The following is a 143404-nucleotide window of genomic DNA, read 5'->3' on the forward strand; positions in this document are numbered from 1 at the left end:
GCAAGAGAAGAAGACATTACCCTTGGAGACTGAATTCCAGATGAAAGGCATCCCATATAGGAACAGGAGGACAGAGCAGGGCCACATAAGCAGGGGAGGAATCAGTGAATCTTTACGGAGCTCCAGCCTTTGCTGCTGAGAGCCCACAGTATAAATCATGAATCATTTACAGTCTCTTTCCCTCAGGAGCCTGTGTTTAAATATTAATGCTCTCCATTCAGATCACAGCCACCCTGACCCGCATAGCTAGGTCTGCTCCCCAAGGACGGCATGTACACATTCCTCCCTGCGCGCACGCACACACACACACACACACACACACACACACACACACATACACACAAAGCACTTTCATGGATCATCTATAGGCGTAACTACATGGCTGTCCCTCTGCCCTCTGACCACAATTTAATCTGACTTTCCTGAAAATAAAGTGAGAGGCAAAAGTCGGTGGGACATTTAGGGTTAATCAACAGTTTCCAACACACACACACACACACAGGCACAAGGTCCCTACTCAGCCTGAGTTCATGTAGGAGGGTGAGAGAAGCCCGCATGACAGACTTCCCAGAGCTACGGTGAATAACTTGACAAGATAAAAAGAGGAAATGCCACTGTCTTGAAAACAGGAGAGGAAAACATGTTAACCTGGAGGTCTTCTCCATAGAATCTAGATTCCACAGAAGAAAGATTGTGTTCCACAATCCGCTATGTTTAGTCTGCGCAAGACCGTGGAGCCCCAACTCTGCATCAACAAGCAGCGGCAGCCAAAAATATCATGTCCATAAAAGGCCAGATGAAACACACTGTGCTGGTACATGAACTGTAAGATCATGTTGGAAAGGTGCTTATATTTATGCCCTTAAAGGAATAATATACCATGGATTATGTATTATGGATGTATAAATATCTATTCCATCCTATAGCAACACCTTTACTTGGAGTGACACATCATACAACCCACCAGAGAATTAATGATCACACCATAGGCTGAATATTGTAGGATTGTGTAGAGTTACATCATTATGTGACACATATCATGAAGGTACTTTGTTGTTGTTGCTATTCTTGCTGTTGTTGGTGTTGTTGTTAATAAAGGGATTAAAACTTATAATGGAAATTACCTGTTTTCTAATGATATTTTTCAACAAGTAGAAACAAGTCTGAACAACTCTTTGGACCTGAATCTCATCATTCTGATCAAAAATTTGTGGTTCATCATCATTAAGTTGAAGATCACGGTTTCTTGTACCATCAGGTTTATACAGGCAAAAACAGCTGTGCATCATCGGAATACAAAAATAAATATTATGTATATGAATGATGTGATCAAGTGGGAGCATACGGACAGAAAAAAACCAAAGTAGGACCTAGGATGGAACCCTGAGGTGCCCCACAGCTAAACTGTAGTAAGAAGAACAGAACTATCTTGGGCAGCAGGGAATGTCTGTGAAATGATGTAAACCAGTTAAGAGCAGTGTCTCTAATTTATTAAGATGTAGCTATCAACAGTGTCAAATGCAGAACTAAGGTCAAGTATGACGAGAGCTAAATATAAGGTAGTTTTCCTATTCAAAACACAACAAGATACATAGCAAAAGTCAAGTGCAGCTGACGGTTGCTAGCAGCTAAAAGTGAGTCAGTGTCTTCTTCTGACACACACACACACACACACAGTATTGTCTATGGCTGGCATCAATCCATCATTCCTTTCTAGTATAACATGTGGAAAGAAGATAAGAGTTAAGGGCCTGAGTGACAAAGCTGCATTATAGCTGTTATATTCGTTTATCTGTTTTTGATCACTTGTTGAATGGTGCGCTTCATTTCTATTCATTCTTGTCCAGCTAAGGAACAGCCTAAATAAAAAAATAAAAAAGAAAACTGTGAGGGCAGTTTATGCTTCCACTCCTCACATTCCAATCCTGAAAGTACAACACAGTACACTTCCCACTATTGACATTATCTTCACCCACCCTCTTAACTCAACAAAACCCATTCTCTCGACACCGAATTCTCTCAAACGTGTCGTCCATGTTTGCTATGTGAGTGCAGTTGACTCTGGTTGACTCTGCCTGTGAAAGTGACACATAGCTGCGGCAGGGTGTTGGAAGTGGACACAAAGAGGGTCTCTATAACGCTGAATTCAAATCAATACCTTATCTTCCTGGGAGTTTTGAGATCACAGCATTGAAAACTGTGTCACTCATCAAAAAGTGAGGAAATTCCTTATCCCCTGCAAACAATGTGTAATTAAAGGCTGAGCTGTTTTCTTTGGTCCGGTGACAGTTTTTCTTTTCAGCCCACACAAGGCAACCTAGACAGCGTTTCCAGCTTTGCTCCACTGCCCAAGCGGACAGAGCAGTTTGTGTGGAATTTCTCACTCTTCTCTCGCTAACAGGGATGATTCAAGCTATGAAATAAGTCATTCACCAGTTATAACAGTAATCACAATGTCACAGAGAAAATATATAATCATCGCATACAGAGTCATTGCTCCATAAGCCAGCTGACTGATCCTTTTGTGTCAGTAAGGCATTTTTTTTCACGGCCCTCCTCTCTTAGAATTTGCTATCACTTGCAAAGGCACAACCTGCATTTGTTAATAATTTGAGAAATTAAATATTTTAAAAATAGCAAGGTTTACTCCTGCTGGGAACTTCTTAAATGCCTGTGAGTTACTGCTGCCACAAACTGACTGACTATGTGCTGCCTAGGACTACTCTGTATGTCTAAGCCCTACTGTATTAGTGTAATCATTGGTCCATGTCCTGGGCCAGAGTCAGGCAGCTGTTCCTGAAGCCCAAGCATGCCAGAAGAAAAGCTCTAAAAACCACTGCCTCATGTCTAATGATTCAAACCAGCAATGCTGCAGACATGAACTAATCCACAAAGACGGCCAAAGCCTCTCCGAGGCCTGGGCAGAGAGAGAGAGAGATGGAGTGATGGGGAGGGTAAGTGGAGCGAAACGTAACAAAGCAAGAATATGCTGTACTGTATATAGTCTAATCTGATGAAGGGAGATGAAACAAGGAAAAACGGGGATGACGCAATGGTGCACAACATTATGAAAAATAGGGGAGGGGGGAGTAAGGGAATACAGCTATCAAGCTGGTAGCTGGCGAACGACCAGCTGTCAATCATGTCCGTTACCAGGGCCACACCTACAACATGTCTGCTGGATTCTGATGCCTTTAACGCAACCAAACCACAGAGAATTTCAGCAGCACATTCAAACAGAAAAGTTTCAGTATCATCATGTCACCTCACCTTTTATGCTGTATTCAGCCTGAACAGATGCTTTGCTTTCAAACAAACAGCTAAACAAGGGTATAGAATCCTTGGCCAATAAAGAATTTCTGCTTCTAGTAGCAATATCACTCAGATATTTGGAGAGTAACATGACCAATTATTGTTTTTACCTGCAAGTACATGCTTTTTTGTGACAGCTTGAAGTCGTTACTTTGCTGACTCAAAGTTCAAAATGTACTAAAGCTGTTGGATTACTTTACATAAGAACTGACAATGTTTCTAGATGCAACTGGCATTATAAGAAACACTTTTCACAATTGAATAATCAAAATTCAGCAATCATATGTGTGGATATGTGTCTGAGGAACATTAAGCCCATACAGAAAATGACTTTGATGCAGGCTTATTGTTCTCAGTAGGCTGCTTCACATCTCATTGCATTACAGACCAGCTGACCCTTGTGTGCCGTCTGATCCACCGCCACTACATTCCAAGAAATAGAAGTAGGTTACGCTGCCATGACAACCTTGTCCATCACCACGTCAGGACTTGCCCCTGGTTTCAGCAGGAGTCGCAAACAGCGCAGAGCACAATCTCCTTTCCCGAGGTGGGCTTTGCCCCCTTAAGCCCTTTTCCCCTGAGCTAATGTCATCAGCAGCCACGCCACAGCCTTTGTTTGGCCCTCCATCCCCCACTAACTGAGGTTCCCAGCCTAATAAGTCATCCTCTGCATCCTTTATGAAGCCTAACCCTTGTTCTGAATTGGGATGTAATTTAATCTATTTAATAAATACTATTAAAATAATTTACTTTCAGAAATGTGATTTTGTCATTTTTTCTTATTACAGTGAAGTCATAAAAGGAAAGTAGGCAGGAATCATGGGGGGGGTCGAGGGAGAGTGAGAGAGACAGAGAGAGAGTGAACTGATAGATAGGGCTTAAAGACCGCTTACCTGGAAAGGCGTGTGGGTTGGGTGACCCTCGTTTGAGGCACTTGGAACACAGAATATGTACAGAGTAGTGGAGCCCAGGCCACTCCTGTAGCAGCACATTCAACTCTTCGACAAGTGGAGTAATGGCTTGCCATGCAGTCCAGATATTTGGCAGGGAAGCATGGCTGGAGATGGACAGGGTCTCTGCCTGCAGTTTGCCCCTCGAAGGCCGGCAGCTGATCACCACAGGGACTTTACCACGATAGGCAAAGATCTGATGCCGACCGTCCGACCTCTGAACCACATGGTTGTTTATCTGCACACTGAAGCGCGCAAACAGTCCAGGAGGGAAGAGGAAAGGGAAGCTGTACTCGATTTGCAGCTGCTCCACGGAGAAGAACTGACACAGAGACAAAGCGCTCCCGCTCGCCCAGGCCTCTGCATGGGGCTCTTCGTTGCTGACGTAGCTGGGGAACTTGTACCACGCCGTGGCCCCGTTTAGCGGTTTGCTGCGGGGTTTGTTGATGCAGTAGCAGATCCCCATCTTCTCCAGAAGCTCCATGATGAGATGAAGGTCCTGCTGGGTCTGGATGAGGGGTCTTAGGAGCAGGCGGATGACATTGGAGGGCAAAAGGCCATGCTGGAGAAAGCCCTCCACGTGGTGCTGCAGATGGGTAACCCTGAGGTTCTCTCCCTTCTCCCCCTCTATGACCAGACTCACCCTCCCCTTGTCCCCCCTCTCCCCCTCAGACAGAAGCCTGTCCAAAAGTGTCGATTCATCCCTCTGAAAGAAGACATTGAGAATTGCAATGAATCGTGGAAGATTGTGAAACACGTACTCCTTAAGAGTGAGACTGTCCTCAAAGTACAGTAGTTTCCCACTCTCGTGAAGGTAGGATAAGGCGCTCTGCAGACGGTCCTCTGTCAGCCCCGCCTGGAGGCCCAAACGGGCGGAGTCCCACCATGAGAGCCACAGGTCTTTGGGCTTAAAGTGCAACTCCTCAAGCATCTGCCAGGACTTGGGCAGCACGCGGTGGAGGTTGGGGAAGATGTCCCTGTGGTCTGCGACAGACATGAGCTTCTCCCTCAGCCTCTGGATGTTCCTTTGGCTCTCAGTGCAGCTGACACACAGGACAGGAGAGAGAATCTGCAGCCTGTGGTTGAGCATGTACTGCAGCTGGGCTTTCTTCCGTCTCAGGTTCTTGTCAGAGACGCTGTAGAAAAGGATGTGAGGGCTGGAGGTGCGGAGGTTGAAGCCCTGCTCCAACGCCTGGTCCACCTGCTGAGCGAGGCTCCTCAGGCACTGAGTGTCTCTCTTCTCCTGCAGGGCGATCTGTCTGTGAATGTCCAGACCCTTCTCCTCCACCTCCATGTCTCCACATAGGTCCGTGTGCGTGCCCACCAAGCACACCACAGCATGGGGTACTTTGGCACTGAGGAGGTGGAGGAAATACCCGACGTGGGCATAGAAGTTCTTCGGTGAATATGTTTTGAGATTCACAACAAGAATGTACAGAGCACCAGGGGAGAGAAAAAAAGGTTTGATGAGGTCATAGTTTTGCTTCCCTGACAAATCATACACTAGAAATGTAAGACTGCGCTCAGCGTCTGCTACCCAGTTAGTCACTTCAATTCCTTTGTTTCCCTGGATACCTGTAGCATCCTGCTGTTTGCTAACCACACTCTGCCTGAGCAGTGTTTTCCCAGCGTTTTTCATTCCCATCAAGACTAGCTTTAGCCTTGGCTTCACAGCAAGCTGGGAATGTGCAAGTTCCTTTTGATAGGCTGCGATGTAAGGAATCCCCTTCATGCAGACCTCATAAGGAGGCTGGATGAGGGGGTTGTCCTTAACCTTCCAAATGTTGACTTTGGAGAGCTTTCCAAAATGATCTGGAAGTATGGCTATTTGATTACCCTGTAAAACAAGCTCCTCCAGTTTCTCCAGCTCCACAATAGAATCTGGCAGATATGTAATGTTGTTATTGTCCAACCAAAGGTTTGCCAACTTGACCAGCTGCCCAATTTCCCCAGGAACAAAAGTCAGTTTATTCCTGCTCAGGTAAAGTTCCTCTAATCCTGTGATGCTTAAAATAACCTGGGGAAAGTTCTCAAAATCATTTGAGGACAAATTTATCATTTTCAGTCTTTGCAGATTGCCGAAGGAAGGAGGCAGCGCTGTGAGGTTGTTACCGTCCAGCATCAGGCTCTCGAGATTGTGCAGGTGACAGAAGGTGTCAGGTAACGTGGAAATGTGAAGACTACTGAGCCAAAAGATTTTTAGGGACTGCAGCTTCATAATGTCTCCCGGTAGGGTCTCAAACTTATTCCCAGAGCAGTCGAGCTCCTCCAGGTCGCCGAGGGCAAGAATCTCAGGGGGGAAATGGTTTAGCTTGTTGTGATCCGCATCCAGCGTGCGCAGCCACTTGAGGTTCGAGAAGGACCTGGGGAAATCACGCAGGTCATTGAAGCTGATGTCCAGCTCCTCCAAAACCTGAAGCGCTCCGATTTGAGACGGCAGATACTGGATTTTGTTATGACTGATGCATAGTTTTTTCAGCCCCTTCAGCTGACCTACATCCTCGGAGAAGCTCCTCAGGCAGTTGTGGCTCATGTCGAGCTCCACAAGCTGGCCCAGCTCAAAAACCACACAGGGAACCGCTACGAACTTGTTCCTGCGGAGGACAAGGATGCGCAGGTTATTGAGGGTGGCTCCCAGACCCTCTGGCAGCTCCTGGAGGGAGTTGTTGCCCAGGTTGAGCACCTCTATCTCGCTTATGTCTTCGGGTAGTATGATCTTCTGGTTGTTTTTGGAGCAGAGGGTGAGCTGGCGCAGGTTGCTCCGCAGCTTCCTGGACCGGAGGGCAGCATCCCTCCACAACCTGGCCGTCTTGAGGTTGTTCTCCTTGTCCTCCATGGTGTTGCAGCCCGACCCCTCCTCCTTGTTTTCATTGAGAGTTTTCATCAATTGCACTGAGCGGGCAGCGTGGTGGACGGTGTCCTTCGTCAATTAGCGCTCTCGGCGGCAACACAACCTTCATCAGAGCTATATTCCACAAGAAAGGCAAAAGGATGACCAGCTCGAGCCGAGAAATGAGCGAGCTTTTCAATCGTATCAGGACGACTGGACCTGGCCGCGGCGGCGCTCCACGCATCCTTTTCTCCTGCGCCACACACACACACCACACAATAAAAAAAACAAAACCGACCGCAATTACAGCTCCAATATTAATCCCAGAAGGGTAGACCTGTGCCGCCGGTGCGTTTTCTTATCCGGAGCCATCCTCGTCGCCAGAATAGTAGTCCTCTGAATCACGCTCGCTGGCTTTTCTCTTGTGTTTTTTTTTTCGCTGTCGAGCCGCAGCTCTTTCAGCTGTCTGTGTTCCTGGCGATGGGAAATGGCAATGGAGCAGCAGCGACGCCCGTCCACACTGCGTCAGATTTCTGAACCCACCTTCCTTCCTGCTTCCTTCCTGGTGTGTGGATGGGAGGGGGGGGGGGGGAGAAGGGAAAGTGATTGTCCTCGCCCGTGCAAATTGAATGAAACCATAAAAAAAAATATGCATTAATGTAATATCTATATAAAAAGACGACTCGTATCGACAGACATTTCTAACCCAAGTATCTTGAATATTACATATCTAAACAACATGGCTACGTGCATGTGCTCTGCTGAAAAGTTACACGAGATACATTTGTGATCATGACATGAAGCGTCAGCCTACATGATAAAAGAGTAAAGTGCCAGGCCAAGCAAACAATCAGTGTGATTGCACGTATAAACCTAATTTGCCTGTTATCTTGCACACTGACCGACATGCATGTGGACAGACAGAGGGAGGACTCTGGCGCCATCTAATGGACATGATGCGTACAGAGCTCTTGCATGTGAGGCCTCAGTACTCAGCACTACATTTACTCCCAGTCAAGAGATGAATTCACATTAACTACATTTTTGTGGCCTTTTTTTTATCAAATGTGTTATCATGTGGGTCTCTTGGTAGAGCAGGAATAAAATCTCAAAAGCCAAGTTAAGTCTATTTGTTTTCTCCAAGGTCCCAGAATCAGCTGGTATCTGTTGTGGTTTTAAAGTGGCTTTATCAGTGCAGATAGCTGTAGGCGTACTATAAAATATAATTATTTGTAGCCTACTTTACTTGGCCTTAGTAAAAGGAACAGATGATGTTTTTTATTATCTTGGCATTTTTCCAGCAGTAAGGAACCATTGCAGAATGAATGTAAAGATACCTGTTGGCTCTTCTCCCACTTTCGACGTGCAGGAGTGCAGCAAGTGTGTTACATAACTGAACTTGGGGGTATCTGCAGAACAAACAAAAACACGGGACAGCCAGAGACGAGTGAAGGACAGTTCAAATCCAGGTTAATCTGATATTGTCCCATTTGAGTCCTATATTCACAGGGGCGTACAAGTAGAGACGTGGGAGTCATACATTGCAAGCTTGAATAGTGAGGACTTATGGTGCTTATTGTATAACAACAGGATAACTGATGCATTTTGGAGAATATATATCCCTGTTGAAAAAGAACATAACATTAAAAAAATGATTCAAAGTCCATACAAAAGATGACGAAGATGTATCTGAAACCATAACAAATAAAATATGTTGCTGTCCATCTGTAGAAATACTCATGCAGCTCAACAAGGGTGTCATGATGGTATTGCTGAGGTGCTGGTGGTGTGGCACCCTTGTACCCAAGGTGCCTATCCAAGGTGCATCAACCTTAGACTTTAGGCATGGAGAAACAGGCCATGCTCCAATCATGGCCAACAGTGTTGCAGGAAAGGGCAAGATGGCTGAACCTGACCAACCTGTCAGACTAGGACAAGGAGGATGCCACCATGCAGAGGAGGTACAAGGCTACCAATAAGGAAAGAAAAGACTTAACAGCTCTATTTCCCCAAGGAAGGCAATATCATGCCACATGCAGAAGTTTTCAGATGGCTCCTCTACAGTGGGGTCCATCAGCAAGGGACATGAGGAGTGTCCCTTGCTGATGCAGAACTAGTCACAGACTAGTTTCCACCCTCTGTACAGAATGCTGAGGTGCAACAACAGTCACCGACTCTTCCTGTATCATCATCCACAACAGCATCAGCTTAGGGAGGTTGCTGAGACCTATGTGGGAATGTCTGGGTGTGTGTCATTCTTCTTCCTTTCTCTCTACAGCCTTAGTCAGCAAGGAGAGCCTGAGCACTGGTGAGTCACAACTCCAACCTGTAGACCTGTAGACACCACAGTGAAACGTCAACATGTCGACATGCGAATTAGTCAATTTCCCGACTTCATATCTTCTAATTTCACAGAGATATACGTCATCTGTGACTCAGTCATTTTCCAATGTAATATATCTTTAAATATGTCAGTATCTCAAGATGTGAATCTGTCAATTTCCATATTTTAAATATCACTGTGAAATGTCAGTATGTGACTTAGTCAATTTCCCAGTTACATAATTTTGATTTATTCCATCTTTAAATTGGCATTATTACCTTTTTACTGTGTTGCATCTTATGCTGTTGATGGACCCCCCCCACACACACACACACACACACACACACACACACAAACCTGAAGAAAGAGCTTGAAAAGAGTCATTAGAATCCATTTTTAAGCACTCAAATGAATATACTATCAATCTATTCTTACAAAATTAATTCTCAATGAGTTTTCAGTTATCAGGATGGGTGCAGTCACTGAGCTTTACAATGGCACATGCCGGCACTAATGAATCACCAGTCAAAACTTCAAGTCATGGCTTGTTCGAGGATAACTCTTCCTGGGTTTTACATTCCTCTCTGAATCAGCGTGAGTTGATCCACTCATTGTCATCCAAGGAAGGAATATATTCATCTCTATAGTCACTCATAACTGTACTGTACTGTATCTTTAGGTTTACCAGTCATTTCGTTGTGCTTTTTTTTTCCCCTTTGCCAACTGGGCCGCTAATCTTCAAATTTCCAGGTTCTGCAGGATGTCGAGAAACCCTGTTAATGTATGACAGCTTGCAAACTGCACAAGCTACCAAACTGTGAACATGAAATACATATTGCCCTATTGACTGCAGGGAACTGCCACATATTAAAACATTTTTTAAAACCATCATGTCTTCACCAATACACACAAAACATTTTTTTTCAAGCATACAGTTAGGGAAATTCAAATCCATTTCTTTATTGACCAACAACATAATTTATGCACTTACTTTTTAATATTTTTTTATATTCCAGTCCCAAACACCCATTTTCAGATGCATCAAATGAAAGCAAAGGCCTTACAACTGAAAACTACACACAAACGAAATGCAAGCAATGGTTTAAAAAACAATTCGTCTTAAAAATTATTAAAAGATTACCAATGTTTTTCTTTAACAGTAAACCAGAGTGATTGACAAAAATGTAGTGTCATAAATGTGCAAAACAGACCAGAGAACTTATAATCTAGTGTGCAAAACGGACCAGTGTGTCAACATGTAATATAGGGGGTAAAACCTGTAAGAACACGCAGTCAAACACTGAAAGTGGCATGAGTCCATAATCAATATCCTAGCTAAATCCATAATACACCACAAAGATTCAACCTGCTTACTAAAGACCACCCATCCTCTGCAGTCTATGTATCTTTTAGCTTTATATACCAATTTACTATGCACCCTGTATGAGTGTATCAGTGCATCAGCATACAGCAGTTAAGGTCAAAATGTTCTAGCAAGTATACCTTTTTAAATAACTTGTCATCAGAACACATTATTCGCAACTGGCCCCAACGGATATTCTGTTGAATATTCATGACATCGACCGATGCCATGACCACATTTTCTCACCCTTTTATATTTAAGGTCACATTACATTGTGAAAGAGAAATGGGTAATGACTGCAGCTTTGTAATGTTGAGCAACTGTCTGAACCAACACGCCTTGTGAAATATCAAAGCATTATCTCCGGGTGAGGCTGTGTGGCACTGTCTGTAGAGCAGCCACATTTTAACCCTACTTCTGCTGTGGCACCTCTTATAGCCATTTATGATTTCCTCATTGCTGAAGAAAAGAAAACACAAGGAGAGCAGAGTACCCACTTAAAAAAACAGCAGTCATCTCCCCTCGGTTCAGCTAATATTTTGTCTGGTGACCATAGTCAGAAATCATACTAACATAATGACATTTGATATTTCAGAAACACAGATGCCCCATTCTCACAGCAATACCTGAAAAATTATTTGAAGTTTAAAAAACAAACAAACAAAAAACCCCCACTAAAAATAGACATGAACTTGTGCAATTTCTATTTCACACCTTGAGAGTAGCTTCCTTGCAGTTCAGAACATGTTCAGTAGTATGGGCCAATATTCTCATATCCTGCATAACTTGGCCAATCGGGGAAGAGCCCATGGGAACATGTGGGGCTCCCATAGCGGTCAAAGTGAATTCCTACTTCAAAGGAGTGTCTCTGCTGCTCCATTCTCCTCCGGGACGACCAGACGATCCTGTAGTTCTTCCCGTGGTTGCTGTCCCAGTACATGTGGCCGTCGACTTCATAACAGATGGCGAACTCGATGTGCTCGTGTGGCCCCAATTGATCGGGCAGTACAACCTCAAAGGAGAAAGTGTCATTGGAGGAGCCTGGATATGTGTCCTTCACATACAGGCATGCCACATCTTCGTGGCTTTTCCAGGTGTCAAAGGTCACCCGCACCTTCACGGACTTCTCAAAGGACCTATTTTTGACTTTAATGGTTCCTGCCATTGCCTTTTCTCTCAGTAAGCAGTGCTCCAGGCAGACAAAGTTGTTCTCCAGGCGCTGGCGGAACTGCAGGTAATCTGAGGAAGGCTGGGTGAAATCCAGCACCAATTTGTCCTCCTCGGCTGATGTGAGTGAAGAGTTGAGCATCTGTTGGATGTTTAAGGGAATACCTATTGGATCATTAAATTGAGAGAAAACCTTCACCTTGGTTAAGGACAGGCCTTTGTGGTCCGCAAAAGACACCTGCTTTTTGGATTTTTTATTCTCTTTATCCGGAGATCCTCCATCCTTTGACTCAATCTGATCGACACAATGCGAGTGTTCAAACCTCAGGCAGGAGTTTAGACGGGGTTTGCAAGGTTTAGGAGTCTTTCTGTAGCCAAACTCCTCTTTGGACAAGTAGAAAGGTATCGCCAGATCAATCGACATGGTGGACTCAGGAAACAAGCCGAGTAGACTAAAGAGAAGAAGAGGAATGTTAACAGGTGATGAACCGGGCAAACAAATCCTTTCACACACACATATTTGAAAATAAGCTGGTGAATTGCAGTGCCTTAAAAGTCTGAATGAAACTGTATTATGACACTTCTAACTCAGTGAAACTACCTTATTTCAACCTGCTTTTACTAACTGAATGCTTGTAGATTGCCACAAGTAGCCCTGTAGTCTAATGCAGTGGTTCTCAACGTGGGGTCCGCGGACCACCAGGGGTCCAGGGGGTCCCCAGCAAATTAATGAATTGTTAAACTTCAGCATTATTTCATTTACAAGAAGTTAACACAATTAGAGGATGCAGACGAATGAGTATTTTGATCATAGTTTCACTGTTATCTCTCTACCTACAATATGGATAGTCGTGGAATTCTTGACAAAATCATATCTAACAACACAAATATTCTCAGATTTGGGTTCAAGAGACAAAATCTCATCAAACTGACATCCGTGACTGTAATGTGGGCTAAATTTGGAGTCCTTGATATGAAAAAGGTTGAGGATTATTGGGCTAAGGTGTGCACAGTGGTCCACGCTGTGATAGCCTACTCGGTTACCAATAACGTTACCTTGCTTGACTTCTGAAATGTCACCTAGGTTTCCAATTTGCAGAAATGAAGTATGAGAAAAAGAAATTCAGCCCATATCTCTAGCACACATATTTCTATAAGCAGTCATACACTTTTCGGCGCCCACCGTCTTGTATCGGACTTACCTTGAACAGCTGCTTTCAAACATTTAAGTGTTTCCCTTTTTGTTGCAACGCTGAACGTCTAGCCTGAGATCATGGCGATTTAGTAGCACGCGCGACTCTGTTCTGTAGTTTTGAAGAGCCACTAAAACATCTGTGCGAAAGTTCTGCTCGCGAGCTACTTCCACAGATTCTTACTTGGAGCAAACGTTTGTCTCTTGGCCTCAAAGCTCACACACGGTTCACGTGAACACGTATCGCCAGCCAATCAGAGCGAGCCCTGGAGGAGTGATCGACTGGTGCGGGCTCGTGCCACCTTTATTTCATTCAGCTGGGCCTTTACATTGTGGGGGCGAAAGTCTCCCCCCGGGTGCGTGGTACTAACCCCCACAGGGAAGGTTGTATGAATTATTAATTCACTCTCTCTTTTCATACATATTTTTCCATTCATTTATTTGTCTCGTTGTGCTCTACTGCTGTAGGTTTGCACACCTGATTCATGCCTATATTTTGGCATTTTACGTTATGCGCTCACATTTAAAATTCCATTCTAGTGTCGTAGCCTTGTTGGTTCCATAATGTTTAATGTCCCTCATTTGCGCTATTCTTTTTTATGCTCTATTTTTCTTTGCTGCATTTCCCCACAGGGATCATTAAAGTTTCACCCTGCCTTTATTTTTATCTTATCTTTTGTGCTGATAAATATGATCCAATTACATGACTGATATCAAACTAATATTTATATTAAAATATAACTAAAATATATCTGTTCAATTTGACTATACTAAGTAGCCTAATACACAGCAAAAAATGACCACATTAACATGCCATAGGCTTAGTTTCATTCAATTTTAAAATCTTTTTGAAAGTGGAAAGGGAGATAATTCCACTTGTTTACGATGCAGTTTCACATGTTTGTTTTTGGGACACGAGTGTCAATATATTGAAACCAGGAAGGCAGATCAGTCCACAAGGAGAACTGTCAAGAAAACGTCAAGGAAATTATCGTTGATTTGTATTGGAAAGAAGTGCAACTAGTTCAACTACTTCATGTATTCAATAGATTTAAGAAAAAGAAGATTTCAGGACTCAGAAGGCTAGATTAAATTAGGCAACTTATATAATGGACAGTTCATTTCTATCAAATATCAACAGACTGACCAGCATTAGGGACAAAAATCCCACGAATGCCACTAAAATGTGAGAAGGGGTAGAAGCTCTCAGGAAGAGAATTTGAAATGAGCCTTTAAAAAAAACCCAGGAAACAGAAGCTGAAGCTAAATTCAAGACATGTGACTTATAAAGAAAATACAAAATAAAAAAAAAATAAAAAAAAACATGTTTAGGTTATGCATCCTCTCATTATAGCTATTAACTCATCAAATACTCTGGTCTAAAGAATAGTTTAAGCCTTTAAAATATTTAGGACTGTGTTGCAAACATTGATAGTGTGATAATAACTTCATGGATAAATTATTTTATTGTTATGGTGTGGGATAGCACTTGCACTAGCATTCATTGAAAAGGTGATTAAATGGACACATGAAAAAAGGATACCAGTTGATTTTCAGAAAAGAAGAAGATGATTTTCCCATTCAAAGGGTGAATACCATGAAAGTAAGCCTGGTTAGAACAGGCCTATAGCATCTCATTAATCATTTAAAACGTGGTTACAGGTTGCATTTCACAATCTAATTGAACCAAGTGTGTCCCCCCCTCACCTTTGAAATAATGGGAGGCTACATCAATATGGTGACAATGTGTGATGGTGGAAATAAAAGAAGAAGCAATGATGAAATACAGTTGCAGTAAAACCAGTTTCATCACCATACTTGCTGTAACTCAGTGGGATCTGATCACCGTTTTTGAAATCTGGCATTAAAACAGAAGTTTTTTTACACATAGTTGTTACAGTAATTTACTCTTCTGAGAGCATTTAAAGGATGAATGGAAGAAATGATTCATGATACAAATTATAGACATTTTTTGGGGGGAGTGGATTTTTTGGAACCATTATATAGGGTGTGGCGTTTGGGTGCATTGCCTCCACCATAAACTGTAATGCTGCAAACATTTCATAACTGAAATATTTCAGAGCCAATCACGTTCAGTTGTTTGTTTTCAAGTTTATGTAAGAGGGCAGGGTCCTGTAAATATTGATGTAGTAGGCTAGTAAATAAACGGGTGGATAAACTATGACCTCCAGTGTTGTTTTTCTAATGACGATCACTGGTCATTAGAAAATCAACCACTCATATAAACAAAAATAAATATGTACACTATGAACTCAATACAAACATCTATTATAAAGCTTTATGTCAGTACGTTTTCTTGAAAACTACATGCATAAGAATAAAAAAAATAAAAAAAGACAGGAGAAAACAGACCAAAACAATCAACACTTGAGGTAGATTCCTTCTGTGTTCAGGAGGAAACACCCAGACACACCCACACACACAGGTATAACTATTCCTTAATTGTGCTGTTACTGAGCAGCTATGTATACACTGGCCCAAACAGCCTCAAGATGTCACTGTTATCCATATGTGTTTACTTGCACAAATTGAGTGAACAGACAACAATGTTAAATGTTGAAGAAATCCTGATAGCATACTGTGTGGCATAAAGCGGCTGGGGAAAAAATAAGCAGGGATATACAACAATATATGTAAAGCCAAGTCTATTAAAAGCACAAAACTGCATTGCATCTAGTGCACACAGACCATATTTCAAAATAAGAGCGATACATGGAGAAATGTTCAATACTGCTGAAATGTGATTTGTATGTTCTCTATAGCTTCAGCACATACACTTGTGCATAAAACATCCCTTCCAAGAATAAATGTTAAGGAAATGGAAAAACATCACAGTATTTGTGGGACTGTGGGAGGTGAGTGATGTGTTGTGATCAGTTGCGGTGTAATTTCTTTCATAGTTTATTGTGTTAAGATAAGGCAGTTGCTTATAGCGTTTGAGAGAAGAATCCAAGTATCCCAACACAGGGGTAGGTTGAACCAAAATAAGAAGTGTTTTCTGGCTATAATTTTGAAATGACAATATAGTGACAGTAAGAGCACTGTTTCATATATTCACAAGATCCCAAGGTACAAGTGGATCCCTTTGGTACAGATTCTAAACTGTTCCCTCTCCTCCGAAACTCATGATTACTAACTTTATTTATCCACAAGGGGAACCTGAGGTAGCCACCCTGCACACAACATATAGAGATTCAGGACACCAAACAGCAAACGTAAATACACAGAATGTAAAAAGTGTGCCAACGTACCCCGCTGTCCCCTACTTTGTGCAATGAGGAGCAAGGAGCTGAGTCTAACAGTGAACAGTTGGTACGATATATGACACGGATAGATAGATATAATGTAGCATATGTCACAATAAATTACAACACAGCATCAAACAGTGCAATTACCTTCCGGCTTTTTTGGCCTGTAATGAACCTGCTGGCAATGCGGAACAGTTATGAAATAACCTGGGGTTTGGCAGGCTGGTAATGTAAATATTTGTTCAGGGACAAACCTACTGCATGATTAAGTTCAAGAGGAGAATGACCAGGCTTATGATAAGTTACACCTGCGGCCTCTGATAAGGACTGTATCCCTGTCAGCACTACAGTAGGTTCTGGGACCCGAAAATAGACTCACTGCTAAACTCAGTCTGGCTGCCTTCGCCCAAATCAGCTTGGCTGCTGATAAATGTAATAGTAACATAAAAAAACGCTTTCTTATCTGAGTGAAACATTAATCGCAGATTGATCAAACCTGCACATGTCATCTGTCAATCTCCACTGTCAATTCTCAAATAAAAGCAAAAATGTCCACTGACCCCCACTCCAAAAAATACCCTATCTGTCTATCTGAATCTATCTATCTATCTGAATTGGATGGTATGACAAATACTGCCATTATTTTCACTTTTTATGTTTTGTAATAATAATAAAAAAGGCAAATATTGCAATTTTGCAAGCAACAATCATTAAAAAAAATCTACATTCATTAAATGGAGTGATGTGAAGCCCTACTTTCAAATTTTCAAGACAGCCCTTTTTAGTTATTTTTATGATCCAATACCGTAATTTATAAATTATTAACAAAGCTCAGAGGACTTTTATCTTTTGTAACACATTTTTAATTTATGCAGTTTAATGCCCCTTTGCATGTGTTTGATATCTATTGTGTTGTATTTAATATTTGTTTTATTATTGAAAGATTGCTTATTGAGATATTTTTGTAATTTATTACAGCTTATAATAGATTTTTGAGAAATAAAATGAAGGCAACATGACCATTTTACTTCTAGCTATATGTAGCATGCTGTCTTTCACCAAGCAGCTGATTTATCATGAGACTACACAAGTACTGCGCATGCGTCGAACATTCCTCAGTCTGCCTGGATATGACGTCATTGTCTGCTCCTGCGATCTGCCTCCTACTAGAAAACCAGGATGTGACTGCTGCCTAGCAAGCCAGGAAACTGATGCATTTTATGGTAAACAGAGTGGAAATAACAATATCATCTGAAGATTATCAGACTTTTTGCTTTCCCCTGAAAGGTGTGATAACAAAAAACGACGGTAAGAGTCAACACGTCAGCAATGCCTCTGTTATTACTACTAATAATTTGCTTGGTAATGCGAACCAACGTTAAGTTAGCTGTAATGTTAGCTTCTTGACAGGTTATCTGGGCGTAGACTATCTGTCCCCTGAGACAGACCAACATTATGTTATTTGAATGAATAATGTGTTGTTAAGGCATTAATTTAATGTACTGGTGTAGACCTGTACATACACTGCTAAGTTAACCTGGTTGGTTTGGCTGTCTATCCATCTGCCAGCTGCTGCCCAGTCTTATTGCTGTCGTCACGTTTGATAAAACAAAAGCACAGCACCGCTACTTCTCTTTATTGGGGCGTTACTTTACCCGTTATGTCACACAATTAAACACATTAAACAGGAATTTAAATTGTTATGGCCTGTGGCAAGAAATACATTATCGCTTATTGTCACTGCATGCTGGACTCCTCCCTTGTCTCGTCTCTTATCTCGTCCAAAATTCTTGTTTTGGTTTCTCCTTGTTCTTGCTAGCCAGCCACTGCAACTGTTTGTTGCGAGATTGCTCCTACTCCTCAATCTCCCCCTCACTGATTTGTGATTTGTAAACAAAATCCTGTTTTGTTAATGACAGTGTTATAACAATGCAAGCATTATGCTTTTTCATTTACTTTGAAACTACGTTGTGGCCCAAAGGAATAGCACAAAAGAGCCTTTCAGGGTGTACAGGTCAGCATGCCTTTGTTGCAGAGCCTCATGTCCTTGGTAATTGTGTGAGAGCTCATTATTATCCCAAGCTGCAGTAATTGAGTGAAGAATAGGAATGTGTTTGTGTCAATTGCTCCAATCACCACTGCAGTTCTTTTTCAGAGGTGGCAGTCGTGAAACTTTTACAGAGAAAAACAAATCTGTGTGAAATGGGTTCAGTCTAATATCACATGTCTCCATTGCAGGTTAGGCTGTTGAGAGGAGCGCAGCGGGATGAGCGGGGCCGCACTGGGCATCGAGATAGTGGTGGTGTTTTTCCTGGCACTGTTCCTGCTGCATCGCTATGGGGACTTCCGGAAGCAGCAACGCATGGTGCTGTTCGGCACGCTGCTGGCCTGGTACCTGTGCTTCCTCATCGTCTTTATCTTGCCGCTGGATGTCAGCACGGTCAGTACAGGCTGCAGACAGCAGAGGCCCTTCTCTCACATTCTGACGTCTCTTCAAGAACACTTAAACAGTGTGTGTGTGTGTGTGTGTGTGTGCTCTTCCTACAGACCATCTACAAACAGTGCAAGGTAGATCATGAGCATGCATCTGTTCCCACTGTCAACCCCTTACCTTCCAATCAAACAACAGGAAACTCGTCTGTCACACCCACTAAAAGGTGAGCATGTGATATGTAGTAAAGATTGGCAGGGTGCAGTAACTGAGATCACATACATATTATATTGCTATTGCATCCTCTTTTTATTGCAAATAGGTTTCAGTGGCTGTAAAGTTTCTCAGATACCAGGGAAGAGAAAATGCAAGCACGTTTGAAGCGTGTTATTTGAACTCTGGAGTCTTTACGCCTTTATTTCAGTTTGTTTGGTCAGATAAGAACAATGGCATTTGAATTTGGGTGGCGGCGCCAAATAACCGCACCAAGATGCCTGAAAATTTGGGTCTCAGTCCTCTTCCTAGAGAACTGTGGTGCAGTTTGTTAGGAGAAAGAATGGAATTACAACCGACTACAGAAAACAACCCAAAACTCAAGGGGTTATGGGTAAAAGGAGACTCATATTCAGCTGTTTCTTCATGTGTTCTTAACTGGTATGAACACCAGAGAAGTAAGAGAAGTAAATTACAGCAGAGATTGCAGACAAGTTCATAATTCTAAAGTTACAGGGACTGGAATCAGATTTGTTTTGACACCCCTTCTCTATAATAGTCCACCAAAGCCATGCTACAAGCCATGGAGCTACATTCCAGATGGGATTATGCCTGTGTTCTGGAGAGTGGTGTACTGGACATCCCAGTGTCTGACATGGTCAGTATTGCTATTATTATTATTATTATTATGCCCTAGACACCTCTACGATATGTTGTTATATTTAGTTTAGAAATCATTACCCTAGTCTAGTTGATTTCTTAATTGTACTGAATGACTTGTCTCCTCAGGCTGCTGCTGCCTTTCATGCAGTCATACGCCCGCTCTGGCGGCTTCTCCATCACTGGGAAAATTAAAACGGCACTGATCGAGAACGCAATATATTATGGAACCTACTTGCTCATCTTCGGCTCTCTGCTAATATACGTGGCCATTCACCCTGAGTGGCATCTCTCCTGGTGAGTGCACTATGTGGAACATCTTAGTCTGGGCGAATGTTGATTTTTACAAATAGAGGCTTAGCAGTCAGAAATCTCCGACTGGATCTGGATGATTAGACAAAGTTTTATAGCGTTGAATATTCCATGATTATGTTAATACAGATAGAAGATAATACACCTATTGGTCAGAAAGTATAAGGTCATATGAACAAGACCGGACAAACAATGATAATTATAATTCTAGCGCTTTAACGAGATGTGTAATAAGAGGTGACCACCTTCTTCTAGAAGACCACTTGGTCAGTGTTATCTATGAGATTTGGGCATTTGCACATTCCAAGTTCACAGTTCTGTGAGAAACATCTAGAGAAATATTGTTACTTTAGAGTTTAATCTTATCATGGTGAAGCAGATTCAGTATTCTGGAGTTTTAGGCACTTGAGGTGTAAATATGTGTCAAAGGTTACATATTAAATGAGCATATAGGAATGTTGCTTAGCATAGGTACTTTTCTATTTCTTCCTCGACAATGCAAAAACTTTATAACTAACACTGAATAGTCTGATTGGGTAGATATGTTTCCAAATTACAAACCATCTTGTCTCTAATTCAAAACTGAGTTGTATCTTGAGAAGAGTCCTCAACAAACTACTAGTTAACTGGCCAGCAGGCTCATTTAGCAAAGTAGTTGAGGTTCATTTTAACATATAGCTTATGGTCACTGGCCATGTAACAGAGTGCTAATCAGATGTGTTAACAACAAGACAGTGATAGTGGTGATAGTGACATTATCTTATCACAAAATCAATCATGATGATGAGTTATGAAATGATCAGTTCCTAGTCTAAAACAGCACAGAAATTAACCGTGTTCATTCAATACTTCCTAAATTCTGAAATACAATCGTCTGTTCTCAGCCATTAATACAAGAGCTGTTGCCCTCCAATATGGCCACCAGAGGGTGTGTTACCTCACCCGACAGCCCTCGACTACCTTCCACAGAGGGCAGAATCTAAACTATGAGGAAAAAGGAAATACTTCCCCATTTTATATGACAGCAGTACGGTTTGGTCCGCCTCAGGTACGAGCTCCAGACCATCGGCATCACAGCAGCCAACACCTGGGGTCTTTTCCTGCTGGTGCTGCTGCTTGGTTACGGACTGGTGGAAATCCCCCGCTCCTACTGGAACGCGTCAAGGCGCGGACACCTGCTCATCAAGACGTACTTCAAGGCGGCCAAGCTGATGACGGAGAAGGCCGACGCCGAGGAGAACTTGGAGGACGTCATGGAGGTGGGGAGTGGGACGTTATTGTAATGTAATGTACTGTAAGTTTAGTACATGAAACATTTTTCTCGTGGAATGAAGTTGAGCCTTTGTCCTTATGTCCGTACTGCTGTAGGAGGTGAGAAAAGTCAGTGAATCCATCAAGTACAATCACCCACTGAGGAAGTACATCGATACCATTCTCAGAAAAGTAAGTGGAATGCAGCAGCACTAAAAGCCTTAAGTGTCATCGATCATGTATGATAGATAGATACCAGACAGATTGATCTGATCATAGTCTGGACTTTCCTCCATAGTGTCCAGTGGATTACCAAGAGAAGATGGGCCGGAACATGGACGACTATGAGGACTTTGACGACAAACAAAACACCTACCCCAGTGAGAAGAGCCTGGTGAAGCTTCATAAACAGGTGAGAGGAACCAATTATTCATCCTCTTCATCACCTGTATATGACGGTCAGCCCGTTTTCCCTGTAAGCTCCAGTTGTCTGTTGTATAATGGTTGTGTGTGTTTGTGTGTCCAGGTGATCTACGCAGTGCAGAGACACAACAGGACACGCGTCCAGTGGCAGATCCTCCTGCAGCAGGCCATCCACTTGGAGGACGTGGCCAAGAACGAGGCCAGCTCCACCCACCAGTTCGTCCACAGCTTCCCCTCCTCGGAGCCTCCCGGCTGGTTCAGCAGATACCTGTACACGCCGACTGTGGGTGGGTGCAAGCGCAGGGATCTCTGTCAGATCTATAAATATCTATTGTATCATCTATATAGAAACATTAATACATGTCTACACATAAACATACTTTTCCTACCTACAGTATATTAATAGCTATAAAAAAAATCATAATCCACAGCCTACCTGTCAAAAATCTGCAGTTAGAAAATGAGGTTCTCTGAAATAGTCTGAAATACATTTTCATGCAATGCCGACAGAACTTAATGACAACTGTTTTTCACAAAAGCCATCCTTAGTTATGTACGTACTTTGATGGATCAGTTAAGTTCAACTCATTCCATTGATATTTAAAAGCATTTTCATTGTAATATTGCAATGGTAATAAGTGACAACTGTGCAAAAAATTAATAAACTATCTTTAAATATAACTAACTTGTTTCTTAGTGAATGAAATAATAAAAATGATTAAAAAAGAACAAGTAGGAATGTTCCTTTTTAAAATTGCGCTATCACTGCTATAGAAAGGTCCTTAATTGTGAAATGGGAGGTGAAAAGTGTTACAGGGGGAACTCAGCCAGGCTGGATGCCAGACTGGCTGAAAACAGGATAAAAGCTCAGTCGTCCTTTGGTGACATCTAGAAGCAGTGAAAGGCCATTGCCATGCCGTCATTCCCGTGTTTCTGTCCGACTGCACAGAGTGGTACTGGGAGTGCTTCCTGAAGCAGTGGTTTTACCGGCTGCTGTCTGTGGTCCTGACCCTGTTCAGCGTGGCCGTGGTTTGGTCTGAGTGCACCTTCTTCAGCACCCAGCCCGTCCTCTCTCTGTTCGCTGTGTTCATCCAGCTCGCCGAAAGAGACTACAACTACCTGTACATTGAGGTGAGACAGACACCAGCACGTGTATGGAGAGAGGCTAGTGCCAGCAGAGATTATATATACATACATCTAAAAGAGCTTAATCTGCATTGAGAAACCTGAGTCTGAATTGGGAAAATTGAATTTGAAATTGCAGTTAAATGTGAAATTCAGTAATAATCACAATCAATTTCAAGCCTTTTTTTTTTTAAATTAATTTATTCAACAAATCATTTTTTTTTTATTCCAGCAGTTCAATATGAGCATGACGAATTTAAATGTATGCAATTCAAATACAGTCTGTGCTGGCACTAATCTCTTTCCATAAAAATGTCCTACACTGAAGTATTGATTTCCTTGTTTACTAATGGTGTGGTATCTGTTGGCTGGCAAAATAGTCCGGGAAGCTGCTTTGATTTATTCAATAATTCAGTGTTTGTAATATAGTTTTTAGCTTTGTTGTCGTTGGAGTATACCCATTTTAAATCAAGCAACATTTTTGTTGATACTGGACTTGAAATCCAAATATTTAAGTATTCACTTTCTAGTGAATTCAATTATAGATAAATTATACTGTTCCTCATTTTGCTGAAGATCCCCTGGAACCCCATCAAGGACTGCTGGGGATCCCCGGGCCCCAGTTTCAGAACCACAGCTGTTAAGGGATTTCCAGCTTGTGTCACTAGTTGTCCTCACCCAGTGGTATCCCCTCTCTCCACCAGATGGCGTGCTTCATCACCATCTTCTTCCTGTGCACCTGTGTTTACTCCACCGTGTTCCGCATTCGGGTTTTCAACTACTACTACCTTGCCTCTCACCACCAAACCGACGCTTACAGCCTCCAGTTCAGCGGCATGTAAGGGATGGGATGTCAGGGTGTGGTTTTTTTTTTTGGTGTACACACTAAGGATGTTTTTACAGATTGTGTAACTTCTTGTCTTTCCCTCAATCTCCAGGTTGTTCTGCCGTTTAACCCCTCCTCTGTGTCTGAACTTCCTGGGTTTGATCCACATGGACTCTGCAATCTCCCACCAGAAGAAGGAGCCGACTGCCTACACCTCTGTAAATCACATAATATAAAATAAAATACAGCAAACAGCATATAGCACTTCTGGTCTTTGAAAAAAAAAAAAAGTCTAACCTGTCTATTTTTTTCTGTACAGATCATGGGATCAATGCGTGTCCTCTCATTTATTGCTAATGGATTCTATATCTACTACCCCATGCTGATAGTCATCCTGTGTATCGCTACCTACTTCAGGTGAGTCAAGTTTTAAACACCAAGTCTGCTGAATACACACGGAAAGAAATGTTTGCAGGCTGTCAACGTTTTTCCCCTCATTGACACATTTTATTAGAATTAATATACAGTAAATTGTAGATGTAGGTTGTAATGAAGTCTTTCCTCAGCTTGGGGACCCGCTGCCTGAACCTGCTGGGCTTCCAGCAGTTCATGGGCGACAGTGAAATGACCTCTGACCTGATCGATGAGGGCAAGGAGCTGATCCGAAGAGGTAAGTCCTAGAGAAAGCAGATACCGGTCACAGCAATGCAAAGTAGGAAGATAGTCTGTTTAACTGTAAATTTGCATTCAGGGAATATCCTTTGTATTTTGCAGAGAAAAGAAAAAGGCAAAGGATTGAAGATGGCGAGAACAGACGAAGAGTGAGTATCCAAGCGTCTTTCATCTTCCAACACAACATACATGAAAGGAGCCCAGTGCCGGGTAAAACCGAAATTGAAATTCACTCACAGTTGTTGTGCAAAATAGAAGAATTTGCTTTCGGTTTCGGTTGCAAACCTTGAGGTGGTGATAAAATACGAGAGTTGGACTCCTGGTAGAATGCCAGTGTGTTTCTTTCAAAGCAGTGCAGTAATGTGCCTGTAATGAGGCTGCTGTCTGTGTTGCAGGAGTGGAAGGAGCGCTACGGCAATCCCAGGGACGACTACGCCGCCAGGAACAGGAGCACTCACGCTGAAATGAAGGAGACCAGCTATTCTGATACTGTGAACCCCAACACTAACCGACGTGAGTCAATCACAAACACATATTACTACAAGGGAATGATTGCATTTGAATTACTAGTGTATTGGTCACCACACAGTCGAAGTGTGTGTGTGTGTGTTTATAACTATGAATATGTCCCATGAGAGGCAGAAGAAGCAAGTAGGATGAGTATAAGAGATGAAGCAGAAGCCCCTTTGGTCAAGGAACAGTCTTTTTTTCTTGACTCATCAAAAAACCCTATAGCAAGATCAAATAATGTGAGAGGAGAAAAAAAGATTATGATGGACATATACTGTATGTATAATGTATTTGGAGGAATGAAACCAGGGATTTTGAGGTTGTCTTTGTCTGTATTACAAGATGCAATAATTACAAATGATGTAGACACAAGCTGTTATTATTGTAGTTTTAGTTTCATGGGGAGAAAGTGTGCTTGAATTATAGGGGGTGCAATGATCACTTTTTGGAAAGTGATACAACATTCATTGATATTTCACATTGACCTCAACAGTTACTATTAGTCATTAACTGTAGGTTTGTGAATCAAGGGTCTATTACTACTTCTAAATCCATGTGTTTTGTAGTCAAACAGTCAAATGAAATCTCTTATTGATTGTTCAACAGAGGCAAAATATTCTCGGAGCGGGAGTCGATCAGAGAGAGACTGCATCGAGCTGCTCCAGGACGCAGAGCCGTTAGACTTCAACGCTGATAGTCTGACAGACGACCCTCTTGAGGCGGACTCCGGCAGGTAAAGATGATGTTTGCCCTCTGCATTCATAACAAAAATGTACAGTAGGTGTGTGTTAGTTAGTTTCAGTCCTGTCCGCCTCCGTTCTGCAGGCACACAGGAGGAAGGTACCTCTCCATGTCCTCGTCCCGGAGCCGAATCTTCGACGACGTCTGACGGGGGAAGACGAAAGAGAGAGGGAGGAGAGGGAGGAGAGGGAGGACCTGGAACGCACATGTATATTTTACTCTCCACACACCCGCCCGCCTCGCAGGGAAGACCACGGCAGGAAGAGATGCTCGAGCAGCCTCTGTGAATGTAGCACATCACCTCTCACATCATCTCACGTTACACTGTTGTACAGCTTCCCCTCGTCTCCCAGGACGCACGCTCACGGGAAAACTGGGAAAAAAAAATCGTGGACTTTGACGTTGATTTTGAAGCCTGGAAAATTAAACATTTACAATTTTTTTTTTTTTTGGGGGGGGGGGGGGGATATGTGTGATTGAAATCATGTATCATGGAAATTTGTTCATAAACACCTGACTGATTGCGTACCTTTTTCATGTCAAGCTCGGCTGCAGGTAGATACTCGATATCATTGAATATTGTGATATTTAGTGAATATTGCGATATTTCACACGATATCGAATATGTCTTTTTAATTGAAGTGGGTTCCCTTTTCCACAATCGGCCCGTTTTTCTGGAAATAGCAGGAATGAGCAAATGGCCGTTGTTTTCTCCAATGCTTGAATAGTAAGATCAAATTTCTAGGATGTTAATAATAATAATTATTATTATTATAGCCTAGAAATTTGATGTAATTTGGAAGAAATAAAATAAAATAACCCCCAAAACAAAACCTGGGGAAAAAAAACTAATAATACAATAATATCGTATATCGCAATATTTTTGGTGGGACAGTATCGCAATATAAAATTGTGGATATTTTTAAATAAGCTATTCAAAGAACTACCATATGAACACATGTAACATGAATGTAGACCCTGATAAACGTTGGTCATAGAAATTACGCTACATTTAATGGGACAAATGCGTTCAGCAAATATGTGTAGATCACCCAAAGGTTTTCTCTTCACAGATCAGTCGGACATCTGTGCGCCCTCTTTGTTCACGCTGCATGTCATGATTGGCAGAAGTCACAGTTCAGACTTCATCAACACATTTATTGGCTTCATCGTTTGAGCTGTCATGGTATGCACACGAATGTCTGCTTAAGAAATCCATATATCTCTACAACAGGTGCATGTATGAAATGTAGTTGATAATGGGCTTCAGATAAGTTTGATGAGCGGTTTAATGAAGGTCCTTGGAAGTACATTTTATTTGTTTTTTTATGTTCTGTCCTCATTTGTAATGTTGTGGATTTATTTAACTGTGTCTCCTCATAATAGATATAATAGTTCCAATCAGTTAGTGTTGCCAGTCATTTATAGATCTGATTCATAGATGATCGATTGCTCGGGTCTGATGATAAAAACCGCTGCTGTAAAAAAACGAATATGGAAGAGAACACACAGCTCACAGTTTCATGTGCTGCTAATGTAGTCCATCTTCACTTCATCAGATTTGAAGTACTCATGCATAACTTCAGTTTTTCTTACATCATGTATGAAGGTCAGATTTGCATAAAATATTTGAATTAAGTGGAGTGAGATTTGATCCCACATTGCTGTTACTGTAATTTGGATAGTGTAGGTGTACAAATTTATTCAGAAAATGATTACGACGGTCTCTGTGTTTATTTAAAAATCAAAAATGTTGTTTTGGTTTTGGTTTTTTTTGTCTTACCAGTTGTGTATATGGTATTTAAAGGTAAAAATGAAGTCTATTTGGTCCGAATTGTGCCATGTTTCTTTTAAACTACCATACAAATTTTCACCTCCATGTGAAAGTGGCAGATTTTCACCATTTGTATCTTCTCACACAAACAGGAATTATGAAAAGTGACCTTTAAATAGCTTTTGCATTGAAAAGTCTCCACTCAAGAGATCCTGCTGGCAGGCACAGCCGAGCATCAGGTCAGTCAACGAGTTTCTGAAACATTACATTCTCAAAATATGCTTCACTGTGTCCAGAAGGTTGGATTTTCACGCTGTCAAGGGGAAGAAATGATTATTTATGAGGGTCTCAGAGTAACATTGGTTCATACTCTTACTGGCATGTACACTGAATATGTTTAACTACCTATATGTCATCTGCTGAGTCTTTCCCAGCAAGCCAGAGATCCTGATCTGTCCATGTCTTTGTCACTGATACACTCTTGTATATATTGTTATATTTTGATATATTTTTGTATTATATGGGCTTAATAATAATAATATACAGAAAATGTCAGATGTGACTTTCTATTATTATCTTTCACCGCCTGTTAACAGTTAATCACACTGTATAGTTATTTCTGTCTTAGTCGCCTATTCCCTCCAAACAGCACTACAAACCTTTAGTGTGCTCAGATTGTCTGATCATACTGGTGATTCTGGTGATGAAGTATTTTGAGTTTGGTTGTATGTTCTAATATAGCTTCTGGATATTTATTGTGTTTCATCGTCTCAGCACATTCTTCGATTCTGGAAATAGAGAGTAGGTCTGATTTGTCAATCCCTATAAGTCCTGTGTTTTAGTGTATTAATAAGATACAAGATAATGTATGGTTTACTATGCCAGTGTTGTGTAATTAAATAAAACTTATTAAAAATATTATGTTCTGTATTTTTTTTTTTGTCCTAAGGTGGAATTAGCCAGAAATATTGTAAATATTGTTCAGCGTTTTCTGGTGATCCACTGTGCCAAAATGTAGACTTTGAAAATAACTACACATTGAAAATCATTATTGTTAATATTTTCATTTGTTGTCCTCTGGGTCCAGAAATGCCTGTGGATGAGTATTACTGTGTGTAGGTGTTTACTTCTTTTTGCCCAAATTAAATCAAATTTAAAAAAAAAAGCTGCATCCTCTTTTAAGGCATTATGGAACAAACTTTCAGGAAAAATGAAAAAGCAACATGTAAAGCAAATCAAGTAAGTAAATCATTTTTAGTGCTTTTTTAAGGTACATTTCATTGTAGCACTGGAGGGATGATTAAGAAGCAGAAAATGTCTACGAAATATCTCAATACAGAAAAAGATCCCATAGCAGTCTGGGGTATAACACCTGTCAGTTAAGTTTTAAGGCCCTATAAACAAAAGAATAGCCTTGACATAGAATAACAAATCATTGGATTAGAAATAAACTATATGATTCATCCCCAATTCCATTAACTCAAGGACAGTGAGAGAGCCTTGCCATTGAATAGCCTGTTTTTGTAGCTAGTAGCTTTTATTTGCTAAAACAGATATATATATATATTTGATTAGACCTCAAAAAAGGTCAGACAGTAAGCATAGCGTTACTCATGTTACTGAAATGTAATGACGCATGGTTTTTTGCTGACGAACAGAACTGAAAGCCCTACAAAGGCAATTTAACGTTCAGGAGCAACACAAGACTGCCCATGATTCATAGCCGGTGTTTCGGCTACTGCTGACTAGCGCGAGCTCTTTTCTTTCAGGCTCTTTAGCAAGGACTGAGGAGCCAATCGCGGAAGAGAACTTCGCATATCCATGGAAACCGTGGAACGCTCGGGGAAGGCAAAGGCGGACGTCGTTGTTGTTTCCTACTGTTGACTGTCTGTTGACTTCAATTTTAAACTCACACTACTGTTTGAACTATTCAAGGTAAGTTCACAGTGGACGAATTATATCCGACAGAAGGCATTTTAGATTATTTTTGGGAAAAAGGTACATGATATTTGGTATTGATATTAACCTGTTTGATGGTCAAGCCAAACCTACCCGCTTCCATAAAGCTAACGTTAACCTGCTTTCAACCATGATACATTTATCATTCTGACAGTTTGTTGATACATTCTCTCAGATCCCATTTATTGCTTGATACTTGTTGTCACTGATTGTTTGATACTTTTATCTTAACAATTTCATTCCACTTGTTATAAATACTATGATGTTGTTTAAAATAGGCCTACATAAAGTAAATGAGTCTAGTGCAGTTGCAATGCCCCAAATGACATTGTTTGTGGCGTTATTAAAGATCTATCCATATTTCACAGATTTTGGTTCAGACATAGACCAAAGCAGAATGATTGTAAACAAATATATCTCCTCAATATCTCCCAGTCTTTCCTGTCTCTCTCTACTGTATCTATCAAATACAAGCAAAACATAGAGCCTCTTGAATCATGATCTATCCTAAAAGAAAATGGCATTCAAATGCACTTATAGCAATTCTGCTGCTATTGTAACAAATAAAGACAAATCTTTTTCATAAAGTTGCAGCTTGAAATATCACATATCATTGCATGGATGTTGTTATCACTGTGAAATTTGCTGTGTGTCAAAAACTTGTATACGAAGCGTTCTCCTACAGCTTTTGATCCCTGACTGCTTTAAATCTTAAACTGAGGAAAACGGAATTGACATTCAATTTTACTGTTCAGATCCATAGTGCCTTATCCCAATCTAATACTGTTTGTTTTTCTCGTTAGTCTTTTAATAACAAATGTACTTCATCATGCAGGTTCAGTGATGGCGGGGACGTCGAGGCACGATCGAGAGATGGCGATGAATGCCAAGCGGCAGCTGTCGGCGTGCTCCGACCCGGTGGAGAAGCTGAGGCTGCAGTGTCTGGCCCGAGGCTCCTCCGGCATCAAGGGTCTGGGCAGGTGAGGTGGTCTCTTTCAATCCTGGTTTTACACCTGGGAAAGCGGGTGCATGGAGTTCAGAAAACCAGCAGTAGGCAACTCTGTCCTCCAGGATGTAGACGTAGATGTGCTCCAGAAAGACCTGGAACCAGCACGCATAGTTTTATCCTGAATTTCCAAGGACGCTTTGTTTCTGTTCGGCCCTTTCTGGTCTAAACATCTCCCAACGTTCACCCAGACGGGAATCGGTTTTTCCGACGGTCCGAGCGGTTTTCCAGGCCAGAAAGACAGAACAAAACTATGATTATGACTAAGGCAACGCATGGGAAGTCTTTGCAAATCTACGATAAGATCCAGTTAAAAACAGCAGCTCCCAGCATAAAGTTGTCAAAAAAATTGACTCTTAAAAAGGTAAAAAACAATTAAAAACACAGCTGTTATGGAAGTAATGGCAGCCCTGTTGTGTGGCAGTGATGTACATATTGTTGCAGTCCAACTAAGAGACCATCAGATGTGTGAGTGATAGTTTTGCCACCTACACACACACTGTATATTCCTGTATGTCTTCTGTAATAAAGAACTTCATATCTGACAAATTCTACTTTTCATCCTCGGGTATGTGTGTTTCGTAACACTCATAACTTGTGTCACGCATCTCCTGATATTCAGAGTAACTTCCTCATGTTATACTGGGCCGATGCCCTATCGGTCACCTAATTAAACTGGTATAAACTTTAAAGTTGCGGTCTAAAACGTGTATTGACCCAATTCTAACCATCCACGTTTGTCAGAACCTTCAAAATAATGGACGATAACAACAACCGCACCCTGGACTTCAAGGAGTTTGTGAAGGGCTTAAACGATTACGGCGTCCTCATCGAGAAGGAGGAGGCCGCGACGCTCTTCAAGCACTTTGACCGAGACGGCAGCGGGATGATCGACTTTGATGAATTCCTCATCACTCTCAGGGTAAATATACAGAATTGTCGGTGTGAAGTTCAGGCCGTTAGAACTTCCATGGTCTAACTGCTCATGGGTGGGATGCCTGTCGTGTTTGATTGCAGCCGCCGATGTCTAACGCCAGGAAAGAAGTGATCATGCAAGCGTTTCGAAAACTGGATAAGAACGGGGACGGGGTGATCACCGTTGAAGATCTGAGGGGGGTTTATAATGCCAAGTACCATCCCAAGTATCAGAACGGGGAGTGGACAGAGGATCAGGTGTTCCGGAAGTTCTTGGACAGCTTTGACTCTCCTTACGAAAAGGATGGGAAGGTAACGCTTTATGCTTTGTGTTACTGGAGTCCCAGTTTTAATCGCTTGAGACTTGACTTGACGTGAAGAGAAGACTTGAGACTTGACTTGGGTTCTGGTGACTTGGGACTTGACTCTGACTTGTACTGTGATGACTTGAAAAGGTTTCCAAAGTCTTGACTTGAGATCTTGTGTTTGTGTAAATGACTTAGATTGAAAGTGATGAGATTTGTTCCAGCAGACGACTGAATTTAAATTCTGTTTTCTGAATTTGTATGGAATGATTGAATTTATTGAAGTTGAAACTGATCCTAGAAATCAAACTCATGATGCTCTTACCAAGTTTTTATCCTATTAAAACCATATTGCATTGAAAAGTCCTAGATATTTAGTTTTCTTTAAGATATTAAATTGATACTGGACTCTTGATTTGTTCTGACTTGAATTGATAATCTACATTTAGACTTGGGACTTGACTTGAGACTTGTGCCTCAAGACTTGAGACTGACCTGGGACTCGAGCAAAGTCGACTTGGTCACACCTCTGCCATAATCTTATCAGGTGGTTAGAAATTGCTCTTCTGACCGTATGTCCATGGCACAGTGACTGAATGTTATGTGTGTCTTCTACAACGCGATAGCTCTGCAACTGAAGCTCTTTCCATAAATTACTGAATAAGATTAGGATATTTATTTTGGATATTTACATTAGGACTTTACTGTAACATATGTGTGCAAAAAGGCGATGTAATCATTGACATATTTTTGCTGGTATTATTTTCTAAATGCAATAGGTAACCCAGGAGGAATTTATGAAATATGCTTTCAAAGAGCTGCAGACTATATTGTATGGTTTTTATTTTAAGAATGTACCATAAAGAAATAATTTGTCCAAAGAAATGGTTAAATATGCCATATAGCCAATAAGGTATGAAATGAAAAAAGTAATTTTTTGACACTATTCACAAGAACCATACAAGATACGAACTTCAGTTGTAATGGTTGAAGTTTGGTGGTTGATGCTTCTCAGTGTCAGCCACAGATGTCAAGGTTTTTCTATTTCCTATATATGTTTTTATTTTCTATCTTTATGTTAGATATGTTAGATCACATTCCTGTATATACACTTCACTAACCTTTCGTCTGTATAAATGTCCAGTAAATCTTCAGCCTTCAGTTTCTGAACTGAGGAAAGCTGTTTCCATCCAACTGTCAAGTGCATTTTGAAGTTGCACTAGGCAAGATTTTAATGTAAAATTCCTGTCTTAGCAGCCTAAATCACAAAGTGCATCTCCTCTAATCAGTGGCAAATCTTGAATTTTGGGGGCCCTGGGCAAAGAACGTGGTTGCCCCCCACAAAAATAAAGGGGGGGCCCTTTATTTTTTCTTTGACAAACCAGCAAACAAGATTGCACTTAGCCAGAGAACTCATAAATATCAAACTTCTGGGTGTTTTTTTATACTGTAATTGAAGATCCAAAGAACAAATGACTAGATTGCATTCCATAAACTTATTCCAATGATTTTGAAAGATTCTAATCCAAATGTGCTGACACAGCCTTACTTCCTCTCTTTTTGTCTCCTCAGCTCTCCTCTACTTTCTTTTTTGCTAGACATGTTTCAGTTGTAGAAGTGCTGCAGCTGCCAGGCGCTGCACCCAGCTCACTGACAGGCAGAGGGGCCCCTCCAGGGGGGTTAATGTACTGATGTCACATCTTGGTAGCTCCATATGAAATTTGAATGACCTTAAAAAATCTTATGGCCATTACATTTTATATTGAAAAATGTCTAATCATATGCTTTTTTAAACTTTTGTTTAAAGGTATAATTCATAACTGCATATACATGATATGCTACCTCTGGCATCGTCTGTCCTGTGGAGTCTAACCCAAACCCTCTGCCCCTAACTGAGATGCAGTAGATTCACTCTTTTTGACAAACTGTCTCCTAAACCAGGGGTTCTCAACATGGGGTCCAAGGACCACCAGGGGTCCTTGAGGGGGTTCCAGGGGGTCCCCAGCAAATTGATGAATTGTTAAACTTCAGCATTATTTCATTTACAAGAAGTGAACACAATTAGATAGATTATGTAGAAGAATGATCATAGTTTCTCTGTTATCTCTCTACCTACAATACAGATAGTCATGGAATTCTGGACAAAATCATATCTGACAATAAAAATATTCTCAGATTTGGGTCAGGAGTGCAGCTTTAAGTGAACTTTTGAAATGTCACAAAAAATGTGAATTGGATGCTTCCATCAGCTGGGCATCAGATGTGTTTCCAATGCTATTTGTTTTTAAAAATGTCTTTATTTAAAAAAAAAAAAAAAACCTTTTGTGCATCCACCAAGTATTACAGCATCTTTTTGTGATACTGGGGAAATTTGTAATTTCCATTCAGCCTTTGGTACATCATAATTCACATAAATAAATACTTGAATGGAAACCCAGCTTCTGCACTGAGGGTGTATACTTCAAAATCTTCCGCTGCGATGACCTTATCTTTTTTTCCAGCTATTTTCAGGTCTTCATCAAACTGTATTTATTCTAATATAATTTTCCACTTGTCTGCCTCTGTCATGCTGTGGGTGGATTGCAGAGCTCACTGCCTCTCTTTCTCCTCATCTGCAGGTCACCAAAGAGGAGTTTCTTAACTATTACTGTGGAGTCAGCGCCTCCATTGACAGAGACGTCTACTTTATTCTAATGATGAAAAACGCATGGAAGCTATGAATTTGGAGTGGATCCCATCAAATCAAAGGACTTTTACTCAGAACACCTAATATTTCATATGATTAATTGTGCTGATGAAACATAATGCGGCTTTTACATAATATTAAAATAATCATGATTAGCCTTATGATGTGTTAAGTTGATAGGACTTTGCTTTACTACCAGCTGTAAGTCATTATTTTCTAAAACTGAGTTTTTGCTTTTGTAATTTCTAAAAATAATTTCTTTCCAAATAAATGTAGTCAATGTGTATCTTAGTTTTGAGATTGACTTTTCCAGTGCTGTGATTCTCTTTACACTAATTTATATTGCATATAACTACAATAGAATGTTATCTAAAGACTGAAGAATGAAAACAAGGCAACATTCAATGTTTTAATATCCATTTTATTTTATGGTATGCTACATCATAAGCTTCATTTAAATAGTCAAATAACTTCTTGGTATATGGCTGGGGACACAAACAGTGTATCATAGTACAGTCAGAAATTACAATAGATATATAGTACACATTCATCTACAGTGAAATATTACAATCTGAAATGGAGTCTGAGAAAGTGAAGCATACATTCGGTGTATTTATTTCAGCTGTTGCCACAGGGAAACCCGAGGTTTTTGTTGTGCATGATATGGTAGGAAGCAGCATTGTATTTGTATATTTCTTTGACCCTTATTTAACTAAAAAAAAAGAACACATTCTTATTCTTCACATTCTTATTTACAGCAGACACATAAAGACTCACCTGGGAGCCTCTCAGTGTCATCATCACCTGGTGCTGTTGGTAGTTGGAGGAACTTGGGGTTGAGTGCCTTGTTCATAGATAGGAGTTACATTGCTCTAAGTGCAAACCAAATCAGACAAGGTAGAGGCAGCTTTGTTTTTAAAGTTCCCCCAACAACCAACTTCTGAGCAACACCAGATGAAAGTGTGGAGATTTGTCAGTATGGAAGATTAGGAAAACTTAACACTTTACAGTTTTGTCCAATAAAAAGCGACTTACAAAACCGAGCAGCTACAGTCTCGCTGTTTATATCTCTATCTATCTCTGTGTCCATGCCTGTATCACTGACCGGGCATGCAGGGCACATGCCCCAGGGCAGTGTCCGTGTCCGTGTGCAATGCATTTTACAACATTTCACAAATTTCAATTGAAATGTGCAGTCAGCTGCCCTGACAGATATAGGCCAGACAGATGGGGGCCCAAGTCACAGCCTCTAATGACATTTCTTTTGATGCGGAGGCCCCAATCACAATTATTAAATTGCCACCTCTAGCTTGTATGTTTATGAGCAGCATTTAGTGAGTATCATCCAGCTAAGATGCAGAGCACTGATTATCTACTGGTGGGGCAGGAGGGTCAAACAAAAAGGTACAGACAGTCAAACCTTTTCAATAAATTTCAACATTTAACTTTTTTTTTGGTCCTTCATTCTTGCCACCTATCAAAGGTTTACGTTTGTATTGTTTGTGCATACTGAGAGGTGGGGGGCCCAATAGGACATGTGTGCCCAGGGGCCCTGTGGTTGGTTAATCCGGCCCTGTCTGTGTCTCTTTCTCTACTTGGTCTGATAGAAGCTGGACATGGTGACGTACGCCTCGTCCTTGCCCTGCTGGGTGACTCCGTACATCTCAGGGTAATTCTTTCCAGTGTTGTGCTCGGGTCGCGATGCGTCCGTTCCGTCCGGTCCGTCCCTTGGCTGTGGGACGCCAGCGGGGGACGGGGACGGGCTCCTGCTCTGGGGGCAGTCTTCTCCTCCCGAGGAGCACAGCAGTGTGGACACCTCCGACTCCTCTGTGTTCAGGCTAGTGTTGCTTCTGGAGCTGCCAGAGGTTTCCCCGCTGGACGCCTGGGCGGAGCAGGGGTCCTTCAGGTTTAGGATATCGTCGGCAGCCGTGGACTCTGCTTCGATTTCCTCGATTCTCTCCACCGGGTAGATCTTAAGGTCACTGAACGCCTCGGGGTTGAAGCTCACTGGAAGGCCCTGCAGGTTCAGAGCAAAGACACAGTCAAGTTTGGGCATCATGGGTATGGGTGAACAAGTTTAAATCCGCCACTACTACCTCCAGTGTGTTAATTTAAGGTGCCAAAAATGGTTCTTCAGAGTGATGTTTTGTCTGTCCTTTTATTGCCTCATTTGCAATTGCACAATATAATACTAGGATGGGTTTGGTTATTTTACATATTATGCCATCACCTACCATCCAATAACTAAGCATTAAGAACCCAAAGATGATTAAAGAAAGAAGATTAAAGCGTAACTAAACCAAACCCAAATCTGCAGTGAAGCCCGACACCTAATGGTGAAAAGTAGGGTACTGAAGTGGTCATCTGCTATTGGCTGGTCTTTGGTGCCAGGTGATGTCACCTTCCATAGAGTAGAACAGGTGATGACATCACCTGGCACCAAAGGCCAGCCAATAGTAGAAGGCCAGTTCAGTTCCCTACTTTTCACCATTAGATGTCAGGCTTCACCACAGATTTGGGTTTGGGGTTCAGTAACTCTTTAAAACGTTCTTGAAAGGTGGAAGGTGGAACCAGGAATGGTTCTTCTATGGCATCGCTCTGAAGAACCATTTTCAGTTCCAGTTTGCACCTTTATTTTTTAAGTGAAAAAAAACTTACTTTAATTGGTGTGTATATCTGCACAAGAGTGTGTTTAGGGTGTGGAATGCTTGGCCACATATAAGTGAGTATCCTGTGAGGGTAAAAAAAGACGTTAAGATATTTAATGAATTGAACACATGCAAATGAACTATGGCATTTTCTGGCAACAAAGGAGAGATGGCCTACTTTTTCTTCCAGAGGAAAATGCTCAAAGGGACCAGCGACAAAATGACAAGACCCACAGTCAAGTAATACAGCAGCACTGGCCTTTCTTCAGGGTCCTCTTCGGAGTCTTGGAGAAAGAAAGAGAGAATGACCCGGAACGTTCTCCTGTCGTGCCGTAAAGCAAAACTGTATGCAAAGTGACGTGTTCTTACCAATGTGGGTGGAGAAAATGACAGTGGGGCTCCAGTCACTCCAGGTGCCTTCAAAATACCTGTTTGGTATTGTTCGCACTTTGACATGGTAATATGCATTTTTTTGGAGGTATTCCCCTTCAATGGTGACAACCTCGCCTGAGATGTTTTGTTGTGACTATGCACAGGGAAACAGTGACAGACAATTAGCGTTTCACATAAATGAGAAATGAATGTATTGCTAAAGCCAGGATACAATTTACAGTTCTGAAGAGATTCAAGCAATCACAATCAAATAATTCTACCACTGGTGGGTTGCCGGCGCTCCAGATGTCAAGCTGAAATAGTAGAGTGCGTAGGTTAAGGTAGTCTTCTTGGTATGTACTTCGGAAATAAATCACAGCCTTGTTCAACTCTGGGTGAAAAGTAGCATTCCACACCTCAGGACTTCTCGGTTTAACTGCGGAGCAACAGTAAACAAGCAAAGGACGATAATCAGCATGACAAGCAATGAGGTATGTCTCAATGTAATGCAGTGAAACCACTATGGCTTTGTAGTAGTGGTTTCACTTGGCTCTGCAATGGCATTTCTGAAGGCGGAAAGTGACTCATTTTGTTACAGGAGCTGCATGGAGCATTTTCAACATCAACATATTGTCAAAGTAACTGCTGCAATTACCATGAACAAATGAGTTTTAGTTGTTTACACTGGAAGAACAACGCCTTCTTCCTGTTTTGTGCCATAAAGCAATCCAGCAGATTTCCCGCCAACTCTGACCCAGTGACACACAATGTAAAACTCAGCTTAGAGGCCGGTAGATACTGCATTGGTTTAAGGTAACAACTAATGTCTCAAAATGAATGTGGTAAGAATTTATTGATGTTCATATGCTACATGTAGCACGTTTAATAGTAACATTTTTTTTTTAAGTAAGGGATGAAATTGCCTGAATCATGCCAGTACTCTACACCATTGCAGTGACCTAGAACCCGTCACTGTGGGGAGACTTCATGTTGGTGTTTCCATTGGAAGACAGATAGTTCACAGTGAAGAGAGACAAGACAGGAGGAGAGGAGTGCCATGGACATCACAGTTACATGGTCTGCACCTTCACCCAGTGATCCACCTGGACCCCTCCAGAGGCTCTGATTCAGAGTTCAGGCCCATTCACATCTAGAAGTATAACTGTAGAAGTGTGACCAAGTCAGCTTTGCTTAAGTCCCAAGTCAGTCTCAAGTCTTGAGGCACAAGTCTCAAGTCAAGTTCCAAGTCTAAATGTGCATTACCAAGTCAAGTCATGTCATTAATGTCAAGTCAAATCAAGAGTCCAATATCAATTTCCATCCCAAGTCACCAGAACCCAAGTCAAGTCAATTCTCAAGTCTTCTCTTCATGCATCAAGTAAAGTCTCGAGTGATTATAATTGTGACTCCAGTCTGACTCAAGTCCAAGTCATGTGACAATCACAATGCATTGTTTCTTCAGCAAACAAAGCATCACTGCAGTGAACTATTAAGGTTTACTGAGGTGCTGGAGAACCAGATGAATCCACAGTCAACTCTCCCATTGCTGTTAAAAAAGCTTTCAGCACCATCCTTCCTTCTTCAGACATTTTACTAGTTACCAGTAGGATGTGGGCTGGGACTTTTTTGTCCCACATTGGCTGCAAGTATGGGTGTGAACAGTCAGTCTAAATTAAGACTCACGACAGACCTGATCTATCCCACAGGCCTTCAGTTTGACACATATGCTCCAAACCAGTGGTTCTCAACGTGGGGTCCGGGGACCACCAGGGGTCCTTGAGGGGGTTCCAGGGGGTCCCCAGCAAATTGATGAATTGTTAAACTTCACCATTATTTCATTTACAAGAAGTGAACACAATTAGAGAATGCAGAAGAATGACTGTTTTGATCATAGTGTCTCTGTTATCTCTCTACCTACAATACAGATAGTCATGGAATTCTGGACAAATACATTAGGGGTCTTTGATATGAAATAGGTTGAGAATCATTGTGCTAAACCAGTCAAAAGAAATGTCATAATCATGGTTTAGGCCAAAATATGTATTAGCCCAAATGGCTTGTTTGGTATTTATATACTTATTTAAGGGTAAATTAGATTTTGGTTTTAAGTGGTAGAAGGCTTGTCTATTACCTAACATCTACTTCTTAATCCACCCACACAGCCAAACACCATGCAGATGAGCAGATCCACAGCCTAATGATTATTTCAGTATCTATCTCTCACCATGAAATTCTTCTCTGATCTGTTTGTGGCTACCAGTCCTTTGGCTATAAAATGATCTAACCGAGAGTTTCACCACCAAGTGTCCAGGGTTAACTTAACCACATATGACGTTCGACAGGCAGGGCATGTGTGTCACTTCACTGACATTTGAATCATTATGAATCATGAATATCCTAAAGTCATTGCCACAGATCACTTTCGCTTAGGGGCTATTAGTCATTAAAGTGATAATAGCTTTTCTGTGAAATATAACTTGTTCCAGCTACAGATAGAAAAATTTGCATTTGTGAGTCAGTGGTATCTTGGGACAGGCCTGGGTTCTGGAGCAACACCCCCCCCCCCCACCCCCCACCCCCCCCACCCCCACACACACACACTCAACCTCCACAGATGTGTTGGTGTTGTTTTGCTGTTAAATCCCCACTGCAAAACTCTGAAGACCCAAAGAAAACATTATTTACCTATTTTCCTCAAGTCGAGTTTTTTGGTCATTGTTCCACCTCTTCTTAACTGAACGGTCAGGTCGTACTCAGTGATGGGAATCAGTTCAGCGGAGGTGAGTGTGTGTCCAGGCTGTTCCACACACTGGATTGTCTTCTGCTTCTTGTCGTGCGGGCTGTGAACAGGACTACTCATTATTCATTTCATTCCTCAAGGACAGGGATGCACTTCACATGAAAAGGTGTCAACATTACCAGACAGTCATGCCCTCTATATCGTCGCCCTCGTGGTCTTCATCGTCCTCGTTGTCCCTGTTGCCGTTGACGAGGCTGCAGGTGAGGCTGTTTATCCCTCTCCGACTGATGTGAGAGGTGCAGGTCATTCTGGGCTCTGTGGGGAGAGAAAACACAGAGCAAAGATATTGAAATCGTATGTGTGCATCAGAGGTGTGACTAAGTCGACTTTGCTCGAGTCCCAGGTCAGTCTCAAGTCTTGAGGCACAAGTCTCAAGTCAAGTCTCAAGTCTAAATGTAGAACAGCAAGTCAACTCAGAACAAATCAAGAGTCCAGTATCAATTTAATATCTTAAAGAAAACTAAATATCTAGGACTTTTCAATGCAATATGGTTTTAATAGGATAAAAACTTGGTAAGAGCATCATGAGTTTGATTTCTAGAATCAGTTTCAACCTCAATAAATTCAATAATTCCATACAAATTCAGAAAACAGAATTTAAATTCATTCGTCTGCTGGAACAAATCTCATCACTTTCAATCTAAGTCATTTACACAAACACAAGATCTCAAGTCTTCTCTTCATGCATCAAGTCAAGTCTCAAACGATTCAAACTGTGACTCAAGTCCCCACCTCTGGTGTGTATCATCACTCTTGACTTTAGAGAGGTCATATATTTCATTTATGTATCATATTTGTATGTCTAATACTGTACAAAATCCTTTGTAAACTCAGTAAACCCTAAGCTACGGAAAGTCCCTGTGTCTAAGAGTATTTACCACCTAAATTTCTATTATTATTTGGTCAATGTGATCAATTATTATACGTTATGTCACCAAACTATCAGTTTAGAGGGAATATCGGTCTTGAATGACATTTTTTTTAGATGTGGCGTCTGAATACATTTCTGGCAGTTTTAGCTTGATTTTGCTGTGAGAAAAAAAATGTGAATATCAAATCAAAAGACAAATAATGGTGAAAATAACAGAAAGAGCATCATCAAGTCAGGTTCTTCTATACAGGTATAGGTACTGCTATGGGTTGCACTACGTTATTTGGTTTAGATCCAATCTTTCCTTAGAGGGTGCGGAAAGTTGTGATTGTTACGAAGATCATAATTCTGATCACTTTTATACCAAGATATGATGCATTTATTTTCTTATACGGCGCTGTGTCACCAAAGATTACAATATTCATTTTTATCCCTGAAATGTCCTTAATTTCTCATTACATAAAGATTAATTATTTATTAAAAACAACATAGCTTTAGTATCATGGCTTTATAAGGGATTTATTCATGGGTTGGTTCACAGAGACACTAGAAATTAAGGGATTTTTCATGCCTTTTGTGCAGGTTTACAGGGTTATTAATGGAAAAGTTCCTGTCTTTCACTTTTACATTAAATTAGAAAGTAAGCCCAACACTAAGGGGTGTTTAAGGAGGTTGCGATGGGATCTCCTCCATTAATAAATCCCTTAACTAATTTTAAGGGGATTTTGCATGAATTAATGTAAATGTAAGGTTATTTTAAGGGATTACTGGTTTGTAGAACAGTTTAAACAGTAGAATTACCATGTTAGCCACACACCAACGGCTTTTCAACAACAAGATAAGATTTCCAAGTCTCTAAATGACTCAGAATATTTCTGTTAGTGTTGATAAGCCAATAGGAGACGAGCCGACCAAAAGCCACTTGTCAACAAGGGAAGTCTTTCTGTCGGTGATCTCATCCTTTTAACCGTATTCTGTGTTGTAGACCTGGATCTTGTGGGGAAAAAACCCCCACAAGAATCCAAGCAGCATCTCAATTGAACACAAACTCTTTCTTACTGTCTCTGCTAAATCCTAAAAAAAATCACAAAATAAATACTTTTTCCTTTTTTTTTTTTTTTAATGCCTCACCAGTGTCAGTCTCCATATCTCCACTCTGAGCCTCTGTCCCAGCTGGGAGCAGCAGCAGCAGCAGCAGCGGGACGGTCCAGATCCAGATCCAGAAGCCGAACAGCATCTCTCCGCCTCGTCTTTCTCCGCAGCAACACAGATGAAAAAGCTCACCTGTCCGACACCACGGACGCACACACACACACACACTCGCTCGCTCACTCCGAGGCATCAGCTGTGAACTTGTTCTTGTCAACATCGAGAGGGAGAGAGGAAGAAGGAGTGGCAAACATGCAGTGCAGAGGGGAGGGAGGGAGGGGGGTTGAGTTCCTTGCTTACAGGATGTTCTTTAAATCAAAAAAAACATCACCCTCTCTGACAGATAGTGAACATGAGCGCAGTGCTCTGTGGATTAGACTGCCAGGTAAAGTTCCAGGTAGATTATTGGACATTTAACTAGGGACATAGAGGGAAAGGTCAAAGGTCAGTTGGGGGTCTCATATGAAAACATATCCAGATTCTTAAACCGAGGCCAGTACAGTAGGTTTTATCTGGGACACTTTTATCTCACAAATTTTTTTTTTTCAAATATGGGAATTCTCTTCAATCGTGAACATTCTAATTGGTTGAAATCAAACTGAGTTATCTTTGTGCCCATAGATGAAGTGTTTATTTAAAGGTCCCACCTTTGGAACCATGTCTGCCCAAATCCCTGATAGTGAAAATGACGTTTTGAACTTCAAACACTTCCACATGTCCCAAGTTCAGAAAAATGCAATTTAACCCAGAAAAACCCCCAATTCACCCTTCGGTCTCTACTTGTTTACTGAAGCAGCAGCATGGCATGCCAACGTTTCGGCTGCAGCCTCCATCGACACTGAATATAACACACAAACACACGACGACACAAAATATAAAAATGACACTAAAAGGTGATCGGACCTTAAGAGAATAGATAGTAAATCAGTGATGTCAAAAAGCACCTAAGTCTTTTCAGGTGATGCCTCGACTTGCAGCTCGACAACAGAGTCTTCCTCCGTGTAAAACAGCAACCATGAAGCAGAAATCTAACCAGTAACCTACAAACCACTTCCCGTCTACTCAAGTGATCTGGTTTGTTTTAAAAAATGAGGCCATGTGCAGATCTATCTCCGTATTTTATCAGCACAAAAATAACACACGAACCCAGGTGACCCGATCCCAACAGCGGTGATCTCTGGCACGCTAGAATACAAGAGTGTTATCACCTGCAATTCTCATAAGCATCCCATAGGAATTCAAAAAGAATCGGTGATTTAACGTTACACAGAAAGTAAACAGGGAACTTGTTACTTTAACATGGAACATAATCATAATTTATGGATTGAATAACAATTTATAGAGCAGAAAAACACACCATACTTCACATTTTCTTGTTTTGGGTTAACTTACAGGGGAATTTAGCTCATTTGTTATATAATTAGTATAGTATAGTATATTTTTTTGTTTCTGAATATTGTTTGTGGTTGGTTTGTGTATGTATTGTACACCTTTCTGTCCTTCTGACGTCAATATTCTTCCTTCCTCTTTTGCTCCTATTCCCCACTCTTCACACACACACACACACACACACACGCATCAACCAGCACTTCTCTATTTGGCTAATTTCTCAGGTATTGTAAACCCAACAGGCGTCAGTATGGTTACCAGTGTTTGCTCGGTGTCTCAGTTAGTCGAAGTCACCCAGAATGTAGAATAATGTTCTGAAACAGGGCACGGTGGAAATGTGGTTATGTAAAGAGGCATAATATCTGCTGTCTCGGCCTAATCTGATGCTTCCTCGCCACAGCAGGCAGCTTGAGTGCCAGCTGGTCAAAGATGTGGTTTTTCTGGGGTGGTTCAACTAAAAAAAAAACATTGTAAATTATCAAACCATACCTCACCAAAATAGTAATAACCTAAACCCTTTGTAGCAGTTCTATTCCCAGGAGTTGCATGTGAACAAGGAGAGAAATGGAAGATAAGGCCGCACATCTGGGTTGTCTGCTTTTAGTCATTACGCACACAGTTTCCTATATATAGGCCTCTACTGTATGGTTTTCTACTTCAGTCTGAACAATACCCTATAGTGTTTAGGTATGTGAAGGGATGTGTAGGCTACGAGAGGAGTCGAACTTCATAGGCACCCGTGGGTGGAGAGCAGGCTCGGCGGTGGGTAGGAGGGGTCGGTGGCGGTGGAGGGGGTTGAGCTCTCGAATGCGCCTGTGGGTGGCGGCTGCGGTCGACGCGCTACGTTTTGCGAAGCACGCGCGCGAAATGAATTGCGAAAAAATCTGGGAGGCCAAAAGCGGGAAAAAAAAAAAGAAGGGGTTTCTACTTTGCAAAAAAAATAGTCCCGTCTGGCCCCTTTGGCCTCTTCCCCCTGCGGAGGGAAGCGGGGATGTGGAAAAAAAAAAAAAAAAGGGGGGGGGGGGGGGGGGTGGTTAAAGATTAACCCCGCGAGTCACTCTTGTTTACTCTTGTGGATGGCACACAGCTTATCTAGGGAGGAGGCACACACACACACACCCCCCCCCTCCTCCTACACCCCCACACCAAACCACACGATTGAGGTTCCTATCTCTGCGCTCATCACGAAACATGATCTCGCTGTGGGTTCGAGCTTTAATGGCTGCCTCCCTCTTTTGTTTTTGCAAGCGATGGGAATGCGAGGGCGCCACCTGTTTACACTCCGCTGCGGTCCCGTGGTCCCGTGGTCCCGTGGTCCCGCGTCCTCGCGAGGCGCCCGGGAGAAGGGGCGGGAAGGTCGAGCGGTGCATGGCAAGGGTGTCCACTGCCACCTCCTGCGTTTCAAAAAAATCAAGAATTGCATTTGCTAAGTGTGTTGGAGGCATTAGGAATTTTGAATTTGGGACAGAACGGACAGAAAGTGACCACCGAAAATAATCACGGCGATCCAGTGTGGCTCCATCTCGGAGGTCCTACTGAACTCGGCCTTGCACATACACAATATAGAACAGGTATGACTACTTATGTCATCCATCTAACAGGAACGCCTGCAATTTAAAAAAAAAAAAAAAAAAAAAAATCCTCTTGCACCTAGACCCATACCATGAAACCACAGTGCAAAAATCTCATGGCGATGAATTTCACTGAAGCCACACCAAAATGAGCGGCTCTTTGAACCCGGGGCTACAACAGCCACATGAATGCCTTCTCGATACACCGTCTCTACAGGGCTGCTTCTCCACACTCTTACTCGGCGTCACCATCAAATAGCTCTCGCAGTATTTTTCTGACTTGACATCGCTCCGCTGCCGTCTGATAAAAACTCTTTTTTTTTTTTTTTTTTTTTACCGGCGGCAATGCAAGTGAATTTCTGTAGAAAGGTGTTGCAAAAAAATCTGCAGACGAGAGGGAGCACAGACTTGTTCAGAAATTACTCGTCACCACATCCTCTTCCTTGAGTCATAATTTCTGTTCATCCATTAAATACACAAACACGCCGCCGCTGCACCCTCAGCTGTGGCCATAAAGATGAATTGTGAAGATAAAGGCATGCAGTTTACCATAAGTGTCACTGGGGAGTTTTGGTGGGTAAAGGCCGGTGACCATAGGTTGCGTCATCTGGTGTAAAGAACACTTATAATAACCCATAGAATACAACTGCTTTTATTCAAGGGTGTAGGTTTCATTTCATCTTTGGTGGGGTGGGTGGGACACTCTGGATCAAACTCTGGACAGCCAATCACAGCCTGACATACTACTGTGTTTTCCCCTCACTTCATCCGTGACACTGAAGCAAAAGATGATACACTAACCGGCCACTTTATTAAACAGCCTGCTCCTCCAGATAGCCAATCATATGGCTGCAACTCCATATATAAAGCATGCAGACATGGTGAAGCGGTTCAGTGTTGATTCTTAACCTTTTTCATATCAGTGACCCCTACTTTAATCCACATTAGGGCCGCAGATTTCTGTCTCTCGGACCCAAATCTGAGAATATTTCTATTGTTAGATATGATTTTGTCCAGAATTCCATGACAATAGTGACACTATGATTAAAACAGTCATTCTTCTACATTCTCTGATTGTGTTCACTTCTTGTAAATGAAGCAGCTGCATCTCAGAAACAGCTGCTGCCCTCCTGGGATTTCCACACTACAGTCTGTAGAGTTTACAGAGAACGGTGAGACAAACAAAAAACAGAAAGGCCACAAATGCTCCAATAACTCACTCATCTCACTACTCACAAGTTGTTGGCCCTTATGATGAATGGGCTATATAGTAAGGAGGAGAATTACTGGTGAGACACTGCTACACTGAGCCGCTGATGTCATCAATAATGGAACGTGGCCATGTAATTTGCTGTTGAAATGCCTTTAAATGCATTAAAAGGAGTTTCAAACAGCTAGAGAAGGGCTGCAAAGGGAAAGGCTGTTTGTGCTTGTGACCAAACAGAAAATATGCTTTGAAAAATCAGAGCGAGTAAATACAGTGTATGTGTTTGAGGCAGAAATAATTGGTGGGGACGGTTCATCCTTCTCCTATAATACTGAGGGGGACCTGACCCTCTGTCTCTCCACACATCTGTAGCTTAGGTTTCAGTCACACAACATCCAGTCAAGTGTGTGCAGTGGTAACATTTCCGACTTGCCACCTGAGAGATAACTAACCACGGACTGCCTCAGAAACAGCTGCTCTGCCTACAGACACAACTGACACTGAGTAACGGTGAGCTGCTATGGGAAAGGCCCCCCAGCCGTGTTCACATGGGCCCCCCTGCACAGACCCCATGGGTAGTAGACATTATGTAAAAATGTACTGTACTAGATGTCAAAAATTATCATAAAAATCTGAAGAAAACAAAAGGTCTTAATGTAGAATGTCAGCGGGGGAATTTTTCTGTTCTGAGATATCTATCATCAAACGTGACTCATGTCATTATCTGCTCAGTCAACACATATAGAATATATAGGTACATTTATGGACACACACACACACACAAAAACCGCAACACAAAATCAGTAATAAATCATTTCTACATTTCATTTCTCTCTTCAAAAGCAATTTTTAAAAAGGCAATTGTGAGATTTCAATTTGCTCAAAAAGAAAAAAAAAATGCATTTCATGAATCACCTAATGACAAAGATATCATGATCACAAGTTGGCATAAGAACAGTAAAACATGACCATACAAAACAAGTATTAGAGTTTTAGTTACTTCATTTCCAAAATATATTCATCGAAATACATTATTCACACTTTCTACTTCACTCCAATGACATCATCCAACTTTTACATCCATGTAGTGTTTACATCAAACTGATCCGGTCCCGACTGAAGAGCCTCATTCCAAAATGAGATAATCCAAATATTTGAATCTTGAAAACTATTTTACAAAATTACTGCTGGGCATGAAAAGTAAATCTCAATATAAAACGCTATTTAAAATGATTAGGGATTTTTTTTTGAATTTACAAAAATGATTCCATTTCAGCAGAAGTAATCATCTGTATTGTTAAAATACAAAGTACTGAACATCCGGTGACATCTTTCACAATGACATTTTGATATGAACCCCTTCACATAGACAACAAATTTCAGCATTTATACGTCATCTTTATTAAGTTCAGGTAAAGAGACATTTTTTTTCAGAATGAAGGAAACTCTGGCATCTGTACTCTAAACATATTCATAGAAAGTATTGTTCCCTATGAGTGCCATCATCCCATAATGGCACCTGGGCTCAGACCAAGGACCCACTGTGTGTATAATCTGATAGATATAATGATGGGGTATTGATTCACTGTGGCACACTGCAGTATAACGTGCAGAAAACTTTTTGCTTTTATCTGTCTGACAGCAGAGAGCAGCAGAGGACGTCTTGTCTGAAAGTAGCATCTGTATCTGTAGTTATGAATTCATTAGTGTGAGCACAGAATTGTGCAAAACAGACAAGGGAAAGAAATGACGCTCCAAATGAGCAGGTGGAGTAGAAAACACCCAACTGGAAAAAAAATCCAGTGATAAAAAAAAAAAAAGAATACACTGAAATATTCACACAAAATGAAATCACACAAAATGTACACATACAATAATTGGCATTGTAAATAGAAAGTGATCACTCGAAAAAGAAAAGCAGCAGATATTATTAATTACTTTAGATTCATATAGTTAGAAACTCTGTGCCCTCTGACCTTCCTTCATAATCTACATAATCCCCCTTGCTATGGAGAATAGCGACAGAAACATACACTGTTCACATGACTGTTTCCCTCTCAGCAGTAGTCAATGACACCTGTGTCTCTTCCTCCTCTTTGCTCACGCCACTTCTCTTTTATTCACTTCCACTGAAAACGTCTCACTTGCCTCGCTTGCCCTCTAGGACTCTATATATTACACACACACACACACACACACACCGCGGTTTTCCTTCAATCTCTGTCCCATCAACACTTCACTTGCATGTAACTCTCTCCGCTCGTTTGGTTTCTCCCTTTTTCTTACTTAGTGTGAGTTGCATAAAGTTACGGATTTCTGGACTTCTGCTCCGTGGACTGCAGGGAGAGAGAGAGAGAGAGAGAGAGAGAGAGAGAGTGTGTCTGAACCCACACATAAAAGCTCTTACGCAACATAAGATAAAACTAGCGAGTACGGTGAAGGAATACTCTGAGGACAGAGGATTCCTGGGGGCATAAGAGGGAGCAGCAGCGGCGGCGGGATCTAATCCACGTCCGCATTGCGGTGCTCGCCGCTCTCGCCTCTGCCGCCCCGTTGGTTTTACAGAGGAGTGTGAGGCAACGTGGAAGATTCACTCATGAGTTCAGTGTAGCGGAGCTGATTATCAGACCCGCGAGAGAGAGTTAATGTGGGCCCGGGCATGTAAGACAAAACCTTTTGGACGTTCTTTAGTCAGCTTTGCAGGTGATCCTCCGTGAAAAAGCCACTCAGGAAGACATCAGTGAGTGATAGGATTGAAGGATTACTTGCCACCCGACACTTTGGATCTCTGAATACACACAAGAAAACACAAGCGCTTTCATACCTGGTCGGTACAAAACGTCTCAACCGTCATTGCCCCCCCTTTTAGATTTGGTACCCCTCTGTTGTTTGGGTTTACAACCAAAGTGTAGCCGGTTTACCCAGGGGTTTGACGGGAGTCTGAGAAGCGGGCCGACTGTGGGCCTTTTTTTTTTTTTTTTTTTTTTTTTTAGAAAAGCTCAGACTCGGACGAGGAAGTCCAGGCTGAGGGAGGCGGGGATGTGCAGGGTTTCCAGGCTGAGAGCGGAGGGGGTGTACGGGAACAGGACGGGGAACGTGTGCTTGGTGTCCGCCAGGAGCTGCGGGGCGTCGTTTCTCTCCTGGAGGCGATTCTGCACGGAGAGAGGGTTGAAAAAAAAAAACGGGTGAGAACAGCGTGAGGGTGTGCATGAATTCTTGTACTTGTATGCGCTTTAGATACAGCGACAATCCGTGTCGCCGTTTCCTACCTGAATATTCCGGATGAACGACACCGTGACCCTTTCTTCGAACTCGTTGAGCGGCGTGTAGAGGTTGAGGATTTTCACGATCTGCGGCGCGCGGAGGAAAAAGCGGTTAGCGCGATCTCACTTGCTGACTCAGTAAATATGTGTGTGAGTTTCATGCATGTAGTGGAATACCTGCTGCACGGTGAGGGCGGTGCACAGGGAGCAGATGGCTTCGGCGTCCTGGGATGTCTTCTTCTTGACTTGCAGCAGCTGGGCCGCCTGGATGATGGACTCCAGCGTCGCAGCCGCCTTGCTTTGGTACAGGTTGTTCCCCCTCAGCCACTCCTCCATCTGACTGATGTTGTATCTGCACAGACACAAGGGGACGCTCAGTTTATTACTTGACTGTTGGGAGTAGAATATACCATCTGTGGCTCCTCCTGCGAAAGCCTCTGGGACCCGTACCTGAGCTGCATGCCGGTGCTCCAGGAGCAGACGTCCTTGCGGAGCAGCAGGTTGTTCAGGGTGATGGCGTTGATGCAGTGGAAGAGCTGCCGGACCACCTGGCCCACGATCTCCGGGTCCAGGCCGTGCTCGCCCATGACGGCGTGGAACTGGCCCAGCTGGCGGATGAGGGCCTCCAGGGTGTAGCCGCCGGGCCCCGAGCCGTCGTTGTCCATGCTGGACGAGCGGTTCCGGTAGCCCATGGGCTTCACCCCGGCCAGGCTGGGGATGCTCTCGCTCTCCAGCATGGCCGACACTGGGGGGGGGGCCCCGGGGGGGGGAGGAGAGGAGGAGGGTTAGGGTCGTGGCGGGTTTTAGCGCTAACGTTATCTAGACTCGGTCATTTTAATGAGTTACGATAAACGTTTTCATAACGGCTGGTATTAACGCAAGAAAGACCAAAGTTTCAACACCAGAGTTTTAAAAATGTAAGTTCTCCAACACTGGATTCACAGTACTGATCCTTCCGTGACTTTTCCAAAATATTTTGTCTTTAAATGCTTGTGTTGACTTGTTGACTTGAGCAATTAATTTTTTTTTTCCCCACACAAAAATCCTCAGTTAGTGCCAAAAAAATGGCCCACAGGGTGTTGCTAACCAAATAAGAATATCAACAAATATAAATATAATATAATATTGCGCTCCTCCTCCGGCACTCAATTCAGCATTTGCATGCCAGTTACATTTATCCATTGAGACACTGAAAGCCATCAAAACCCTACTGAGATAGTTTTTCAGTGCCATAGTCACAGTGCCAGGCCAAATATAGAGGGAATAAGGTTATGGACAACTGTGGAAAATGCAACCACTTTGTATTTTGCGTGTGGTGTGAAGAAATATGGCAAGAGGAGACAAATGTGTGTGTAAAAGGACTGATTGTTTTTTTGCATTTCGTTAATCTCAATCATTTTACTGATTATTACTGAGCATTAGGTTTTATTGATTTCCAGATATGTCACTCAAAAATTAGGGTAGGCAGCATCATCAAGTTGCTAAGAACCCAGAATTGACCTTATGTGCGACAACATGGTGCATGTAAATATAGATGCCCATCGTTTAGAACAACAAGTGGACACAGCGAGCTTGACCTCGTTTTGAAAGCCGAGCAGGCTTCGGAAAAAGCCTTAATGCTTTTATTGCCTTAAAGCCTTAATGTTTTTATTGACATCAGCTGAGCGGTCGCCGGGGTAACCGCTGTACACACTGCGGGACACAGAGGGCTCAAATCACTGAATGACAAGAAAAATCAGAAAGAATGCTCCAATCACAACACCACCCGCACATTGCTGTAGCATCAGAGAAAATTCCCAGACTCTTTGGGCCCAACAGTCTGCTTAGGACCAGGCAAGAGTTTTAGTGTCCCATGATGCTCTACATGCTGCTTCGGGGGCTTTTCAACCCTGCCAATAACACAATTCTGGGAGAAACACTGAATACTACTTACCTTTAAAAACCCAAGATGGCTGAACCCTAACTCTCTTCTATCTAGCAGAAACTTACCGATCATGGGCTGCATGGTGCTCTCTGCCACCTTGATGAGCTGCTGGTAGATCTGGATGGAGAGGTCGCTCAGGACTTGCCTGTACTCTGCCAGGTCAAAGTTCTTCAGGCAGTGCTCGTTCTGCTTGGCTGTGTTCTGGGTCATGAACACCTGGGCAAAAAAACAACGCAGCACAACTTTGTTTGCAGTAAAAAGCTACAAAAACTTGTTATGCTCAAAAAGATATCAGGGAACCAAGGATGCTCTTAAATAAATCAGGGTTTGTGTTTCTGTTACTCTTATCATTTTCCAAAAGAAGGAAAATGGAGCCCTAGAAAATCTCATTCAAAAGCTGATTTACTAAAACTAACTTTCCACAATATCTTTTGCAACTCACCTCATCACCACTGTATTGCTTCAGACAGTGGAGAAGACGACTAGTGTTGGCCAGCCAGAAGGAGGTCATCTCAAAGTCGTCATTATTTTTCTGCAGAAGAATTGAGAAACATTAAAAAAAAAGTTGGGGAAAAAATAATGTACATTAATAATCACGAAGGTAGATTTCTCAAGCAATAACACAAACCTTGAGGACTTTCTTGATGGCATTAATGCTGGAGGTGAGAAGAGCCTCAACTTTCCGGTCATCGTTGATGTAGTCCGCATGGCGGATGCACATGAACAGGATGTAGGCTGGCAGGCAGGGGACTGTAGCTGACACATCATTGGGCCTTATGTCTGAAAACAAAACAGCACATGTCAGGCACGTTCACACCAAGCATGTCCAGAGATTCACACTCTGTGTGTGTTTACTGCTTTAGTTCAGTTTGTTTGGTGAGATAAGAACAGTGGCATTTGAACTTGGGTGGCATCAAATAACTGCACTGAGACGCCTGGAAATCTGTGTCTCAGTGTTCTTCCAAGAGAACTGTGGTGTGGTCTAAATGTGTTTATGGGTAGCAGGATACAGATATTGAAATCTGATAACCAGCAGTTAATTAAAATGAATGAAGGCAAATTTGTGACATGAAATGCCTCCTCAATATATGGGCAGAGGAGCACGTTTAACAACTCCTTCAAAGAACACATAGCAGTACTGAAGTATTCAAGCTGGGATTTGTTGACTCCCCTCCTGCTGACAAAATTAACTTGGCGGGATGACAAGTTACCAAAACTTCTCCAATAAACAAGCTCCTTTTGAGTCCATGTGACTTTTGTTTACAAGCTTGTTTGCTTTGGGCAGTATGAACCTACACAAGCCATATACAAAAAAGTATTTGGATACTTTTCCACTATTGTTCAAACCAAAGAAAACAAACTGTAGCTGTGATTGCACACTCAGACAAAATGATCATGGGAAGAATATCTAGACAGTAATGTGCTGAAACACACTTAGTATAATCCATATTAGTGGTTCTCAATCTCCTGCTGGTTTTCTATCCTACCAGGTCGCATTGCAATTGCATTCACCTTGCATAGCAGGTGTGAAATAGTCTGTTATGAGGCTACAATGAAAACCAGCAGGCTCTGGGTCCTGAGGACCAGGATTGAGAACCATTGATCAGATCATAAAACATGTGATACTACATGTCTCATGTTGTGATATGTGTTTCTATACTTGCTGCAGCACAAATTGCCCATTTTGGGACAATAAAATTGACTTGACCTGACTTGACTTGACACCCCTGTTGTAGAATAAAGGATGTGAAACTGACTTGAAATCAGGCTTGACAAGCCATGTCTTACCAGTAATTAGACTTTTGACTAGTAGGGCCTCATCCTCCTTGTAGTACTCCAGCATCCCCTCAAAGTCCTTTTCTTTGCGCTGGACCGTCACCTGGCGGCTCAGTTCTGGCTTCGCTTTGGGCTGAGCTGCAGCAGCCTGGGACACTGCAGAGAGCAGGAGACAACGGTCAGGACTGATGATCTCATGCAAACATAGGGTACGCTACAGATCTGAATGGCTGTAGTTTAAGAGTAATGTAGTGCTGTTCATTGAGCCTTCTGCTTGTCACCTTCTAGCTCCTGGACCTTCTTCATGTAGATCCTCAGCTGCTTCTTCAGCTTCCTCTCATTCTTTTCCAGTTTCTCCACCAGCTCTTTCAGGTCCTGCAAGCAAGAAAAGAGAAAAACAGCATAAGATCATTCCAGTTTGTGCTTCAATGCTGGTGTTCCTTACGGTACAGCGCAGTATCTCACCAGGTTGTCGTTGGTGAGGCGGGTGATCTCCTGCTGGACGCTGTACTCCACCTGGGCCTCTGGCGACAGGGACATGGTGTAGTTCAGGATCTCCTGCTTCTTCTCGATATCGTCTTTCAGCAGCTCAATCTGAGTGTGAAGCGCTTCCAGCTCATCCTTATGCTGCCTGGACTGGGACTGGAGCTGGGTCTCCAACAGCCTAGGAGGAGGGGGATTATATCATTAGTGTGTCTAGTAAAGGCAAACCCCAATAAGTAATTCATTTTTAGCATAAGTGCATGGGTCACTTATTCAAATGCACAGAAAACATCTTCTCTCATTAAACTATCATTCAAAGATGAAACAAAGGTGAAAGGAAGAACAGCAAGAAGTGCAGAAAAAGAAAAAGCGAGCAGACAGAAACCTGGCCACTTGTTTTAGACCCTGGTAGGCCAAACCCAGCTCTCCATCTTCATTCAAATAACCCCAGTCCTGAGCTTTACTGGTGTCCACAAGGCAGAGGAAAGCAGAAAGACAGACAGTTAGAGAAAGAGGGGGGAAAAAAGAAGAGAAAAGGAGATTGTGAGAAACTTTGTAAACAAAAGAGCAGAAGTGGTTAGTGAGTCAAAAGATTGGAAATTCAGAAATTAATCCTTTTGTCTTTTTTTAAAAGATGAATATCACTTTTGCCATATCTTGTCATTCATTTTCTTCCAGTCCCTGTAAGTGGATGATAGCACACACTTGCTGGGGGTGGGCCTTCCCTGAATCAGTGCTTTTGATTGGTTTTATGATCACTGGCATGAATGTATCCAAAAAAAACGCTAAGATTTTTTTTTCCCCCAAAGTACAAAAAATACATTAAAGGATGCTTGAGGCCCTGGGAATTTGCTTATTCAGCCTATAGGGAGAACCGGCTATGCTGATAAACATACTCAGAAATCTTGTTTCAGCCAAAGACTTGACAGCACGATTATGCAAACAACTTGTTTTTGAATAAAATGCAATGCACAAACTCCAAAAGTACTTTCTTCCATAAGGCAGGGCAGGCAACATTTAGTATACCTGCTGATACAGATACAGTCTGATAACAGACGGTCCTGCAGGGTCAATGTGTCACTACGAGCATTTGCATAAAAGTTCTAGTGTATTGTTTAGCTATGATGATGATAAAAATATGAAATATAGAGACAGAAAGAGATAGTGAAGGAAGAGGGATTGGTTTCGTCAAGGTAAATCACAATGCTCTAACTGGCTCATAAGCAACGCAAATGTATTTCCTCCCAGACAATCCCATAAGTGTTTGAGGATTATGCTAATGAGGTCAGTGAGAGCCATGAATTTAGATGGCAGACTGACAGACTCTGGTCAGCCACAACTGAATGAAATCTATCTATTGCTACGCCAGTGACTGTCATTTAAAGGATAAAGCCGGTGTTTCTTAATGCATTGCTTACCGTCAACAAACCCTATGAAAATAACAAAATCAACAATGCGTTTGCTCTACTCCTGTTACTTTCTGACTTCCCGCGTACCGTTTTTAGCCGTCAATCCGGAAGCCATTGGCTCCAATTATAAGCTAAAAACCTTGAAATCCAGCTCACAAAGACATAGTTTACATTTTAAAAATCGCTAACTGTTACCACGAAAAGTCAGGCTGTTGTAGTTATTACCAAATCAAATTCAAATGGGAACAAATTCTTCATTACACCGGGGACTATTTTTGGTGCTACAGAACTACTTTCCTGGGATCGCAAAGTGTTTACAGCCGGCTTATTAAGTTGTCTGAGGAAACAGTCGGCTGGCCCGGTGCATCGTGATGATGAAATATGCTGCCAGAGCAACAGCATGGCTCTTTGACGTGTTTTTAATCATTTTTTTAATACAATGGAGTTCTATGGCTGCATTGGGCACCGGCTACATGGACGAGACTTGTTGGCAAAACAAAATCATTGTTGATTTTGTTATTTTCATAGGATTTGTTGACGGTAAGCAATGCATTAAAAAACACCGGCCTTATCCTTTAATATCAGCTCTTTATATAAAAGTACACGATGAAGTGACACTTACTTCTTCGACTCACACAGTCCATGGTAAGCCTTGACAGCCTCTTCTTTGTCGAGGGGCTGTTTGCTGTTGTTCAGTTCAGGCACGTTATTGCTTTCCTGTTGAAAAATTTAAAAAATGTAAATAACAATTCAAAGAATAATACCACTGTTCCTGTAAATGTAAAAATGTAAATGTAAATGTAAAAAATTTAAATAACAATTCAAAGGATAATGCCACTGTTTCTGACGTGCGGTTTTTCTATCACTCGTGCCTTAATATGAGCTAATAAATAATTAAATAAATAAATAATACACCCCAAATTATTTGTCAGTGATGTTTTTAAATTGAGATATTTGGTGGCCTTTTTGTGTTGGTGAATGGCTTCCACTGTATTCGTTAAAACCTGCTATGTCTTTCTTAAAACACCCTATGGCATCAAAAGCCTTGAAAACCAACAAAAAACACAACAACTGATGATAATGCCAGGATAACCTCTAAGGTGTCACTTTTTCACTTTTTTCTAAGAGTTCATTAATTTCTACATCTGAATGAATGAGTCCTCAATGTCTTTGGGGATGAATCAGGCTCTTCTTCCCTCAAGGTTTAGCTGTCCTTCAGCCTGTGTGTGTGTGTGTGTGAGTGTGTGTCTGTCAATTTTCCACCACACAACTCCTGTAACACTGAAGCTAGTGTCTGGGTAAGGGTTAAAGCCTGACGCTGACATCTTTCCAACAAAGCCTTTTGCTTTTTAATAGGACAGTTATGATGATATTTTTAAGCACAGCGGTTACATAAATGTCCATCACTATCAGGTGCTTTCAATCACTGAGGCATTTGACCCAAATTAACTAACAACTAAATATACCTCCCAGCAACCCAGCTGACCCACAGACAAAACAGAAACATCAGCAGACTTGGATTAAAGGGGCAATAAGTCACGTTTATACACACACGATCCTTACTATAATTTGTTATATTCTAGATAAAAAAAATGAAATTCATGTACAATGAGAGCAGATGTTTACTTGACTTACTATATGATCATTCTGCTCTTGCTGTTGGGCAGTGCTGACGATCTGGGTCCTGAGAATAAGGACTTCCTCCTTGCGGGCCTCCAGCTCCTCACTGGCTGCTTTCAGCTGACTGAGCAGGACGTTGTAGCCGTCCTGCAGCTCATTGGAGGAGCTGTTCTGGGAGGCGCGGTCGGCGATGGCCTTCCTCAGCTCGTTCAGGTCGTTCTTAAGCTTCTTGTTCTCCGATTCCAGCTCCTGTCTCTGTAGCGACACAGTGCCAGAGTGAAGGTGGTTAGAGCGGACTCACGAGACAAGATGAATATAGAAACTCAGCCCCAAGGTTTCTATCCAAGATGGGTTTTCAAGACCTGATCGCTCCAAGAAATCCTTCAGGAATATGTAAGATGTTTGACCTTCTACATTTCTAAATAGAGGAATGCTGTTTATCTGATAAAAAGGAGTGACAGTTGTGCGAGTTGAAAGTGGGAGGGCACATCAGTCTGGTGAATGAGGAAGAAGCAATATAAAAAACAGTTATGAAATGAAATATGAGTGCAGTCAAACAGATTTTATCAACACACTTACTGGGATCATTGTTCCTTTTGAACTTGCTGGCATACTAATCCGTAGTAAAAACAAACTCTCATGCTCTATGAAACATCCATCAAAATATTACACCTCTTCTTGCAGGTGGAGTAAGCTATCCTTCACTCAACGTGAATGTTTTGGCCTGCATGACTCTCTGGTTATGAACATCACTGAACTCAAAAAAGTAATGGTTTCATTTCATACGGTCTTTAGTTTATTTCAATGCAAAGTACTAAACAATGCATCTACACGGCTGTTAAGGATGACACATCGCAGACATAATCTTATTTCTAATGTGGTCCTTGATTGTAAATGAGTAAGAATCCAATTCTTAGCCAAGATTCTGAAATGTGGTAACACCACGGTTGCCTACAGCATTTCATAAAGAAAAGCCATCAAAATGGGTAGATTACAGAATGCAGCTTGTTCATTTTCTTAATGTGATGAGGAGATTGTGTGTATGTGTGTGAGAGAGGAAGGTAGATTTGTACCTTGAGACTGTTGTACGCCAGATCTGCACTCTCCTGCTCTGAGGTGGGGCTCCTCGACTCAGTGCCCTGAACGGTAGTAAACGGTACACAATTAATGATTAGCTTTATGAAGCAAAATCAAGATATTTAAGTTGCAAGATGTTAAGTGTGACTCCATGCACCGACCCCAGGATCCTAGTCCTGATGTTTAAACCCATTCACATGAATCAAACCACTTCCTTGCATAGATAAGCCCAAAAACTAGACTTCTGATTGGGATCTCTGTGGTTTGAGATTCGACTTAGTTCTGTGAAGTGAACCTGATTACAGTGCATCCCTTGACAGTGAATAAATATTCACTGAGAAGTCTTACCTTGTGCTTGGCAAGCTCCTCCATCTTGTCGAGATTGATTTGCAGCCTCTTCCTCTCCTGCTCCAGCTCCCTAACCCGCTTCTGCAGCTTCATGAACAGACTGATGTCCATCGCAGCCTTTTCCACTCCCATCTCCTGCAGAGGGGGAAAAGGGAATGAGGTGAGATTGTAGTAAAACCCAACCATTATCAATGACACACAGCGTTTCAGCTCTATTGGGAAAGTGCAAACTCCTGTTATGCCCATAGTCGCAGTCATCATCACAGGTTACCTCCACCAGCTGAATGGAGTCCTCGGTGTCTCCGACCTCCGAAGTGGAGATCGAGGGGTAATTGGAGTCCGACTCCAAGCTGCTCTGGTTGGATGGGTTCCTCCTGTGGCCGGGGTGGAACTGGAAGATCATGGGAGACAGGGAATCACTCACTGTTATACTCAATGTCATAGCTACATTGAATGGTTTGGGGTATATACTGTGACAAGCATTCACACACCTCTATGGTTTTCATCTCGAGGGAAAACACACATGTATAGCCGTATTTACACAAAAATGCCGAGACTTGAGCCATACGTTCTAATATATGATCTATAACTGTGATTACCTTGGCCAGAGAGACCTCCTCCTGCAGGTTGTCATATCTCTGCTCCAGTCGGGAAAACTCCTTGAGCAGATTCTGGTAGCGCTGCCTCTCCTCGTCCAGCTCCGTCTGCAGGCGGACTTCCCTCTGGGAGGCATTGCTCTCCTGGTCTGAAAGACACAGGCCGGCCGTATCGGTTACCATCACGCTCTGTCCAGTAACAGTGGCTCCTTCATGATGTCTGTTACTCTTTGCATATGGAGATTTCGGTTGACATTTTTACACATTTGCTCTTAATGCGTTTCCAGAAAAGCAACAGTACAACATTGCCATCCAGAAAAAGTCCTATCTCCATCTCCTCCATACAGCGCAGGTTCTTGTAACCTCTCTGAAACAGTGCTATTTTTCTGACATTATCCTGATACAACAGGCACACAGATATATAAGAAAATATTTATGTGCTACACTGAGCAGCAGTATTGGCTCTTTTCTTTCCCATGGTTGATTCATAGAGGTCTACTGTATGTCAAACCTTTATTCAAAGAAATTGACAGAAATTGCCGATTTTAAATAGAAACAATTCTCTGGTGTGGAAATCCTAGTTCAATGGCTTTCAGACATGATAGAATCCTGCTTCTGCAGCATAAAGACAATGTATAGCTCTAGCAGTATCATTCACTCTAAGGGGACCACTGAGATATAGTAAGTATAAAGCCAATATTAAGGTCATAACTTCTCTTTGCCGTTGGCTTCACAAGCAAAGAGTGGAAGCCAGTTTTAATCAGTCCAGTGGAAGCCATGTTTCACACTGTGGCATAAACTGAACAGTGCTAAGTACTAATATCACACTAATACACAAGATGGGCATCTTATATATAAAACGCCAATTCACTTCATTTGCGTATCATTTTCCTTATCTGTGCTTCTCAGCTAAAGGTTTAGTTAAGAATTTAGTGGCAGTGTAGTTGAGGGTCTCTACTTTTCCCCTGCGAAACTAGCGGCAAACAATGGTACTTTTCATAGACCACAAGTAGAAAAAAAGGAAAAGTCCCACATTTCTGCGGCGAAACCTGATGCAGTTTGTACCGACTTTGTCCTATTTCCAGACAGAAACCCTCTTGTGCGGGGGAACAAACCATCCCTCCCCTCGGGGCAGAGGCATAAGACCCAAAGTATAAACAGGTAGATCAGTAACAGTGGCACATATTGTTGTCATTAAAAGTAAAAAACTTTTAAAAAATCCCCAAACTCACCTTCAGTGCTCTTGGAGTGCTGAAGAATCCTTTGGTTCATCTCCTCCTTTTCACTTTTCAGCATGGAGTTTTCCCTCTCCAGCTCCTCCACCCTCTAAAGCAAAAGACACAGGAAGGTATTCAATAATAAAACCCTTGAGGAATATTGATAATATAAAAAGGGAATAACGCCAAGAGTGGTAAAGAGAGTTCATGGGCAAGAAATGTGATTTATCCATTTCATTTTCTATTTCAAGTACTGTTTTTATTGATTACATTGTATTGCATAGTGAGCAAAAGGGCTACTCCTGTGTGTGTATGTGTGTGTGTGTGTGTGTGTGTTCATAGTCATCCTTGGTATTTGAGGCTGAGCTTGCTGCAGAACGTGGGATGCCCCCCCGCAGTGCGCTGCGGTTTAACTTCAGAAGATCATTAAGAGGGACCAGAGTGGTATCAAATACAACGGGGGCACATAAAAATCCTGCATCCAATCTACATAATAATGACTCAATTCCTGGGTGTCAACTGGATATACTAAAAAAAACGTGAATAATATCTATAGTCAGCGTCAGAGCGCTGATACAGTACAGTAGATTTCTGGCAAGTTGGGCTGAGGAAATCACTTGATAATTAAGCTGACCAAAAGGTGTTTGAATTTTCTAAGTGCTCTGTTCACAGCAATTTAGCAGTTCCTTGGTGCTGTTATTTAATGTAAGCATTGAAAGGCCTTTGTTATATTCATGTCAAGAGGAGGGCTTTGAGAATATATATGTCAGGATACTTATCATAATGCGTTATCTAAATGGAAAGAGATGAGGAGTCTTAGATACAGAGATATAGGGGCCTATATCTATTTCAAGTGGATACTGATGATTATTTCCTCCTCACTCCTGCAGAAATTCTTTTGGACTTTTTTTTTTTAAGAAAGCAGGATTTCACTAAGTAGGTTAGCGGCACCCTGTTTATATAATTCTGAAAAACAGCACTACTGAATAAGACAGGCGCCCCTTTCTTCTCTTCAGCTCACCTGCTTCAATCCCAGTTTCTCGCTGCCGTGCTCCTCCTCCAGCCTCTTCCTCTGGGCATAGGCCTCCTGGAGCTCCGCCCGCAGCCTCTCCAGCTCGTCCTGCAGGGAAGTCAGCTGGCTGCCGTCGCCCTGCCGACTGCGAACCTGCTCCAGCTCCTTCTGCAGCTTGCTCATCTCCGTGCCCAGGGTGGTGTTGGCTATCGACAGCTGCTCGTTCTGGGATTTGTACTCTTTGGACTACGGCGGGATCGACAAGAAAGAGCTCTCATGCACGTTGTAATGTTACAAAATCACAGCAAATTCAGCAAATTCCGAGAAAACATGGGGGGAAAAAAACTCTTTTTTGGTGGCAACAATTTAACTCCTTGGCCTTAGGGGCAGTATTGTTGCTTAGTAACTATTTAGTATTAGTATTAGTAGTATTAGTATTAGTATTAGTATTAGTAGAAGTAGAAGTAGAAGTAGAAGTAGTAGAAGTAGTAGAAGTAGTAGTAGTAGTAGTAGTAGTATTAGTATTAGTATTAGTATTAGTATTAGTAGAAGTAGAAGTAGAAGTAGTAGTAGTAGTAGTAGAAGTAGAAGTAGAAGTAGTAGTAGTAGTAGTCGTTGTAGTAATAATAGTATTAGTACTAGTAGTAGTATTAGTATTAGTAGTATTAGTATTAGTAGAAGTAGAAGTAGAAGTATTATTAGTAGTAGTAGTAGTAGTAGTAGTAGTAATAATATTAGTACTAGTAGTAGTATTAGTATTAGTAGTATTAGTATTAGTAGAAGTAGAAGTAGAAGTAGAAGTAGTATTAGTAGTAGCAGTAGTAGTAGCATTAGTATTAGTACTAGTAGTAGTATTAGTAGTATTAGTATTAGTATTAGTATTAGTAGAAGTAGAAGTAGTAGTAGAAGTAGTAGAAGTAGTAGAAGTAGTAGTAGTAGTATTAGTATTAGTATTAGTATTAGTAGAAGTAGAAGTAGAAGTAGTAGTAGTAGTAGTAGAAGTAGAAGTAGAAGTAGTAGTAGTAGTAGTCGTTGTAGTAATAATAGTATTAGTATAGTAGTAGTATTAGTATTGAGTATTAGTATTAGTAGAAGTAGAAGTAGAAGTATTAGTAGTAGTAGTAGTAGTAGTAGTAGTAGTAATAATATTAGTACTAGTAGTAGTATTAGTATTAGTAGTATTAGTATTAGTAGAAGTAGAAGTAGAAGTATAGATTAGTAGTAGTAGTAGTAGTAGTAGTAGTAGTATAATAATATTAGTACTAGTAGTAGTATTAGTATTAGTAGTATTAGTATTAGTAGAAGTAGAAGTAGAAGTAGAAGTAGAAGTAGTATTAGTAGTAGCAGTAGTAGTAGCATTAGTATTAGTACTAGTAGTAGTATTAGTAGTATTAGTATTAGTATTAGTATTAGTAGTAGTAGTAGTAATAGTAATAGTAATAGAAATAGTAGCAGCAGCAGCAGTAGTAGTAGTAGTAGCAGTAGTAGAATCTATTATATATTGTTATTAATAACTATGATTAATTATTGAATAAGTAAGCTATATAAAGGCCTGCTGTGCTCTACTCTACCTGATCGTCCATCTTTCTCTGCAGCTGGACGATCTTGTTCTCCATGCCAGTGTTGAGCTTCTTCAGATGTTCAGCAGACCGCGCTTCAATCTTGAGCTGTTTGAGCTGCCGCTTGGCACGCATGCGTCTGTACGCACACTGGATGATGATGGCGGCATTGCGTGCTCGTCTGAATTTCCTCCTCTCCAGCCAGCCGCGGACGGTCTTCTGGGATGATCATAGCCTTGTGGTGCAGGAGGAACTGCGAAGGAGGAGAGCGTTGACATTCAAGCCGAAGTGCCATTTATCATACAAAATGTGAAAGGGGACACCAAGGAGCTTGAAAAGCCTATCAGGACTTCAAAATCAACCAAGCGGTCTGAAGGCTAACCAAAACAGCATTCAGCAATGTCCGCCTGAACACATTCCAAGTCAAATTGAAGGCACTTTGTGCTCAATTCACTGGTCACGTAAACACCACAAATAGGACAACCACAAACCGATTATTTCTAGTTCTCCCTTAGATAGAGATCTAATCAATTTCTGTGACTGTAACGGGGGGCAGGGCGGAAGGGGGCAAATGTATGGGAAAGTAAATCCAACAGATGAAAAAGTGAGAGTGACTGAGTAATCCATAGAGAAACAATCAGCGAGGGTAAACAAAAGAAGAAAACTCTTTGCGTGGAGAATGAAAGAGTGTCTGTGTGTGGCAGAAAGTGAGCGAGAGGCGGAACCGGTATGGGACAAAGTTTGTTTTTGTACCTCCTGGAAGATCCTGCGTGTGTACATGCCCTGGTGTAGGCCTGGATGGTGATTACGGCCTGTCTCACTCTCAAATAAGCCCGTCGATCTCTCACCATGCGATACTGCTTCTGACAGGTGAGGGCAGCGCGGGTGAGACGCAGCTGCTCTGCATACCTGAAAAAAAAAAAAAGGATAAGGAATTAGTGAAAGAGAGGGAGAGAGACGGAGAAAAGAAAAGGGAATAGTTATTCACAAAATTAACAACTGATAACTACGAGTAAAACACTAGATGTGCTAGGTTTCCTGACCTGCGGGCCAAGTATCCGCGGCCGTATCTCTGCAGAGTGATGGCGGACTTGAGGATCTTGCGGTAGCGGACTCTCTGTAGCCAGCCTCGCACAGTCTTCTGGATCTTAATGCAGGCTGAGCGAAACTTGTCGGCCTGAGCTTCTCCAGGTAGGCCACTTGGCCCGCTCGGAAAAGATCTTGGTCTTACCAAACTGGAACTTGTCAGGGTCCTGAGATCAACAAGAAAAGCAAGCCTTGTTACTCAATCAGTCAGAATTATGAACTATGTACCAAGGTGATACACTGCTATGTGCCAAATAATAAAAAAAAAAAAAAAAAAAGCTTAGCCTAAATAAAATCTAAAGTTTATAATGTATTTGCAGAGAAGTCCTTAAGTATACTGCCAACCAAGGAAGAACAAGATGAAGGTCAAAGAGATTTCTAAAGAAATATAACTACGGCTGTCATATGTAATTCATAGTATGCTTCAGTAAGGGAGCGTCTGTTACCTTTATCAAGGTCTCCAGCAGGTTCCTACACACCAGCTTCTTGTCTGCTATGGTCATGTCAGACTTTTTCATCAGTACTCTGTATCTGTTGAAGAAGTCTGGGTATGTCCACCTAGAAAGACAGGTAGCTGGATGTTACGAAACAAAAATATAACTTGTGTTTTGTTTCCTAAAATGGATGGCACTCCCCCTCTATGATGTATTGCTCCTGTATAGGATTTGATGGAGACAGAGCCGGGTGGATACAGGAGAGGCAGGATTTGAATATCTGCAGAAAGAGCTATGCAAGTATTAAAAATGCGGAACATCTGTAAACTACATGATTCTATTGCATTAGATTACATTTCATGTTGCATTACATACCTTTACATCCTATCACTTTTAAAGCAATATTCCACTTAGTTTTAACATGGGGGTTATTCAGCACTTGACCACCATGAAAACCAGAATATAAACTAATCACCAAGATTGGATGCAGTTGTGTTTGGATTTCTATTTCCCATTCATTTGAATGAGCCACGAAAATAGACTGAAAACTGACATTTAACACGTTGGTGAACAGATTCAACAACAGATCCTGCTTTTAGGACAACAAAGCAGTCCTGGGTCTGTCCTTATTTTGCATTTCTATTCTTGGTTTCCACTAAAATTTGCATTTAAAAATAAAAGTAGATCCAGTCTCCCAAACAGGAACTATCTCTCCTAAATGGTATCCCTCTGCTATGTCCTCTTCTATCAATAAAAATGCGTTGGACCCACAGTCAACTGAAAATCATCTGTTGTTGAATGATGGTGATTAGTTTAGGGCTGCAACTAACGATTATTTTCATTGTCGATTAATCTGTCGATTATTTTCTCGATTAATCGATTAGTTGTTTGGTCTATAAAATGTCAGAAAATGGTGAAAAATGTGGATCAGTGTTTCCCAAAGCCCAAGATGACGTCCTCAAATGTCTTGTTTTGTCCACAACCCAAAGATATTCAGTTTACTGTCATAGAGGAGGAAAGAAACCAGAAAATATTCACATTTAAGAAGCTGGAATCAGAGAATTTTGACTTATTTTTCTTAAAAAATTACTCAAACCGATTAATCGATTATCAAAATAGTTGGCGATTAATTTAATAGTTGACAACTAATCGATTAATCGATTAATCGTTGCAGCTCTAGATTAGTTTATATTCTGGTTTTCATGGTGGTCAAGAGCCATATAACCCCCATGTTAAAACTAAGTGGAATATTGCTTTAAGTCCCTTAATATCTAACAAAAATGACAGCATAAAAGTTGTTCTTCCTCACTATTTCTCTGTCATGCACCGACTCAGATCGTTTTAGACTTTTCACGGGAAGTGGTGGCTTTCTGTCCCCTGACGCCTCGGGGAAGCACATAACTCAAGAGAAAGAAAAGGAATTCAATTTCAACCCTATTAAGACCAGGAGGAGAGCTACTGTTGGATGAGAAAGCAATAAAAAAAGACAAAGATGAAGAACTTTCTCTACCGGTTTGGGCCTGTAGCGAAAAAATACAGAAATGCTGCATGTAGAATTTCACTCGTCTCATAACAACCAAATTACCTCAGTCATGTCTGTGGTACGGCTCAAATTTGCATAATGCAGACGGTGAAATGAGGTTAGCGCTGAGACATTAGAAATCTGTCCCATGTCCGGGTTTCAGTGCTGTCTGAACACTGGGCGATTACACCATAAAGACTAACATTAAGCTAGATTTTTGGAATTACCACAGCAGTCATATATGTCAAAAACACAAAAACATATCTGAGAAGCAAAATTAGACATAAAAAAAGTGGAAGTGGATTCACCTTGACGGATACCCAGCAGCACTGATGCGGATCGTCTCCAGAACCCCGCATGCCCTCAGCTGCTGCACCGCTCGCCTCGAGTCAAACCTACAGCAACAAAAACACAACAAAGTTCAAAAAGATTTCTCAACTCAGAGGAAGGTTAGCACTCAGACTGAAGCACAGTCTGGAACATTTTGCCCTACCTCGTCTTCCTCTTTAACATTGCGCCCAAAACACAATGTCCATGATGTGTAAGGTGCTTGTGTTTGGAGCTGACTGGTTTGCTGCTGTGTCAGCTGCTAGCTGAGTCTAACAACAACATGTGACTGAGCCTCATCATTTAATTTAGCTCCTCCTGAAGCAGTCCTTGTACACAAAAAAATGCACAAAGATGCACACAGCAGAGAACACAACCGGAACTTTCTCTTCTTGTTTTCTGAAGCAAATATTATATATTATATTGTCATATTGGTCCTTAAAAACACCAAAATCGTGTGTTCACTCTGTGTTCAGCTTAAGTAATCTTAAAGGATCATTCCAGGGTGATTGGAGGTTTGGCTCATTTCTTGCGTTCCCCCTGTTTCACATCGCTATCAATTGTTTTCCAGTACTTTTATCACGTTATGAGATATTTTTCCTTCATCGTCATGTTTCTCAAAGTAAATATCTTGAAATAAATACTGTCTCCCCACCCCAAGCTACAACCACATGTCATGGCTGCTTCTGTCAGCTCCACAGTCCTCTCCTTTGTGTTTGTTCTCTCTTATCTTGATTTACTCCAACAAAACTTTGCAGTCTCTGAAAATGTGATGGCCAGATCAGATAATTCCAAATCGGAGGGTTGTGAAGTAGGAGAGGATCAGTGTGGCGATCAGAGCTCTTGTGACTTTGTTGATGAGCTGCCCATGACCTCCTGATGGCAGCAAACCTGTTTGTCTCATTAGGTTTGTATTATCCAAGCATCAGTAAGACTACAATGGAAAGAATAGGAATTTCAAGAAAGCCTTAAATAGTTGATGCTGCTCAGTTATTGGTCTCATGAGTCTTGTAATGCATGGAAGGAATACCAAATGAAGTACTTGTGTCTTTTACATAAAAATATATTACATAACAACATATAATTTCTGTAATAAGTAAATGTGATGTAATTTAATGTATCCCAACAGAAAGAAGCTGCTGACTCCAAACAAACTTTGAACTCACTCACACAAAATAAACTCCCCAACGCGTAATTAAAACACAATACAGTTCACTCACGAGAATGCCTCCTTGTCGTCGTTAGGCTTGATGCAGCGCACGTAATGAGGGGTTGTGGCGTTCAGGGTCTCCATGAGAAGATGAAGGGAGTTGCGGAACTAAATAGACAGAGCAAGAAATGAGTGGCGCTGCAAAAAAAAACCCAACAGCAACGACGACAGCGTGTCCTGCTGAGAGACAAATTGGGTGTGACTGACTGCTGACCTGGTGTCCTACGCTCTTCCTGTGCTCTTTGTTGGGAAGTTTGGGAGTGGGCCGGGCTGCCCGGACGTTCACCCTGGCCGACTTGCCGGAAGATGATGAGGAAGAGCCGTCTTGCTTCTCCTGAAACAGATCTGCCACAAGCTGAAACTGAGAGAGAAAAATACATTTGGCCACGTTAATCATTGATCATGAGTCAATAGTCATGTTTAGCAGACAATTCTAAAACAGCTTTGATCGCTTACATATTTTTTTAACCTTTTTGAAGTTTAATAAATTATATTAACTCTGAACTGAGCCAAGTACAACAGGTGCAGCTGTAGTGTTTGGATTCGACTGCTACAAGAACTTTTAACAATCCAGATATTTTCTGTATTTTGTCTTATTTATCCAGGGAAAGTTGACAGAGCTCCATGCTCTTTTGCAGTCCCACCCTGCTTCACATTCATACACATTCACGCTGGGAGCTTCCCAGTATGACCACAGTCTTCTACTGCTGGACACTGAGCAGCTGGGGTTCAGTGCCTTGCTCAAGGACACTGAGACAGTAGTTGTTGAGGGAAGGGAGACTTGTGATTGGCAAAGATCAACAATTTTAGACTAAATGCATCAATTATCCGATCATAATGAAGGCAGAGAGACTGTAGTGATGGTCCAGTAACGTCCCCGTCACTGATGAATTTTCAGTGGTATGAAGAAATATACAATATCCTTCCCCTGCTTCTTCTGGCAGGTCACGCTCTTCCGTTTCCATGGCCAGTCCTGTACGTTGGACTCATCTGATAACGTTATCTTTGAGACTCCCGGAGCCGGATTCATCGAGGACAGAGCGCTCTCTTCTAGGAGGCTGAGCGTATGTGCGCGGCTCTGAGAGATTAAAGGTCCACGATTATCAGCTGGAGGAAGTTTCATCACCTGAATGATTCCCTTCAGGGGTTTCCCACACCTGGTCACTAATCAGCCTCAGCTTGTCACAGGAGGGGTTCAAGGAACGCTTCTGAGGCTGCTGCTGACCTTCAGCACACTTTACTCACACTGGAAATGAACTTGAAATGGAAAAAGTGCGATACAAAAATAGGACTGTACAGAAACAGCATGCAATTGCCTTGTACATCTAAACACAACTCCCTTATCACACTACTATTTGGTACATTTTTAATGTTTCTGACCATCCTCTGCAGTTTTAGACAGAGAGTATGAAATATTGCTCTCCCTGCCTATCATTCTTTCTAGCAGACAGCCTACATGGGCCTGGCATTAATAATGCATACGGGAGAAAGATCTAATCTGAGATGCATGGAAATCAAATGAAGAAGAATCCCAGAGAAGAAGTGGAGGAACCATCACTATTTAGCAATACAAAATCAATGTTCACATTTATGAATGGTGCCATGGTGCCATCACTGTCTGCCACTCTGACCAAGCTGAGAATACTGAAGTCAACTCTACAGCTGGCTGCATTTAGAAATCTCATTACCGCTGCAAATCAGGAACTGAGTACATGAACAATGGTGCTAGGTATCGAACGAGAGCAGAGCCTTTTAATTACTTCCACAACAGATAAATGAGTCAGACTGGGGTTTATCGGGCTCGTCTTTGATCTGCTGAAGTGTGAATCTAACTCCGGTGAAACCAGCTGCACTCACTATAATGGGCTAGAAAGGTCGAATAAGTGGTCAAATGGGTTGAGAGTCGTGCACTGTCGGACTTTGGATCTGAAAAGCAGTCACTATCGCTCTGAGAGATTCTGACATTTTGTGTGCAAAAGGTTACATCAGAGTCCTACATTGTGTTATGTGATGAAGAATTTTCCAGGTATTCTTTAAAAGATATGATGTCACATTCATGTTGTCATATTGCCTCCAGGAACAGCTCTTCATAGCGGGCAAGTTCTACATTTCAAAACATAGGGACCTGTGGAAATGACTGCACAGCCAACTTTCCAAACAAAGATTTGTCCACTTTTGTCAGTCAAATGAGTCAAATGAGTGGAACTGGTTTAGATTGCCTTACCTTACTAGCTTTCAGAATATTGATCTGCTCCTCGTAAACAGTGTCTCTGTTCTTTTCCAGGAAGCCTTCACACTGATATTCCACCTGCCAAGGGAACAGTGGTCAATAAAGTGCACCTATAGGTGTCAACATCTTCACATACTTAAAACTATATTCGTTAAACTGACATCATGGTACGTGTGGAGACACAGGAGTCGGTTCATCACACGGTTGCTGCATATTCCTACACTTGTATCCCTAAGCCGCAAAACTCAAATGTCTTGAAATACTAATAAGCAGGGAGTTTTTGTTCCAAAACAGAGTATAGGCTAGACAGTGAGTTTTGAAGGCCATAACTCTCAGTACCTGGACAAGTAATCATTAAGTGGTATTGATCAACAACCCTATCAACCCCCCACAGATATATTATGGTCATGGAGCATGAAAAATCCAACTTATTTTCTGTTTAACAACAACAAAGGGAAGATTTTCATGCCTTTCATTCTGCCTCCCAGTGAAAGGCTTGGTCAGCTGTAAAGTAACTGGACGTAAAAGGAAAGCAGGTATTGTTCTCAGGAAGATGCCCACCATCGGCATCTATACTCATTCTTGTTAGTGTTTCTCCAAGCAGCCTCGGGCCGGTCTGGTATGACACCTAACCTGCTTGTCCCCCCTTGTCCGCTTAATGGACTGCAGGCTCTTTGTACTAAATCAGGGCACCAGAGCAGTAATTGTAGTCCCCCCTTTTATGAGAGGAGAGGGGGATGGGATAGATATATGAAGAGAAACCCTGAGGGAATGTGTTTACCGCTACATCATAACTAGAGGGTCGAGCAAGGGCGAACTCACAGCCTGTTTTAAAAGGAAGTGCAGGGACTAAATTGCAATGTCCACACTGAGCTTTTATCTATTTGTGTGCCCATCAACTCAAACTGTACTTTCTTTAGTGAAGTCTGAAATTGAAAGACAATGTTAACATTAATTTGAATTAACACTCATTGGTAGGTGTCATAATATGGAGAGGAGGCATGTTAGTAGTAAGGCTGCAGAGCTCACAGTGATACACACACAGCTTCTCTCATATCATATGCTATTCAATCAATCATATTCAGTTATTCATACTTGGACTGTTCATTATGCTGGTAATTTCTATCCTATAGCTATGAAAGTTGAATCACTAAATAAATGATTTATTCCAAGTTTACCATTTTATTCCTGTGAAGATACACTAGAAGTTTATCTTATAATATGAATGATGTGTTTCTCCTGAGCTCAAAGTTGCTATTCAAGCTGGACACATAAGAAACCTACAGTCCTGGGTCTCATGACCGACATCCACATCTTAAACATGTGGCACTTATAAAAGATAAATTGGAGGGAAAGAGTGAGAGTAGCGGTCTCTCACCTTATCGGCGAAGTGTATGATGATGAAGGACGTGTTGGACATGCGAGGCTTCTGGAAGTGGGCGCTGCTGGAGTGCTTCCCATACAGCTTCTGGGCCCAGTTCTGGTCTGTTCCCTTTGGCACCTGGGGCAGCAGGCGCAAAAGCACATGAAGCAGATTATCTAACAACTAAAGGAGGAAATTAAACTTTTATTTAGGCTACCTGTGCCCAGAATAACAGATTCACCCCTCTCATGCTGTTCCAAATCATCATCAACTTCAAAGGACTGTGGGGATGAGACGGGACGACGCCAAATAAATAAGTAATCAGTTTTGTTTCAAGGGTTTCAAATCGGATAAAGATCTGGACGAATCACATTACCAGACAGAAATACAAAAACGCTCAAGTCAGCAGTGTGTGTGTGTGTGTCCGCTTCTTTTAGAATCCAATTGAATGTCTGTTTAAACAATACTTAGTGGCATTTTTAATTATTAGACAGCTTGCTAACTAGCTTGCTGTCCATCGAGTTATTGGTTTGGAAAATATGAAATTGTGCAGCAAGCCTATTTTTAAAAAAAAAAATAGATTTTTTACACAGGCATCTTTGAATTTTAAATTATAATGTATGCTACAATAAAGAAATTAAATACCAATCAGAGCTTCAAAAAAAGAGTGAATTCTTCATGTGGCACTGGATGAAAAATCACTGCCAATTCCTGCAGTAACAGCCGTAATATTTGTGATTTAAGGTGAAGTGAGTGAAGTACGCCGAACTGCTGAGTCGTTTGAAGAAACAAAACAGAGGATAGGAAATGCTAGATAACTTTAATTAAACCAGACTCTGCAAAAATGCAACGTTTGATTTCCAGCTAATATAGCCGTTTGGTAGAAAGAGTAAGAAAAAGTTGCAAGGGAACGAGGGACTCTAAAGAACTGGGGCGTATCTATGATCAAGGCGCCTACTTTGCACTCTTCATCCAGCAGGTCCAGAACGCCCAGCTTGGCCTCTATCAGGTCGATGCAGGGCTGGTTGTCATAGAAGTCTATCAGAGTCCAGGGGATCTGCTCCCTCATGTATTCCTCCTGCTCCAGCTTGAACACATGCTGGACAGACAAAATCAAGAGACACATCAGTCAGAGTGCATCGGTTATTCATTTGGATTATTAACAATAAAAGCTTTAAAAACATACAATATGCTGATATACAGTACTGTGCAAAAGTCTTAGGCACCCTAGACTTTTTATATAAATTTTGTCTTAGATGTTTATGTCTTCTTCTTCTTCTTGTGACAGATGAACAATTAAATCAAGTGAATGATATATTTCTGAGGGCGACCCTCTCTTCACAAAATATTTATGTCTTCTGCATTAGTGTAGTCTGTAGACTGCTCTTTATAGTAAATTTTTTTAGATTTAGAAACTTTTGATTTCATTATTTTTGAAAGCCTCTTCGCTTTACAGATTTTTTTTTACATGTGCCTAAGAGTTTTGCACAGTACTGTATTTGACAATTCCAGGGAAATGTCGCTGGAGGTCATTAAAATATGATATCCGGCTCACCGAGTTGAACTGCTGCTGAAGTTTTTCGTTGGCGTAGTTGATGCAGAACTGCTCAAAACTGTTCATCTCAAAGGTCTCAAACCTTCGGGGATTAAAAAAACAGCAGACATTATCATTATTATATTATATTATTATATATATCTTATTATATATTATTATATAGTCTCATCTTATCATCCTGTGCTGTTAAGCAGAGCAAAGTTTTACAGTGTAATATAAAAACATCTCAAAAACCAGAGTTGATAGCCCATTCAGCTGTGTAACAACGCATTATGTAATAACACAACAAAATGTAATAAATTTTCACTTCATTATGCAATAACACCCGCATTTTGTAATAATCTGCCGCATTTTGTAATACACAGCTTGAACGCAATATGTAATAAATTTCCCCGCATTTTGTAAAAAATTATTACATATTGCAATGTGTGTGTGTGTATGTGTGTGTGTGTGTCTCCTGACATTTGTGTGTACCAGTACTTAGATGTTTGTATCAGTATAACACTCAGTGTCGTGCAGTTTCTATGTCTCTATGAAGGGTTAGGGTTAGGGTTAGGGAACCCTCAAGTACAGTTTCTATTAAGCTAAGGAATACAGTGACACTTAATGTAATTTTGACCAATGAAAGATACTATGAATCTACTGAACTAATAGTATCTTTTTAAAATGAATTTTTAGTCAGTATGATTCATGCTAGAATGCATAAAATAAACGTTGTTGTTATAAAGTTATAACGATTTTTATGAATGAAGACATCCATTTTGGTTGGTTATTACATAATGCACCATATTATTACATTTTCATCAAAAAATGCATAAATGTGCATTACAAAATGCGGCAGATTATCATGTAGGTGTTATTACATAATGAAGTGAACATTTATTACATTTTGTTGAGTTATTACATAATGCGGTGTTATTACATAATGCGTTGTTACAAGCTGCAACAGGCAAGTCAAGTCACAGGAGAGGAAGAAACTGGTTTGTCATCCATGTTTTGATTTCTAAAATACAGGTTCATTTAACTGTGTTCTATCAGCAGGTTTTATTGCTATGTGATGGTTAAATAAGAGTACTAGTATTGAACCCTGGGAGACACTGAAACAGGCAAGCATAGGTTACTATGTAATTGGGATCTGTCAGTTACATATAAGCCAAACCAGTGAAGACCGTACTGCGGACGCCAACAACACTTTCTAAACGGTCCAGGAGATTGCCGTTATCACCAGTATTGAAGGCTGCACTTATGCAATAAGTCAAGGAGAACAAGGACTGATACAGAGCCGTGGTCCGGTCAGGTCGTTTGTTACTTTGATTGGAGCTGTCTGACGTCTGAAGCCAGACTGGAGGAGGTCATAGATATTGTTTAAAATGAGAAAATGAGTGAGTTGCTGGGGTACAACATTTTATTGTATCTTTGAGAAGGATCAAAGATTGGAAATTGGTCTGCAATTTTTCCAGATCTTCAGGTTTGAGGCTAGGCTTCTTTAATAGCGGCTTCGTAACTGTCACTTTGAGTAAGTCAGGAAGGGCAATGCCAGAGGGAAGAGGACTATTTCCAGCATTATGTAGAGATCAGCCTCAGGCAGGCAGCTTGTTCAATAATTTTGTGGCAATGGGATCGAGAAGGCAGGTCGATTATTTAGAAGCCATGGGGAATTACTGCAATGGGAAAAGGCCAATATCCAAAATTACCAGAACCGCCCCTTAAGCACCTTGGTTTTGTATTTGACACCATACTAAATTTAGAAATACAGTTTTAGATTTGATTTTAAGATTGCTTTTATCAATAATGTTGGGGGAAGGAGTCTAAAAGCCAGGAGAAGGATTTAGATGCCATGAGAAACTTGGATTCTTGTTTGACTGAGTCGGGATGCTCAGAGGGTGCAGCACTGGAGATCAGAAATCTGACATTAACACTCTCAGAAATTTGATGTCTTACCCATAGATGTCCAAGACTCCAATGAAGGAGTGCTGTTTAGAGGAGGTGTACAGGGCCTTGTTCACATGTTCAACTATCCAGTCAAACATGCGTGCATAGATGTGTTTGGCGAGAGCGTCGCGAGCGTTCGCCGCCTGCTTGCTGGACATGTTCTTGACGTAGGTCTCCGACGTTGTGACGAGCTTCCTGTGGCACAACCAGTGCTCCATCTGCTCCAGCTCCACACCGAGCAGCCTGCAGAAATGTTTCAGGTGCGGGTCGTCCGTCTGCAAACACAAAGACCAAACAACTTGTCCTGTTAGGGGAGTGGATCTTGGGCCACGATTTTGGTCATCACAAGCAGGCTTCGATCAGTCACGGTGACGTACTGAGATGTGACAGGATTCTCCGTCTCTCTCGGAGCAGATCTCCACATTGCCAAGATGTAGGATGGATGCGATGATTTTGAAAATGCTGCCCTGACTGCTCTCCTTTACACCTGGAAATGACAATAAAACACCGGGTTTAACAGATGTTGAGCAGATTTCTTAACCAGAGCATAACATAAAATGTGAACCTGCAAAAGGAAACATACTGTATTAAACTCCAGGTCCAGGAACCTAATCTAACACGCATATCAATCTAGTCTATAAATTCAGTCCTAGCTACCACATAGAGTGCATTGTTGCATGCTGTGTGCAAAAAATACTTTCAAACTCTTTCTCTGGCACCTAGCAAGAAGGCTCAAAATGGCTAAAGACTGGAAGGTTGATGCTGACAGTTGACATTTTCAAGAAAGCTTGGAGGCCGAGTACTTCTTGACTTAGTGTAAGTAAAGACTGCCATGAGACCCTTCTGAATTGGGAAGCTCATGTGACTTTTAGTTATTAAAAAACGTTCTGAGGGCACCTTGTGTCGTGATTGGTTCTAAAAGACAGCCAATCACAAAGAAGAGGAGGCGGGCCATTCTTAGTTTGACTTTGGCACCAGAAAGGGAGCAGTTATTTTTCAAAAGCCACAAGTTTTTGGAAACTTTTCATTTTCAAACTTGAAGAAATGTCCTGTTTTAGTGTGTGTTACATTTTATGATGATTTCTTTCTGTCGGTACTGTCTGCTTTCTGCTACATTAGCTTTTTGATCTTAGCTAGCTAGCGTTAGCTTCAAAAAGCAAGAAAGTGTGACTTCTTTTACAATTGCTTTTGAAGACATTGGTGAAAACTATCAAATGTAATTCAGTAGTGAGTGAATTAGATAAAAAAAATGGCACTGACTCTACAAGATGCATGAAGAAATTGTCAATTTCATGGTTAATAGGGGAAAAGCTGTTCTGCGACTTGGCTTTTCTGTGTGATGTGACAGAACATCTCAGTGCCCTGAAACTGAGCTGAGAAAGCGTTCCCCACAAAACCACATTTGTAGGAGAATCAAATGCAGCAGCGATGCCGGAAAAGCGATCTGCACCACTACTTTTCCAAGAGCGGGATTCGCACACAGAGTGAACACATTTGAAACAGAATGTAACAGGAGATAATGTTGACCCGAGGGCTCAGAAATTCAGTTTTGAATTTTTTACAAATCTATTTTTAACTGCATATTATGGGGAGAGTCAGTCAGAGTACTGATAGATAGAACTGAATAAATTACAGCACAATGAGGGCCAAGTTACATTCTCTTGGAGCGAGAGTTTTACCTTTTCATCCCAGACGTGATGTCACAGGTCTGCCTTCAGGGTGACTGTGTACTGATAATGTGTGAAGAAATACAAAACCACCTTTTCTCAATTTCTGAGAGTGACCACACCTCAGGACTTGGTGTCAGGTAAGAGGTCTAGAGGTTACATCCTTACCCACTAGTGTGAAGGCCTCTCTCGTTCTTTCAAAGTCCTCAGCGTCGTTAACCCCCTCGATGAAGATGTTCTCCCCTAAAGACGTGTAGGTGAAATCTTCTGCACTGGCTGAATGAGGGAGACGAACAGGGGGAGAGTCAAAGTAAATGGATTAGACCCATGTAGTTAAAAGGCAGAGTTTATTTTGATGCCCTAACACCAGGTAAAATAGTTGGCAAGATTTGGAGGGGTCAACAAAATGTATGTAAACATCAATGTAGGCACTTACAGAGCGGTGTTTCACTTTAGTAGAACACTTTATAGCAATGAAACATGCCAAGTCAATAATCATTATTGTCTGGCACAGGTATATGTGGTGATATTACCTGCGTTGCACTTGCCTCCATATGGAAAACATAATCCAACTTATACTACTAATATGGTATTTATACGAACAATGGCAATGTGATCTCCTGGTTCCAGACTCCATCAGGAGACTGGAACCAGGCTACTGTTTTAGTAGAGCTGTAAATTGAATGAATTTAACTTCTTTTGCATAAAGTACAATGCAAAACATTTGAAGTCTTTGTGACAGAAATCTCTCTTAATACTCATCAGTTCTTTAAGAATAATGAAGCACGAGACAAGCTGTTTTTTTCTGTGCAAGTTGTAACTTTTAATTGTGAATCACTGCTGCACTAAACCAGACATACTTTCCTCCAAAAGAGATACTTACTCAAGGCTAGGTCTTTGAACTCTGGTAAGCTAGCAGAGGCACAGAGCTGGTAGAATATGTGGTAATTCCTCTCATCTTCAGCCTACAAAAAAAACAATAGGTACCATAAAATGTTTATCCAGATAATTGAAATACTGCTGTCAAAATCATAGACTGGTCTGAAGGCACATCGACGAGTGCGACAGCAAAACCAAACTCACCTGAAAAACAACCCGAGACTTCTCCAGCAGGTAAGTGCGCATGTTGGCACCTATGATGTGGTAATGCCTGCTGAAGCCAATCTGGATGTACTTCCCGAAACGGCTGCTGTTGTCGTTACGGGTGGTTTTTGCATTTCCAATAGCCTTGAGCGACAGAGAGACGAGCAGGAGAGAGTGGGTATGTGGTCATCGTCATACAACAGAGTGAGTTAAAGGTAAAAAGTAAGATATATGTCTGGACTTTCATTTTCTGATGACTATATGAAGGACTGTACCAACTTTTGCGCATTGGTCACCACCAAACTCCCAAAAAGTTGGTGTAGTTCTTTAAGGATAAAACTGAATATCCACAGAAAGTTTTGCTAAATATCCAAGTATGTCACACACAGGGTTAAAACAGGTTTCCACATGACCAAACAAGCCTGAGCCACTCACCTCCATGATGGGACTGGAGGCCAGCACTTTCTCCTCAACATTTGTGTCATTAGTTGAGCCCCCCACGGTGGCAAAGAAGCGCATGGCGTACTTTGCAGAGACCGTCTTCCCTGCCCCCGACTCCCCACTCACTATAATGGACTGGTTCCTCTCATCTCTACAGAGGAAACAGAGAGAGGAAAAGAGGTTTTTTTATGACCATCCGTGTACAGTTGAAACACACCATGATTTTTGACAAAGCGCTCCACTTCCTTCTAAAGGCAATGCTTTGTATTACTGCCTCTCATGTTCACACCACGTTAGTTGCCCTTAACATTTCTCTAGGACAGACTCCAGGTGCCCAGTGCAGCACTGTAGCCCGCATTAGATGATGAATATATCAAATTAAGAGCACAGAAGAGAAAAAGAGCATCTAAACAGCATATACATCCTGAATTCTTATACACATTCTTATATAATTTTATAATAAACAGTTTAACATCTAGGCATTAACAACACAGGGATGAGGAATTGGTGAGTTCAACTTGAAAACAGATGAGCTAGTTTGTGGAGTAGGAATGACCAAAAAGCTGAACTAGTACACTCTGGAGGTATTGCATTAACGCTTTATACACAATGCTCAGCTATTGTATTCTATATTAATTCAGTTGCCAAAAGTAGCCTGCCAAAGCAAGCGGTTAAGGGAGAAAGAGTCGTGATGGTTAGACTGTAATTATGTACTGTTTTCTATTGAATCAGGCAAATGTAGGAGGGCGTCTGTCAGTGATGTAGACCTGAGCACTGCAATTATCCACCTACACCAACAGTTGCACAGATATCTGGAGCAAAACACATTTTATAAATTCTTAGTCACACAGTAACAATGAAATTACCGTACCTGAATTTAGTAAAGATTCAGTACATACACTATTCTAGATATACAGTACACGTGTTTATTATTGTACTACTATCTATGCCATTCCATAATAAAGCCGACCGTAATCACATCAAAAACGCTGACATAATGACTGATCAATTTGGCCTTTCATCCCATGTATAGTTGGATCCAGTCCTTACCTGGCCATCTGCTTGTATGCCTCCTCAGCCACAGCGAAGATGTGCGGGTCCATGTCCCCCATGTTTTGGCCAGTGTAGGCATTGATGACCTCTTCTCCGTAGATTTGCAGCTGCTCATAGGGGTTGATAGCCACCAGCACAATCCCTGAAGACAGACAGGGGTTCTCCCGTCAATTCAACATTTCACCTCATCCTATGTTTTCGAATGATACCGTATTGGTACAGGGAGAGGAAAATCTCTGCATGCTTTAGGTTCAAACGTAGATATTCAATTACATTTTAGATCGTTGCAAAAGACAGAATGAAAGAATAAACTGCAAACTAAAGGAATATCCGCTAGCCAGATACAATGATCGGGTTTAACTTCAGATGTGATAAGAAATACCCTGCAAGCATCTGGGGCTGGATAGTATTAAAGGCTTCAAGCTATGAGCAGGGGAGTTTGGCCCCTCTAGATGTTGATACAACAGATGAAACAATTTAAGTGTGGTATCCCCCCACACATGCGCACACATCTCTTCTTCTGTGTTTCCTGATACAGCAGGGCATCTTAGAGTCACTTTTCAAATCCAGTCTTTCACATCTGGATCAATATCAGGATGCAATACAGAGCATGGTCGACGATGATTGCAGGGCAGCTAAGTTGTAACCCCAACATAAACTCACAGGTGTGTAGGATCCTGGTTTGTGTGGGAACCATATCCCAAGCAAGGTTCAATACAATCATCGATACCAGTAAATATAATATACATATATATGGAATGAGTCTAGAAAGAAGCTCTTGCTCTCTGATTCTGAGGGACTGACACCAAAACCTGATGTTTACTGTTGATGGTTTAGAAAGCTAAAACGTTTTCTGCTATTAAACTCCATTGTATCTGCACTGGAAATATGTCAATGTGACATCATGTTGTCTGCGTTTGGCCAGTTATCCACAGGAATAAGAGAAATACACCAAACAACAAAATGGGCCCAGAAATCACCAGTAGCTGCTTTGTAACAGTTAACTGGTATCAGCCCATGGTAGTAGTACATATGACACAACCAAGTATGAATCACACTATAACAGCCAGAAGAATGTGGGAGGTTGGCCATCATGCAGTGCCAGGTTACTATGGAAAACATAACAACATGGAGAAATCAATAAGAAGTGTTGAGTAGACAAGCACACATATTGTCTGTTTCCAAGCCTTTGCCTGCTTTGTTTACGGTGCATTCCAGACAAGGCAACGGCTTACGCATCGGCTGCTTAAGTCCATGCAGGCAGAGGTGATTGGATTTATTGGGAGGTTTAGTCATGGGAGTCCACACAAGATGACATTGTAATTTCATTCACAAACTACAAACTGGCAAAAATATTCACTCCCCCCTGACTTTGTGATGCTGCAAAATTGGGTAAAGGGGCATTAAATAATCTATGACTTTTATCGACCTCTATCGGCAACCAAGGAATTACAGCATCGACAGATCTCTGGTACAGCTTACAGTAGCTTGTAATGGACACAAAGATAAAAGTCACATTTTCACATTAAAGAGGAGCAGTGTGGCGTTACTGTAATCACATTAATTTTCCTGTAACAGAGTAAAGTAAGGCATTACTGTTCCAATTTCATTTCCAATTTGGAAAATGGTTGGTAGTAATGACTTGGCATCTGGCCAAGTAAACGCTGAGTCACTGATACTGATCAACAACCCTGTTTATATTATGGTAATTTTGTGCTATGGAACAGTAAAAAATCTTAATTATCGCCCCTTTAAAAGCCTGGTTCAGACATGATTTCACCAACTGAGGAACACCGCAAAAATAAAATTGGTTTTGTCTTAACACTGGGATGGCAAGAGGTGTCCTGGCCGTTCAGAAGTCAAGCTAAAGACCAAAGGTGACCAGGCATTTGACATCCAGCGTTTGAATACACCCTGCCTGAGGAACTTGCTTCTCTAAAACATTTTTGACAGATTTCAGAATTTTACACAGATTTTATTCCGGTTGGTATTAGTCGGCACAGAGACTGACCGCAGTATGTGTAGATGTTGTTGGACTCCAGGAAGCGGACTCTGAGGTTGTGCAGGACAGCGGGTTCGTGCAGGTAGCTGAGAGCGGTGAGGTCATTCTCCCCGACCAGGATGTCAGGGTTTCGCAGGAAAGGAAGAGGGTCTTTGGGACCAATGGGGTACTCCAGAGGCTAGGACGGTAAAAGAGACAGCACAATGAATCCCCAAGAAATCAAGATAGCAGTAATGACAACTGTAACTTCCAAATGACAATAGCTGCATGTGTTTTCTCATAAGAGGGAACGGTGCTTCAGACTATTCAGGATCCCTGGCTTGAACATCGGTAAAAATCATTCGTTTTATTTAAATAAGGTGAAGACTAACTCATTCCTCACCGTTTCCAGAGAGTAAAATCTGGGAAATGGACGTTAAATAATTTCAGCTCTTATTCATACATGAATAACTGTTAACAAGCTTACCACAAAGGGTGAATTAAACTCAGACTATAATCATAACTAGAAGACAGTAAAGAGTAAGGGCATGTCCACAAAATTCAGCTGTTTTCAAAATGCTACCACCTTTTTTTACATCAAAATAAATGTGGAGCGGCTTTTTGAGAGAAACGACCAATCACAGTGAAGCAAAGGCGGGGTTTCATGGTCCGTAGGCAGCTGTCAGTTTACGACAACAACAACTCCCAGAATGAAAATGGAAAAAGTAGAAGTAGAAAAGTTGTTAACAAAGTCCCAATCATAAAGGTCAGTAAGGAGCACATTGGCTGTTTTGTGGGAGTTTCTGGTAAGCTGTTTGCTGATAGATACTGTAGCAAAATGAGCGACTCGATTTTTCATATTGTCAGCATTAAATATGGTTGAGTCAGTGCTTCTCTAACAAAAAACAGCAGAATAGTGTGAACGTGCTCTAAGAGGATATACTGTTCTATGAGGCGATTATTTCTTTCAACATTTATTCATGCAGCACTATCCAACTGTTTCTTGCTCTCCAAAGGTTTATAGTCTGCTCCTCAATAAAATGAGTCATGATTCATGACACAGATTTTGAAAACACACCCAGTGCACAATCTGACGAAGACACCGAGATAAATCCCTTTTGTAATCAGCGCCTTGGCACAGGAGCTTTTGTGACAAGGCTCTGTATCTCATAGGGATTTCCTAAGGGGTTTCCTCTAACGGTAACAAAGTGGGTGGTAAATACCGATTCATCCTCCAGTTTGAGGTGCAGAACTGGCTCTCCCTCCTTGTAGTCTCTGGTGATCTCTGCAGCCTTCCACACATCCTCTGGGTCTGGAATCCACACCCGAGTGAACTGCAACACAAACATAATAAGGGCATTTCTCGTCAATGTCTGAGTTTCTATTACATTCTGATGAGTTTTTGCACAGTTTTAAGAGTAATAAAGTACACAATATATATTTCACCTGTGACTTCTTGCCAAACTTTCTTTAGCCACCTCAGGAGAGGAAATGAATTTGGTCCATATTTGTCATATTATAAATCTAATTGCTTATTCTTCAGTAGATCCCATTTCTTTACGGTTTATGTTTCTAACAGTTCTCTGATGATAATTCATTAGCTTTATGGAGTAATTAGGGTAGAGGAAGTTATCTGAGAGGTTTAATCTGCTTCTGTAGATTAAGGATTTTCCGCTCATGAGTAATTCCTGTTGCTTGTGACTAATCAAAGGCATCATACCCAAACACTGATAATATATGTGACTAGTGTTTTCAGAAATAGAAATGAGAAAATTCCAAGAGACAACGCATTATCGCATGCCATTCTGATGAATACCATATCATGGCCGTTCAAGTTCTACAGCATGAACACTTTCTGACATATTACTGAACATACTACAAATACAGTATTACACCAGTATTGAATCCACTGGTCATGGAAATAACATAGATTTTTTCTTTAATCATTTCAAGTATAGGACAAAAATGCAAGTATTCACACCACTCCATGTCACACCACCTAAGGCTGTAAGAAGTCATTACCTATCCAAGAGTACCAGAGGTGGCTGTATGATGAAAGCGAAGAAGACAATTAAGCAAAAAGTGGGTCTTAAGTTGGGCACCTACAATTTCTTACCTATCGTATCCTAACTAAATACAAAATGTGATGCTTCACAGAGACACCAAATTTTGTAGATAGCATTCTTCCTATTGTTTCAAGGGTCTTCCATTCAATTTTATACTGAGTTGGTCTTTTAGGACCTACCACTGTGGTTGATTACTGAAAATGAACATTTCTGAACCATTGTTTTGTGTTGTTTTCACCTGCCTAGGGATGCACTCAACTGGCATTGAGGATTCTGCTGTTGCCATGGTTGGTCCAACAACCTAAAACCTGGTCCAACGAAAATGGATAACTAAACGAGCACCAACTTTTAGCACTCTAAAAAGGCCTGTAACAGCCACAATACCTCTGAGACAGAATATTCAAGGGGTTTGGGTTTGATAGAGCTCGGTCTTTCCACATCCTTATGGATTAAATAATAGTCAGAAATGAACAGTCCTTGGGCCCAAAAGAAAAATGATCTGATCAACATTGTCATCCAACGAATGTCTTGACCCCTAAATTCTTCCACAGGATAACAGCAGAATTGTATATAAGAAATATAATTTACCAGTTTTACAACCCTGATACTATATACAGAATCTTAGATTTCAGAAATGGACTAACAAAAGAAGAAGACAGAAATATTGTCAATAAGCTTATCTCGGACAGGATGTTATGATAATGAGATTTGGAGTGAATGCCAAAGAACGCAGCAAATAGCTGAGTCATGCCAACACATGATGAGAAGCGGAGCTAAAACAGATCTGAGCATGGGTGAATCCCAAGGCTGCAGACTCAGCATGCAGGATTTGGGTTAATAAGCTAAAGCATCCCTCCAGTGCAGCAGGACTCTGCTTTACATAACCCAGGGGAAACACTACTCAGAGAGAGAAAAGACAGCGGAGGAGGGGTCAAAAACACATCTCAATAGATCAATCCTTTGACTCATGGTTTTATTAGCAGTGGCGTTGGATTGACTGATTGAAGTGACAAGGACACCATGCAGCATGTTCATATTTTAGTGGACAAACTAATACTCTTTGACAAGAACAAAGGTGAAACAAGGCACACTGTGTTATCAGCCCTTCAGGAGGAGCTCAGCATTGTGCGTAAGTCAAGTATATTTGTCCTCAAAGCCGAGCGCAGAGGTGAATAAACCTTCGACAATAACTTTCAAGCAAGCAGTCTATGCTAAATGATGGCCCAGAGTGGCTCTCTGATTGGAGTCATCTTCCCTGTTTTTCATGCTTCAGTAGCTCGGAGATGAGATGGGGAGGCGATGGGATCTCTCATCTCCCTGAATGAAGTGAAACCTGGCATCTGGGCTCAGCCTGGGGAGAGTATATTCATATTTGAACAGTCACAAGCATAAGCTGTGCAGTGTCGCCCCTTCTCCGTGGCCTCAGACAACTCCCTTGTAGGGAATGTATTATAGATAAGACGCCTAGTGACACCAGGTCTCGTCCCACCCACTGGGACACTAAACTTGGAGGACTACCTTTCCCCCATGCCCCAGAGAGCCAAAACAGATCCATGGAGGGGCAAGCTGACGACAGCACTTTTTAATCCAGTTTAATAAAGAAGACAGCAGTCATTACCGGAGCCAGATGGAGCAATATAAAATAACCTTGTGTAGTGCCACAATCAACAGTGCTAATACTAATATTACCCATAAGACGGAGTCATGTGGGAAGACTTCTCTACTATAAGTAGAGAAGCAAAACACTGAACAATGACTTGATGGTGAATTAGCATCATCATGGGATGAGACATTTTTTTCTTTGAAGCAGCTGTGAAGCAGTGTGGGGAGAAGTGCAATTTTGGAAATTTATAAAAAGGTTTCCCTTGACATCTTATGAGCTCAACAAGGAACATACAGCTTAACAGCACTGACTACTTAAGGTGAACAGCCTCAGAATTTGAGATCAGTCATCTGATGATTCGACTATTCCAATATTTAGGCCTATATCTAATTTCCATTTTTGTGCACAAAAACATTTAATCAGTTTGGGTCATCTGTTAACCACCAGGAAGTGTACTGCATTACACACACATTCACCACCACTTATCAGTATTATCATTTAACACCATGAATTAATGAATCATGAATCAGAGCATCCATAGTTGTGATAAAACTTTCATTAAAGAAAGACTTTTGCAAAAATGTTCAACAGTCCAATTCTACTGATTCATAACACAGAAATCATCTATTCATAGCCATCTTCAACTATTCACGGAGGTATAATATTAACTAATATTCCTCCATTCTGTCTGATTTACTTAAAATTTTCTATTTTACTAGGTACTGGAGAGCAGCACTTCTGTAAGAGCCAGGCCCTGTGTGTTTGTTGTTCGTTTGAAGAACAAAGGAATGGGAACGGTTAGCTTAGCTCAACTGATGGAAGTGTAGGGGATCAAGTAGCAGCTCCTCTCAAAACTAGGGAAAAAGACCTGCTCAGTATATTCCAGCTCAAATAATATGGCTCTGAAACATACTGGTCTTCCTCGAAGTCCAACGTGATCAGCCCATGGCAATTTTTTATTGCAAAAACAGATGGCTTTTTTGGCAGAGCGGAGAGCTTGCAAAAGTTGAGAAGGTTCAGAAAAGTGCCAGGTGACGTGAACTGCTTTTTTCACAGCCAACCAATCACGGTAAAGGAGAGGCTGGGTTTTCACGCTACGTAGGAGGCTGGCCATCTCCCATGACAACAACAAAGATGGAGAAAGTGCCAATGGAGAAAATGGCCTTTGTTGCAAGTGAATTGAAGATGCAGTGTGGGATCATACTGGACGTGTATTAGGAATATCTGGTAAGCCTTTGCTTGTTGCACAACACTCTTTTGTCTGCTAGAAATGATAACCAGCCAAATTAGCTAGTGAGCAAGCCAGCTAGCCTGCTAATGTCAGATGGCTTTTTGTCTCTCCTCACAAGAAGCACTCCAGGCAGCGCTTTTCCCACACTTATAAACGTTACACGTGAACGCAGCCTTAGTTTCACTAACTTGAAACATTGAGAACTAGCGAGGGAGGAAAACGAACAAAGACAGATTCAAGTTTTACAGCGTTTGGAACAAGTCAAACCAGATGCAGCTTCTGATGTGAGAAAAGTAAATCGCTAATAAAGAACTCCTGGATGTATTACAACAGTACCAGCCAGACACAATCAGTGAAGCTGACTCAGAGAGGTGAACAAAAAAACACTGTCGCCCCTGCTGAGGCCATTTACATTGCTGTTACACAATGTCCTTTTGAAGGCAAACCTGTGCTGAGGTCGTCTCTCAGTGCTGCCAACACACAAACACAGATACAGTATGCTAGTCTTTAAGCAAGGCAGTGCTCAGGCTGGGTTAACCTCCAGGACATAATCATCATACGGGGTTGGGGTCATTTGGAGACATAGACATAGGGACCTTCAGCAAGAAACAAGGCTTTTATTTCCTTGTCCCATCAGGTGTCAGGTGGGTTCACTAGAAATTGCCAATCACATGTTGACGTGAATGAAGAACCTGGACATTACCACAATTATGATAAATGATGTGAAGCAAGAACACTGGAATAGAAATCATAAAATAGACATTAAAAAGACAAAATTCCCTAATTATTCTAATTCTAAAGATTATTGAAGGCTGATAGGACAGTGTTCTATAAGTCCTGCATAAATTCATCAAAAAGTTATAAGGATGATTATTGGAGATCTGGGAGGTGAAATGACTCAGCTCCACTCGCCGAGGTGAAAAATAAATGTGTAGAATGATGTCACTGTGTGCAGTTGCTTCAATGCAAATCTACTTCGGTGAAACCAGAAAGTCATTTGAATAGCAAAACACAGCATTGCCTTTCTGCCATCTTAATTGCAACCAAAAATACTTAAAAAGCAATACTGGAAAATAAAAACTGGTCGTTACGACAGCTGTTGGGATGACAGAGGACATGGGAGTATAACTTTTATTTTGGAAGAGATAATAGAAATGACAGTAACTACAATGTAAATTACCTTTCACAAAAAGTCATACTCTGAATTTACACTCAGAGCAGCAATTTACCTATGTATTATTATATTGTAGCTCCAGTGATGGGGGGTACTATGAAAGTATTGGTAACACAATTTTCAATGACTAGCCCAAACTTTGACTGCATCACACATGAGGGACGGCGTGCTTACTGTTGTTTTGTTTACAGAACTCTAGGTTCCCTTTAGCCCTTCCTCTTTCTCCCACTCCTCAGTAGGACTTAATAATGTACTGAAAAATCTACCAAATTTCAACCCCAGGAAAATCCCTGGACTTCCTGCTATTCCTGGGAATCCCATTAAAATAAATTGTGTTGTAGCTCTGTACCAGTGCACAAGCAAGAAGTGTCAGATTTTCATGAGCTGGGCAAATATGAAAATCAAGGTGATAAGGAAAACCATTGTATGCAGCTCAGTTATTCCACAAAAGCAATGACGGCCTTTGCGGGGAGTGTATGCTTGAGACAAACTGCTTTCTCACAGAAATAGTTCTCAGTGAGTAAAATGTTTATCAATTGTTAGAATATTAACCTAATACGCAATTAACAAAGACCTGTGCGGCACTAGATCAGCTTAGACACTGTTGACAGATTGTTGCAAAGAGCTTTGTTTCAGTTTAAACCATTTTATCTGTATCGTGCCTCTACAGCTGCTGTTCATTTGATAGTGAGCTGGGCAGCCAGATGAATCAACTTTGTGCTGTTCCTGGATTGTTGCCAACAATTTCATGCATTAGCATTGTTTATTGGATGACCAAATAAGATCAGCTGGCCAAATCATTACTGCCTATTTTCCTTAAGTTGAATGGAAAATAATGTGATTTCACTATCATGGACAGGTAAAATGGTAAAATGTGCAGGGATGAAAAGCAATTAAATACCACCAATTAACTTCTCAACAACAAAGCAGACATAGCCTGCAGCAATGGAAGTGGCACTAGAAGTGTGGGAAAGTTTCAGTGCAATGCAATTATAGTGCACAATAAGGCTATAATTCATTGATACAGTAAGTAAGTGCTATTAAGCATCTCTGAGACAGCAGCACATTTGGAGAATTCCTGGCCTGTGACTTAACAGTATCTGGAGGTGGAATAAGTCTAGTGACCCCGGCAGTATTTTGAAGAAACATTTGATGTAACTTTGTATATGAATTTGGTTTATTATATAACAATTAAATGCCCAGTGAATTCCTCTTTCCTTCAATTGACATTCCTACCGCATATTTCCAAGTGACACACGGACGGCCCGTCACAAGCCATAAATTATTATGTTAATCCTGTTTACTTCAACACAGACAGTGAATTTCACTCTGGGTTAGATTTACTTGTATATTGAACTCATTTCTACAAATTATATTTATAATAGCCTAAGGCGATCCAAAGGAGAAGCAGATTGAACACTGAAGTATCTGATGGTGAGAAATACATAAATTAACATTAGGCTGTTGAGCTGCATACTGTATCTGTATTGTATCCGGCTGCAATGTTTCTCTCATAAAAAGTTGATGTTAGGTGACAGCCATTCTTTCTCTTAACCCATGATTAGCCCATCTACTCTGGTATAAAATGAAACAAACCAGGTGGGCCAAAGCCCTAATAGCCCAAATTATGATGTGAACTTTTCTTGATAAGCTAAAGATAGAAAATATAACAACACAAATCATGGCGAAGATGAAAAGGACTATAGTTAGAAATTTAGACTTTTTACACGTATGGCACTAATTTATGAAAGTGACAAATCTATTTTATTCAGGCAAGGGCAATTTGACTAAAACCTAACCCTTTTTGGAATTAAAGGAAAGTCATGAGTTTCTAAGGTTCTGTCTGACTTTTTTTTTTTTTTTTTTTTTAAATCAAAATAGAGTTATCTACATAGTAATGATCTTTGAATGTCAGTTTATGCTTGTGTGGTGTTATTTTTTAAAGAACCTGATGGGATTAAATATTTTAAAAGATAGAAAGTACACAGTCTTGCCAGATGGTTTGTCAAATCTTCGAGGCTAAATCTCTCAGAACTGCCCTCCAGATAGAACCTTATAATTCCAAGCTCACAAAGTGTGATTTTGAATGCCAACGCATGAAGCGCACTGAAAGAACCCAAAACTTTCAGATGACTCAAACCTGGCATGCCGGGGGGCAGACACTACAAACGGCTCATTTGCATATTTTGGATGCACCGCCCAAAACGAGTTAAGCATCTGCCTAGGCCAAGTCTGAATATGCATAGCTTTCCACGCACCTCCTTTGATTTATTTCTTTTTTAAAGAGCTCACCCATGTGACTTCATAGGTCATCTCTACACCTAAGGATCAGAGGTTAAAAAGGCTTTATACGCAAACTTTTAAGTGTAGAAAGTGAAGTATCTACAGTAGCTTACTGCATGTGTTTTCATTCCCCACAATCAAGAAGGAATACGCATAAGAAAGAGAAACAAATGTCACTGTCATTCTACTCTCAAACATAAAGATGGATATACATCTGCTGTGTGGAGCAATCTGATCTGTGCACTGCTGCCTTCTTTATTGTGTAGCAACCACGCACCAATTGGTTTGACCTAGTTTTACACAAGTAGCTGCATTTTTGCATTTTATTTTGTTTGTTAGCATTTTTTTCCCCAGAATGGATTGATGATTTAGCATTACACTACATAGATATACCGTATGCAATATTTATTTTCACAGGAACCAGACCTCATTCCCAAGGGGGAGGGGGAGAGAATCTGGGCGAGAAATCCCAGGATCCTGGTTCCCAGGATTAATCCCCAATCCTGATGGTACATTTCTATACAGTTTTTTCTTTAATTTCACCTCCCAAGTTTGTCATATAGTTTTAGTTTACAGATTCAGTGTCATTTGTGTTATGCTGGACATTTAGGGAAAGGCACAGACTGATAAAATGTTGGACTTCAAATTTAAGCCTAAATGCTTAATTAGCCTGGTTAGCTAGGCTTCCTTTGGAACATCCCATCTGAAACTGTCTCTCATCGTCTGTCATCTTGAGCTTGCATGGAGATCTTGGATATTGTCTGTGTCCTCAATATGCACAGACCGTGAATAAAAATATCTCACATTGCTGCTTGCTAATTTTCTAGTCCAGCCAATTAGATAAGCCCTCTAATATAATATTGAAATACATCAGCAGAGGGGATCCTCATGTCTGTTGTCTCTGTTTATCTGGGACACTGTCTGAAACTGTCCAATGGCAGCGCAGCCTGTCCTCTGGATATAGAGCGTCTCTGCATGAAACACAATCAAACAGTAATTGGGACACAGCGAGCGGAGGGAAAACTTTGAGAAAGCTTTGAAAGTTAGGCTTAAGTTTTCATATGCAATACAAAACACAATGGGTGGTATTTCCTTTTCCTGTTTCTGCACTAAACGGCTAATGATAGAGACTTTAATAGGGTTTTAATAGCAACTAGGTCGCCAATAAATGCACAAACTTGAATACTGTCCTGGGTGTGGATGCCCCACTGTCTCATCTAATTACCATCATAATGGGTTACATGAAGTAGATTACATGTCCTATGGTTGAGCTGCCTGTATCAGGGCAAGACTACAAAACTAAAGTTCACTAAATATCCCAATCAGTACATGCTGTTGAGCAGCATAAAATAAATTGTGAACTGGTTAACAGAATATAGAACACAAAGATGCTGTGATTTGGTGAAGAATACAACCTTTAAAACATTAAAGAATGACTCTTCCTTGTTCCAGCAACTTCCAGCAAGACAACACTTAACATACACTCCACTAACTAGCCTAAATTTCTCCAACCTCATCACAGGCTACACCACAAAATCGATTTATTCTCTCTGACTCTGCTGAGATAATTGATCCCCAGCCAAATGAAATCAGAGAATCAGACTGGCGACAGTGGATCAAACTGCTGATCAAGCTGTCAGAACACATTTTCTCTGTGTCTCACCTCTGTATAGTAAAAGAATTATTGCTATTATAGCAACTTTTATGAAATTCTGTTCCCCAGTAACAAGAAAATCTCTGCTGTATTGGACAGTAGGCACACTGAGTTAAATACATTCTTCACATTTCAGCAAATGGGAAGCTGTCTTTGATAGGAAGTGAAAAGAGAGATAGCTTTGTTTATTGTTGAATATAGCCTTCATAAAAAACTAGGCTACATGGCACCGTGATGAGTGTCACATAGCTTGGACTACTAATTAATGTGTCTCTTTTCATTGTCTTTGCTTTTTGCTCTCACTCCCCTTTCATATGCCTTATCATACACCCAGTGGACTTCATAAAAAGGTGATGTCAGTACAGTCAGGTCTTCTTGATTGATAAGGTTCCAGTAGACAGCAATGCTTAGATATTTATATCCTCAACTGGAAAACACTGATGATCAGACTGTAACATTGCTATTTTTGTCTTGTCCTCAAAAGGCCTAACTCACTACATCACTGCCTTAGAGAAAGAAATAAGAAAAGGTCCAATGAAAACGTGAAGCCCAAGAGAAAGAATAGGCTATATACAGTGAAAGTGGTCGGTTCAGAAACAATTAGTTAACAATCTCAAAGCAGCAGCAGTAATCTGTTGACTGCATGTGGAATTCTGGGTGGGGAGCCAGATGGTTAAATGGTAGTGGAGGTGGGAACTAGAGTAACGGCAGGGGAAAAGTTGCTCTACAGGTTTAGTATGAAAGACAAGCGTGCTGATGAAGTCATGCTGTTGCGTAACACCTAACAGAGAGAAAGGAACTCTCGGCTTGCCGTATGTCCACGTCAGCTTCATTAGTTTATGACAACAATACTGAAAAGGGAATATGTAAAAATACATTAAATACAACATACTTTTACTATATTGCCATCATGTTCAAAGATTCTAAATCCTTGCATAGACCACATTGGTGATCATGTTGCTTTTGGTGAATTATAATTAGCTGCTATAGATGTTCAAAGAAAAAAGGTAAGGCATTTCCTAATCCTTTTACTGGTCTAGGTTATCAGGCCATGAGAGCGCGTGAATGGATGATGACAGAGCGGTGAAACTGTATAGATGTGTCTCGGGTTTCCCTAAAGACCCTTGTTTTAGCTTGCGAGTGGAAAAGCACACAGACAGGGAGCTTCAGGTGCTGCAGCCTTCCGCTCCAGCACTCGCGAGTCTCCGCCCAGCGATGTGTCAGCACAATGAGATCAGCCCCAGGTGAAAACTGGGTGCGTCCCGACAGGAAGCCAGAGCTCTCTGCCTATCGAGGAACTTTGATCTGCGTGGCTCTCGGGTGAAAAGGGAAAGCTCAATAAATGACAGGGACGGGGGTTTTGGTGCCAGAAATGCACAGTGAAAAAAGCGGAGCCATAGGTCAGTTTCATCAGAATAAAGCCACTTCAAGGTGGCATAGTGATTAAGTGAAGTGTCCTTGAGCAAGACACTGAGTCCTGCTGGTCTGTAACTGACCGTGACCTCTGACCTCCCTGTGGAGGGAGGCAAGAGAAATATTACAAAACCGTAAGATAACAGTTAGGCTATATTGAAAGACCTTTGTGAATATTTACTGCAATAAAGACTTCGGACACAACTGACATCTGCAGCCAAGCCTGATAACCCACAGCTTCATCTGTGGTAGAACACAACACAATACACAATACAACCATAAGCCAACACAAAATGCAAAAGGTTTTACATAAATCATAAATGGCACAATGTAAACAAAGTAGATGGTTTAACTATTAACACCATTTTGTCACTCTGCACAATACAGTGGGTGTGACATCAACATTACAGTCATCCTTTCTGTGGCCTTCAAGTCATTAGAAGGAAAATGTAGCACAGTAAAATGGCAGTGTACGCACAAAAAGTATGGATGCCACAAAGTGTTCAGTTTGAAGTCACTGATGTTATGGCATATGAGATAATAAGGAATTAATGAAATGATTATGAGGAAGCGGGGTAAGGATTGTATTTCAAATTGTATTTCACAGTGAGCCTTATCTAGACTAGGCTATACTTTCACTGTAGGTGTGGGCATTGTGACACTGCTTATAATGTAATTAATTTAAGTCGCAAGATTGTAATCATCAATCATTTGCCTCATTATAATCTGTGTTTTCATTAACTCCTTGATAAAACATAAGCATATATTTTTCATACACCAGGACCACTTTGGAAAGTGTTGTCTAGTCTTTGTGACCTACAGGATTGATTATTGCACAGACTTTTGATGCAGTCCAATGCTCTGTTCTATCTCTTTGAAATGTAGAAAATATAAGAATTACATCCAAGATACTTTACAAGAAGTGCACCCTGACGTTGTTGGGAAAAGGTCTGCTGAAATCACTGTAAGTGTGATGTGTTAAAATGCTGCACAGTGGCTGCTTTGGCAATTGGCACAATTTGGCAGTAGCAGAATTTCCCAGAAACAAAATTTCCTGCAACTAGAGTGTATTTAGATTAGCTTATAACACTGATCATTTTACATCTTTTTTTTTTTTTTAAACAGAATTTTATTGGTTTTCAACAGAAACAAGAGAAATACATTCCGCCATCATTTACATCTTTTGTAGGTACAGAACCTTCAGAAGTTTTCTGCATCACATAACTTCTTGCCATTTTATTTAATACTTCATTTTCTTAGTATTGCTGATACTAATGCCTTCAAATAATACCATTGGCCTATTTTTGGACACAGTTAATCTTATGCACAATAAACTTCATAGCAAAGATATGTTTCTATTTGTTTTGTCTTTAATTTCCTTTTGCCGTTTTCTTATCAAGGATAAATGAGTTCAATGAGAAATTAAATGCAAAGCAGGTGAATATTTGGTATTCAAACAACTAGGCTATTTATGGCCAAATGTGGGAGTTAATGGGTGTTTTTGTGAGTCGTTCACATGTGTACAAGTTAACTAGGATTTATAAAGCGGGACTTGTATAGTAGACATACACAAGGTTTTATACAGCATAATACTTTTTAGGTATATATCAAGTGGGTGTCCTCATTTGCGTTTATGGGTAGAATGAAAAGTCCAGAGTTTATACATGAGGCACCAGAATACCATAAGTATATAAAAGTACTCACCAAATACGCATTTGCGTACACACACACACACACGCACACACACAGCTATAAGCACAATTTCCAAAAGACACCAGACTTGTTTATAAGCTTCTTCCCAGTTCTATTCCTGAGGAACACAATGTGATATTAATGTTGAAACTGTCACAGTCCATTTCCATTATTCTAACGACACCCCAGGAAAACATCATTTATAAATTGGTACAATGTATGTAATAACTTGCATTTTAAAATAGTAACAAGAGAATAACCCATTTATGACTGTGCTAATGAGATAATACTTTAAACAAGGCGACAGTAAAACTACAGCTTTGTCGTGTAATGGTGAGCATGACAACAAACAGATCTAGAAAGCATAATCCCATGAGGACCACAAACAATGCCTGAATGACTACAGTCACTCTGGGATTCACTGGCAGACCCCCCGCCCACCTCAGCCACAACAGAGGGGGTTGGCGGCGACTCAGGCTAATCCTGCTCTGCAAGACCCGCAGCCTGTCTCAAAGCAACAGCATTCCACCTGCAGAACAAACACAAGGAACGTCCAAGTGTGTCTATAACGCCAAAGCAAGCTAAACCGAGTCTTCAAATCACACACACACACACACATGAGACTGTACCAGTATGAGCTGCAGGCCACAACAACACAACGGCTAGAACATGATTACAGCATAATCTGGCACTGGTTAATCATAAATTAAAGTTGTTGTTTTTTTTTTGCCAGTTTGCTCTCTGCTGTAGTGAAGACATCCAGGGCTCCAAGACAGAGGAACCCATGACACAGCTGACTTCAGTCATGTAACACAAACCAGATGGAGCTGTAGGATTTGCCTTCTTGGCTTCCCACTCTGGATTATTTGGCTTCACAGGGGGTGGGAGGAATTAAGTGGCCCTACTTAATGCACTTGACTACAGTATCTGGGCACTGGGATTTCAACGCTGCAATCTAAATCAAAGCTACATCTATATCATCAAGTGATTAAGGCCATGTAATGCATTGTAAAGACAACACTGTGGTGAGACACGGGCAGCCGTGGGAGGAAGATCAGAATAGAAATGACTAGTACAAGTGCAATAAAGGAACAGATAAGCTATTTTAAGAATAAGGTGTGCCTCATTGTCTTCTGCTCTTTTGTCATGTCAGCCTACATCACTTATGGTAATCCTAGCACAAATCCTCAATACACAGCTCAATACACAATGAGAAGAAATAGTTTGACATCATTCAGATATTCTCCTGAAGAACTTTATTTGCTGTCTGGCCTAATTAAATGTGTAAAAACTAAACAACTGACTTAAACAACCAACTAGTTAACAGTGGTTAGTTACTTATAGGTCCCTGACAGTTTATTAGCAGAGTGTCCCTAGAAGGAAGTGCAAGAAAGAGGCAAGAGGTTTAACACCAGCAACCACCAACCAAGTACTTGTTGATTTTATCTGGGCCTAGTCTGTATATCCTACCAGCCACTGTCCTAGGAAACCAGCCATCATCTGGAAAATCTTTTTGTTCTAAAATTCACATTTTGCTAGTAATAGTGAAAATGGAAAATATGAAGTTACTGTAATCAATTTTGAAGGCCTGATATAAGGAAAAGGCAATTGCAAAGAAAAGATACAATATGTTGCACGATATCTTAGAGTTCAGATGAAAGAATAATGAAACCTGATAGACTACATTGTGTATTGCTACAAACAATTTGTACAATAAACACTATTCTTAAAATTAATGCTACACACATCAGCACCCTCACAATTTGGTCTAAATGTATTGTTTACTTTCATGAGTCTCTATTCAATTAAAGCCCACTGCAAACTCCACTATGAAATCTTTAGGTCTTAGACAGTTCAGTATAAATTTGTGAAAGTGAACAAGCCTCCCCAATGCTGGAAACAGATGCTAAGGCATTCATTCAAGAGATGAATGCTGGAGCTGGCACTGGCAGTGAATGGGAGAATGAAGTTGTGTAGACTGTAACAGTACCAAGGGTTATTTTACAGGCACACTTTTTGGTTCAGAACTGTTAATGTAGTACACAACGACAGTCCCCAATTTATGGTCAAAGGAGCTTCTCCAGAAAGTGTCTCTAACAGACAGCTTATATGATGGCTGTGTGAGAACAAATACTCAGCTGTCCAACTTCCAGAGCTTCTACCATTCAAAGTCTGTGTTATCAATCACAGCCTACATCCTTTTCAGAAAGCAAAATTATGTCTGCTCACTCTGAAACCAAAACATATGAATCCATTATTCTAAACCGTTCTTTAATAGTTTCACTAAAACCAGACCATAGCCGGCTATTCTAGTAGGCTGGCCTATTTCAGTTTTTTTCAAGTTAGCCTAAATATTTGAAACGTACGGTTATGCTATACTGTAAAGCAATAATAAGGTTACTATGTGAATAAGTCATCTATCACACTTACGGGCTATCTGCAGACAAATCAGTTACATTTTGCGATTATGAAATATCCCTCCCTAGCAGACAACATGCTGGGATCATGGAAGTAAACTTCGAGGCTCTTGCACCTGTCCGCCCAGCCTCGATTCCTGCCGTTCTCTCGCCAAACTCAATTCAAACACCTGCTGCCTCGCTTAACGGCAAAGACACATACTTGTTACAGCATGTTTTAAGACATTTTCTGCATCTGTAGGGTCTTCTGGTAAATTCGGCATATCGATAATACACCATGCAGCTGTTATTACAATAGCATTTCAACTTGCAAATTGCTCCCACTAGCCGCTAACGCTCACAACGCTGTATTCTCCTGGAATACAATGTAGGACAGGTGAACCAGTTACTAAAAGTTGAAATGTAATTGAAATAAACTACTGCTTGGTGGATTGGATGTGCGCCGAATTTAAGACAAGTGGATCTTAACGATCAATAACAGGTATTCAGTCATGTTTAACGAGTTAAATACATTTGCCGATAAGCAAGCCACCATTAAATCGCCAGATTTTTTGAATGGAGTTTGGACTACATTTGTCTCCATACTGTAGCTGCTACTGTCAGCCCTGTCGCTCTCCAGCAGCGGGACACAGGTATCCAGTCTCTCCAAAGCCGTTTTAGGAGCTTATCGCGTAAACTGTATGGAGGTCAACATAGTTGTTTGGCAAGTAAAATGTCTCCGAGCCTAAAATGCAACAGCCCAACTCACCTTTGTGTACAACTCGTTCACAGACATCGTCCAGCTCGTCTCCCCTCCCGGTACGCGTGAACTACGCCAGTCGCGCCGTTGCCATTTAAAAACACCTAGTTATCGGCTTCTCCTAAAGTTTTTGTGTCTTCGAAACAAGTTCAAAATTTTGACAGGCTGTCATAGTCCGCATATCTCCATAACCAGGCGCCCAGCAGACTTTCGTGTTACGTCGAGGTTAACTATATCCAAAGCCCCTTGTTCCTGGTGACGGCAGGTGTTCCCTCAGCTAGCCTAATTATGTTGTCTTGTGTTTCAGTTACGCGCATTTACATCCGACAGCAGCAAAATATTGAAAAACACGGATTATAGTCCATGAAGAAGGTAGTATTAACACCACAGATAAAAATCAGAGTAAGATAGCTTCCCTCTACTTCCTGCCAGTGGTATCCTTTCCATAGACCCCGTTTGAGTGGCAGTTTCCTGGGCTACAGCCAGCTTTCTATACTGTACACCCAGACACCAACTGGATTAGCAGAGCATTGCACCATACACACTACACCGAGCCTACTACCTGGGTTCCTGTAGGCAGGTAAAGCCAGGTTTGTATAATGCAATTATGTATTTAATAAATACATAAATACAGGGATGCAGCTTGATCAATAAAAAGGTGAGCAAACCATGAAGCAGCCAGCATTGAAAACAAAAAACAACCATATTTTGATAAAAGCATGTTTTTTTCCTATCCTTATATCACTTTTTACTACTTACTAAGATGTGACCTACTAGGAATTTATAATAGAATTTACATCCTAAAAATGTCAGGCTAGAACTGTATAAACTCTAAACTAAACTAAGTTCAGGTGGGGTTTACCCTCCTCCACAACATCCCTTCATAAGTAGTTCCCTTACTATTAACATCAACAATTCATTAGTCTAAAAGTTGTGAATATGTTTCGGCACATCTGACTCCTACAGAGGATTCCGTGAAAGTTAAATGAGTACTAAACCTGCTTCCCCTCACAGGATTAAGGCCTTCAATGAGAAGTTTCAAGGAGAGAAATCTTATCAATGACATTGTGTAATCTTTGACAGGACATGCTGATAGTGGATTGCATGTTATACAGAATAGTTTTCTTACTTGGACATTAACCCACAATAATCATTACAGACCTGCTTATTTTCTGCCCATCGAGTATTTGTTGGTACATACTGTATTCTGGTTGTTGATCAAATTGTAGCTTAAGTTCCTACTTGATAAAGCTCAATTTACCTTGGTGTAAGGGTAATAGTCCGTCATCTTCTTAGTAAGGTTTTCAATAGTAGATCCTTTGATAGTTAGTTGACGTTTAGTTAGTTGCTAAAAGAAGGCTTTCCTGTTCCATAGTGTGCTGCACTCAAATCATTCCTGACTGCATTCGGCTTGAATATCTCAAGACTTGTCTGAGCAAAAGCATTACTCCTACATCAGTTAATGCCTCCACTCCCAAACCACTCCTTCTGCTGGTATGGGGTGTTGACTGAGTTTGCCAGCTTAATGAATCTGACAAGACGCCATGGACTATAAAGGCCAACTGGTCCACCCATTATAGGCATTGCCATTTTGCCACTACCATGACACGTGACACTTTCTAACACGTGTTCCAAATGATTTTAATTCACCTTTTACAGAGAAAAGAGGTAAAGAAAATAATCACAATGGTTCAGTCAAGAAAGATAAAACAGTATTGGTTGGTTACTGTGTTGGATACAGTTATTTAGCGCTTGTGCAACATTTTCCATGGTAAGTCATGGTAAGTCATGGTAAGTAAATCAGTGTGTCATTGATGTTGGGGCAGGTGTTAGTGAATTGCTTTGGAGACACAACTAAGGTGTTAGCATGACTAAGCCTCTGGGTGTTCCCAGATCACGCTGTTATGTACAGAGCGTTTCATCACACCGACTGTCATCTGTTTATCTGAAAGGAAAAGCATGTAGCGAATCCCAGATACAGAATCACAACAGACAGTGGCAAAAACCATATTAAAAAGTCAGATGACACAAAATGATGTCAATCCAGCTCCAAATACAGACACTTTCATTTGTTGCATGTTGAATTCCAAGCATAGTTTTGCAGGGAAAAAAGGGATAATGATGACCTAATGGTGCTTCTTACTCAATAAACAAACAAGCAGACTTTGTGCAATGTGGATCCCACCTCCACCCTCGGTAAATTCTGTATTACCCAAGTTATACCTGTCTTTGCCAACAGCTGTATTTATATGTCAATTTATGAACATATGATTAAATTGATATAAAGCTCTGTTTAACAGAAAAACCTGATCTGGCATTGGTCAACAAGGAAAACAGTCCAGGCACAGATATAAAATTAGTTCTGAAAGTCGTAGATTTGCGTAAACATATTTTATTTCTATTCAGAATGTCTTAGAATAAGAACAATAGTGGCAAGATATGTGTGTTTTTTTTGCAACTAAGTGTGTGTGTCTATTCCATGTGTGATGTAATTATGTGATTAATCTCCTGGGCCAGACATAAAGTCACTCAGCCTGATTCGGTGAGGCTGAGCTGGCGTCTGGCGCTGGACCCGGAGCCCTCCGTTCTCCTGAAGGGGTGAACGGCCGTGGTGTGGGACCCGGGTCTGGAGAGGATCTCCTGCTTCTTCTTCTCGTACTCCTCCTGCGCGGCCAGGCCCCGCCGGTGCTCCCTCTCCGCCTGGGCCTTCTCCTCCGACCGCAGCTGCTGCTGGTGCATCATCTGGGCCTGCAGGTCCGCTTGGTACGCTTGGCACGTCTGTTTGTGCCTGCAAGGACGGACCACAACAAATACCTGGAACGTCCTTCGTTTCTCTATTACGTAAAGATTACATTCAAAAATAACATAGCTTTAATAAAGTTAGGTTAGAAGCATGGGTTTATAAGGGATTTATTCATGGGTTTATTCACAGAGACACTAGTAATTAAGGGATTTTTTCATGCCTTTTGTGCAGGTTTACAGGGTTATTAAGTGGAAATTAATGGAAAAGTTCCTGAATTTTTCATTAAATCAGAAAGTAAGGAGTCAAGATTAAGGGGGTGTTTAAGGAGGTTTTGATGGGGCCTCCTCCATTAATAACTCCCTTAATGAATTTTAAGGGGATTTTGCATGGATTAAGGGGTGAATTCATGTAAATGAATGAAAATGTAAGGTTGTTTCAAGGGTACGACTGGTTCGTAGAGACAAGGGAGAGCGTCTTGCACTTCTAAGATTTTTGTCACATACCGTCTTTTCTGCTCCTCATCCAATACTTTTATCCCCTCGATGGTTTTGTTCAACTCGTCTCTCTCCTTGGCCAGCTGAACTTGTTTTTGCATGTTCAGATCCACTGCAACACACACACACCCACACAGTCAACCCATGTAAATGCTAAAAGTCCAGGATGGAGTGCGATGCTATACAAACACAACTAAAACCATCTGCCACGTTCTTCTTCTTCTTCTTACGTTTCTGCTGGATCTGCAGGTGGCGAGTCTCCATCACGTCCTTCATCAGACGGTTCCTGGCCTCCCGCTGCATCTGGCTCTTCTCCTCCCTTTTTGCCCAGGTCTCTTTCAGCTCGGCCTCTATCAGCTGCTCCGTCTCTTCCTCCTGTCTCTTCTGCCTCTCCAGCTCGTCGGCCAAGTACTGCCGGTACTTTTGCTGCTCGTCGCGCAGCAAGATCTGAAAAACACACACACACACACACACACACACACACACAGTAGCTGCTCAGTTGACTGAACTTTTCAAATATTCTCACTTCAGTATCTGTGAACATGAGCAACTTTATTCTCACAAAACCATGATATAAGCTGCCTATAAGAGAGGCTTCACTGACTGAAATGGAGACTGATTCATTCATTCATTTACAAACTATGCCCATAATCTTCAATACATTTCAAAACGTTGGCACTCTGGGGCCATCTACTGGCCAGCAGTCACCGGTTATAAGTCAACCCACTTTTGCTGGTTGTATGGCAACTAAAGTCTAGTCTAGTCTTAGTCTAGTCCAGTGATTCTCAACCTTTTTCATATCAAGGACCCCTAATTTAGTCCACATTAGAGCCACAGACCCCCATTTGATTGGAGTTTTTCTCTCGGAACAAAATCTGAAAATATCTGAGTTAGATGTGATTTTGTCCAGAATTCCATGACTATCTGTATTGTAGGTAGAGAGATAACAGAGAAACTATAAAACAGTCATTCTTCTACATTCTCTAATTGTGTTCACTTCTTGTAAATGAAATAACGCTGAAGTTTACTAATTCATCAATTTGCTGCGGACCCCCTGGAAGCCCCCTCAAGGACCCCTGGCGGTCCCCTAGTCTGATTTCCCCCACCTTCCTCTGGGCGGCATCCTGTTTCTCGTCCTTCTCCTCGGTCAGCAGTTGCCGCAGGATGCTCATGTCCAGCTCCAGCTCGTCCTGCTGCTCCCGGGCCAGCCGCTTCATCTTCAGCCGCAGACAGTGATCCAGCTGCCTGCGCCGGGTCTCCTGGCCCCGGAGCTTCTGCTGCTGCTCGCGCTGCTCCTTCAGCCGCAGCATCTCCCTCTGCTCCCGCTGGGCGAAGCACAAAAGAAGAGGGAGGTAAGATATATATAAAAGTATGGATTATTATTAGGAAAAAAAAAAGGAAACGACTGGTTGCTCTATATTGTCAAACTAGGATCAAAAATGTGGAAAACGGGGAAAAAAAGAGTGCTACAAACAAAAGGACAATCCAGGCACTCCAAATATAAAAATATAACCGCGAGGAAGGAAAATATTTAAAAAGCCTTTATTGTAGTGGCTAAATCATTAAAAAAGCCAACATGTTTCGACCACTGTAGGTCTTCTTCAGGGCTTTAAACACAGACAACGTGGTGACAGAATACGGAAACTTAACCAAAGGGAAGCTTTTTGGATCCATCGACTGGATGCGTTACAGTATCCTGGTCTCAGTGAGGATATAGACTTCACATGTTTTCTGTCATTTTTCTCACAGCCTATGAAAAACCTATATATGGGTACCTATTTCCTATTTATGTGATATTTCTGTGTAATCTCATCTCGTGTTATTTCGTTTTATTTATATATTTTTTTTCATTATTTTCAATTTGTTTCACCTGTCATGTTATTATTATCCGGGTCATGTGACTGCCTCCCATTGGCTGTTGCTATTATATAGGTGAGGCCACACCCGTGTTGTCTGTGTTTAAAGCCCTGAAGAAGGCCTACAGTGGCTTTTTAAATATTTCCTTCCTCGTGGTTATATTTTTATATTTGGAGTGGCCTGGATTGTCCTTTTGTTTGTATGTATTATTACTATTCCTAAGTATGCGTTCATCATAATGTCAAACACTGCCCACCAGAAGCTGGGCCTCCTCCTCTTTGAGCTGCTTGGCCTGTCGTCTCTGCTGCTCGGCGGCCTCCGTCTGAGCCCTCAGGTAGCCCAGCTGCTCCGTGTTGCTCCGCTGCTGCCTCTGCAGGTCCTGGCTCTCTCGCTCCTCTTTCGCTTGCCGGTCAGCGTCCCACAGCTCAGCGAACAGCCTCTCCTCCTCCTCCCGCCGCTGCCGCTGCTCCTGCCGGCTCCGCAGCTGCGTGGCGCGCTCCGCGCACACCTCCGCCTCCCTGCGCTTGGTCTGGATGGCCCGCAGCTCCTCGCTCCGCTCTCTGGAAAGGTCGTATGTCACTCAACAAACGCAAAAAAAACCTCTTGCTGAACAATTCCAATTCAAAAGTAGGCTTCTACCTGAATAGTTGCTCCAGCTTGTCCGCGACCAGCTGCTGTCTTTCACTCTCCCGCCTTTCCTTCAGCGTCTTGGCTCGTTCTCGCATCTTCGCTTGCCTTTCCAGCACGGTCTCCTTCTTGTCCTCTATCTCTCTAATGAGTTGCTGCTCCTCGGCCTCCAGCATACCGCGCAGCCTTGAGGAAACAGGCGAACAGTTGACAGGTAAATTATAAGAAACTTTAGAATGGCAAATGAAATGAATGCGACTGTTCAGAGACACACCTGTCCCTCCGCTCATCGATGCTCATCTCATATTGGTTCATAGCATCTTTGACTTGTCTCTCTATAGTCCCTACGACGATGCGGCGGTCGGTCCTCTTCTGCCACGTGGTTCTCAAGTCGCAGGTCTGCTGGTACTTGGTGAACTCCAGCACCTTGTCTCTGGCGTCCTCCTGTCTCCTCCTGTCCAGAATGAGGTAGTCTGGAGGCCTGGATGAGGGGAACTTCGCTCTCTTTGATAGAGAAGTAGCAAGTACACAAATAATTACATTTCAGTGATGTTTGGACTTTTATTTAGTGTTTTTGACAGCTAGGATACACTGCAAAAAATATTAAGGCAGTTCAACTTAAAAACAAGTTTCCTTGCTGCCTTAAAATTGTGAGTTGACTGAAGTAGTACTGAATAGTTAGGTCAAAGATCATTAGTTGGTGTAATGTAGAAAAGCTAACTGAGTGAACTTAAGACAATAAGTTCAATCAACAAATGTCTAGTCATGCTGATTTGTGTTTCCAAGTTGAATGCATTAATTGATTAACTGAAATCCAGTGTTATTTATTTTTTCACAAGGCTCAGCATATAGTATGCAGCTGCAATACACTTACTTGTAGTGGATTGTACTTGCCATGTGCATCAGAGAGACTTACTTGAATGTGAATTCCCAGATACATAGATAAGATAGATAGTAAATTTTATGTTTGGTTTTTTTTGGGTTTTTTTTAATTGACCTATGATTCACCAAACATACATACATAACAAGTCTCTATCCTGTAACTTCATTCAAACCAGAAGAAGGAAGAGTTTCTGGAGAGTTAAACCGAATGTGATGCATACTGGGAGGTCTGCTAATAAACTAACAGTGTTGAGTTTAGTAAATGCTTTATAAGCATTCACTATGCTTTATAAGGTAGACCACCTTATAAAGCATTCACTAAACTCAACACTGTTCAACTCGTAATTTTAAGTCATGAAGCTCATAACTAGCGCTTTTAAGTTGAAATTGACAAACACATCTATATACATTGTGTTAATGGCTAAAGATGAGTTGATTTCACTAAATGGCACTATGAGTTTTTACAGTGTAGGATGAGCGAACATTAGCTAAAACAAGACAGCTAACGTTACTAGAATTTAAGCTCTAAGTTAGCTTCAGCAAGCTACGACTCTTTATTTGGACAACAAAATTGTGGAAATTGTGGCGTTTTAATTATGCTGGGCTTAAAACGTAATTAACATTTAACGTTAATTAACGTTATCTACTTACAAATATAAGTTTGCCACAACTTCATGACACTGGAAGCAGTCAGAACATTTAGTCACTCACCACAGCGGCAGCATGAGGCGTTGGTCCATTGAATTCCCGACATTGAGGCTTTGTTCTTTGACTAGCCAACATTTTCAAATGAAAAATATCACTTTTGGGTCTCCAGCTCTATAATTATTATTACAATTATTATTATTTTTGCATTGCAACAGCCCTTGAGCCTCACATGGACACCACTGAGCTGGTCAAAATGTTACCGGAGTTGCTTTCCAGTTGCCGTGGTAACAGCAAACACAACGAAGTGATGGTGACAACAGCGCCCCTGCTGGCCAAGCCTGCTGGCTCATGTTCCCATTGACAAATACATAATGTATTGTGTCCATCTACTGTAATATTATTTCACTCAATAAATCATCGAAGAGGAAAGCGCTAGGGCTGTCTAGGGATTCCCTAACAACCACAGCTGCTCTTGGGGGCCAAGAACTGCACTGGAAACAAAGAAAATAAATGTTATGACCACAATGTGTTCTCCTGGCAGAAAAAATCCAAGTCCAGGCACTCATGTGGGTTTGAATGTTAAAAATCCTTTAATTGGAGAGGCTTAAGACAAAAAAATATATATGTCTATTGGCATATATGGCTTCATCAGGGGTTTGGTTTTGCTGCTGTTGATGCTGTTGTTGCTATTATGGAAGTACTGTGTCAAAAAAGAAGCTTGCATGGTGGAAAATGGCGTATTTGGGTCTATTTAACATTTTATATTGATTTATATTCTGTTCAAATGTGCCTTTTTATTTTGATACCATATTTGTATGTTTCTAGATATTTTGTATATAGTCTTCTACTTTGAATCATGTTTGACCTACATATTGATCAAACATCAATACATATTCCCTAGTGGCAGGCTTGGGACGTTCCTGCCACACAGGTGTACAAAGTCTTATTAGTGGACTAGAAGTATGAGAGCTAGCTTTGACTTTTAAATGGGCTTTTAACTTTGATTAAAGCACTCTCTTACAAAAATGATTGACAATACTTCAACCTCCTCTGACCTGTCGATACTAGCAAAATAACAAATTAAACACTGCAGGTGCATTTCCTTGAATTCTGAGAGAGAATTAGGTTTTAGAAATAGGAGCATCCAGCTGGCTCCATGAAGGACAACCAAAGGAGGAACAAGGTGAATAGATGTATGTCCAAGACCCAGAAAAAACAGAAAGTAGGGGAGACCGGGGATGGTTTTAAGAGGGGATAGTTGTAACACTTTCAATTTCTCCAATCAGGAACAAGCTACGAATCACCTGATTCACTCTGCACATGCTCAGTTTAGTCCTTATTCCTCATGTGAGGAAGTAGCACCCTGTGACTGACACAGCCAAGTTTATAAGGAAAAAAGTAGATATCTTTCATGCAAGTTGTTAGTGCTAATGTTTTAGCTGTTAGCTGTAAGGTAAGCTAGTTCATGGCTACAAGAGTCTGGGTTAGTTGTACCAACATGTGAGAAAATGTTACAACCTACCCCACGCAAAATTTTATTTGTATTTATATGTTTTCTTTGAATTTCAGGTCTTGGAAGAGAAAGACTGACAGGGGGGTGCCTCTCAACATTTTGAAGAGAGCATCAAATTATGTAAAAGAGCAGGGAAAGTCCATCAGATCTGTGGCAAAATTGTATGGCATATGCCACGTCACACTGTACAGATTCTGTATAGAGAGAAAGAAGTTAGAAGAGAAGGGAGACTTCAAGGGGACTTCCACGTGTAGGCTACCATAGTGGAAACAAGGTCTTCACTGATGAACAAGAGGAGGAATTGACAGAATATCTGCTGAGGGCTGCTGATGCATACTATGGACTGTCTCCACCTGAGGTAAGCAGATAGGAACTGGTAAAGGATAAGTCAGGGGAAAGTTAGCAATTTATATTGGTGGCAATGTAAAATATAAAATGAAAATTTTATAATGGGAAAATATTGAACATTTTTTATGTGATTGAAATTACAGGTGAGAGAACTTGCATATTAGCTTGCAGTGAAATATGGGTGCAAACATCCAAGGTCATGGGACAAATCTTCCCATGGGAAAAGAAACCCAACTCTGTCCATTAGGAGTGCCGAGGCCACAAGCCTGGCACGGGCCACCAGTTTTAATAAAAACAACGTGGCAATGTTTTTCAGAAAAGTTGACGAAGCGATAAGGAGGCACAATTTAACTGCAAACGACATTTGGAATGTCGATGAGACTGGCATAACAACTGTGCAAACCCCAGACAGAGTGATTGCAAAACGTGGCACTAAACAGGTTGGGCGATCTGGGCCCACGAAGCCTGCACTCCAGGAGTGACATACATCTGTCACCACTGTGACTCTGACGGTGACATACTTGGCACACACACACACATACACAGACACACACAGGTAGTTCATAAATGTCAATGTTTTCATGACTGTATGCCAAAATCAATAAATATAATGTTAAAAAAAAATGTTACAACCATCCCCAGTCTCCCCTACTGTATGAGTATCTTGTACCAGGGCTGTTACAGGCTCCCATCAGCAAGCAATCACACAAGATTTTCTCTGCTTTTGCATTTTGAGGTTGAAGTTTGTCTTCCTCTGTCCCTCTGTCACTCATTTTTTTGTTGACGTCCCTGTATTGTGTTTTAGCTTTTTCAATTTGTTGTGATGTTTCCCATGCATGTAAAGCTAACTTAAGTATTTGCTTCCTTATATGCAATAGATGGCGTCCCCCAACAAAAGAGCATTTTAGAGCAACTCTGCAGGAACAAGAACAGTACAGAACAGTTGTCTGTTTCAACAAAAAGGAACATAACAACTACAAAACAATGGAAGAACACAAGTAAGTTATTACCAATGACAATTATTTATTGTTAAACGGACAATCAGCAGTCTTTCCTAAAAATGTGGAATATATTCAGATCCATTCTATACAGCCATATCAAAATGAAGTTTGTGTGCATGTACATTTAACAATCACAGATCCTGTATAGACCCACAGCACGCCTTCATGCACTGAAGCTTTGCCACACGGTAATCAGTTAAATTAACAAACTCCACTAACACCACTTAAATACCTCAAGGTCATAACATTATATACCATTAAAGTCTGTAGAGCAGCAAAATACGTGTTATCACTGTTGACATGTTATTAACACAGCAGAGTTTGGAGCAAATTGTGGAATGTTAAGGTTCACTTTTGTGTTCACACCAGGAGACACCAGATCAATTTCAATACACTCACCAAACTTTTGATGTTGTGGCTCTCTATGGGAAACACTGCACCTCACAGTCAAAGACGCCCTCTAGAGGCCATCTGACAGCTGTGCCATAGGAAAAATAAAGATACACTTCATCTCATGATTTAACTCTCTTTTCACTTTTAAGGAGTCCAGTGAAAATCACTCAGCCTACTCTCAAGCCATCTATACAAACACCTGAAAAAGAGGACATCATCATCAGCTACGGAACCGGATTAGAAGTCGTGCCAATGCTGCCTTCACCCGTCTGCCGAAACATGAAGAAAACAACAAGATCCCTGCACTGGCATCAGTGATTGATCAACCTCGAGAAAGAAGACGGGTAAACTATGAACACATCTTTAAAGGCCCTTTGAGTAATCCAAACATAACCGAAAAGTTACTTTCACCTTAAGATGAAAGCATGCGTGTGACACATTTTTTCATTCTGAAACTGATAGTGCTCTACACAAACACTATCTGACACCTACACATGCTTGGAGTCAACGCCATTGTTATTAGCCCCACACCAGGAAAACCCTTATTTTGGAATCCAGTTATAAAACCACATATTCAGAGCTTCCATGTTGAAGTTAGGTTACTAAATGATAATTGGACATACTAACAACATACTGATCACTAATATGACAGATTAGAACCAATAGGATAAATTATTTGTCCTTACCTACAGTGACAGTTTGTCCACTACAATCTAATGGTATACAATGACAACAGAATTTCAAGTTTTTTTTGACTACAAAGGATGACTTTGATAGAGCTTAGACCGTCCTCTAGTGGCGAAAGGCAGTATAACCAGTATGACCAGTGTTGAGCAGGGAAGCAACACCAGTGTAAAAATGGTACCAGCATGACAACTCTACTTATTAATGTATTCTGAAACTTGAAAGGCTTTGTTTAGATTTTTCATTTGTAAACATGGGATAAAAATATAGCTCTTCTACTAGTACTAGTATTTTCACATTTTGCATGTTTACATTTTACAACCCACACTTGACTTGTCAATAACACTTACTAATTACAAACAGTAAAGTTTTTCATTTCAAATGTTAAAATCACTTATATAAAACATTTCAACTTATTCTTTACTCTTGTTTTATTCTGTTCAATCACCTGGCTACTACTATCACTTTGTAAATTAAAATGTCTTCATCTTATGTTGTGTACACAATATTACATTGTGAAACAGAACAGAAAAATTGCATAGCAATTCACCAACATTACATGTGTATTACAGAGTGACATGCCATCCATTAGCAAGTGGTGGTGTGTTCAGCTCATGGAGAGGTTCTCCATTGAAGGGTAGGATAACTTTTAAACAGGAAAACATTGGTTACAGGAAAATACTTTGATTATTCAAAAGGCATAGACAGCGCTTTGCCTTTTGGACAGAGGAGGCAAAGGCACTGATGGCTGGAACACCAGAGCCTCTTCTTAGGCTGCCCTGCAGACATACCTGCAGTAACCCACTGAAGGTATGGCCAACACTCACCTGACAGCCATCTTCAGTTTTCCATCCAGCATTTTGTCGCTGCATGTATTGACTAGCTTGTCTGTCTGTTGTTGTTACTCACGTATGGTAATGGCATACCAACAGCTGATGTTATAGGGTAATCCCAACCTCAGGTTTTCTTCTTTGTCGAAGGAGGAGCCCAGCATCATAAAGGACCGCTGGGTCCGCAGCAACCCGGGGGTGTTCACAGGAGAGGTAAAAGAGCCAACCTTCCTGCGAATGGATCAAGAGGACCAGCAGAAGGCACTGGAGGGAGAGGACCTTGAAGCTAAGGACCCCTTCGTGTTTGTGTTTGAGAACATGGAGGTTTTCCTCACAGCGTGTTGGGATCAGCAGGGCCTGAAAGTCAACTCTGTATGTACAAACCCTCACACTCCCTTATGGCTGGACGCTGATTAAGTGCCCCACACACACACTCACCCTCACTACAGGCTGGACACTGGTTAAGTGCCCCAATATACCATTTGCACATTCTGTATGCTCTATACTCCTAACAAAGCTAATCTAGCTCTTGCTAACTTAGTCTAGTAAACGGATTGGGCAGCCGGTACGGATCGGGTACTGACAGGTGTTTTTGACAGTGAGATGCAGTGTTTCCTATACAGATACACCAAATCAAAAGTTGCTCAGTGTAAAGAAATGGATCCAAATCGATCTCTAATGCTAATGCTCGCATTAAATGAGTATAACGATTGATACAAAGGTACACGCATTCTGAATGACTGACTCCCCATTGTTAAAACAGACATTTGTGTACACTGCATTCGCATTCCAGCTAAACTTGGCTTGCCTATTCTTCGTGTTTTTTTTGGTAGGCCTATTTGTTTTTTCTTCTCCACATTCTGAAATGGAACATATACCTATAACAAACACTGAGTACACAAATCTCCTCCTAATCTCATTACAGTCAAATTAACATTGCTCAGATGTTTTGCGGTGCTTTTTTTTTTTTTCAGATAATCACTGTGATGGTCAAGGAGAGGCGAGAAATAGTGGCCAGATGATGACAACTACTAAATATGCTGTTGTGGACGCCACTGGCTGCCTCCGTCTTTCCATGTGAGGTGAGGAGACCCTGACAATTGACCAGTGGTACACAATCCACAATGTGTCAACAACAATGTACAATTCACAACCACGTCTCTCAACAACAACTGACACAACATGGAAAAGCATCAACAAACCAAAATGCAGCAAGGTGGCAGACACTATTGCTGAAGACTCCTCTCTGGTTACTGGTGAGGTGACTGGCACACAGGTTTCATGGACATGTGCACCCCCAAAATCACATCAATTTACCTCTTGCAACACATGCAAACAACTGTACAAAACAACAAAAAAACAAAAACGTACAGCTGACATCACTATTGAAGGTCCAGGAAAGGAAACCCGCAAGTTTTCTCTGCTTGCAACCATTATTCCTGAAAACATGATGTCTGGCAGCGATACCACAACCATAACAAAATACATATTAGAATTACACACTCACTAATTGATAACAGCAGTCAACTAAAGCATAGTGTTTGGGACTCTCCCGAGGCTTTTCTCTAGCACTTTTAAAGCCTCAAGTCAGTTATGCCAATGGTGATTTTATAATGCATTCAGAGTAGTTTTGTTAGTCAAATATAGAAAAGAAGCATGAATCTCACATTGCTGTCTTTAGTTTCCTTTTTTTGTCAGTTTCATGACACTTCAAACACATTTTGGTTTTAAAAGAGAACACCAATATTGGATTGTAAAGGCAAGGCAGCATACATCTTGCTATTTATTTCCTTTGATATAATTTAATTAGCATTTCTGATTACCTGTATTCATCTTTAAATAAGGTCAGTTCAATGTTCACTGTAATAGTACAAGTGTGTAAAAGTGTGAAATTGTTCCTAATTGCCAGAAACATATTTTGACTAAACAGTATCTAGCAGACCCATTTTGAGCTGTACTGTGGTCTCTGTGCTGTTCATAACAGTGACCTTGTTTTAACATTGTTCCTAATTTAGACAAATTTTCACATAAAATTAGCTACAATACCTGTTCTTTACACTGCTGTTTTATTTCAGCTGTTCACACAAGTAGCCTTGTTTAGCAATTGTTCCTGATTTGCACAAAATAACTTCGGCTATACCAACATAAACATGATCAAGGAAACCTCTGCTGTCAACTACTGTGGTATCTCTGCTGTTGATGACACTTGTAAAACTTGAGTCAAATGTGTTTTTATACTCTATAAATACTTTTGGAAATGTGAAGCACATAACTTTATTTTCTACATGTACTAAATGTCCATAAACCCTATCTCAGCTCTTAACGTCAACAACAGAAGCTGCTCCATCTCCCACAGCTTGACAAACAAGTCTACCCAACAAGCACCAGAACAGGCCACACAATATAATAATGCTATAGTATTTAGGGGATATTCTCCCACATCAGTAATGATGTAAGGAATATGTGGTCTTTGCCTACAGTGGTACTGATTAAGAATGATAATTGTTCAGAAATTGTTCACAACTGTTAGGCTAATTGTTTTAGGTGTGACCTAATTGGCGAGGGCTGGAGCCTAGGAACATTCAGTGTTGGATATGAGGCACTGGAATTAGGGAGAGGAGACAGCAGGTTCCACAAAAAAGGAGATTTATTGTGGCTTGGACATTCCCTTTAACGTCATTAAGTGGGTTCTGTATAGAGCACACAAACAGAGAAATCCATATGGCATTTAGAAACAGTCACATATTTTCTCAACACAAATGCATAAACTCAAATTCTCAGTTGGAATTGAATGGAATTAGACTGATTTCCAAACAAACAATACATCAGCTGAACACTGGAATTAGCCATAAATGGAAATATACAAACACATTATATAATCAAACTGATAAGGAATGAAACAATAACCCAATAAGCTAAAGGTTAAGCAATCAACTTCATATATCACTCACTTTAGACGCACTTGGTGAGCACAAAGGGAAGGCCAGTCTGGGTGGTGGCAGAACAAACGGAACAATGGTTTCTCCTCCTAGTTATGAGAGAGCTCAGGCTCAAAGGCAGATTGAGCACACCTGTGTCTGGCTGACCTCAGACAGCAGGTGTGTGCTTGTTGCTCCTCCCAGAGCTCAACAGGGGTGATCACAGACATGGAAGACTTTCAACACTAATTATTCCTACAATATCTAAAAAATTAGTCTCATACCAGTCTTATAAAATTAACTATCAACTTTGCATCTCAAATAATAATTGGACAATTATTAGTGAAACTGCAGAATCAATGGTTTGGTCAGAGGCTTGCACACACTCAATAAGGTAGATTTCACAGTTTTTCTATATTTTTTGCATATTAGTGTAGATGAGAAACTTTTAGAAAATGGAAATGCAAACGACACGAAAACGGCATTTTCAAATTTACCCAGCTTAGTGTGGACAAGGCATGAATCTGCAACATTATTTTACTTTACTTTAGTGAACACTAAATTACTAATATTGACCATTTAACTATTGGTTGAAGATAAGTGAGGTCTTTAAAAGCATGAATTGGGTCAATCATGCATTATCTACAGACACAAATCAGCACAATCTATTTAACAACATTATTACAATTGAACACAAAGGAACACAAACTATATACCGGTATGTCTGTGTATGGCCATGGGTAACCGGGAAAACAGAAGAAAAAGTGTTGCACACTCCAGCTCCATAGAAAATACTCTTTAATTGATAACATTTCGGCCTTGCAGTCTTCTTCTAGATCAAGTGTGAAGGCAACCAAGTCCTGGTAAACTATATAGATCAGCAACACCTGATGGTAATCATGTAATCAGGCTAAAGCATTCAGGGTAGTAGGAAAGTAGGAGGCACCAGGCCAATCAAATTACTTTTAACAAAAAATGACAGGAAATGTAATAATAAACATAGATATATACACATCAAAAATACATTGATCAGTAACATTATAGAATACAAAAATTGCTAAATTACATATATTGATTAGATTTTTCATAAACATACAGAAACAAGTTTTAAACATTAATTCAAAGAGAACATCAAAAATAACTTGATCTGTATGTCCAATAGGTTAAAATGCATTACAAGAAACATTTCAAATGAAAATCTATATTTAATCCAAGAGGTGCCAGAGTTCAAGCGGTGAATCCAACTATGTTCTCTCCTGGAAAGTAAAATATCCAGGTTACCAGCGCTTGGAGGATTTGAGACTTTTTCAATACCAATATATCTTAAGGAAGAAATAGGATTATATTCAACAAAATGTGCTGCCACTGGATAATTCATATTTTTTTTACATCTAATGGTGCTTCTATGTTCGACAATACAAGTTTTCAATGCTCTACTTGTCTTGCCTACATATGACTTACCACAAGGGCAAGTGATGAGATAAATGACCGACTTTGTATGACATTAAATTGCACCTTCGATAGGGATCTCTTTGCCTGTATGAGGGTGTTTAAAACTATTACAACGGTAAGTATAATTACATTGATTACAGCTACCACAGCGGCGATTGCCCTCAGGAATAGGTGTTAAGAGAGTTTGAGATGGTACTGGTTGAGCAGGAGCTAAATAAAAGTGTTCCAGGTGGTCGCCCAGATTTATTCTATAATGTTACTGACCAATGCATTTTTGATGTGTATATATTAGGGGTGTAACGGTACACAGAAGTCACGGTTCGGTTCACACCACGGTTTGGACATCACGGTTCGGTACGAGTTCGGTACAACGGGGAAAAAGCAACAAAAAACCCCAAATGCATAACGCCCGGGCCACACCGCCTACCTCTACCTGTGCCTGATGGCTACCTCACTGAACTGCTACGGCTCGCACACCTGTGGTGTCCACACAGACAGCGTTGCTGCTGCGGCGCTGCCTTCCAGCCCTATCTGCAGATATGCAGATAAGACAGAAGCTCTTATAATTGCTCCTGAAAACTTGATCCCAAACATCAATCTCAACATCTGTCTATTTTTGCTGAGAACCGCGCAGGTCACGCGGAAAAAATAGGCGACACGCCGAATCTCTAGATGAGCCACAGCTGCGCCTGAGCCGCGCTGTCCTCGTCTGATCCACCACTCGCTCTCTATTGCTGTCGTAGTTCACTGGAAACCGGACATTTTCCCACACAGCTGATTTGAAAGAAGCAGGCAGGTCTTCTAGCTCCTGTGTCTCATTTGCACTCACCGTAGTGTGACTGACTCAGTAGTAGCTTGAGCTAGGCTTAGCATGGCATGTTGCTAACTGTTGTTGGCTTACAGCTTAAGGTTTCCGGGTGGAACTTGCGAACCGGTACGTCCGTACCGTGACGGTTCGGGATGAATACACGTACCGTTACACCGTGTATGATTTTGTGAGATTCAACTGACTCAAAAGAAATTCTGCAGGCACTGGCCGACATGACAGCTGTCCGCCGATAAGTTTTTGATGTACATGCCAGAGTTGTAACGTTAGTTAACTTTCACAGTGTAACATTTCCACCATGAAACTTAATTTCATGGCTAACGTTAGCTTGCAGGCTAATGCTCCATTAGCAGTTGTTTTGAAAGACTCTCTCAGATCTATGCACATGCAGTGGATGTTTGTCTTCATTATGCATAGATTACTTTAAACATATTGTTTTCAATCAAAATTTCCTATCATTGACTTTAATTGGTTCTGAAAACTAATATGCAGACTTGAGCTAACTAGCCAAACGTTTGGCTAACGTACGTTATTCCTCTTCTGGTGTCCAACCATGTGCCATGCAGAGCAAAAGTATGCTGCTTGTCATTAACCACCATTTTTCTGTGTTTTTGCTTTTTCACTTTTGTATTAACATGTTTATTTTCTCTTCCTTCAGATGCTGTGAAGTGGTGGAGCTCCAGTGCCACAGAGCATGACATAGATGCAGCCATTGGGGAACACCTCAAACATGCTCCAGGAAGAGCTGGGGGTGGTGGGCATAAAAGGAGTTTGTGAAAACAGTGTGAACTGTATACTGAGCATTAGATAAAACATGTTCACCACTGACCAGAATTTATTTTATTTTATTTATATTTTGGTACTGTGTTCATAGTTGTTGCTGTTGGCAAGTTTGTATTAAAAATAAAATATTGTCCAAATTAAAGTCGGGATTAATGTTTTTGTTTTTTATTATAAGAAAAGTTATGATTCCAGTAGTCCCAGGTCCAGAGGATACATTAAGATGTTATATAGACATCCAGTTCTGACTAGGACATTAATTGGATCATTTTGGGACTGATTTTAAAGTGGATCTTGGCGTCAGGGCGGGACATGTTAACAATGTAATTAAGGTTTATGCATTAATGGCGATGACAGAGTTGTTGCATGATTGTTTAGTACGAGTGTATATAAATAACCCAGCAAACATCAGTCCCTGGCCAAAAGTGGTTCTGTATGAGTATATCAGGATTATCATGTAAATTACACGTTGTTAAAACATATAACATGTCCGGGTCAATGGTTAGACCATTTCAGAACATGTACCATAAATTGTTAATCTGGACATATAGGATGTATAAATCCGCTGAATGCACACTGTGTACATAAACCTTAGCAGAATAGCTGAATAGGCCCGTTCGTGGTAACAACATATTTCGACGTTGCTGGGACGCCCAGGAAGGACGTCAAGCTGATGGCCAGGTAACGTCCCAGGCGTCAGCACAACTTTCATTTTGGAACTATTTTTTAACCATAACGGGACGTCTTGATTGGACATTCAAACAACAGTCAATCAACGTCTAAATGTTTGCTGGGACCCCTAGTATATATCTATGTTTATTATTATCAGCACCTCTCTACAAAAAGGTTTTTTGGTGTGCGTTACTTCTCTACTATAAATATTCACAATCTACCCCAGTGGAATATAACAATAACAATACTCATTAAAGATTAACACATCATGAAGTCAGATGACATTAGTGGAATACTTATCCGACATTAGAGATGCAACTTTCAACAGATCAACACTGTAAATGTAATACATCTCACAGCAAAATGTGGCTTCACAGTCTGAGTGGCACATATACGGTAGAAGGACAGAGACAAGAGCTTCATGTTTTCAAGTTCAAGTTTCAAGTTTGTTTATTTATATAGCCCTTTATCACAAGCATGTCTCAGAAGACTTTACAGAGAATGAGCCTAGCTAGATCTAACAAAAAAAATCAGTGGTGAAAAAAACAAAATAGGACAAGCATAGCGAAAAACACACTATAGTAAGACAAATAATCTACCTATTCTACATAGCCTAACCTACCCGGCACCCGGGAAAATATACTTTGTTGATCCCAAGCCAACGGTGCTATCGTAGGTTGTATGATTGCGAGAATAAATAGGTTTTGAGTCTAGCTTTGAAGATTTCAACAGAATTAGCTTCCCTGACTGTAAGAGGTAGCTGGTTCCAGAGACAGGGAGCTCGATAGGAGAACGCTCTACTGCCTGCTGATTTTTTCTTGATTATAGGGACAGTAAGGTAACCAGTGTCCTGTGATCAGAGGGCATGAGGGGGAGGGGATCATGAGGTCAGATAAATATGACGAATAACACCTTGAAGTCAGACCTGGCTTGAACTGGGAGCCAGTGAAGGGAGGTCAGGATTGGAGTAATGTGGTCAAATTTTCTAGTTCTGGTTAGTATTCTGCATTTTGCATTAATTGTATATTTTTTTGTACTGCAGTTAGGTAGGCCAGAGAGTAAGACATTACAATAATCGAGTCTTGATGAAACAAAAGCGTATATTAAGGTTTCAGCATCCGCCGTGTTTAGCAGGGAACGAAGAAAAAAAATCGAGATATTGCGAAGGTGGACTCTCTCTGAGTAATTAAGCAATCCCCCAAATTTTAAGTAAGGTCTGCAACAAAAGCATGTCACCTTTGTTGGCATTTAGTAGCAAGAAGTTTTGTGACATCCAATTTGTGACAGCGATTAGGCATAATTCTAGGTTTGGAAATTGTGAATGGTCGTCAGGTGTAATGGGTATGTAAATTTGAGTATCATCCACGTAACAGTGAAATTTAATATCATAGCTGTGGATAATTTCACCAAGAGGTAGCATGTAAATGGAGAAAAGCACAGAGTATGCCAAAGTTAACTTTAGAGTGTTCAGATATAATATTTTTAGTGAGACACAATGCGTTCTATCGGATAAGTAGGATTTGAGCCAGGAAAGCGCAAACAGAATTTCACCAATCGCTATGAAAGTCGGCAAACCTGTTCCAACCCTTATGTGGAACATGCACACAAATTTCCAATTCATATATGGTTCATACATGATTTCCTTAGGCTGATTACTGTGATTCTTGTCCTTGTTAGCAAAGGTGCAGAGAGAGAAGATTGTCTATAAACCACTGGTATATCTTTTAATCTCTTACCTTTTGGAGTTATGTTTTTCATTTTGAGTTCTATTCTACAGTGGAGCTGAGTGCCGACCTGGTGGGTACTGTAGTATTGTACCCGCCCACTACCAACCTCAAGGGGTCTTAGCCCACTACAGTGTTTTATTAGCATGTTATAGTTTTTAGTCAATTGTAGATTTATGTTGAGACTGAAGTAATCCAAAATTATGAACAGAAGATGCTGCATTATTTATAATTATTGTAATAAACTATTTATTTGTTTACCATTTTCATAACATAGTCTATCCCCAGCTCCTTCCAGTCTCCTGTTTAATTCTTAATAAATACAAATATTTTTTTTATGTACAACTTTGGGTTTTCAGACTTGTGTTAGTGTGTTGTATCAAACATCTTGTGAAATTCCCAAGGTGGCGTAGTTGGCTAATAAACCTCCCCTCCCCTTACCATCACATCACAAATACTATTTTCAAAACTAGAATCTTCAGGCAAACTGATTAGTGGCGAATTTGTTGTAAAGAATTGCCAAACATTTCAATCCATATCCCTGACTGGCTGAAATAAAAGCCATGGTCAGACATCACGGCACATTGCCACTCACCTTTTGACAGAAACTGATATAAGTCAGTAGAATGCTAGCATTAGCATAATTTTTTGATAACAAGAAGGAAACACGTGTTTTGTGTGTGCGAAAAAGCAAACTAATACCATGAAATAAATAAGGATATTATCAGGAAATAAGTAAATTACAATAGAATATATAACATATATCTTACGAGGGGGATGGTGGAAGGTAAAAATGATAAGATCTTCTTGGTTTTTTTTTATTATTATTTTTTATTTTTTTAAGATCAACAACACAATTTGAATGTCCTCCTAAGAGGTGATGGGGCTCATAATAATGACAGAGCACATATGAGAAGGGCTCCTCCTCCAGGTTGAATTGGGAGGAGAGCATGGCGCTCCATAGAGAGAGGTGTACAGTTTCAACACCCCCAGGGTGCTGGGGGGGATTGCAGTGGAAGAGGGCTGGCATGAAGGTGCTAGGTGGAGACATGGAGATTTTCCTTGGGTCAACCGAGGTAGAGGCTAGGAGCTGGGAGAGGGGGTGGTTGACATGGTGGCAGCCAAGTTGTTTTAGTTGATGTGTCCAGAAGCATCAGCAGATGTATTTGCACATCTTTGAACCCGATTCAATCAGTGAAGATCAGGTAAGACTGGTTGACGACCATGAAAAGCACGGTGACTACTGGAAACCAAGCTACAGAGAAGGTTATGGAAACATACCCCCAGGGGAGCCCATGAAGGGGGCAGGAAAAGCACCCCATTCAGACGGACCTGACGGCACTAGACCCAGGCAATGGACAAGTGAGGACAAGCAAGCAGTGTGCTTGTGTCAAGATCTGCAAGAATGTATGGGCCTTAAAGATCCACCAATCCAGGATGAAGTGTTTGATAGGGACAGTGGCAACACAATGCACAAGTGTCCAACCTGGTGAGATGCATGAGGAGCCACGCCTGGAGTCACCCCACAGTGCCTGGAACCTCCAAGTGTTGTAAATGACACCCTGTAGCGGATCAAGTGGCATCACTGTGGAACCAGTCTGACAGTGATATAGACCAAATTCTGGAGGCAACAGTGAGGAGAAATGTCGACAGGAAACTTCAAGCCATGACAACAGTCATTGTGAGCCTCGCATGTCAAAGATTTGGAGAAGAGGAACAGAAAGGCCCCAAAGGACCTTACTTAAAGAACCAAGTGAGAATCCACAATATCAGGCAGGAGCTGAAGACTCTAAGGTGCCAGTACAAGCAGGCAGGAGAGGAGAAGCGTATAGACCTGGCTCAGTTGACGTGCATCCTAAGGAAGGAGAGTTGCAGCTGAGGGAAGTTGAAGAGGCTGCCCGCAAAGCGTGAGCAAGCTCTGCTTCAGGACCTAGCGGTATTTCATATAAGGTCTACAGGAACTGCCCTAAACTCCTGCTGCACCTGTGGAAGATCCTGTGAGTTATTTGAAGGGCAGGATTCAAGAACAGTGGAGAGTTGCTGAAGGGGTTTGGATCCTCCTCTCTCCTCCTTGGGCTCCTCTTCTCTCCTCCTTAGGCTCCCTTTGTCTCCTCTTCTCTCTCCTCCTTAGACCCCCACCTCTTCTCCTTAGGGTCCTTCTCTATGGCGCAGGGAAAGGGTCAAAATTAAGATTACTGAGAAGCCGGCGGAGGCTATATCCCTGCCGAAGCCAGCTACTGATCTGGCCAATGATAAGCCAGCGCTGGTAACTGAGAGGCCAGCGGTGGGAAATGAGAAGCCGACTACTCATTTGACCAAGGTGTAGCTCCAAGCGTCTTACCTAGCAACCCACTGGATCGACTACTGGCTTGGCTGGTCATTAGCTTCCGAGGCTGGTGACTAGCACGCCGAGGCTAGCAACCCACTGGATCGGCTACTGGCTTGGCTGGTCATTAGCTTCCCAGGCTGGGAACTAGCACGCCGAGGCTAGCAACCCACTGGATCGGCTACAGGCTTGGCTGGTCATTAGCTTCTGAGGCTAGCAACCGGCTGGATCAGCTACTGGCTTAGCTGGGAACTAGCACGCCGAGGCTAGCAAGCGGCTGGATCAGCGACTGGCTTGGCTGGTCATTAGCTTCCCAGCCAAGCCAATAGCTGATCCAGCCGGTTGCTAGCCTCGGAAGCTAATGACCAGCCAAGCCAGTAGCCAATCCAGTTGGTTGCTAGCCTCGGCGTGCTAGTTCCCAGCCAAGCCAATAGCTGACCCAGCCGGTTGCTAGCCTCGGAAGCTAATGACCAGCCAAGCCAGTAGCCGATCCAGTGAGTTGCTAGCCTCGGCGTGCTAGTTCCCAGCCTCGGAAGCTAATGACCAGCCAAGCCAGTAGCCGATCCAGTGGGTTGCTAGCCTCGGCGTGCTAGTCACCAGCCTCGAAAGCTAATGACCAGCCAAGCCAGTAGCCGATCCAGTGGGTTGCTAGGTAAGACGAATAGAGCTACACCTTGGTTGAATGAGTAGTCGGCTTCTCATTTCCCACCGCTGGCCTCTCAGTTACCAGCGTTGGCTTATCATTGGCCAGATCAGTAGCTGGCTTCGGCAGGGATATAGCCTCCGCCGGCTTCTCAGTAGTCTTAATTTTGACCCTTTCCCTGCGCCATACTTCTCTCTCCCTCTCGTCTCTCTCTCCTTTCTCCTCCTTTGGCTCCTCCTCCAGGTTGAATTGGGAGGAGAACGAGGGGCTCCTTAGAGAGAGGTGTACAGTTTCAACACCCCCAGGGTGCTGGGGGGATTGCAGTGGAAGAGGGCTGGTATGAAGGTGCTAGGTGGAGGCATGGAGGTTTTCCTTGGGTCTGTCGAGGTAGAGGCTAGGAGCTGGGAGAGGGGGTGCTTGACATGGTGGCGGCCAAGTTGTTTTAGTTGATGTGTCCAGCAGATCAGCAGATGTATTTGCACATCTTAGAACCTGATTCAATTGGTGACGATCAGGTAAGACTGGTTGACGACCATGAAAAGCACGGTGACTACTGGAAACCAAGCTACAGAGAAGCGTATGGAAACATACCCCCAGGGGAGCCCATGAGGGGGGCAGGATAAGCACCCCATTCAGACGGACCTGACGGCAGTCTGACAATGATATAGACCAAATTCTGGAGGCAACAGTGAGGAGAAATGTCGACAGGAAACTTCAAGCCATGACAACAGTCACTGTGAGCCTCGCATGTCAAAGATTTGGAGAAGAGGAACAGAAAGGCCAACCAGAACCAAGTGAGGATCCACAATATCAGGTGCTGAAGACCCTAAGGCGCCGCTACAAGCAGGCAGGGGAAGAGAAGCGCATAGACCTGGCTCAGTTGATGTACATCCTAAGGAAGAAGAGCTGCAGCTGTGTGAGCAAGCTCTGCTTCAGGACCTAGTGGTATTTCATATCAAGTCTACAGGAACTGCCCTAAACTCCTGCTGCACCTGTGGAAGATCCTGTGAGTTATTTGAAGAAGGGGCAGGACTCAAGAACAGTGGAGAGTTGCCGAAGGGGTTTGGATCCTCCTCTCTCCTCCTTAGACTCCTCTTCTCTCCTCCTTAGGTTCTTCCTCCTTAGTCTCCTTTTCTCTTCTCTTCTCTCTCCTCCTTAGACCCCCCTCCTCTTCTCCTTAGGCTCCTCGTCTCTCCTCCTTAGGGTTCTTCTCTCTCTTCCTCTCCTCTCCTCTCTCCTCCTTAGGCTCCTCCTCTCTCTTCTTCCTCTCTCCTCCGTCCGCTCCTAGTCTCTCCTCTTGTCCTCTCTCCTCCTTTGGATCCTTCTCTCTCTTCTTCCTCTCTCCTCCGTCCACTCCTAGTCTCTCCTCTTGTCCTCTCTCCTTTGGATCCTTCTCTCTCCTCATCTTTTGTTCTCCTCTCCTGTCCCCACAGCATACAGGCTGAGATCTTCTCCTTCTCAGAGTTGTTGATTCTCTCTCTTTCTGCCTTTGTCTGCAGTATCTGTGTTACCCTCTGAAAAACAGTAAAACAAACAGTAATTAAGCTAAAATAGCCATTCATTTGAAACATTTTCCCTTAAATGTGAGAAAATGTGTCTGGAAATGTTTAAAGGCGACAGCGATTTTTCCTGTATCTACTGCCAAATTAACTATTTGCTGTAAAAGAAAACTAATTAAATCCAGTCCAAAAACTGTTGGGAACATATTTAAAGTTGTGTCTCTATATATTTCATTGACTCATAATATCATTAAATCCTGATAATAAGTTACTTTTTGTTTGTTTTTCTGTTTGTTTATTATATATGGACTTGACTCTAAAATGTGACTTTAAAATTTCACCTCTCATCACTTATATATATAATATATGGATATTTTTCCATGCTACATCATAGCTGTAGCAACAAACAAAATTATGCCATGGAAAAGCCTAATCTACTTTGAATGGCTGGGGGTGTGGACTATGCATTTATTAAAAAAAAATATATTGGAAATATATAGGTACAAAGATGTTCCATGTGGAGGGAAATAGTTTTCATGTATTTATTTTGCTACAGTCCCCCCACACTTATCAGAGGGAGGGGTCTTTGTATGGGAAGTGTTGTGGTCATCAGACCTCTTTGGATTACACAAGCAGGTTGCTCAAATGTATGTGCATTGGCCAGAAATCAGCCATACCAATTTATTGACTGATGTCAACACATTGTCAACACACTGAGCCTGGTAACCCGAAATGATGTGAAATGAGCACCATGTATTTAAATGGAAATATATGCTCTGTGCACAAAAAGTGAGAGAAATACATTTTCCACCACCAAACAGATACAACATAACAGATACAACTACAAACAAGCAGTAGTGATATTGAAATAATAGTGTGGTGGTGTAAACACTTGCCTACAACTCTGACAACCCGGTTTCAATTCTCAACTCATGCCAAGAAGTTTTCTATTCTGAGTGAAATTTTCATTATTAGCAAAAAATTTGTTTGATTTAACCATGACTAAAACCTTTTCACGTGAAAAACAGGAGCAAATGGCGTGTCCAATTCATGGTATTATCATCCAGTTTGTGGTGGAACATGTAATCAGTGTTTCAAACTTCATATTTCATTTCAAAACATTTTATGATATTGTGTTGCCACATTAGCCCCTGACTGTCTGAAAAAGAAGCTTGATTTGTCGATAGTTGTTATAACAAATTAAGTCGCCAGGGGGTCTGAAAAGCTGCTAAAACTAGCAACAAAGCTGCCCAGTTGGCAACAGTAGACCAATTTAAAGTATGCATGATGTATTTCTGTAGTTCTACTCAAATTACATGACATTGATTGGTAGATTTCCCTACCAAAAAAAACACACACACACACACCAAGACATACCAAGCGTAGACAGTTGAGTTCGATTTCAGCCTAGTATGTACTTCAACACACCCAAAGCCAGATTTTAAACTGTAAAATAACCGGCCCGCTCTGACCACTAAATCAAATTTACCCCACACTCTTGTGCAGGGTGAATCTCTGAAGACATCGTGGAGCGTGGATGGAGAGAGGCAAGAGACATTTTGAACTATGAAACATATTACTATTTCCTGATAAAAAATATTTGGGTCTAATCTAAAACATTTGCAGTTTAAGGCTGCTCTGCTCAAAGATGGTGGCTCTCCAGGATGTTGTGCAAGCACACAGACAATGAATCCTATTTACTACAGTGTATTCCAATGCTATATGCTCGGAGCTGTTTCCTGAAACACTCTCTGCTTATCCCATGCACACCTCCCTAAGAGACAGAGTGGTTCTCCAAAGCAGTGCAATAATGATGTTTGGACGGCAGAGCAGAAAGCCTATAAACTAGCTGGAGCTCCTATCGTTCAAACTGGCATTGGAGCATTTTCAGCAACAGTGCCTCATACACACTGGGCATCATGTTCTCATGCACAGACTGTCTCCCTTTCTCCTCTCCCTAGCACAAACTCTGCTGGTCTACAATGAACAATTCTATGATATCTTTTAGGAAACATGGCTTGCACATGGCTTGCTCATGGTACTTACACTTTGCACAGGGATTTTTCCCTTCCCTGCGGTGGAGCTCTTGAGTGTGACCTCGGCTTCCTTCTCCTCGACTGGTTGCAGTCGCACAGCTGGCATTTGCACTCTCTTGTAGAGAAGCTGCTTCCTAATCCACGGATGCTGCATGGCCTCGTCTGGTGTCATGCGCTCCTCTGGGTTATATCTAAATAACGAAATATATGAAGTCCACACATTCAGAAAGAAACTGAGGACACTCTGCAAGATACACTGAAAGAAAGCTTAGCTTACTTATTACAACATAGTACAACACATTTTTGGAAAAGTATAGTTCCTATCGAGTGTTTCTGAGGGAGTGCACCTACTTGAGGCAGCGCTGAATGAAATCCAGGAAGTTTGCATCCTTAGTCTTCAGGAGGCTGGCCAGATTCCTGCTGTTGGGAACCCGAATTTTGCCGTTGAAGTTCATTGTGTTCTTCGGGACGCCCTTAGAATCTGCACAACCATAACACACTGACAAGTCAGTTACAAGATATCTTGTAGAGGATCACAGCACCATTGAGCCTATCACAAAGATGCCTAGCCAAGAAACAATCAAATGACTTGAATGTTTTTGCTCACCAAATAACTTCTTCCTCTCCTTTTTTGGTGCTGTCCGCACAAACTCTGCAGGAGGGACACCCAGCACCTTAAAGAATACACACAAAAACCCTTTGTAAGCATTACATCTTGGTGAAGAAATATTTGCTGCAGTCAATGAAATGGCAAATGGCCTGATGTTGGTGTTGCACGTCTGGTAGTGTTACCTCCATGATGCAGTTGAACTGGTCGTACATGTCGAGGCCAGCAAAGAGAGGGGAGCCGGTGTGCAGCTCGGCCAAGATGCAGCCCAGGCTCCACATGTCGATGGCCATGCTGTAGTCTTTGCCCAGCAGAACCTCCGGAGACATGTACAGCAGAGTCTGGATGCAGGCAGTGGCTGTGGAGGAGGAGCAGGAAAAGGCCGATAGTAAAGGTGGAATTGACACAGCCTGTAATATTTCATAATGATGAGAACAATCAACCAACACACACTCACCTCTGTTCTCCTCAAAGCAGCTTGCTCCGAAGTCAATGACCTTCACATGCTCCTGGTCTTTCTCAGAGAGGAGGATGTTTTCCTGAAAAAGCAACATGTAAGTATGACCAGTGCCTTACCTGCAACACATCTTAGTAAAACTACTCTTAAACTACTCAATATTGTCTAACAACTCAGTGCACTGTAACAAATAACAATGAATACACCTCGCATTGAGTATTTTAGGCAAGGAATCAAGAATCGGTGAGAATTCGATTGGAATACCCAACACTTGTGGATTTTTGAGCTGCACCGATGGATCGTTTCACAGTGAAGATCGATAACTTTGACTCCTACCGGTTTTAGGTCGCAGTGGATGATCCTCTCCTTCTGAAGCAGTTGCAGGCAGTTGAGCAGGTCTATGGCGAACTGTCTGACCTGAGGGATGCTGAAGCCCTGGAAGTTGTTCGCCTCCAGAGTCTTATACAAGTCTTTTCTGGAGAGAATGAGAGTGATAGACTTACGTTACCTTTTGATTTGATGAACAAATCCCCACAGCCTCTTGAGTTGCTTAATAGCATTGGTACAACTTAGCTTGCTTGCATGAGTCCAGCTGCATCATCATAGTAACAAAATAATGAGTATTTTCTGAACTTACCCCAAGAGTTCGAAGGAGATGCAGAGATGGCTGCGGAAGTAGAAGTTATCCTTCATATGCAGGATGTTGGCCGCGTTGTTGTCGTCCTTCTTCCGCAGCGCATCTAAGATCTTCACCTCAGCCGTCCCCTCAAGGTTGCACCTAAATACCAACAGGACCACAGAGGAGAATATAAGCTCAGTGATAATGAGTGACTGTTGTCTAAGCTGATTCCTAAAGTATCATATCAGGTTCAGCTTTGTCTCTTTTATTTGTGTCTGCTATTCTGGAGTTTTAGAAAATGTTTCACCTGTCCAGGTTCCGTACGACTTTCAGGGCCACAAGCTCCATTGTTTTGTGGTCCCGGCACTTGAGGACGTGGCCGAAGCCGCCTTCACTGATCACTGCCAGCACCTCGTAGCGGTAGGCGATGTGATCTTTGATGACCTGCGGACCAAAAGTTCAAAAGATCAGTCAATAAGATACCATGGGACAAATCGCCCCACAGTGCAAAGCCTCCAAATATTCACATCCACTAAATTGAAAAAATATGAATGGAAAATAAGCTTTTTGCTACTGTCATAACCCATCCTGATTCAAAATACAGGTTTCACTTCAATGTTCACAAACATCATAAAGCTAAAGAAACCTTCTGAAAACATTATGTGCTGAACTTGGGTTTAGCTGTCACATGCTATCAGACTTTGTAACAAAAGCTCAATCAATGAATTTGAAGGTGCAAAAATGTCTTCAGTCCAACAATAAAGGGATAAACAAATGATAATAATTGTTGAGCAATCAACAACCGGAAGTAGGAATAATTTCCTTCTGCTTGAAAGAATAGTGCAATACTTACCGTCCTGTAGAATCCTTCCTCATCGTCGTACTGTGAGTTATAGGATCCCTGGATCTTCTTAGCCTTGCGGCCGAGGTACCACACCTGCTCATAGTCTTTAATTTCTTCCTGCTCAAACTCTGTCAGGTATTTCTTGTAGGCCTTCAAGACATCTGTATGAAGGGAAAGAAAAGGTGAGTCAGGTGTCTTTTTCACTTGCTCTCTCTCTGTGTTCCTCTCTAATGATCTCACTATAAGATTATAAAAAGGTTGTAAACTTGTATCCTAAACTTGGGCCCTTTTTGACAGTTCAAGGAGAACCTCTCCTGGTCTCAGCCCACTTACATGCAGGGGACATGGCCTCTTGTCCATTACAGGATTTCTCCTTCTCAATCTTCAGCTTCTTCTTGGAAGCGAAGCTTTCCACGGTGAAGCCGTGGCCTTTCTGCGCTCGCACCTGTGGCTGATCAGAGGAACCAAAGACATGCAGTGAGATGTTTTATGAGGAGACAGATAACAACAAATGTGTAAATAGACATCAGGACTGACCAGAAGACCACCACGCTGGTGGGTTTTCTGCTGGCTCCCGTGGATCTGTGGTAGAACAACATCCGGCTGCTGGGGGCGCTTTGGAGCCTTCACACCCACAGACTTTGGCTCCAGCTTGGGCAAGAAGCCTTTCTTGGTGACATTGTTCTGTGCATCAAAAAAGAAAAAAAGAAAATGTGGGATTTTCTTGAAGACGATGCAGAATGATGCAATTACACAACAGCTTTTGAGGGGAGAACATCAGTCATTAAATGTTGAATAAAATAATGACCTTGCTGTTGTCAGAGCAGTACAGACTCCACAGGTACACTTGAGAAAAGGAAGCCAAGGCACTCCTCTTTAGTGTGCAAAAGTTAAGAAAGCCTTTATTTTTCTATGTTTACCCGAAGTGTTTCAGCATACACTAGGTGTTTCATCGAGGGTATCTCACAGGTACAGCTTAATGTAGCCCATATTACTCACATAGTCTGTATTTTTTATTGCTGTCAGAGCACTACACATGTGCACCCACAGCCTTTCTGTTTTTCACTGCTCCCCAAACTTTTGACAGGCAGTGTAGGTTTCTCTCACCTGTGTTATCTTCCCACATACAGTGTAAACAGTCATACAACTCATTAATAAATCAATACTACCAAATAATTAATGAACAATAATTAAAATCTGCCCATAGTGTCTCTGGGATTTAATCTTATCAAACGGGTGTCTTTGATGTCCAAACGTTTGAGATTTCACTGAAAAATAAATTCAACCAACCTTGGTCTGTGGTTCGTTGCCTCTTCTTTTGAGAAGTCTCTCTGGCCTCTTTCCAATTTCTACCCTGGAAACTTTCAAAAGGTCGCAAAAACTCATGTTGTCGGTCGTCTATCTAAACAGTTGATGTGTAATTTCTCCGCTCGGGTCTCTTCACTGAACGCTGCAACGAAAACCTAAACTTATAAAGAACTGGGCCGTTTATGACGGTATAGTGGTGCGGCTGGTTCCGAACACTATGATAAAGACCTATAGTAAAGTAGGTCTACATAACAATACTATACTACTATGAGAAATATTATAGGAATATCATAGTGTACTATAAATATATAATAAATAAATATATAATAAGATAAGCAATAGCCTACTATAAAGAACAATATAGCTCAGGACTACCACGGACACTATTGGCCTCAATAGGAATATTACAGTGACTATTGTCTCGCATCAGTTCACCAGAGCCTATATGGAAAATCCAGCTGATTTGCCAACAAATACTCCAAACCTGCTTAGGCTATATGGAAAATACATTTCTTGGGAAAAGTGGAGCAATGATTGATGACTGACAAGAGATTGTTATTCTACTTAGTCAATCACAAATTATTGAATAGGCCTACAGGCACACTATAGGTCTCTACTGGAATATTATGGCCTCGTGAAAAACATTTATCTAACTTAGTAGGCCAACATAACTATAGGGATATTATTTGGAATACTACAGTAGCTAATACCATAGGGGATGGAAAATATCATAAATTAGGATAAAGTCTGTGAGTGACTATTATATGAGATTTTTCGTTAGCGCCGGCAGTGATAGCATTTCTGTCTCAGGAGGAGTCTGTATGAGTAGCCTACACATGCCATATTTAAATTCAAATTGTAAAAAACACAGACACAAATGAAAACTAACCACTTTTTTTATCTTTCTGTTTGAACCTATAGGAGCCTGTGATGGATTTTCGTAAAAAAACGAAAAACGTGTGTGGTAGTTTATGGCATAATTGGACATGCTGCATATTTCATATTTTCGTACATTTTTCTACTATTTTCTTATGATGCATATTTATCAACCTTTTCTTTTTTGAAACACCCACCCTCTTTTATTTTTCTTTGCTCTATCTACTATTTGCTGGTGCTACTATCCCATTTCCCCATAGAACTAATTAAAGTTTCATTATGTTATTATCTTCAGCATCTTTCAATCCATATAGGAAAGTAGAAAATAAAATTGGTATGTTTAATTCAATGTGTGTGTGTGTGTGTGTGTGTGTGTGTGTGTGTGTGTGTGTGCACGTGCTTGGTGAAGACGGTGCTAGAGCGCCCCCAGCTGGATGGGCAAAATTTCATCGTTGTGGCCAATATTTTCACACTGTAGAATACTTACAGTAGCCTATACTTTATTAGTGTGCATGGTGAAAATTACATTTTATACATGCATATATACATTCCTTCCACTCTAAATGGACTGCACATTAAATTCACATTTTACCATCTGAGAAACAGTAACAGAGCATCAGTCTTTCTTCTCTGGGAGCAATAAATGTTCACTATGGACACTCAGACACTTCACAAACATTATGACACTTTCATATCAGTGCACTAGTCATAACTTACACTACATTATTATGTTCTTATGCTTTGTTATTGTCCTCTTAACTTCTCATTTTCTATTCTTACTGTAATTATTGTACTTCTTTCTCTTTGTGAATTAAATGTTTCTATTCTTTTTATACTGAGAGGATATGACAAACACACTTTAATTTGAGCTTAAACTTTTTTTTTGCAGCTGCAACATGATATTATATTCCTATCCTAAATGTGACATATGCCACAAAATACGCCTGCAGCAACTATTGGGAGGATGACTGTGGTATCAAAATGTACGTGAGGACACAGGGGAGAGAGCTCTCTGGACTCTCTTCTGTTTGAGTTTGACCACAGGTTTCCACTGGACTCTGAAGCTGGTAGCCTTCCGAGTTTTTCCTATCTTGAAGCTCAGGACTCGAGGGCGACATGCTGTCGTACGAAGGGTTCACGAACACGCTTCTGAACGGAACGGATGGTAGACCTGACGGACGCGAGATGTTTTTAGTGTTTAAAGTGAGGGCTGCTGTGACGTGGCTTCTCAGCGGCTGGTTGTAGTAACCCTTGGGTGACTGAGTTTGCGTGCTGACGAAGTGCCTTTCCTCCTGGCTGATGTCACCGTTCCCTGGTGGTCGTTTACAACACAGCTGTGGAACATCCACAATATCCGTTTCGCCCTGGTGATATGAATCCACATGGAGCCAGTGACGACCATGTTCTCCCTGGAAAACAGAAAAATGAACTCGCACCCATACAGTAGAAAGAGAGGGGTGGCAGCTAGATGTACAGAATGCAGTTGATTCACATTGCATTGCAAAACAGTGATTAACATAATCAGCAGGGACACTGGACTTTAAAATGACTAGATAACCCACCAGTGATGTCAACCAGTTGTCCGTCAAAACTGGTATTGGGATTGGAGGATAGATCTTCAGTTTGACACTGTTGGATGTAAGATTGCATGAAAAGAAATCTCTTGATCATACAGGGGGAAAATGAAGTCAGTGCATTCTAATTTCAGCGGTGAGTTAGTGTGATTAAATAAAATTTAGCACCAAAGAAGCAACTAGAAACAAATAGTCAATCAAGGCCGATATTAGCTTACCATGTCCAGTGTCTGTAGCAAAGGATAATAATGAGGGAAAGGAGACTGAAAACGCTGACTAGGGAAATGATGACCACCATGATCATTTTATCAGCTGTTGAATTAAGACAGACAGTTCTGATGAGCAAGGAGAGTAAACCAAACAAAAACAAATGCTGATGCTGGAAACTTTATATGATTTGGTTTAGCTTCCTTTGTTTTGTTCCAAATTTTCCATGCTCATATAAACTACATAATATCATATTACAAACAAGACAGACAGACAGGGAAACAAGCAAGTACTTGTTTGTTTAGTATATACATTCAGTTTCCTTAATGGTGTCTTGGAGCAGAGGGACATTACGGTAACTTCTTAGCATATCCCACACCCATGGATTTCTATTATACTGCATTGATCCTAAAGGTAAGCAACATACTCGGTGAATTCATGGACAGTGAAAAGGACGTATCGCCACACTCTCCTGCCGATGTCAGCGCCTTCACTGTGAATTTGTAGGAGCTGATTGGGAGGTTCCTCGCCATCAGGCTGGTGGCTTCGGGGTTGTCTTAAAAACCAAGAGAAAGAAATGGCCAATCCATTACAGTCAATCCTGAGGGACATTGAAGATCCACATGTAGCAGTGTTGAAGAAGTCTGTGAAACTGAGTAAACAGTTCTCCTGCATAGCATTACTGACAACATATAATAATCTGAGAATAAATGGGTATCATCGTACCTGTACTGATGTTGAAACCTCTGTTCAGATTTGAGCGAGGTGCAGAGTTGTCAGTGTAATACATAATGTAGCCTTGAATGAAGGCACTCTGGTTTCTTGGGGCGATAGCGGTCCAGGTCACCTCAACATCCGAACCCAACTGTTCCCATTTCAGTTTAATCTGATTATCTGGAAGTTCTGGCAAAGCAAGCACATGAGATGGGTGAGAGACAGTTGAAAAAGTGGTGTGGACTGGTACATTCATTGAGTATACAGCAGAGGTGCGACCAAGTCGACTTTGCTCAGGTCCCGAGTCAGTCTGAAGTATCGGGGCATAAGTCTCAAGTCAAATAAATTACCAGTAGATTACCAAATCAAGTCCATGTCAGTAATGTCAAGGCCCAAGTCTAAATGTAGAACAGCAAGTCAAGTCAGAACAAATCAAGAGTCCAGTATCAATTTAATATCTTAAATAAAACTAAATATCTAGGACTTTTCAATGCAATATGGTTTTAATAGGATAAAAACTTGGTAAGAGCATCATGAGTTTGATTTCTAGAATCAGTTTCAACTTCAATAAATTCAATCATTCCATACAAATTCAGAAAACAGAATTTAAATTCAGTCGTCTGCTGGAACAAATCTCATCACTTTCAATCTAAGTCATTTACACAAACACAAGATCTCAAGTCAAGACTTTAGAAACCTTTTCAAGTCATCAAAGTACAAGTCAAAGTCAAGTCACCAGAACCCAAGTCAAGTCTCAAGTCTTCTCTTCATGCATCAAGTCAAGTCTCAAGCAAGTCGAGTCTGACTCGAGTCCAAGTCATATGACTGGAGTCCCCACCTCTGGTTTACAGTATGCCACAGGAGAGTCATGAAGCTGAAATCCTTACTTGTCTCTCTGACATAGCCCTCTCTTCTCTCTAGTAGCTCTGGGGCTCCTTGGGTGCAGGCATATATGGACAACGAGTATTTAACCCCATCTGTGAAGTGTTCTGGGGTGGAGATATGGCCAAGAAGGAGGAGGAGATGTATTGTTACACTGGTACAACCAAGAACTAAAACAGAGCGCCACCATTCTCCTGAAACTCACCTGATAATATCCTGGCATTAGTTACTCCAGGAGGCACTTTGAGCCACTCCACTCTGCATGTGCTGAAGGTGGGACACCAGTCCACTACATAGCCACAGCTGGCTGCAGGGTTCACAGACCAGGACACATTGAAACCACCGTCGCTGCCGCTGATGCGAGAGGACTCCACCTCTCTGTCTGAAAACAACAAATATTTATGAATCTTAGTTGTTTTCTGAATTACAAGTTTTGAGCTAAAATTAGCTTTCAAGCCAACAAAGCCAATGACAAAGCAGTGTTATTATTCCTGCATTTTGCATGGTGCCTTTTCATGTCACATTTCTGTTAGATCACTAGCTTACTCCTCTCCAATGTGAAACTGTGACTTGATTACATGCAGTATGTGTCAGTTACAGGCCGCCATCAGCTGCCAGGGATATGTCCATGTTGTTGTAATTCCTACTGGTTACCAATAGAGGTCAACAAAAGACAGATTAATTATAAAGCAGTGATTCTCAACCTTTTTCATATCAAGGACTGTTGGAAAGGCTGTTGGCTGGTATGTAGGTGCCCCCTAGTCTTTTACTGTCGGAGGTGGAATGGGCCATTTTGTACCTTTTATGATGTTTGATTATTTAGCAGATAGTGTTAGCTTCCTACAAGTGGGCTATGCTAACTTAAAGCTACATGTGGTTAGATTATTCTAACAACACTATTTCACTGTTCCTATCTCCGAATGATGTTGGCATTATACATTGTTCAAATTATACTAATCATGGTGATATGTTGGAAGTCTGTTTACATAGTAATTAGATTAAGCTAGTTCATATGTTGGTAACACTTTACAATAAGTGTCACTAAGGGTCACTTTACAATAAGGGTCACTAATTAACAGTTAACTAATGTGTCTGGTAATCATTTACTAATGGTGTTCATGTTAACTAAGGTATTAATTTATACATTATTTAACAGTCATCTTTATAAACTATTAAATAATGTATACATTAATACCTTAGTTAACATGAACACCATTAGAAAATTACACATTAGTTAACTGTTAATTAGTTAATGCTTATTAAGCATGCTTATTAAGCATTAACTAACAATTAACTTAGTGAGCCTTATTGTACAGTGTTACCCATATGTTGGTTAATTATGTCTGCATGTTCTGCCCCTGGTCCTGGTTTATCTCTCCCTTCACTCCCCAGTCCTGTCATCCTCCTGCCAGCCACCAGATGTCCTCGGACTTCCCCTCATCACCAGTTCCCCCCTCCTGCTTCCACCACACCTGTCTGTCATCTGCCCATTAGCCTTGCGCCCTTGTTCTGCTTTTTCCTGCCTGTCATGAGCCAATCACCTCCCGGCCTTTCCCCTGCCAGCCAGCTGTCCCTCATTTGTGTAATCAGTCTGTGTGTATATCTTGTCTTTGTTCCTTGTAGTCTTTGTCAGTTCGTCTGTTTAGTTACCTGCTCTGTTCTTGTTGTGTTACCCTGTGTTTCATGTGGAAGTCGTCGTGCCTTGTTACTGGCCAGGTTTGGTTTTGTCTTCCTTTGTTTGCCAGCCTGTTGTGGTTTTTTGCTTTTTGGATTTCTTGTTCTGTACTCTGCCTCAGTTCTTTATTAAAGCTTCTAGCTTCAGAAAAGCTCTCTGCCTCGACTGTCTGCATCTGGGTCCTAGCCTCTGCCCTCCCCCCTGACAAATTATGTGAATTTGGAACTTGTTTAATATGACTGCATTGTTAGAGTATCAGCCTTGTTTATCCTATGTGCAGTATTGGCAGTGGTGTTATCATTATAGAGTATATAGCCTAAGAGGATTTAACCGTGTAATTTAATGATTGAGCAATTTGAGTCATTTATATTTGGTTGCCTTGTCTGTTCTTATTGGAGACCACACCATTCTCTACACCTGTAAACCCACTTTGGTTGCAGTACTGTGCTGTTGTGCAAAGAGAACAATTCAAGTAAAGAAGAGTTCACAATATCCAAGTGTCCTGTGTGTTCTGACCGACACCCCAAGGTGAACATTATATAGTGAATCAACACCTGAAACAGTCCTAAGAGACTTCCTATTCGACAAGGACCCCTAATTTAGTCAACATTAGGGCCACAGACCCCCATTTGGTGAGATTTTGTCTGAGAATATTTTTATTGTTAGATATGATTTTGTCCAGAATTCCATGACTATCTGTATTGTAGGTAGAGAAATAACAGAGAAACTATGATCAAAACAGTCATTCCTCTACATTCTCTAATTGTGTTCACTTCTTGTAAATGAAATGACAATGAAATTTAACAATTCATCACTTTTTTTTTTTAAGGTCCCCCACGTGGTCCCCGGACCCCACGTTGAGAACCACTGCCTGAATGTTTCTGTAACTGAACTGCAAGCAACTCCCATTATCTTCATACCTGGATGGAGTGTGGAGATGGTAATGGCTGCTGGGGAGGAGCTGCCAATCACATTCCTCGCTGTAACGGTGACAATATGCTCTTCACTGGCGAAGAGACTGAGAGCAACACTGTGCTCAGGTGGAAATATGGTTTTGGTTTGTCTTTCTCTCTCTGTGGCCTTCCTCCAGGTCACTTCATAGTCTCTGATCTCACCATGACTCTGGTTTGGCAGTAGTGTCTGCAGAGGAACATCATCATCAGTTTATTCTCGTTCACCACTTACAGCACAGACACAGACACCGTACACTCATCAGACTTACTTTCCATCTTATAATAGTTTGGTTATGCTCCATCTGCATCCACACGTCTAATGAATCTGGAACTGTGGGGCAAACAGACAATACTTGATCAAAATGAAGATTGTGTAAACCAGCGGTTCTCAACGTGGGGTCCGGGGACCACCAGGGGTCCTTGAGGGCATTCCAGGGGGTCCCCAGCAAATTGATGACTTGTTAAACTTCATTATTTTGTCATTTTAGAATGACTATTTTGATCATAGTTTCTCTGTTATCTCTGCATCATATCTAACAATAAAAATATTCTTTGGGTCAAATGGGGATCCGTGGCCCTAATGTGGACTAAATTAGGGTCCTTCATATGAAAAAGGTTGAGAACCACTGGTGTAAACTATATCTTTGACAAGTCAAACTGGGTTGAAGGGTTTTTGCTGTTTTTATCATTTCATACTCACGATCATCCTTGGTCCAGAAGGTACGGGTTGCACTCCAGTTACTCCATTTCCAGAAATGATGCTCTGTTCCACATCGTACCTTCACTGTGTACATCTGACTAGGCATCAGGCCATGCAAAACTGTAACCTTAAGGCCAACTCCAGAGTCATTTGTCTGGAAACAAAATAAGAACCAGATGGACGATGATATACTTTAACCTTCAAAGAAGTTTTCACTTTCAAAATCTTTATGTCTCACCCTCAGTCAGTTTTCAACTCACCATGTGTGTTTGTCCACTGGGGGGAAAAAGCTGTATTTGGCACACGATAGGTAATTGATTGTACTTTAGTATCGTCCAGCTCCACTCCAGGCTGACGTTTCTGGAGTTCACAGTTGAAGCTGTCAGGTTCTCCGGAGCAAACATGTGTACTGAAACAAGTGTTCAAATGAATTTTAGAAATATAGTGGTTACAAAGGCCCGCACATAAGCAGACAAGTATTTTAGTACTTAGAATATGCAACTTTTACAGAGCTACTACACCTCTTTCACTCAGGTCTGCCCTGTATGTGAGCTCATGTGAGCCAAGCACATTTTGGGCTTTCACTGTCCAGTTCCTCTCACCGACGTTCACTTGCACTTTTTGTTTGCAGCTGTTTTTTTTTTTTTCTGAGCATAGTCTGTAAAACAAATGGGCAGAGAATATATATATTCAGTTACCAGTAAATGTACATTGCTTGATGTTTTTCCCTAACATAAATAGGCCACCATGAGTGATCCTACAAACTGAACCACACTGCAAAAAACATCCATCTTAACAAGTGATTTAGTCTGATATTCAGCCTTCAAATCTGATTTTTCTTAAACCAAGAGAAAAATAACTAACTCCACTTGTTTCCAATGCAGTTTCACTTGCTTCAGGAATTTTCCAGAAATGAATGTCACCATCTTGAAAGTCAGAATATGGCAGATCACTGCACTGCAATCAAGAAAATGACTCTCGATTCTACAAAATCCTTGAAACAAATTGATTTGCATTGGAAAAAAGTGAAATGATCTCACCCCACTGGCAGATTCTTTCACTAATTTTAAGAAAATTATGATTTTAGGACTCGATAATAGACCAAATCACTTGGTAAGATGGAGATTTTTTGGATGCAGGCCTATCAACACACTGCATTAATACGCTTCTTCATTAATACCTTCCAAGCAGTCGATAAGTTGTTGCTCTCGGTCCAGTCAGATTTGTGTCTCTCCCTATATTCCAGTGACATTCGACTGATTGCAGATCCCGGGTCTCACACTGAAGACCCAAATCAGCAGGCGGGTCTGAGGCAAGGCAAGCACCATCAAACAATAAAGTACAGTTGTATCTCTGACTATTGGGACAACTGAACACATACAAACTCCAGAATAATAAGTCATACTTACAGCCAATATAAACGCAGGCGCCAGAGTCATATGTATTACATATAACATCATAGCCAATTAATGGAGATGCTGTGTTGAGGTCGACGGTCAACACATATGTCTGATTGCTGATCTTAGTAGTGTTCATGTCAATACTGTTATACCCCTTTATAAACATTTTGTCAAATCTCCCCCCTGGCTCCAGAACGCAGCAGAAGGAGAATCTGCTGCCAACCTCAACCACTCTGTCCTGTGGAAAAACCATTGGTCGGCCTGACGGGTTCGTCCCTGCAGGGCAGAGTAAGGATCAAATAAATATCTGAAAGAGTAATGTGACTATCAAATTTGAAAGTGTGTTCGCTTTCATGTTTTAACATCATCAAAACACATGAAGTGCCCCGCAGGCTGAATATTAACCGGGAATAGTCTGTTCTTGACTCCATGGACTTGTGTGGTTTTTGTAGCGGGAACTCAGTCTGACCGAGTGGGAGGCACACTCCAAAGGCAAAGAGGAAGTCCAATTCCAGGAATGAGTAATTCCTATGTGATCTGCGGTCACAACAACTTCATCCTGAAAATATTCAAACCAAGTTACTGTTATCCTAGGTAGTCATTGACTGTAGCCGCTCTGGCTTTACAGATGAAATTACAGAGGAGCTCTTACATCATGTACTCTCTTGCCTGCTCTTCGAACCTCCACCTCATAGATCAGCTCTTCCTGTATCGCGGAGCAGGAAGGGTCGTCTTCCCATGTTAGGAAGATCCTCTGGTCATTGAAGTTATAGGTCTCTTTCATATTCTGAGGTCCACACTGTATGACACCTGTGAGGAAAATGCCCATAGTATGTAGTAGTAGTAGTTAATTCATGCAAAATCCCCTTAAGATTAAGGCGAGGAGACCCCATCAAAACCTCCTTAAACACCCCTTTATGTTTGACTCCTTACTTTGTAATTTAATGTAAAATTCAGGGTGACCTTTCCATTAATAACTCATTAATAAGCCTATAAACTATGCATAAAAGGTATGAAAAATCATCAAATCACAAATCAACCCATGAAAAATCCCTTAAAAACCCATGATACTAACCATACTTTTTTTTAAAGCTATGTTATTTTTAATGCATAATTAATGTTTATGTAATGGAGAAATTAAGGACATTTCAAAGATCAGATTAAGCGGTCTGGTTTCATAGTATAAGTAGTATTCATGAGCAAACATCTGATTTTTTCTGGGTTTTCTTGAGGTGGTCTAGGACTCAAAATCCACAGATTTACATAACCTGCCGTATACTGGTGCACATTAAGCATTTTTAATCTAGTGATATTCCAAATAGCACCTCAGTAGCATTTATAATAACCAGGAATACACAGCCTGAATCAAAAATAAAAAAAGACAAAAAAAATAAATAAATAAACAATCAAGAAATAAAATCGCTATGACTATATACCAAGAAAATATACTGTGTCATTACATATGCAACCATGTACTACCAGCAACAATTTTTCATCAAGCAGTCAATGCAAAACTATTATTACTAGGGCTGTGTCACTAAAATACAGTATAGAATCCGTGTTGTACATTTACTTTTACAGATTACAGATAGGGCAAATTCATATGGGATTTACATCACTGATATTCTTTACAACTATTACAAGTTACTGGAGGTGCCCAGGTAATTCTAAGTCTTTTTGAATAAAGGTATACAATGAGGTACTCACCATCGTCTGGGTCACTTCTATCTTGTGTTCCCATGCAGAACAGTGAGACCAAGAAAACCCAAGTGAACATCATACTGCTCCTTATAATGACCGATATGTTTATGGTGAAATACTTTTGTTAGTCTCTTGTCAACAAAGCTTCATGGTGTCAGTAAGCCTGTGGAAATAAATGTGTATAACTTGTGCAATGCCATTAGAATGAACAATATAAACAGTAGGCTGTGTCTGTAAGTTATGAGGAATTTATAATGAGGAGGAATCAAAATAATTACTTACACAACAAGGTCCGACTGGTTGTTAGTATACCATTTAGGATAATTTAAATGTTAAATTCGGGCACTTACTTCCGCTCCTGCATGTCAGACCACGACTATCAAAATCCTCCCGAAAACAAAACGAACAAATCCCTTCCCAAACAGCAGATAATCAGACCGACACTTAACATAATAGCAGTGAAAATCCATTTGCTGCTTGAGGTTTTCGCAGCCTAATGATTGTGAAATCCATGTGGAGCGACATGCAGGAAATGGAGAAGCAGCTTTCTGGTAACCCTGAGTCACAGAGGCCAGATCAGACATGCCCAACTCCCACTCCCATGTTTTGTTACTCGGAATCGGCCTTTAAAAAACCTGGACCAGTTTCAGTATCCAAGTGTGTGTGTCAAACTGAAACCTCCCAAGTCTGCCAGAATGAAAATAGGGGAAAAAAGACAAAAACAACAAGAACAGAGGTGTCGAGTCATGTTTTATGATCAATGCGTCCCTTTAATAAGCTTGTTTCTCATGGTCCGTACAGTGTGCTGCAGAGGGAAAAACCACAGATTGGAGAGAAAAGGAGGGAACACATGTATGTACAACGTCTTGAAAATGCTCTCTCGGGGGGGAAAAAATATAAACAACACTTCTTTTTATCACTCGTTCCTCCAGTCCCTTTACAACACAGACACGAGAGTTCGGAGATCCGTAGACAAGCTGAATATATTAGAAGTCCACTTACAACACGATGAATAGAAAGGTGCTCATGGTTTTAAGACACTCGAAAATGTACACAGAAGTTAAATACTTAGATGTATGAGCTTTTCCTGCCTCCGACTTAAAATTAAATTATGTTCCCCGAAGGTTTCCTTAGGTCGGTCATGAGGTTAACAGAAGGAATGTCATGTCATGTATCATATCTCTAGTGCTTTTCGCAGCAAAAAGGAAGAGTAAGCTGAGGCCACTGCGTCTGCAAAAGTGCAAAAGAAGATTATATTGTAAGGAGGAGTTATTACCCCTTAGTTTGTTTCATTAGTAGAAAGCCCATAAAGGGCTTTTTACCAAATGGCATTATCAATTATACAGGATATTTTCTGTACACGGTGGTCAAATAAAGTTAATCTCAATTTTGTCGCGTCTCTCTCTTTAGGTTAAAACAATAAAAAAATAAGGAAAAGTAATTCCAGCTGCCTAAATCAATGTATAAAAACAAACATTGTCATTGTTCAGTCCGTTTCTCAGTCTGCAACGATCTGTTTTGACAGTAATTAAGCATATTGCACAGCAATAACAAAACAAATGATATCCTATTGAAATGTTTTGACCGTGTTGTGACACTGCCCAGTCTCATTAACAGCTGTTCACAAGGAATACACACCACACCCTTTCAGAGTGGAAAACAAACATCTTTAGGCAAACTGAGAAAGCAGTACCTCCTTTACTTCAGGTTTTCAGGCATTTTTGAGGTCAGGAGGTGAAGCCTGGGACACAGATGGGGATCCGTGTCTGAGAAATGGCCACTGACCTCTGCCCATTATCAACTATCAGACTGAATGCCCTGACTCTTGAGCAATGGCAATCAAAGTATCAGATAAGCATCCAGTCATGCGCACAATTGTGTCCTCCCCTTGACTTAATCACCCATTTCTAGATGACGACATTTTGGAAGTCTTGGGAAAACTCAACTGAAAGTGAAATCTATGTATTTACACATATAATAACAGGAGGGTGATCATTATTTTCTTCTTTAAAACTTTAAGATTTGAAGCTAAATGCTATCCTCAGGTGAACCACCTATTCCATGCTATGCTCATGTTTTCTGTGTTAGATTCCATCTATGGAGCTACAATCCCAAGACGATGTATCAAAATAGAACAATTATGAATGGAAAGTTTTGTTCAAAACCCCCCCAGACAAATCCCAAATATGAACTCTGAGCAGCATATGACACAAAGTGAAAATCTAGCTCATATTAAACAAGAGGGATGTCAGATTAGATTCTTCTTATATTCAAATGTCATACCTGCACATGCTTTTCAAGAATTTCATTTTCACTTTGATATAATGGAGTACTTTGGAGCAGATCTCAGTCCAAAAAAAAATCCCAAATAACTGTTAAGTCAAGAGATGCAGAAACTGTTCAGCATGATCGTACCATCATGAATAAATAAACAGTACCTAACATTATAAAAAAGTAGCATTCTTCTACATATTCGACCATTGTTCATTCAAAGGTTTCTATGGCAAGGTAAGAACCAAACTCAATTGAAAACAGTAATTGCTGCCTTGCGTAAATGCGTAACTGATTCATTTGCTATCCAACCAGTGCTCAAACTATTCTCAAAAGGTTCTCAAGTGCTTATGATTGCTAAAAATGCCTACAATAAAATCAGACAAGGGGAAAAGTGCATTTCTATATAGCTAACCACCAAACTGCATCAATAACTGATGATTGTCTGGCTTGAATCTGCTCTATGGTTCTTAGTTCATGTGCAACATTCAGACAAATCAATGTCTACGATATAAGTCATTATAAGTGTCCTCTTTCACAATAAGGAGAAGTGTAGCGTTCAGAAATAGTATAAGCACAGGAACTGTATTGGCACATCCTCTTTAGTGTTAAAGTCGAAGGATCCACTTTGGGAAAAGCTGAGCTAAAAAGACATGCTTGCTTTTTTTTTTTTTCATAACAATAGGTGAGATGCAGACGGAGTACCACCCAACAGGAGATGTGTTGACTGTTTGGAAAAAAAAATTAAGTTAATCGCAATCTATTCAGAACAGATGCAGTCGATGCTCATTTCATTTGAAGTGGTAAGAAAAAAAAGGTTCGTTCATGTGAAAGTTTCTTGCAAAAGAGCCTCGTCCGTCACGGCGTCTCTCGAGTCAGATGTGGCGACGAGGTCGGGTTTGCACGGAGGGTGAGAGTGAGAGGTCGGTCAGAGTTTGTGGACAGGCTGGAAGTTCAAACACAAGGTTAAGTAGGGGGGGGGGGGGGGTGAGTCAGGCTTCAGCTGGCAGATGGGGAAATGAAAGGCGACTCACGGGTCAGAGCCGGGGTCAGTTGAGCCGTTCTTTGGCAGCACGGATAGGATGCTCTCTGCCTCCTCGTACATCTGAGGAAGAGACACAAACTTAATTGAACTCCTTCCTGGAAAACAGTGCATGTACTTTCAGAGCCCTTCTGCTGCACCAGTAGGCATAAATACAAATTGAAACCAATAAAACCATCACAGATTTTTGAACAGTCCCCCCCCCCCCTCCCATCAAATAAAGCTGCCTCTCTCTCCCTGACTGATATTCCATTGGTTTACACTTTTGAATGATGTCTCACTGCATTCCTTGATGCATCAAAATCGAAGTGAAGATGCTGTTTCATGGGGTCTTTAAGGGAAACGTGGATTCAAGATTTAGCACTGAATAAGACACATTTAGAAAATACAAAAGAAAAACCAAAATCCTACCTTGTCTTAAAGGTAGTGCTGATCTGTAAAATTAGGCTATAGTATGGTAACTTTAGTCTTTGAGACCCCATGAAGTTGAAAAGAATATTTTTGAGTTGCAAAATATTTATCCATTAGCTACTCTGAGGAGATGATACAGGGCAAAAATGTATGCACATTTAATCTAATAATCTAAATCTAATTGAATCTACTAGAAAGCCTTTTTCCAGTCTTCCTGTGTAAAGACTGTGCTAAGTGATACACACCCTGCGCTTGAGGGTGTAAATATCTGTCTGACATCTCCCATTGATCTCCCAGTGGTTTCCTCTCCATGGTGACATGAATACAGCGTTATTTTACCAACAAAGACACAATGATACCAGTAAATTCAACAGACATGGGGAATAATCTGTTCAACTATATTCATCTGACTTGCTGCTACAATAGTGCGTCAGTTGCTGCTGTTGAGCAATGGCTACCGCTGTCATCAGTATGATGTGTTTTCCCACAGTCCTGCCCACTTTGCTTCGTATCAGAGCCACATGTTGTGAATGAGCTCACATTTCTGCCCCGCGGGTTCACTTATCAACTCCAGACATCTTAAAGAAACATAGCGTGTATTCATCCTTACCGGTATAAACAGCACGTCTTGGAAGAGCTCCTGAATGAAGCGGCGCGACGGCAGCCGGAACATGCAGTGAGCCAGCAGGTAGGACACCTCCGAATAAAGACAGATGTCGTCAAACGCATAGGGGAACTTCTCCTTGATCCTGCCGAGAAAAAACACATACGCACACAAGCCCGATCAGGATTTGCGGTAGAGTTGTAAGATGTCCTCTACGTGCGTGAAGACCCAGCTTGTGTCTTACGTCAGCAGGCTGGTCTCGTTGCCTTTGGTCCCCACAGAGGAGCTGAGGTTGACGACCAGACGGAGCACCTCCTTCCTCAGCAGCACCCTGCCGGCCGGAGCGTCCTCCGGGATGGACTTCACGCCTGCCGAGGCGCAAAGGGGCAACAAGGAACACGAGCACGGGGTGAGCCAACGACACAACGACTCAGTGTTGCTTAATAAAGCAGCTTAAAATGTGGGAAGAAAGTTTTAACTGTCAGCTACCTACCCAAAACCAGCTCCGTGCTGCGGGTGCTTCCCACAGAGCCTTGGGACACGGTGTCACTGCAGCCAGACACACCTGACAGCTTGGTTTGGACCATGACCTCCAGGTGGTTCTGTGGAGGCGGACTGCACCACTCAGAGAACGGGGACACATCTGTCAGGTCTGAGGAAGAGATAAAAAGGAGTTACACCAGAAAAAAAGACGATAAAACATTAAATGACCAAGACTGCTCATTAAAAACAAATACTGTAGATATGAACGGGAATCCACCTGGGTGGCTGTGGTGAGAGTTGAACCCGAGCACGGACAACCCAGCGCAGTACAGGCAGTTGTCGTCGTTGTGCTCTTGGAGACCCGTCTCCTCTGAACCGAGCATCTGCTGCTGCTCCGCCCGGCTCACCGCCATCAGCTCCGTGATGCTGAGCTGAGAGCGAAGCCCCGCTGGACGGCAGCCGTCGCCGGAGCCTGAGGACGCAGCAGACGCACAACAGAGGCGTGAGCAGAGAGAAAA

General features: G+C 41.4%; 10 protein-coding genes across 13 annotated transcripts in view; 2 read left to right on the plus strand and 8 right to left on the minus strand.

The window, feature by feature from the left end:
* Window positions 1–4205: 4205 nt before the first annotated feature.
* Window positions 4206–7561, minus strand: mfhas1 (multifunctional ROCO family signaling regulator 1; the record flags this gene model as incomplete). The annotated part of the gene is made up of 1 exon (XM_071533950.1): window positions 4206–7561. A coding segment is annotated over exon 1 (2941 nt), but the record flags the coding sequence as incomplete, so codon positions are not given.
* Window positions 7562–10262: 2701 nt separating this feature from the next.
* ppp1r3b (protein phosphatase 1, regulatory subunit 3B) lies at window positions 10263–13600 on the minus strand. Its single transcript, XM_071533947.1, has 2 exons — window positions 13148–13600; window positions 10263–12397 (listed from the first exon to the last, which is right to left on the minus strand). Exons 1-2 carry the CDS (start codon window positions 13168–13170, stop codon window positions 11527–11529), a joined length of 894 nt encoding a protein of 297 aa, XP_071390048.1. The 5' UTR covers window positions 13171–13600; the 3' UTR covers window positions 10263–11526.
* Window positions 13601–17581: 3981 nt separating this feature from the next.
* Window positions 17582–25993, plus strand: lmbrd2b (LMBR1 domain containing 2b). Its single transcript, XM_071533949.1, has 18 exons — window positions 17582–17714; window positions 18645–18846; window positions 18954–19063; window positions 19610–19708; window positions 19840–20007; window positions 21071–21281; window positions 21391–21465; window positions 21572–21685; window positions 21800–21983; window positions 22646–22827; window positions 23526–23659; window positions 23760–23865; window positions 23967–24064; window positions 24214–24317; window positions 24422–24468; window positions 24715–24832; window positions 25436–25562; window positions 25655–25993. Exons 2-18 carry the CDS (start codon window positions 18673–18675, stop codon window positions 25716–25718), a joined length of 2115 nt encoding a protein of 704 aa, XP_071390050.1. The 5' UTR covers window positions 17582–17714; window positions 18645–18672; the 3' UTR covers window positions 25719–25993.
* A 4153-nt stretch (window positions 25994–30146) lies between these two features.
* Window positions 30147–34249, plus strand: capslb (calcyphosine-like b). The gene is made up of 4 exons (XM_071533951.1): window positions 30147–30283; window positions 31054–31231; window positions 31327–31536; window positions 34148–34249. Exons 1-4 carry the CDS (start codon window positions 30147–30149, stop codon window positions 34247–34249), a joined length of 627 nt encoding a protein of 208 aa, XP_071390052.1.
* Window positions 34250–34873: 624 nt separating this feature from the next.
* On the minus strand, window positions 34874–42234 carry il7r (interleukin 7 receptor). The gene is made up of 8 exons (XM_071533941.1): window positions 42038–42234; window positions 40155–40290; window positions 39921–40075; window positions 37517–37671; window positions 37233–37389; window positions 37042–37147; window positions 36874–36946; window positions 34874–36232 (listed from the first exon to the last, which is right to left on the minus strand). Exons 1-8 carry the CDS (start codon window positions 42141–42143, stop codon window positions 35807–35809), a joined length of 1314 nt encoding a protein of 437 aa, XP_071390042.1. The 5' UTR covers window positions 42144–42234; the 3' UTR covers window positions 34874–35806.
* Window positions 42235–47006: 4772 nt separating this feature from the next.
* Window positions 47007–98073, minus strand: myo5b (myosin VB). Its single transcript, XM_071533948.1, is given in 44 exon segments — window positions 47007–49374; window positions 49492–49572; window positions 49663–49837; window positions 49936–50230; window positions 51475–51625; window positions 51852–51941; window positions 52038–52189; window positions 53198–53341; window positions 53467–53560; window positions 53651–53849; window positions 54054–54131; window positions 55700–55794; window positions 56713–56952; window positions 57771–57836; window positions 58123–58257; window positions 58394–58513; window positions 58722–58867; window positions 59951–60044; window positions 60957–61193; window positions 62519–62728; window positions 62730–62759; window positions 63260–63291; window positions 63294–63415; window positions 63550–63682; window positions 63685–63723; window positions 63726–63759; window positions 64039–64150; window positions 65857–65943; window positions 67096–67193; window positions 67300–67446; window positions 69310–69393; window positions 70694–70816; window positions 71637–71777; window positions 72234–72315; window positions 74175–74440; window positions 74543–74652; window positions 76001–76108; window positions 76716–76797; window positions 76916–77059; window positions 77351–77507; window positions 78407–78551; window positions 80421–80589; window positions 81614–81724; window positions 97924–98073. Coding segments are annotated over 44 exon segments (5538 nt in total). The 5' UTR covers window positions 97951–98073; the 3' UTR covers window positions 47007–49221.
* Window positions 98074–99191: 1118 nt separating this feature from the next.
* cfap53 (cilia and flagella associated protein 53) lies at window positions 99192–104048 on the minus strand. The gene is made up of 8 exons (XM_071533938.1): window positions 103977–104048; window positions 102658–102887; window positions 102396–102569; window positions 102013–102316; window positions 101006–101224; window positions 100130–100346; window positions 99909–100011; window positions 99192–99450 (listed from the first exon to the last, which is right to left on the minus strand). The coding sequence occupies exons 1-8, from the start codon at window positions 104046–104048 to the stop codon at window positions 99192–99194; spliced, it is 1578 nt and encodes a 525-aa protein (XP_071390039.1).
* Window positions 104049–123007: 18959 nt separating this feature from the next.
* LOC139656383 (dual specificity tyrosine-phosphorylation-regulated kinase 4-like) lies at window positions 123008–127471 on the minus strand. The gene is made up of 13 exons (XM_071533939.1): window positions 127376–127471; window positions 126623–126769; window positions 126419–126536; window positions 126095–126246; window positions 125549–125685; window positions 125260–125400; window positions 124959–125097; window positions 124623–124704; window positions 124351–124523; window positions 124166–124232; window positions 123910–124039; window positions 123569–123749; window positions 123008–123037 (listed from the first exon to the last, which is right to left on the minus strand). Exons 1-13 carry the CDS (start codon window positions 127469–127471, stop codon window positions 123008–123010), a joined length of 1593 nt encoding a protein of 530 aa, XP_071390040.1.
* Window positions 127472–128763: 1292 nt separating this feature from the next.
* LOC139656386 (leukemia inhibitory factor receptor-like) lies at window positions 128764–138561 on the minus strand. Of its 4 annotated transcripts, none has more exons than XM_071533946.1 (18): window positions 138358–138561; window positions 138082–138098; window positions 137027–137184; window positions 136780–136933; window positions 136384–136650; window positions 136155–136281; window positions 135496–135632; window positions 135235–135383; window positions 134975–135128; window positions 134544–134605; window positions 134242–134461; window positions 131852–132028; window positions 131652–131753; window positions 130777–130953; window positions 130478–130606; window positions 130062–130155; window positions 129832–129898; window positions 128764–129678 (listed from the first exon to the last, which is right to left on the minus strand). In XM_071533946.1, the coding sequence occupies exons 3-18, from the start codon at window positions 137156–137158 to the stop codon at window positions 129223–129225; spliced, it is 2604 nt and encodes an 867-aa protein (XP_071390047.1). In that variant the 5' UTR covers window positions 137159–137184; window positions 138082–138098; window positions 138358–138561; the 3' UTR covers window positions 128764–129222. The 4 variants fall into 4 exon arrangements, with proteins under 4 accessions (XP_071390047.1, XP_071390046.1, XP_071390044.1 ...); XM_071533945.1 differs by having other exon boundaries at window positions 138082–138102; XM_071533943.1 differs by having other exon boundaries at window positions 138082–138238.
* A 1642-nt stretch (window positions 138562–140203) lies between these two features.
* Window positions 140204–143404, minus strand: part of LOC139656380 (rapamycin-insensitive companion of mTOR-like) — a 21196-nt gene continuing 17995 nt past the window's right edge. The window contains exons 35-40 of the mRNA XM_071533937.1: window positions 143164–143358; window positions 142897–143055; window positions 142648–142771; window positions 142410–142548; window positions 141381–141451; window positions 140204–141292 (exon numbers count right to left, since the gene is read on the minus strand). Coding sequence (XP_071390038.1) covers window positions 141205–141292; window positions 141381–141451; window positions 142410–142548; window positions 142648–142771; window positions 142897–143055; window positions 143164–143358 — 776 coding nt within the window. The 3' untranslated portion in view covers window positions 140204–141204. The remainder of the gene's footprint in view (window positions 141293–141380; window positions 141452–142409; window positions 142549–142647; window positions 142772–142896; window positions 143056–143163; window positions 143359–143404) is intronic.

Source organism: Centroberyx affinis, unplaced genomic scaffold (genome assembly GCF_046629955.1).
Source record: "Centroberyx affinis isolate AG114_WGS23_722 - 3 ecotype Tasmania unplaced genomic scaffold, CSIRO-AGI_Caff_v1 ptg002468l_1, whole genome shotgun sequence".
Lineage (NCBI taxonomy): Eukaryota > Metazoa > Chordata > Actinopteri > Beryciformes > Berycidae > Centroberyx > Centroberyx affinis.

Coding starts and splice junctions, on each gene's coding strand:
- cfap53 (XM_071533938.1), bottom strand. CDS start 104,048: ATGTTGGCTAGTCAAAGAACAAAGCCTCAATGTCGGGAATTCAATGGA. Junction 102,570..102,657: donor ATCGATGAGCGGAGGGACAG/GTGTGTCTCTGA, acceptor TGTTTCCTCAAG/GCTGCGCGGTATGCTGGAGG. Junction 100,012..100,129: donor CCTGCAGATCCAGCAGAAAC/GTAAGAAGAAGA, acceptor TGTGTGTTGCAG/TGGATCTGAACATGCAAAAA.
- ppp1r3b (XM_071533947.1), bottom strand. CDS start 13,170: ATGTTTGAAAGCAGCTGTTCAAG. Junction 12,398..13,147: donor TTTGAAAGCAGCTGTTCAAG/GTAAGTCCGATA, acceptor TCTTCTCTTTAG/TCTACTCGGCTTGTTTCCTG.
- il7r (XM_071533941.1), bottom strand. CDS start 42,143: ATGCTGTTCGGCTTCTGGATCTGGATCTGGACCGTCCCGCTGCTGCTG. Junction 40,291..42,037: donor AGATATGGAGACTGACACTG/GTGAGGCATTAA, acceptor CTCTCCCCACAG/AGCCCAGAATGACCTGCACC. Junction 36,233..36,873: donor AGATATACACACCAATTAAA/GTAAGTTTTTTT, acceptor CTGAACCTGCAG/GGCCTTCCAGTGAGCTTCAA.
- LOC139656386 (XM_071533943.1), bottom strand. CDS start 138,154: ATGATGTTCACTTGGGTTTTCTTGGTCTCACTGTTCTGCATGGGAACA. Junction 135,129..135,234: donor CCAGTGGACAAACACACATG/GTGAGTTGAAAA, acceptor TTTTGTTTCCAG/ACAAATGACTCTGGAGTTGG. Junction 129,679..129,831: donor ACAACTGGTTGACATCACTG/GTGGGTTATCTA, acceptor TCTGTTTTCCAG/GGAGAACATGGTCGTCACTG.
- capslb (XM_071533951.1), top strand. CDS start 30,147: ATGGCGGGGACGTCGAGGCACGATCGAGAGATGGCGATGAATGCCAAG. Junction 30,284..31,053: donor GGCATCAAGGGTCTGGGCAG/GTGAGGTGGTCT, acceptor CACGTTTGTCAG/AACCTTCAAAATAATGGACG. Junction 31,232..31,326: donor AATTCCTCATCACTCTCAGG/GTAAATATACAG, acceptor GTTTGATTGCAG/CCGCCGATGTCTAACGCCAG.
- LOC139656383 (XM_071533939.1), bottom strand. CDS start 127,471: ATGAGTTTTTGCGACCTTTTGAAAGTTTCCAGGGTAGAAATTGGAAAG. Junction 126,247..126,418: donor AGAGGCCATGTCCCCTGCAT/GTAAGTGGGCTG, acceptor CCCTTCATACAG/ATGTCTTGAAGGCCTACAAG. Junction 124,705..124,958: donor TCCACTGCGACCTAAAACCG/GTAGGAGTCAAA, acceptor TTGCTTTTTCAG/GAAAACATCCTCCTCTCTGA.
- lmbrd2b (XM_071533949.1), top strand. CDS start 18,673: ATGAGCGGGGCCGCACTGGGCATCGAGATAGTGGTGGTGTTTTTCCTG. Junction 19,709..19,839: donor ACATCCCAGTGTCTGACATG/GTCAGTATTGCT, acceptor TTGTCTCCTCAG/GCTGCTGCTGCCTTTCATGC. Junction 23,866..23,966: donor AGCCGACTGCCTACACCTCT/GTAAATCACATA, acceptor TTTTCTGTACAG/ATCATGGGATCAATGCGTGT.